Here is a 110,356-nt window from a genome sequence, read left to right as displayed (position 1 = left end):
ACGCGTGTCAAACTCAGAAACTTCGATCGGCTAAGTTTCCGATCGAGAGAGCTTATCGGCAAATCGGCCGATTTACTGTGATAATGAAATCGGCTATAAGACAGCACGACCCCTGTAGCCTTGTAGACAGAAAAATACTAAAGTAATCGGTACAAAGCTTTGTAATAACAGCACTAGGAAAAGATCTAATCGGCAACGAATGGATTTAACGACAGAAAATAATGAAAGCCGATACTACCGATTCCTAGTAGGATAAATGATGATAAAAACTAAGAAAACAGGTAAAAACCTATGAACCTAGTTGATATCGATAACTAGTGAATAAATCTAAACGAAACAACAGCGATGCGCCGGAAGTTAAAGCTTAGATATTACTCGATAAACGGAACTTACAGAATCGGCCGGAGATCAAGATGATGCAGCCCTGCCAACCCGCACGAACTCGTGAAAGGAAAAAGTAATAGCGAAGTCGCCTGCTCGAAAGTAAGTACGAAAAAGAAAGTAACTTGTTGTATTGATTGATCGTTGTGTTTACAGATTTACAAAGGTAGCTATTTATAGCCCCGTACAAATAATCTTCTTAACCGACTAGAACTCTATCTCTAATTCAAACAGAAAACAAATATCTACAAGCACAACCCGTGCTAAACTAGTTACCCCACGCTTCGTGGGCTGATTTCCACCTTATCCTTCCATCTTTCCAAGCCCATACAGGCCAACTAGTCCATCTTCCTGATCGGCCGATTTCTTATCGGCAAAGGATTGCCGATTGGGAGTCTGGTGCATTCTCCCTGAAGCGAAGTAAAAGCTGCCGGCCGATTCCGCATTATAGCACCATTTGACCGATTCCCAACTGTACTTCTTCGACTTCTTTTCTCCTTGGCGCCGATTCTACTGATGACAAAATCCGGCGTCAACACATGCCCCCCAGTTTCGGAGTAAAACACAGTCTTTTACTTCGAAATTCTTTATAACCTTCACTCCGAAACGGCCGCAGTGAAAATATCCTTCCGTTTCGCGGTCTCCCGGCTGATCATTGCAATTTTTTGAAACGGGCGCCCACGACGGCCACTACCCCGAAAAATCTCGACGCGCCGGCGCGGTGAAAATTCCATCTTTACCCTCTCTTCAGGCACCCTATAAATAGCATTTCACCGCAGCTCATCTTCAAGCTCACGTCTCTTTTTCCAACGCGCGCGCATCCTTCTTTCTCCAACTCTCCCTTGCCATCGAAGTCTTCTAATTCCAGCTCCTGTTACTTCTTCCCCTTTCCCTTCAATGGCGACTCCTTCCGGCAATTCCCCCGCACACGATGCTCCAGGGATAGTGCCTCTGGTGGTGGTAACGATTTTGGTCTATCGGCAATGTATTTATCTTAGATCCACTCCTTACATTCCTATGCCCCTTTTCCTTTTTAGGCGGTTAGACATAGAATTACTATTCATCTCACGGACAGTCCTGGCCTTGTTTGCCTCGGTCCTATGGGAGACCCAGATCCGGCGGATCTTATAGATTTGGAAACTGACCGGGTACCCTTCAAACGATCCGATATGAACCTAGATCAATGGGTGAGCACTTTCAGATCTTGGCCGAATGAGACCCCAGGTTGGAGGGAATGGTACCAACGGGTGGCCGCATCCAAGAGTGTCTTGTGGGAAGAACTCAAAATCGGCCAATGCATCAACCTCTCCCTATCTCAAATGGAGAAAAACGAGCCGTTAGTGATGGCGGCTTCCTATTTCTGGTCTGACGCACTTAATGCGTTCTTATTTGGACACGGTCCTATGACCCCCACTCTGGCCGATGTGGTCCTCTTGACCGGCCTGGACATATCTTCCCCAGACAAACCTTTCCAACTTCTGACCGTACCGTCGCATCGGCTGGACACAAGAGGAATCGGCGGCTGGAAGGGCTTTATCAGTAGTAACAAGAAGACCGGTACTGTTGAGAACAGGGAACACACCGCTTTCCTGATGATGTGGCTAGAAAAACACCTTTTTTGTGGAAGAGCCGCCGGCCCAACAACCAACACCCAATCTTTAGCTAAAGCACTGTCTAGAGGAAGCCATATCCCTCTCGGGAAACATCTTCTGGGTACCGTGTACCATATGCTCCATCAAATCGGCACAAAACTTTCCAAGGGAGAACCAATCGGCAACCCAGGTGGGCCTTGGTGGTTTGTCAATCTATGGTTGAACCTTTATATGAACAGAATCACTCGGCAACCAGTGGACCATATGATGTTTCCCAATATCGAATCGGCAGAGGACCCTACCGCGCGTCGCCGATGTATGTCTTATGGTGAGGCAGCGTCAGCTTTTCCAGGTTGTGCGTATTCTGCTACAAAGGTAGCCGAGTACTTTCGGTGCTTTTATAATGGATTTAATGAGGACGCAACTACTTGGTTTCCATACCAGCGAGACATTCCAGTTTTCGAGCTCCCCTCCTGCTTCGATTCAACTTCTGGCCGGTTTGATGAAGATCTTTATGAAGAACTGATCAAACCAGGACTCTTACCGGCCAACTTCTTTTCGGGGAAAGATGCCCCTACATACGAATTCTACAACCCATCTACTGCCGCACGACAATTCGGCATGGGTCAATTGCCGATACGGGTGTATTTTGCTGGCCGAATTAAGTTCAGAGAAGTGCTTACAACTGGCCTGGATTATTGTCGGCTGCGAGACCGAATTCCGGACTCCAGTACGATTAATTTGAATGACTGGCTATTATATCCATTTGCCATCCAGCCGTTCAAACTTTGGTGGGCCAAATGGAAGCAATTTTTATTCTGCAACTCAGCATCGGCATACTGCAACCTTCTAGATCCGGCCAACATTGATCCCAACGCCGAGGTATGTCTGATTACCGATTTTATTCTTTTCAACATAATTGAGCACTAATGATTTCATTGTTTCTTTAGGCCGAGAATCAAGCCCCTCCAACGCACAGCCGCAGCGGTCGGCTAATGGAGAGCTACCCGTACACCACTTATCCTCTTATCGGCTACGATGCTCCGTCAGTTGACATGATTGCCGGCCGATCGAAGAATGTTCATAAGAAGGTCGTCAAGAAAACCAGTCGCCGAGTTCGGGCTTGTACGGAATCGGTGGACCCTCCTGTGCTCGTATCGGCAGAAACCTTGACTGCACCACCCCAGGCTACACAAAGTGCTGATACTCAAGCCGTCATACAAGCCGGAGTGGCTGCCGCGTCATTACTGTTGGAAGCCATACAGGTAAGTCCGAATTTTGCCATCTCCGATCGTTATTTAAATATTAACATTTTCTTTAACTCTGTATTTCCCAGAGCACCGCTACGGAAATACCACAATCGGCGACAACTCGACCGGACGCCAACGCACCCTTGCCCTCATCCATTGAGATATAGTACTTATCTTACGGATTTCCTTCGGGTATCCGTGTAATGTACTTAACCGATTTTTGACGCAGGCCGTCGGCACACCAAGCGCTTCCCGACAACCGATTTCTTCCCAGGGAGTCGGCCCGAGCTCCGCGCCGATTATTGTGGAGTCCTCCTCATCGGATGAACCCATGGCACAGGCCACTGAGCCAGACACAACGGCTTTACCAGCGCAGTATGAAGAAATTCGTTTTAAAATGGTAAATTCGTAACCAGCTTTCACCCAGCCGATTTGCTCTGATTCCACGCCGATTCACCCATTTTCCTTATCTTCTTAGGAACAAGACTCCCCCAACAACAGCCTTTTCTCCTTTACGGTTGCTCTTTCTGATGATGAGGAAGTCGCGTCCCGTCAAGTCGCTCTAAGCTCCGTTCCTGACGATGTCCGAGCTAAACTTACCAACATCCGATCCCTCCTGCAAGGGGACATCGGCCGATTGGTAGAAGATGCTTCGCCGATTCGGCAGCTATTCAGTGACGTCAGCGGACGAGTACCAGAGGAAGCGGAAGAGGCCTTGGCACCGGCAGCCTTTATCGAGTCCATGAGGATTCCCGTCTTTAGGGCCCTTCGTCATATAGCCGATCGCGCGAAACTGGCCAAGATTCGTGAAGATGAAAATGCCTTTAAACGTCAGGCTCAAGAAGCGAATCGGCGTATCCATGTCCTAGAAGATTCACGCCCGTCGATCATTAGTGAAATAGATCGCCTCAAACGACGGAGGGCGGAACTTGCTAAAGAGATGGAGCAAGTGACCAAGGCAATCAGCGCCGAAGAGAACAGACTTCAAGATTTACCCTCTGCTATTGCCGATTTGACACGGGAGAGGCAGCGTTTTGCTCAAGAGGCTCTGAGACTCCACCGCAACGCATCGGAGGTCCCTGGATCGGCAGAAGAAGACCAACGGGTTCTTGACTCTGCCGATCAGATTCGGCGTCGGGCCATCACGGCTATCGATACCCTTTTGGGTAATCTGTAAAACACTGACCGCTTTGTACGAACATTTACTGCCTTCTTTGACTGACCCTTCGCGATGCCTTCTATTTACTGCCCTCCTTATTACCGATGGGACGTGGCCTTATCAGATTTCCACGTATTTTCCCCCATAAATATCGACCTCGGCGCCTCCTCCCGATAGCATCGATCTGGCTCCCATTTCGCCTTTCCTCTTCCTCTCATCGGCGTGACTACTTCGTCATGGCCTCATCGTCATCCTCTTCTGTCAATCAGGTGACGCTCCGCCTTCTCCTCTTAGATCTTAGGAAATGAATGCGTCACCTTATTCCTTCTTTGTTTCAGCCCCAACGCCTTGGTCCGGAGCTCATGCGTGCCATCGAGTGCATCCATTCTGAAGACCCTCTGACCCCGGAGGACAAGACTCTGATTCTGGCTCATCAAGAGGAGCTCCAGGACCACATTACCGCAGAGGCTCGTGCAGTTTTGGATGCCGTGGTGAATGAAAGCCTTCGCCGATCTCCAACCATAAGGGGTCGTCATCGTGACGTTCCTGAAGATGACGTCACCTCGGCGGCCCGCACCATCCTGGACTACATGGAGTGGAACGGCGGCCAACGGTCTTCCACCGATAGGGCTCGTCTGCTTCCTCGGCCCGTCATTCTTGCAGCGGCAGAGGCCGCGCGCCTTCAAACTGAGCTGGAGCGGAATGGGAAGGCATCCCAGAAGAAGAACAGTTAGTTCGTTTTTTGTATTTTTGTTCTAAGGGCGACTTAGTGTTTTGTCGGCCATGTAATCCGTCGTCCGTACCGAATGAATGTAATCGGCCGTTCCGGTCGACTTTATGTGTGTCTCAAAACCGAATCGTATCGGTCATGTATGATCGTGTTGATTCCTTAGGCACCGACCCATATACTTGGGTAATATCTTTTTAAGTACCTCCCATTCAGAGCTCTAGTGAATTCTTCTCCTTCTATTGTTTCCAAGATATAGGCATTCCCTGGAGCGCATCTGCCGATTTTATACGGCCCTTCCCAGGTAGGAGACCATTTGCCGAATTTAGGATCTTTCGACCCGATCGGTAGTACCAACTTCCATACCAAGTCTCCGGGGGAGAACTGCTTGACTTTGACCTTTTTATCGTACCACCTGGCCACTCTCTTTTTATTCTCTTCGATACTTATCAGAGCCCTTAGTCGTTGGCCGGCCAAATCATCAAGTTCTTCCTTCATCAGAGATGAGTAATCATTGGCTGACAACTGGTCCTGAAGTGAAATGCGCCTTGATCCTGCCCTCGATTCCCATGGCAGTACTGCATTGTGACCGTATACCAACTGATAGGGAGATAACTTGGTAGCCCCATGACAGGCCATTCTGTATGCCCACAGGGCTTCGGTCAAACATAGGTGCCACTTCTTCGGGTATTCTTCAATCTTCCTTTTGATCAACTTGATTATTCCTTTGTTGGAGGACTCTGCTTGACCATTGGCTTGAGCGTAATACGGAGAAGAATTTAACAACCTAATGCCCATATCGGTCGTGAATTCCTCAAATTCCCCTGACGTGAACATTGTTCCTTGATCGGTTGTTATAGTTTGAGGGATACCGAATCGGTAGACGATATGGTCCCTCACGAAATCGGCCATGATAGCCGAAGTCACAGTCCTTAATGGGATTGCCTCCACCCATTTGGTGAAGTAATCAGTAGCCACCAGAATAAACTTGTGCCCTTTGCTCGATGGTGGATAAATTTGGCCGATGAGGTCTATTCCCCACCCTCTGAACGGCCATGGTTTGATGATGGGATTCATGGCCGACGCGGGCGTACGTTGGACGTTTCCAAACTTTTGACATTCCTGACAACCTTTATAATATTTAAAACAGTCTTCGAGGATCGTAGGCCAATAGTACCCGTTGTTTCTGATCATCCACTTCATCTTATGTTCCGATTGGTGAGCTCCGCATACCCCTTCATGAATTTCTCCCATTAGAGTCTTGGCTTCTTCTGTCCCAAGGCATTTAAGAAGAACCCCGTCGATCGTTCGGTAGAACAGATCATCTTCGAGCAATACGTACTTGGTAGCGTGAAAGCGTACTCGTCGCTCCACCTTTTTAGACGGATCCTTCAGGTAATCGGCAATTTCTTTACGCCAATCGTCGGCTGCAAGTTCTAAGGCCATGACGCCCAGAATCGGCCGATACCCAGATGCGTGCTGGGCGAGTTTGTTTGCTTCCTCGTTGCGGTCTCTTGGAACATGCTCGATTACTGCCGATTTGAACTCTTTTAAAAGCCGTACGCAATCTTCGTGATAGATTCTTAATATATCATCTTTGCACTCAGCCCTTCCGGTTAGTTGATCCACAATTAGCATAGAATCTCCAAAGACCTCAACAGAATCGGCTTTGACTTCTTTCAATAATCGTAAGCCTTTTAATACAGCTCTGTACTCCGCTTGATTGTTCGTGGCGGCGGTTTCTATCGGCAGAGAGAAATCATATCTTGCCCCCCGAGGCGATATGAGAACGATGCCGATTCCTGATCCGACCCCGCATGATGACCCATCAAAAAATAACTGCCAAGGCGCTAGTTCCACGAAGGCGATCTCCGGTCCACAGTGTTGGGCGACGAAATCGGCCATGACTTGACCCTTGACGGCTTTTGCCGATTCGTACTGTAGGTCAAATTCCGATAAAGCTAAGATCCATTTACCGATTCGTCCTTTCAATATCGGCAGTGACAGCATGTATTTCACCACATCATCTTTGCATACGACTATACATTCTGCCGACAGTAGATAGTGCCTGAGTTTGGTGCACGAGAAGTAGAGACACAAACACAAACGCTCCACCGGAGGATATCTCGTTTCGGCATCCAGGAGTCTCCTACTGACGTAATAAATGACTCGCTCTTTGCCCTCAAATTCTTGGACTAGAGCCGACCCGATAGCTTTTTCATCGGCTGATAAATACAGTTTAAACGGCTTACCAGTTTGAGGGGGAACCAAGACTGGGGGCGAGACCAAGTATCGCTTGATATCTTCTAACGCCTTGTGCTGTTCTTCTCCCCATATAAATTCCTGGTCTGGCTTTAGCTTCAGAAGTGGTGTGAACGCCTGAATTCGTCCAGATAGATTAGATATAAACCTTCTGATGAAGTTTACCTTGCCGATTAGAGACTGTAGTTCAGTTTTGTTCTGTGGGGCGACGACTTTGTTGATGGCCGCTATGGTCTTCTGATTGACTTCTATACCTCGTTCGTGCACCATGAATCCTAAGAACTGTCCGGCGGAGACGCCGAAAGCGCATTTGTTGGGATTCATCTTAAGACCATGCTTTTTGGTACACTCTAGCACTCTTCGCAAATCGGCTAGGTGTTCTTCGTGGCTTTTGGACTTGACCACAACGTCGTCGATGTAGATCTCCACCAGGAGTCCAATAAGTTTGTGAAAAATGTAGTTCATGGCTCTCTGATATGTAGCACCAGCATTCTTCAAGCCGAAAGTCATCACCACCCACTCGAATAAACCAAGATGGCCTGGACATCTGAAAGCCGTTTTGGGTATGTCCTCTTCGGCCATAAGTATTTGATTATATCCGGCATTTCCATCCATGAAGCTAATAATTTTGTGTCCCGCGGCAACGTCGATCAATACATCGGCCGTAGGCATGGGGTAACCATCCATCGGTGTGGCCTGATTAAGATTCCTGAAATCGACGCAAATGCGTAGCTTCCCGTTTTTCTTGTACACTGGCACGATATTAGAAATCCACTCAGCGTAACGACACTGCCGAAAAAATTTTGCTTCAATTAGCCGAGTTATTTCAGCTTTTATGTCTGGTAAAATTTTAGGATTGCATCGCCGTGCGGGTTGTTGGTACGGCCGATACCCTGGTTTTATGGGTAGCCGATGTTCAACAATAGATCGATCTAATCCGGGCATCTCGTGATACTCCCAAGCAAAACAATCCTTGAATTCTCTTAATAAATTTGTCAATTTACACTTATGCTCTGGATCTAAATTCGCACTAATAAAAGTCGGCCTCGATTTGGTCCCGTCGCCTAAGTCTATCATCTCTAACGAATCGGCCGACGTGAATCCGTGCCCCAGCTTCCCGTCTCCTCGGGCGAACTGATCCATCTATTGCGCTTCTTCGGAGCCGACTGCTCGGATCGGCTGTAGGCCAAAATCGGTGACCTTCAGGAAATCAGTTTCCCACACTCTACCTGATATGCATCTGACGGTTTCGCAGCTCCATTGCTGTGCGTCGGCTGCTGCGATGCTGTACGCGGAGTCGGCTTTGACCACCTCGATGTTATCGCCGACCCATTGTACAAGGCATTGATGCATAGTCGATGGGATGCAGCAGTTTGCGTGTATCCAGTCTCGGCCAAGAAGCATATTATAGGACCCTTTGCCATTAATGACGAAAAACGTGGTAGGAAGGGTCTTACTGCCGATGGTGAGGTCGACGCAGAGAGCACCGCGAGCGTTTGACACCTTGCCTTCGAAATCCTTGAGCATCATGTCCGTCCTGGTTAGGTCGTCGTCGCTCTTTCCCAGCTTCCGGAGTACGGCATACGGCATGATATTGACGGCAGCTCCCCCGTCGACCATCAATCTAGTGAGGGGGCGACCGTCAACATGCCCTTTAAGGAACAACGCCTTCATGTGTTGTCGTTCGTCGTCTTCGGGCTTTTCGAACGTGGCCATCATTGGTTCTAAAGCCAACCGTGCTGTTTGTTCCTCTATCGCCGATACGTCCTGTTGATCGGCAGGGGTCATGAACTCCATCGGCAATATGAAAACCATACCGATCTCGGCTGCCGATTCATCACCCGCCGACTCATTGTTTCCCTTGTCGTTTCTTTTGGGGCGCCACACCCGAGGCCTCCCTTCCTTCTTGTCCATCGCGCTCTCTTCTTCTTGCTGTTCCCATTGGCGGAGGCGTTGGATTCTCCGTTTTTGTGATTTGGTTAAACCGTCGGGGCACCATCTGGGGTTTATTGGCCTCCCTTCTTTCCCGGCGCGTTCCCATTCCGGTTCGCGTCCTAACGGGTTCTCGTCCGTTACCCGAGCATCGGCCATGTCTTCGAGCCGGCTGTGAACGCTGGCTTTGCTATTTGATTGATCGTGTCGATCGGTCCTGCCCCCTGCCTATTATGGCTTCTATCTTCTGACCGATCATATCGGTCACTTCTGCCCCCCAGCCGATCACGCATGGAAGGGCGCTGATCATCTGGGTTGCGCCAATTTCTGCTGATTGGTTCTGGCCTTCCGTCTCTGGAGCGAGACCTGGTGAATGGCCGATTGCCTCGATAGGGACCGTTGCACTCGGGGCAAATATCGGCCGATGGTAGCCTGAGGTTATTTTCCCAACAATGGATGAAGAATGGGCATCTCCAGTGCTCCTCGTGCCGACGCATCGCTTCCTCTCGGGACCTCGACCGTTCATGTTGGCGTTGGTACTTTTGGAGCAGGAACTGGGAAGTAATACGTGGCCCTTCTGACTCACCATCATCGTCCTCCATTCGTCGCTTTCCCTTGATGTCTTCAGACGTAACTTGATTTCTGGGGTCGACAGCGCCACTCTTTTTGGCCGACTCGGACGTCAGCACTTTTGTTTGTAGAGAATTCTTTCCCGTGTCAACCATGTTGGTAGGGAAAGGGTGCTGATCGATCTTCATTGGTTTGGCCGGTTTTGTCGGTACTTCAAATTTGAGTCTGCCTTGCTCAATGGCCGACTGTATTTGTTGCCTGAAGATTTTGCACTCGTTGGTATTATGTGATGTGGCATTGTGCCACTTGCAATACTTCATCTTCTTCAATTGTTCGGCAGAGGGTATTGTATGGTAAGGTGAGAGTTTAATCTTCCCTTCCTGAAGTAGAAGATCGAAGATTTTGTCCGCTTTAGTTGTATCGAAACCGAATGCTTCCGGCTCCTTCTTGCCGAACGGGCATGATATCGGCTTTTTTCCCTTAATCCACTCTACAAGTCCGATTTCGGCATCTTCCTCGTCCTCTACTTCCCCCAGGAATGCTACTTTCTTCTGGAAATTCCTTCTAGGATCGAACGGACGCACTTCTTGTCCGGACAATCGGTGAACAATCTGGCTCAGGCTCTCGAATTCTTGCGAGGCATATTTCTCTTTAATGTGTGGCAGAAGGCCTTGGAAAGCTATATCGGCCAACTGCGGAGTAGCATTTGTTTCTGATTTCCCGAAACCTCTGTATATACGAGGGTATCGGCTCATCACTTCTTTGCCGGAGGCTAGTCAAATCGGACAGCTTCATTTCATGGACCCCGGCATAGAAGTACTTGTGGAATTGTCTTTCTAGATCGGCCCATGTAATAATTGAATTTGGCGGTAGAGTCGTGAACCATTGGAAGGCCGATCCTGACAAGGATGACGAGAACAACCGTACCCGCAGGGCATCTTGCGTAGCTGCCTCCCCGCATTGGATGATGAATCTATTCACATGTTCTACGGTAGAAGTGTCATCCATCCCCGAAAATTTGGTAAAATCAGGAACTTTGTACCGATGGGGGAACGGCAACAAGTCATATGTAGATGGGTATGGTGTTCTGTAGGTATAAGTTTGCACCTTCGGCTTCAAGCCGAATTGTTCTTGCATTACCTCCGCAATTTGCGCCGACCAATCTGGTTGTTGCTGGGGAATAGTTGGCGGCGATATCGGCACATGCTGATAAATCGGAGGCTGAATAAAAGGAGGTTGATGAAAAGGTGGTATCTGAGTATAAACCGGTGGTGTAGTAAAGGACGGCTGCTTGTATGAACCACTTGTTTCATCATATAGCATGAGCTCTGACGTCTTATTGACCTCCGGAGCGATAGGCTGGTATGGTGGTATGATCGGCCGAGTGGCCGTTTGGGAGGGTGTCTGGAACGGAGGATTTCCTTGACTGACCGATTGATTCAAACCGGTCGTGTTTAAGGGTGCCCCCCAGGGTAAAGGGATGACTGGAGGGAGTGGTGTAGAGGACGGTTGGATAGAGCCATATCCCAAAGGAGTTGATGACGCAGAAGCACCGGATCCTCCGACAGAGGATTGGATCGGCTGTGAAGCCTGATAAGCCTGATTTGGTGGAATCGGCTGGAAATACGTAGGTCCCCTGTACCCTTGAGGTATACCTCCGGCGAAGGAGTTGACAACAGCATTGTGCACCATGTTTGAAAGCACCGGGGATTGATTGATGAAGGCGTGGTGAAGAGATTGTTGAATCATATCGGACATTTTGTCCGAATCCTCGGAAATTGTAATCTGGCGGGGAGTAGGGAAAGGAGTCTTTTTAACAGTCTCCCCACTCCTGGAACGACTGAAAGATTTTAAGCAAGTTTTCCGGACTTGCTCCAAATACTTGTTCAGATCTTCTTTTTGGTCGTCCTTTAGATCTGCTTCCGTCACTTCGATGACGTTATCTTCGGAGACTTCAGCAGTTTTCGACATGATAACGGTTGTGTTGGTCCCACCGGGCGTGCCAAAAGTGTGTTGGCGTTAGAAATCAGTCAACCGAATCCCAGCGGCCGACACACGACCCGGGAGAATCTGCTTAGCTCCTGTTCGGGTGAATGCCCTGGTGCGGTTCGCGCGGCGTGCCAGCCAATCTGACCTGTTGATTGGCAAGGAAGAACGCGTGTCAAACTCAGAAACTTCGATCGGCTAAGTTTCCGATCGAGAGAGCTTATCGGCAAATCGGCCGATTTACTGTGATAATGAAATCGGCTATAAGACAGCACGACCCCTGTAGCCTTGTAGACAGAAAAATACTAAAGTAATCGGTACAAAGCTTTGTAATAACAGCACTAGGAAAAGATCTAATCGGCAACGAATGGATTTAACGACAGAAAATAATGAAAGCCGATACTACCGATTCCTAGTAGGATAAATGATGATAAAAACTAAGAAAACAGGTAAAAACCTATGAACCTAGTTGATATCGATAACTAGTGAATAAATCTAAACGAAACAACAGCGATGCGCCGGAAGTTAAAGCTTAGATATTACTCGATAAACGGAACTTACAGAATCGGCCGGAGATCAAGATGATGCAGCCCTGCCAACCCGCACGAACTCGTGAAAGGAAAAAGTAATAGCGAAGTCGCCTGCTCGAAAGTAAGTACGAAAAAGAAAGTAACTTGTTGTATTGATTGATCGTTGTGTTTACAGATTTACAAAGGTAGCTATTTATAGCCCCGTACAAATAATCTTCTTAACCGACTAGAAATCTATCTCTAATTCAAACAGAAAACAAATATCTACAAGCACAACCCGTGCTAAACTAGTTACCCCACGCTTCGTGGGCTGATTTCCACCTTATCCTTCCATCTTTCCAAGCCCATACAGGCCCAACTAGTCCATCTTCCTGATCGGCCGATTTCTTATCGGCAAAGGATTGCCGATTGGGAGTCTGGTGCATTCTCCCTGAAGCGAAGTAAAAGCTGCCGGCCGATTCCGCATTATAGCACCATTTGACCGATTCCCAACTGTACTTCTTCGACTTCTTTTCTTCTTGGCGCCGATTCTACTGATGACAAAATCCGGCGTCAACACTTTGCCTAGCAAAAATTTAGAAAAAGTATTATATTAAATAGAAAGGGTGATGAGTTACAATTTTTATACGACTCTATTAACATATGCTAATTTATATAAACTTTAAATATTGATTTTCAAAACTAAATAATTATAATATGATCGGAGTACTTGAAAAATCATGAACTAAGAACAGAAAAAATGAACTTGAAAGTTTAATTCTTAGTTGAAAATGAAAATCTGAATTATACCATCCAAGGAAACTCTATTTTCCTAAAATGAACCGTGTGGTCTCCTCATCCACATGCCCTCCCTTCCAAACTTGCCGGTGACAACTGACAATGGAAGCTCTAGCCCCATTCCTATCCTAACTAACCTATCTCTAACAGTAGAAGAAAATGTCGAATTTTAAAAAAAGAGAAACGTTAAAATGGTAATTTTGGACCCTACATAATGTCTCAAATGTTGCCAACACTACTCACGGGATAGCAAAAGAAATTGCAAGGTTGTGCCGTTACCAGCAAAAAAGTCTGCCGAACTGGCCGTGGAGTGGTGTGCGTATTCAGGTGTTACCTAAGGACCTCGACGTAATTTTCACCATAATATCTGGGGGCTCATCTGTAAAGAGAATTTTGCGTATCACTTTGTTATCTACTCTATCCCCCGGCGGAGTGGAGTCTCCATTCTCCAGCAACCATCTCCTTCCCCTCTCCAACCCCCTCAATGGCGGCGGCTGCTACTTCCTTCGCCTCCCTCGTAAGCTCCCAGCTTCTCCTCCTTATCTCTACGCCACCTCTTCCAAGCTCTCAATCCCTGGACCCTCTTTTGTTGTTTTCAGGCCATCGCGCGACCTGCGACGGCGGCTGCGGCATCCGGGCAGCGGGCCCTCCTCGCCTCCAAGGCCTCCTCGCCGCCCCTGTCCCTCCGCGCTGCCCGCCTCCCCTCACAGGCCGTCTCCTTCTCCGGGGGCCTCGCGCCTTCCCCTTCCCACAGCCGCGCGCGCTTCGTCACATCCGCCAGCGCTGAACCCAAGGTGCCATCTTTACCGCTGCTGATTTCCTCCTTTTCTTAAAAAAAAAACTATACCTGGTAACGTATGGCTACTGGGCCTGCGGTAAAGTTTGCATCTCTCAAGTGGTGTCCCCATTGTACCAGGGAGATTATCGTTTAAGGAAGCTAAACTGCAATCCTGGCCATTTGTTTTATTAGATTTTATTTGTCTTTATTAGTTTCATAATCATGGGATAGAAGTGCAAATTGAAGTTCATCATTGATGATTTAGGTGTCTTGTTCACTCTGATAAATTGATTGAATCTTATAGTTGTATGCATGATTACCACTCTAGCCATTACTTGCACGAAGAAGTAGATGTGCTCCTGTATTTAGTTGACACGGTGGGCTGGCCTTGTTTAGTTGCCTGATTTTGGGTTTCCAAAATCACTGTGCTAGCACTGTAGCACGCTGTAGCGTTTCGTTTGTATTTGTGAATTATTGTCCAAATATTGACTAATTAGGCTCAAAAGATTCGTCTCGCAAAGTACAACAAAACTGTGCAATTAGTTTTTGATTTCGTCTACATTTAGTACTCCATGCATGTACCGCAAATTTGATGTGATGGGGAATCTTATTTTTGCATAGTGTCAAAGTTGAGAGTTTGGGGGGAACTAAACAGGCCCTAGGTAGCTTTGCGGTCACATTTGGTTCATGTGTACCTATTCTGCTGTCTCAGTTTGTAAGGCGCAATAGGATGGATTGGATGTATTTCATGGTACTGATTTGGTTCTTCCGCCCTCTGCAGGAAGCAGATATTCAGTCCAAAGTCACAAACAAGGTCTACTTTGACATAAGCATTGGGAATCCTGTGGGGAAGAATGTTGGGAGGATTGTCATCGGCTTGTTTGGGGATGATGTTCCCCAAACTGCAGAGAACTTCCGTGCTCTTTGCACTGGTATGAGGGATAACTGGACTACCTTCTTGTCATGCAATCTTCTCCATTTCGAATATTGTCTTGCCCAGAAGAGAAACATAACAAGGTTTTCTGTTTGCAGGAGAGAAGGGGTTTGGATACAAGGGATCCAGTTTCCACCGTGTCATCAAGGACTTCATGATTCAGGGGGGAGATTTTGACAAGGGCAATGTATGTGTTCACCTACTATCTCACTAAACTCTGGTTTGCACTTGGATATTTATGCTATCATGCACATTCAGTTTAGAGAAATTAAAGAAGATTTTCATGCTGCTGTGCTGATATGTTCTATCAAAAGATTGAATGGTTCTTTTTACTTATTTTTAATTCTGCAAATGCACTTGTTTAATCTTGTTGATTGACACTGCTAAATATTTTCTTACTTTGTGGTTGTTCAGAGTACTTTATGCCAGACATTTAGTTGGTGAATAGAAAGAGGAGTTGTCCTACACAAGTTTCTAGATAATCTGCTAGCTTCATGTTATACAGCAACCTTTGTAATGCTGCTAAAATATTGTCATAGTACATTAAGTCCATTATCATACATGCATTTTCATTTTTTTAATGAGTGATCTCTTAATTCATGAAATTATAAGTGATTGTCACCAAATTCCCGTTGTCCATACTGATGCACACAATTTCCAAGTTTAACTTTATGTGGCCTTAACTGGCAGTTACACAGTATAAGGTTGGGCCACCCAATTCTTTGTGTGCAGCCTCACATATTGGTTTTTAGACACTGCACAAAAGCAATAATTTTGTGTTTGAACAGTTGAACCTAGAGAAACTAAATTGGAAGATGAAGCTTTCAACTATTCACATGTGATTGAATATAACCTACATTTGCAGGGTACTGGTGGGAAAAGCATATACGGGCGCACCTTCAAAGATGAGAACTTCAAATGTATGCTCTTCATCTGAAATGGTCTTGATATGGTATGTGTTTTTTAGTCGCCTGCTAAAACTTATGGCATGCTGTTCTCATGTTTTAGTGGTTCACACTGGACCTGGAGTGGTCAGTATGGCTAACGCTGGACCAAACACCAACGGCAGCCAGTTTTTCATCTGCACTGTCAAGGTAAATCTTGTGCATACCAGAGAAATGACTTTTGTTTTTGCCACTTCTGCTACTTTGTCGATTTACTTATGTACTAGTGCCAAAGATAACCCGGAACTGGTACGACTGGTGCCTTGGATGCAGACACCTTGGTTGGATGGGAGGCATGTCGTGTTTGGCCAGGTTCTTGAAGGCATGGACATCGTAAGGCTGATTGAGTCGTCGGAGACTGACAGAGGTGACCGTCCGAAGAAGAAAGTAGTCATCAGTGAGTGCGGGGAGCTTCCAGTGGTCTAAGCTTTACTTGTCTTACCTCGGATGGAAGTCGGCGTTTCCCCCACTTGGGTTGACTTGAGAATATCATGATACTGTGAACTTATCGTGCTATCTCCTACAAGTTATAGAGTTTATTTCGAGTTAAAGCTAAGGTCACAAATCTGAGGCATACTGTTGCTTTTTGGCTGGAATAAATGTGCTAGTTTTCCTTGCCCTGTTGTAGGGAAATGCTTTTGTTCACGAATGTTACCGTGTAGCCTTGTATGTTCTGATGCTTCAGTGTATGCTTGATGGTAAATCGATGTTCCGTTGTTGCACACGTTGCCGTTTCGTGCAAATGCTGCTGACCATCCAAAGCAATATTTTCTCCTGGGTCCTTGCAAAGTTGGCATTGTCAGGATAGGTCAATCTCCGATTCTGTTCATATACACCGAGAGGATGTCATTCTTGTGCCGTGTGTATGGTACTGGTTGTCTTCCCCAGACAATCTATTTTTACAAACTCATGAAACTACTCTACAATGTTATAGGTGCAAAGTGATGAAGTCATGTAAAGCTGCGCTCTTGGGAGTTATCTAATGAACTGGGACGATATTATAGACTAGTTTCGATCCAACAAGGCAGTAAGCACTACAGGAAGCTTACATGAATCGGTGAGTCATGTTGATCTGTCTTTATAGCCGGTTCTGCTTTGCCTCATATGTGTATGTGAGCAGGATATGTAGAGGACAATAATCTTGGGCGTGCAAAGTGAATCGACGCTACTTTGAAGCCAATAACAAGCTATGGATTTATCTCAACAACATCCACAACACTACAAAGTTAGCTTCACAAGCGTATGAAAACCCTGAACAAATCCTTGACATGTAAAGCGAATCCATGCAACATATGTGTGCTGTAAAGGAGCTTGGATGATGTGGATACCCAAATCCAAGTAACAAGACATGTCTGCATTTGCACGTAATGCAAATGCAATGCAACACTCCAAAATCATCAGTTGCAGATCAAATAAAGCAAATGCTGGAGAACGCAAGCCATGGATGGATCGGATCGATCACAGGCAGCCGGCTATAAATTGCCCTCACATATGCAAAGCACTCATGATCTATCATCAGATCCATCGTCGTCCCTGTTTCATCGATCCATATACTCCATTAATACACAAGGGCAGCAGGGACAGCAGCATGAAGATGTTCGTGGTGCTCGCTGTCCTTGCTCTCGCAGCCGCCGCCGCCTCTGCGCAGCAGGTCAGCTGGGACTGGCTGCAGCCGGGCATGTACGGCGCCGGCGGGGTGTACCACTGCGCCGAGCTCCTGCGTCAGCCGCAGTGCAGCCCGGCGGCGGCGCCGTACTACCTCCGGCGGGAGCAGACGATGTGGCAGCCGAGCGCCGTCTGCCAGCCGCTCCGGCAGCGGTGCTGCCAGCAGCTGAGCCTGATGGACCCGATGTCCCGGTGCCAGGCCATGTGCGGCGTGGCGCAGTCCGTCGCGCAGCAGCTGCAAGGCGGTGCCGGCGCCGGCGCCGGCGCCTTGTACGATCCGCCGCCGCCGGCGGCGCTGATGCGGCAGTGGCAGCAGCTCCTGCCGGCGGCCCAGGCGCCCATGGCGGTGGCGCAGGCCGCGCAGAGCCTGCCCGCCATGTGCGGCCTCTACCCGCTGCCCGGCTACTGCACCACCCCCTGCGCGCTTTCGGCTGCCGTTAATCCTCCCTACTACTATTGATGTGGAAATCGCGCTATTTAGTGTTTATGATTATGTAATAAGCCATTAATCCTCCCTTTCGTTGTTGACTGTCTTTTTCCCCCCTTTTGAATTCCAAAAACAAATCAAAATGCGCTGCTCCTGCTTTACCAACAACCACACTTAGCCTAGCGTGCAATGGCCCACGGCGGATGTCCACCACCAACAAGAAGGTTCATTCCCGTTCCAGTCGTCGGGCGATGCATCTACCTGTAACGTCACAGTCATATATCGCAAGAAAAAGCTATATTGCTGGTTACCTCTCCATGATCAGACAATTCTCTGTAAAGCGAGCCAGCCATAGACGCCGGGCCTGACGTCGTCTATCTGCCGCGAGAGAGAGAGGGAAGGGGTAAGCTGGTTGGAGAAGGCCAGAGCAGAATTATTGAAGAGGAGGAGGAAGAAGATGCAGGACTGGGCGCCGGTGTTCATCTCGTTGGTGCTCTTCATCCTGCTGTCGCCGGGGCTCATCTTCCAGATGCCCGCCAAGTCGCGCCTCTTCGCCCTGGGCAACTTCCAGACCAGCGTCGCCTCCATCATCGTCCACACCATCCTCTTCTTCGCCCTGGACGCCATCTTCCTCATCGCCATCGGCGTCCAGATCCAGCTCGGCAGCTAGCTACCCAGGCATGCAAGCTACGGTATCCATCTCTGATGATCATCCGTCATCGATCGATCCATCAGATGATCGATCGAGCTAGGTGCATCGTTGTCGTTCCTCCGATGATTCGTGCGGTGTATATGTATGTATGGGCATAGATATATGCTGGCCTTTAATCAAGGTCAATTCAAATTGCTGCTTTGTTTTCAAGGTCATCTGAGATTACTCATAAGGCCTTAATTTGTGTGCGTACAGTATGGGTATATACGTTGGTGTCGCTTTTTTTGAAAGGGCAATTGGTGATGCTGCTTTAATTTAGTCGTTCCTGGCCATTTTTTAGGTTCCGTTACTTGCTATATGTAGACTTGTATACATGTATGATCGATGTGAATGCTGTTTCAGTTAATTTTTCCTGTCCAATCTGTCAGAGTTTAGTTACATGTATGATATGCATCGCGAACCACACATATAGCTTCTTCGTCATCAGATCATCTAATGGAAATGAACCCTTGTTTATTCATCTGCGGCTATCGACGGAAGGCACGTCGCCGCCATATATGATACGGATATTTGGGGTGGAGTGGATGTGAAGACGCAAGAAGAGAGAACAAACGAGAGAACATTATGAACACAGTACAAACGTACGTGTGGCCGTCCACCCAATTCAAATTCCAATTACATTTCCAGCCATGAGTTGAGAACTACTGGAAATGGATCGCTCGTAGCGGCAGCTAGCTTTATCAATATAATCGACGCTGACAGGAGCAGCCCCTCTCCATCGCAACTTTATTTGATCCATCTCTTATGAACAGACTTCATTACATGCATTTACTGAACTGATGATCATTGACAACTCCACGCTGTCTGTGCTCAATTTAATGTACAGCATCATTATTAGCTGGTTGACGCGAGCTAGCTAGCTCTTGTTGACCATTGAGATTTTAGAATCGATCACTGCATGCACTCCGACGATTATTTGATTTGGTTGGTTTGTTTGATTGGAATTGGACCCGTCTTACACGCTGAGAAAATAAACAGTCGTTAGTCGTAAGAAACTACTTTTCTTTTTTCGATAACGAGTCGTAAGGATGAACTACTGACAGACAGCAGGGGAAGGATAGAACTGAACCAATGAATAGTGTTTGCTCAGTCTTATCTGTCTATATATCCGCTGCTGCTGCCTTTTGAGTGGCAGCAGCATAGCATGCATATTCAGGCACCAATCAATAAAATAAAACGAGTCCAAATTCAGAGAAGACCCACCCACATATTCCTGGAATCATATTATTGCATCGCCTTTTGTCTTCCATCAGCACACTATAGCTTTATCTAACTATTTTTGCCTTGACAGAAAGCGAAACGACATCAAACGCGCTCGATCGATAGATTTGGGGATTAATTATCGGTCGGGTGACCTAATATGGTGATCAGCAAAATCTTGGCCAGCTTAATTAATTAGCACGTTGGCGACCAATGGCGGTATCCAAGTGGGATTATATTATATATACTTATACATTGCAAAAGGGCTTCATGCATCTTCTGTTACTGTTGATGTATCCAAGCACCTCTTAAAGATAGAGTAGTACTGAAATTATAGTATATGGTGGTGAAATTGGAATGGAGAGAAGAGGCGCGAGGGACATGCCATTGTCATGTGGGAACGGCCACGGATAGCGAAACGCCACCGGCCACAGCCAGAGCTAGCGTCGTCGAGAGAGCGAGCACCAGGCGAAATCAAGCCACATGATCAGCTCAACCTCACCTTCCCCTGCACCCCACAACTCAAGAAGCATAGGCATAGTTCTAAGCCTCCTAACTAATAGTCTGCTGACAGCCAACCTGAAGGAAGAGCCCTCATTCCATCACCTGCTAGCTAGCTGCTTCGTTCTGCAACAACGCTAGCTGCTAATACTAGCTAGTAGTGATCGATATATCCTTCGTCCATCGGGTTGGATCGTCCAACAAGTTGAAGCAAGAAAGACAAGTGAAAGCAGAGAGGCATCGTCAGCAAAAAAGAAGAAGAAGAAGCAAGCAAGCAAAGGAAGAAGAAGGAGGCGTCAGGATGTCTGACTGGGGCCCGGTGGTGATCGCGGTGGTGCTGTTCGTGCTCCTCTCGCCGGGGCTGCTGTTCCAGCTCCCCGGCCGCTGCCACTTCGTCGACTTCGGCAACCTGCAGACCAGCGCCGTGTCCATCCTCGTCCACTCCATCATCTACTTCGCGCTCATCGCCATCTTCGTCATCGTCATCGGAGTGCACATCACCACCGCCGACTAGCTGCTGCCAACCTGCCATAGCTAGCTACTTGCTGATTGACACCTCCATTCCTGCAGATACTTACTGCAGGTCACTGCTATATGTAGCTACGCAATCTTATGATTCTGTTTCTGTTATCTTCTTTTTTCTTCTTCATTTCTTTCTTTGCATTTGCATGCATGACTCTCGCTGTCCTTAAGTATATACTCCACCCGCTGGTCTATATGTTGATTGATTTACATGTAAAATACCAGAATGTCATGTGTGCTCCACAAAGCTTGTGCAAGGCCCCAATAAGTTTGTGAGGTGGGCATGTAAAGGTCTTGTGTTTTTCTTTTTATTTTTGCTGCACCCCTTGCAAATAAAAGGAGCGACTGTTTCTTTCTTCAGCTACCTAACTACTTGCCTTCTGCAAGTCCAAGCTTCTATAATTTCTCTTGTAACAAGGAGGATTTATAGGAGCATATAGTGAGCAACACGTTGTGTATATGTGATCCATCCTTGGAGTGCCTTGCTCCTTCCGTGAGTTTGTGTATATTGAGATCGAACATTTCAGAATTTGTATCTATATTTTATCTCCAAAGTTACTTCCATTGTAGATATACTCTATATAGTACAAGTTAGCTAGTAGAAGTTGCGTTTTTGAGATAGAGTGAATGCCCAAAACGTCACTCTTTTACGAAGGCTATACCGTACCCAAATGTTATATGACACGAGAGTTATGAGGCCACTGGATCCATCCGTCTTATTAGTTAGGTTATGCATGCTCTCGCGCATTTGTCATAATCAACTTAATTCAATGTCCACCCAACCACAACCATCTTAGGCAGCTACTTAATTTCTCATGAATCATCTGTTTCTCCTAAAGCACTATCTCATTTAATTTACAAATATTTAATAACTTTGACTTCACTGTCAAAGTTTGACATTTAGTTGCTTTATAGATATACTCATATACACCGGTCCGTACCTGAGAAAACAGTCGTGAGTGTATGTTGTCCTTAGGTACTTTTGATGGCAAATTTATTGACACTTTTACTATTTGTGTTCTCTTTTAAATCTGGCTCATAGATACATGCTGTGTAGACGTGGCAGAGACGTAGATGATCGTCCACTACTTTTCTCCTATGACGAATCCTCAAGATGACGAGATTCTTCTTCACCACTAAACAAATATCTAGGTGATGATATGACCGAAAGCTAAATGGTAGCTTGTGTGAAGATAAGAGCAAGCCAAGACATATGGCTTTTGGAGCAGGAGCACCATCTCTTTATCTCTACCTTTCGTTTTGAGAGACGACATACGACGGGAAATGTTTGTCTCTTTCTTCATGTGCAGTACATTTCACTTTATCAATGATGATGACAAAAGGTATAAGCACGCATGATTTGTTTGCGAAATGCATTTCTTTCCTTGTCTTTCCTCTAAAGAATTCTGGAAAAAAAATCGCCATCAGCAAGCAACAAACACAGGAGCGAATTGCTATTGCGTTTTTAGATTAAATTACACACATTGAGAGAAGAGGGGACGCCGGCATATGGCACTAGCTGCTTACAATGCATTAGTGTTCCTACTAAAGATAGCATAACAGCTCTGCACCGTCTGTTTTTTATGTGCTCGTCACCTCTATATATGATATATATAATAAAACCTTGGCAACATTGCTATATGTATACATATATATCATCGTAAACACATCACTTCTCCCGGTGATCGAGGCAGCATCTGTTTTTTTTTTTCCATTCGTACCCTGTTGTCGTGCTCAAAATTACTAGTCCTGGACTACACGCTGACTTGCTCTGTAAACCAGTTGGGAAGACCAATAACTGGAAGAGAAATGCCACGAGAAAGCTACAAAGATGTATAAAAGAAACGTTGTCAATGGAGAGGGTTTACGCTTGCCAGTGCGCTAAACTTACAGTGAACTTTGACGTTCCATTAACAATATATGTTTAAAAATAATAAATCGCAAATATTTTGACCAGGAATAGGCAAACAATAAAACCGGAGCACCAAGAAGTAATTGACGTCATTGCAGTGGATGGAGAAAGGGAGGTTGAACAATAGGTGTTTGCAGTCCCAAAAATGCTGATATCATGTTCACAAGTAATCATTAGGGTGCAAGAAAGAGAAAACAAGTATAGGAACCGAATATAATAACTATTATATCGACTAATAATCATTTTCAGCGCAAAATCAGAGTTAGAAGGCACAGCACCAAAATCACCAGAGTATACAAGACAGTTTTACTTCAGAACTGAAGCAAATTTGGCAATTATAACTGAAGCTAGCAACCCCCTTTGCTAAGGTTGGAAGTTGGAACAATCACGATACCGTAAATTTAAAGGCTGACATCCCTTAGGCTGAATTAGGCATGGAACCAATATGACACATCTTAAAGAGCATTTTCAGGAATTTTAGTAATTGCACTGAGCTTGATTGACCACAAGTATAGAAAGACAATGGCATCAGCCCATAACAATCTAAAATACAGGACCAATGGAAACAGTAGCATGCTGCAGTGTGTGTTGCATATAGCATGGGTTGCTAGAGCTTGTTGAGCAGGAGGATCCAATGAAAGCATCTGTTGATAAAAGGCACATAAATTATTATGTTGCTGGACTGTCATGAAAGGCTTCTGATGCCCTACAAGAAAACCAAAGGTAAATATTAGGAATTGAGTAGCATGGCAAAACAACATTATTACTCATGGTCCTTATCAGATTATAAGTTTGCCAAACTCCCCTCAAATTTTAGGAGTTGAATTACATAACCAGACCGCAAAATAATTCATGCTCCCCTACATACATAATTAGTTCCAAACAGGTCCCCTCTAGGCAATCCCCATAGGAGTCTCAATAAAGATGAGTATTGCGTTCCCATTTACAATTGAATAGACATCTGTTTTATTTCCTGAAGATCTCCACAAGTGAGGCACTTCTATGAGACTATGAATGCCCACAATAGCTTATGAAAGACTCGGCTCTTCTTTGCATGTTTGCAACTGTCTTATTTAGTACTTTTTCTGATTTCCTGATTTTATTAGTGCGAAACAAATCGTTGTTACACAAGTATTCACCCTTGCTTGCCCTGTAAGCGGTGCTACAGGGGGAATAAGAATTGCTCAAGAATAAACTGTAGCTGTGGTATGGCTCGTTCGGTTCGGTGGGGAGGGGAGATTAAACAAGCCCCAAGTTTAACCATCATGTGGGGCGTGAAAAGACCATTTTATTCCTTATCGTATTTTTGGAAGAAAAATGAAAGGCTATTTGGTGAGACTCATGTGTCGCATGAGAAGAATAACATCACAGTGACACCACCTCAATTTAATTTCTTTATGAACTGAGGGTAAATCATACAATGTGAGTTAATGGAACAGGTTAAGATACAATAAAAAATTTCTCTTTTATATGTACTGAAAATTCAAAGGATGATTCATCCACTAACACCTTGGCTGTTATAAAAACAAGAAGTGATATATCTATTCACTCAAATCTCTCAGAGCAAACATGTAGAAAATCTTGCCAATCACATGCACAACCACGAGAAGAATATTTGGCACTAGATTATCTGGTCTAGCTAGCCTGGGCACATTGAGGTCATGTGGTATAACATCAAGGTTAATTGCCCTTCTCCTTTTTCTACCATTAGAAGTCACAGACTTGATATGCAATAATTTCATGCAACATAACTCGTCAACCAAGGAGTGCATGAAAAAAGTAGCACAGAAATATTTTATGCTTGCTTTTCATGCACTGCCCCTGATTCAGAAGGGCTAAACCCACAATTTGTCATAAACGGATATGCCATTATAGAATTGTGCCTTCCATAATCCATATGGTCACTTTACATGATGGTGTAACACAACAATTACAGCAACCTATCATGGGAAAAACAGTACAACAATTGGTTTAACGTCTGACATAGAGCACTCTTGATACAGAAATGGAGTGGCAAATTAATAGCCACTGCAAACTCTTCAATTGTTCTTCATGCTAAGACATTTAAATTTCATTGGAACAGAACGCAGATAAATTTGATGTACTGACAACTCTATCTTGAGACATTGGATCAAACACTTCAAGGGCATGCAACACAACAGAAAAACAGAGCACTCTGGGAACAATCTGGGCTCCAGAAGCTTACCAGAGGCTACTGCGCAGTGGCAGCGGCACCCTCAGCCGCGGCTGCTGCCGGCTTCGGAGTCGGAGCCGGCGGGTGGTGGGAGATGACAAGCGGCGGCCTGGGCGCGCGCCGCTCCTCCTCCGCCTGCCTCCGCGCGTTGTACATCTCCTCCGTCTCGACGACGACGAGGCGCTTGACCTGCGTGAGCATCCCGAGGAGCGACGGCGTGGTGCGGTGCTCGACGGTGCGGTGGCAGCGGCGGAGGCGCATGGCCTCAAGCGTGCGGCGGTGGAGGCGCCGCGTCCCGGGGAGCCCCCGCACCAGCGTGATGTACAGCCGCGGGCTCCACGCCACCGGCACCCGCGACTTGAACGCGTTGAACGCGCTCCCGCTCATCTCCGCGGCTCCCTTCGGGCGATCCCCCTTTCGCTCGCTGCGTGGAGGCTGCGGCGGCCGGAAGCCTAAACCCTAGGCGGCGACGATTGCCGGAGGCTTTGGGGGGGAATGAGATGGTTGGGCCGGTGTTGGCTCCCAGGTCCAGGTTGAAGTCAATTTTTAAGATGGGCTGAGATAGCGGTGTTGGGCTTGGGTAGTAGGACATTTGCTCCTCTAAAAAAGAAAAGAAATAAAGCTGGTAATATTTGCTTGTCGAGACACTCGGACAGGAACGCTCTGCACAGTGCCTAGTACTAGGCGCTAGCATAGCAGTTCTGCTCCATCTGTTTTTTAGGTGCTCATCACCTCTATTATATATAATATATATAATAAAACCTTGCCAGCATTGCTATAGTAATAGTGTAATACACATATGTCATCGCAACCACGTCACTTGTTCCCGTGATCGAGCAAGGAAGCAACAGACACTGGTCGATCGACGATGGCCAACGCTGCTGCTAGCGCTCCTGGCGGCCGCAATGGAGCGCTCGCTGGCTGCCGCGGCAGAGGAGGCGTCTGCGCCGGAAGCTGATGCGCCGCCGTACGGCAGCAGACGACGACGGGGCGCCGGCGCCGGCAAGCGAAGACGATGACGAGAGCCCGTCGATAGGCGCCAAGGCCAAGGGCGGGGCTGCACCACATGATGGAGGGGCTGTCGGCAGTCAAGGCCAAGCTGGAGTGCAAGGAACTGAGCAGCTGCCCCGCCGGCGAGCTGAGCTGATGGTCGATCGATGAGATGCATCAACAAACACCACCAACAACCAGCAATCTTATTATCCTTTCTATTTAGCTACTCCCAGGCTCTCATCTGTCCTGGAGTAGCAATCTAACACCCTTCTTCATCTGTCCTTAATTCGTTGGTGACAGAATGTATTTGTTTTGTTCCTGATGCTGTTGAGTTGCATCCCAGCATTACTTGGGGATACAGCAACCCAACAGTAGGGTGAATACTAGCAGCAAAGAACAACGCTGTGCTGTGCATATTCTCCTGTTTGAGGGCCAATTCATTTAGACCATGGAATGTATAACTGCAGCTACCAGTTAGATCATGCATGCCACAGAACAGTAAGGGCAAACAATCATATGCATGGTCGAGTTTGTAAATACAGCAGAAAAATGAAAGAGAGCAGTTGAAAAAAAAATGATATATACCATGCACTCTTATCCTACACATGATCTACATTGATTTCTGGAAACTAATTAAATTTAATTATAAACCTCCCCTCCTCACATAGTCGTGGGAGTGAAACTCAAGGACATAAGAGCAAGCAAAGTCATCAGCGTCAAGAAGGTGAGTTGCACCTAGCTAGTTGTATCATTCCATCAGTAAGCCACAGTTGTAAAAGCATATATCAGATTCTTTTGCCAGAAGTAAAATCAAACTAAATGTGCAACTCTTCAGAGATTATTATTAGTTTTTACATGAGTTGCTTTTAGTTACCACTTACCACCTTGGTGCAGACCCAACAACAAACTAAATGGGCAAAAGAAAAAAATAGGAAAATGGAAGGTAAGAAAGATAATTGGACAGACGGAATGCAATGGGGAGGTAGGGTAGCAGCACATAATAGAGTGCCGCCACAACTCATAAAGATAGTAAGCAGATGTTTTTTGGCTGTTTGGCGCCAATCGAACTCTAGCCATCCAGCAGATTTTTAGAGAAGACAGACCATCCCTATAACAAGAGAAGACAACATACCCCCATACTTTGCAATCACTGACAAAATTATCTGAAACAAGCAGCAACAAGAAGCTATCCAGATCAAAGTAACCATATAGATACACTTCACTTGCGATGGAATTTTGGAGGAGCATCTGTGCCTTACCGTTGGCGCTGGCACTACTATCAGCAGCGCTGGGTAGGATTTCTTTCATGGGTTCAGGGTGCAATTTTGACCAAAAAGGTTGTAAGTAACCAGCAAGGAGATCTACTTGGGGTATAATGCTACATCCCAACAGCTGAGTGAATATGATAAGGCAGTGATACTTGGGGTATGATGCTGCTAAAATGTGTCACTTAACATTGAAAAGAGCTAAACAGAGGCACAGGCCAAAGCGTATGTCTAGGACAATAAATCAATCATGTTACCATATACAATGCAACAATAAGTACTTCAGCCAATGCATACCGATCTTACTCATAAAATCTCATTCAGACAAAAAAAACTTCGCACCACCAATTGATATTCCGATTGTGACAAACATATGTAATACGGAAGCTCTAAACTTAGGCTATGCAGCCTCACCTAGCCCAGTGCAGTGCAATTAGAAATCTACAAAGATGTTTTTTGGTTCCCATGAAAAATCCAGGTTATTGGATCACCTCAAAATCGTAAAAAACAAGGCAGAACAGTGTATCAGGTCACCCCAACTCACGAAACTTCATGGGCTACTTACTAATCGGCTTTGGTGGGGGCATTCTTCACGGCCATGCGAGCGCATGCCTCAAATCTCCTGACAGCTTCAGCACACTTGAGCGGGTCCTTCGCATTGCTCTTGTAACACTCGAGGCAGCCTGCTCTCTCCTCAGTGCAGGGCATGGGGTTCTGGTACGGCAGCTTGAACTCCTTGTCGTGCAGCTCCTTTGCTCTCTTGCTGAGCTCTTGGCGTGCCCCAGCCTCCTGCTTGTCCAGCTTCTCCAGAACTGCCTCACTTTCTTTAAGAATGGAACGGATGGCTTCCACCTCTGGCATTGTGGCTGGGGGCGGTGGGGGAGCAGGGGTCACTGGCAGAAACATAGGGGGAGGCTGCAGAGGCCACCCAGGAGCAGGAGCAGGGCTGCTAGTCTTGGGTTCGCTTGGGAATTCCTTTGGTGCGCTGTCCTGGGGTTCTTCATGCCGTTCCACAGTGGCCTTCTTCTTGGGCTTGGGCTTCCTGGCTTTGCGTTTGACCTTCTCATCATCGCGAGCAAGCTGATCAATGAGCTTGGTGCTGATCTGGATTGTGTAGTCACCCATCGTGGAGAGATGTCCTGCACCAATAGCATATTGTTGGCATTGCCTTGCAAGTTTGTTGACAATCGCGAGCAAGATGCAAGTAAAAGGATCATTTAAAAGGAAGGATCATTTAAAAGGAATTCTTCACTAAATACTCCGTTAGCAAGAACATAGAAGCACAGTAAACGCACAATGGTATGGTTTGCAGTCACCATGAATCCGAGGTCTATCAGCTTTTTCCTTTTGTTTCAGAGCGAAAGATGTGGCAAGTAAAGCGACGAGGATAAGAGGAACAAATGCGCTTGCTAGCTTGAGGAAGCAAAATGCTAGCCAATGGTGAATTTTTTAAGGAGAAGTAAGAAATTGAGCACCGAACAACCCTCGTGCAGGCACACCAAAGCAAACCCCACCAAACTCATGACAAACAAAACTGGATAGATGGATGAAGAATCGGAGCAAGGAAGATCCGGGATAGGTTAGGTGTTCGTCCCCACTAATCACCATCAATCCATCCACCCAGTTGCGAATCCAGGCGCTAGCCAACAGCAGTCGAAGAGAATAGAGAGGATTTTCATGCCCTAATCCAATCCTCGGAGGGGGAGGGGGAAGATAATCGATTCGATTACTACAGGGCCAGCTTGGGTTGCTTACCGGCGAGACGGGCGGAGGAGAGACAGAGAGCGAGAGGCGGCGCGGCGAGCTCCCGACCGGCCGGGTATCGGAGGCGACGGAATATGGATGGATCCAGGCGTGCCGTGCTGCCGGCGCAAGCAAGGAAGAAGTGGCCACCACCAGATGGGCTTGGTTTTGGGCCTTTTCTTTCTGTTTTTTCACTAACCTGACCTGTGGTGGGTTTTGGGCCTTTCAATATCGCTCGGGCAAAAGAATAGGGTTCACAGCAATGCAAATGCTAAGCTTTATTGATATAGCTTCCTGAATCGTCCGTGACATGCTGCTATATTTTCAACGGTGACTTCGGTTGCTATATGTTCAACGGTGACTTCTGTTGGCAGAAAACCAAAGGTTCGTCTTCGCAAGGGGGGAAAATAACAAAGGTTCACATCAGCGAAATGCCGAGATGTCTATGTCTTTTTCCATCCATCATCTCAATCTAACGAGCAGAGCATCCCCAGATCCGTGCCAAGCTAAACATGGCAAAAACCACCACATATAACTCACAAAACTTGGCAAACTTTCAAATTTTCTGCCGGTTCGAACTTTAGTTCCTCATCATCTCATGAAATCCCAATCCAACTAAACATTCCTGCCCATCCAACTAGACTGGTTCCTCATCATATCTCTAATCGAAGGCAAACAGTACAGCTTCAACCAATTCACCAGATATTCGGTCTCATTGTGCTGGATTCGGCGTGTCCACCCCGTGGAACTTCCTCCCGGCTTCGATGGCCTCCCTGTTTGTTGTTTGTTTCATTGACATTAGAAACATCAATGACTGCAAGAACAAACCATAGCATAGCATGGCCATGACCAAGGCCATGTCCATACTGGCCATGCTAACGAAACAAAACCGGGTCTGCTTATATACCTGAACGCGCTGACCAGCTCTTTGTTCTCTGGCTCAAGTTGCACGCCCTCATAGAAGGCATTTGCGGCTTCCTCAAACCTCTGCCAGGGCACCACACACAACGAATAAATTAGTCAGTCTAAAGACAAACAGGCTGTGGGTGAATTCCCAATCATATCTCTCAATCTCACATACCTGTAACAGGCGATGGGCCGCACCTTCCCTGTAGCAAGCTTTCGCCCAATCTGGCCTCAACGCTCGGCATGCTTTTGCATCCTCCAGAGCACGCTCAGCTTGCCCTGCCCGCAACCAGCAGAGGCTTCTGTTTGAGAGCACTGTCGCATCATTTGGGTCCAGCTCTGTAGCCTGAAATGCAATTCCGTGCCAATGTTAAGAGGACGAAGAATAACAGTAGAATCTCAGGTACAGGTACAGTTAGAAGCCCAGTTCCAGAGTTTGATTTTGCTGTGCTCTTTCTATGTGGAAAAATCATTCGATTTTAGTCACCTGCGTGTAAGCATCCACAGCAACAAGGTAGTCCTTTCTTCTGAAGGCATCATCACCTCTCGATTTAGCTTCCAAGGATCTCTTTTTTGCTTCTGATGACACCTGCACAGCACATTAACTACTGTAAGATTTCAAATTTTAGCACTCAACTGCCAGATCAAGTCTACCTTCATTTAAGAATTAAGATGGTAAAAGCCCTGGTTATCTTTCCTAATACGTGACGGTCATTTAAGACAAATGAAAGCCTTGATTGACACCAAAAGTATGTATGAGCATGAGTGCATGACATACCTCGACAGGCTGCGGTCTGCCTGATCTCTTAGATGTTGCTTCCTTCAATTGAGACTGCAACATTTGTTCAAGAATTAGCATATGCACGGAACTTGCAAGGTTTGTAAGAGGTTTCTGGAACCTATGAGGATGCAAAATAGCTAAAATGGTGATTCAAGTGGCACCTTTTCCTCTGACTCTTTAGCCATGTATTCGATAATTCCATCTACATTCCAGTTTGAAACACCAGGAATTGGGGATGTTAATGGTAAAAGAAGTTCCACGACTTCACGATTGTTACTCCAAGCAGCGACCTGTATTGGCTTTAGTCCATCCTGAAGAAGGAAATCACATGGCAATCAAAAGTCAGCTTCACTTGTCTGTACGACAGAACAAATAATGAACCACGTACTATTTAACAACACGTAAGTATGATTTAAGCTGCATTGACACCCAACAAAGAATTATCTTTCAGCGCACCAGGTAATGGAAGTGCTTACAGAAGCCACAGAAAGGCAGTTGCTCAAACCAAAGCTACCACTAATACACTCTGTAGTTTGTAATAAGACAGTATATACAGTATATAAATAATATAACAGCTGCACCGTCAAGTTATCTGGTGTTTGATGGCATGGTCAGATACAATACAAAGACCAAAAGATTGGCTGCATCTTATGGCTCTTTAAAACAGGCCAACACATAGCATGAACCTGGATATTGAAATTTCAATATAATACTAGTTTTATTAAGATGGAGTACAACTTACATCATCGCAGGTATTTGGGTCACCTCCAGCTTTAAGTAAGCAGTTGATTACTTCTATATTTCTACTATCTGCAGCAATATGCAATGGGGTTGCTCCACCAGCCTTGATATTTGGGTTTGCACCTGCCTACATTGCATATTATCGGTTAGTTTCGGAGGTAGAAAGCATAGTTGATACAAGGGCATTGTTACTAACAGTAACTAAGTACATAGAGCAATATTAATATGTCTAGTGTGCATCAGTCAACGAATTGAAACAGCTTAGTCAACAAAGTGAAGACTAGAAACATTTCGCATCTTTTTGTTGAAACTCTCTTATGCTGGCAAACAAGCATTATAGTTTAAATTACATAATACAACGAAAGATTGAAAAATAGGAGCACAAGAAATGTGCTTAATTCTATTTATGTGTGTGCTCCTACGAATCCCAATAACATAGCCCAGAACACGAAGCAAGGATACACACTAGGGGAAGAAAGAACAAGTGTTTCAGTCAATCAGTCATCAAATTAGACTGTGCACCTCGATAAGAACCTCCAAGCATGGAAGGGAACCTGCAGCAACAGCAGATAATAGTGCTGTGACACCATCAGCGTTTTCGGTATTTGGCTGCATAGAAAGGCAAAGCATTAGCACAATAATTAACAACAGGAAGCCTAACTAACTTTAAAGTCATAGATAGCAAATCAGAAAATATTTCTTGGCCTTCCAGATTGGCACATCTGGATCCAGTAAAAACATATGCATCTTTCACATAGTGCCTGGAATCACGTTCAGATGAAAGATATCCCAACTGGCAGGTATGGGTATGGTGAAGTAAAAGTTTTGAAAGAATTTTTCGCCTCATTTACTGTCTTGGCAACAAATAAATTAATAGATCATCTTCAGCTTTTGTATTATAGTCCCATGAGATCTGTTGGCCTCACACACCAGCTTTTGTTGTTCTGTTCTTGTAGACCCTGAGCTCTATTTCATATTTATACATTTATTAGGATCTCCTCTATAGCTCTAAAGGGAAAAAAAGGTGAAACTATTGCTAAAGGTTTTTGTGTTAATCGGTTCAAGTGAAGGCAATAGGATTGCAGTAAAAAAATGATTGTGGAGATATATAGTAAGGCAAAATAGTAGCATCTGAACCTTATGCTTGTTGCTAAATTCGCTATGAAGTCAAGATGGTGACAAAGAAGAATGAAAAATCAGTACCTTAGCATTATGTTGAAGCAGAAGTTTGACTGCATCTAGTTGTCCATGACCAGCGGCCCATACAAGGGGAGTACCGGCATCGCTTTCTGATTCAATATCAACTCCCTTGGAGAGAAGAAGCTTTATGAGCTCCGTGTTTCCTGCTCAATGGAAATATACATGATTTGATGATTGATTGGTATTGCAAAACAGAAAAAAAAAATATGCTGCACCAGGAGGGCGCATACTACCTATTCCTGCAGCATGATGTAGCGCTGTGGCTCCTAGGCTCGAGGCCACCGAAGGATCGGCTCCATGGTCAAGGAGATACTTGGCAGTGTGCAGATGGCCCTGACGTGCAGCATGGATGAGTGGAGTTTCGCCTAGCCAGGAGGGAGCGGGTACAGATGAGATGGCATACATACAGAATTACAGATACAGTGTGGTGTTTGCATTGGGGTACTGGGTACATAAAGATGGAAAGCAAAGGATGCATTACCATCATCATCCTTGGGGTCGACGGGGAGGCCGAGCTGGTCGATGAGGAATTGGCAGACGTCGGTGCGGCCCTCGCGCGCGGCGAAATGGAGCGCGGTGCGCTTGTTGGCGTCCCGCACGGCGGCGGCGACCGCGGCGGCGCCTGTGCCCTCCTCGTCGAGCGCCGCGACGAGGTCTGCAAGTAGTTAGGCTCCCTCTGGTGAGAAGATGACAGTGGAAGCGAGACGGTAGTAACGGCTGATGATTGATGGAACCATAGGCACGTACTCTTGAGGGAATCGAGGTCGCCGGCGCGCGCAGCCTCTAGGAAAGCTTGCACCTTGCTCCGAGCTGGCGAGGCAGTGGAATCGATATAATTCAATCAAACGCAAGCAAACTGAGAGCAAGGGAAAAGAAGCAGAAATAGAGGGAGAAGAAAGGAGCGAGGTTGGATCCAGTGGAACCTTCGAGGGCGGCGGTGGCGTCGGCCATGACGAGAGCAACCTGGGGACGGCGGCGAGGGGCGGCGGCGGCGGCGGCGAGGGAGGGAGACAGGAGACAGACAGACAGTAGACCCACCACGGGGAAGGAGAGGACGAGAAGTTGAACCGAAAAGTCCAGGGGTCTCTGGAAATCCACAAGGCCCATTTGAGCCCATCCCTAGCAGTTAAATTAGGCCCATTAAATCATTATTACTAGCTGAATTCTTCACGCGGATTGCCGCGGGAATTTGAGAAATAATAATTTTAGATAAGTTTAGAATGGAAGTAAGTATTACAGCGGCAACAATGCAGAGACGCTAGAACATAGGCTTGTGATGTTGAAACGCCATAATTTCTAATATAAATATTGGGAACCATGCACATATATGATATTTTGAGTGTGTTTCATTTACAGTTGTGGCACGGAGGAGTAAAAATACATGTGCAGAAAGTGATACGAGAAGATACCACCATCATGATCGTAATCAGCCTATTCGGTAGTGCTGGCTACACCTTAGGTGTAGCTGCAGTTGCAACAACCTTTACAACAACTACAACCAGCCATGAGCAAGCAGCTGTAGTGTAGCCACCATTTGTTGCAGCTAGCCTGATGGTGGTAAAAGTTTTTTTCTAAGAGGGTACAACAAGGACGCACAGAACCAACGCACTCCACACTCACACCACACGTGCGCACACGCATGCGCATCCATACACATGCTTATGGAAGATATTGGGAGGCCTAGACGCATCCATACACATGCTTATGGAAGATATTGGGAGGCCTAGACCTCCAGTGCTCGAGGACGTGCAGCATCACTTATGCGCACGCGTGTGTCCTAGCAAACCCAAGACTAAAAACCTCGGTGAAGCACCTAAGTTCGATCCTAGGGATCGAACCCGGGTTGGCTGGGCGAACATCCTCGCTAGCAGCCACTTGAGCTACGCTCGGTCTTCTGATGGTGGTGGTAAAAGCTACTGCCGCTACTTGTTGTTGAGCTGCAGTCAAACGGCTGGGTTGTACAGCTATAGCCCACAGCATGAATAGTGGCAATAATTAGAAGCGAACACTTTTAATATTGGACATTAGATATGTTTCCCTCCCTCTTATTTCACCTACTTCTCGTGCACTGTTACTATAGCTAAGATAAAAATTGTAAGAAGTGCCGTATTTTCTCTAAGATATAGTGCGGTAGATTAGCCAACTAGTTCAATATTATCTCATCTATCCTATTTTGAGATTCGAATTAGTTTACTTAACAAGTTCTTAGTCGACTATGGTACAGGTTTTTTTCTCGTTTGCAGCACACACATGGCTTTGGATGATCCGTTCTTAAAATTTAGTGACATGACGTATTCTTTTTCAAAGATCGGTAACCAATTTGCAGGTATCGTAGGAGTCCCTGGATGGATGTGAAGTTACACCGGAATCATTGCGAATGCGAAGTTACATCGGTAACCAACTGTCCAACATGATGATGACTACCAAAGGCGTAACCCGTAAAGTACGTATTCCCCGCACAGAGGCAGAACTATAGCTCTACGCCGTCGACGAGGGGAGGAAGGAATCATCTGCGCTAGGAGCCGAGAGAGATCTCCGTCCAGAATCTTCCAGCCCCTCTCGTCTCCTCTGCTTTTGCCTTTCCATTTGGTTCTCTCTCATCTAGTCGTTTCCTCCCCGTCGCCGACCAGTCCAGAGTCCACCGCCTCCGCCGCCGCCTCCTCCTCAACCTCGCGCAACCAACCTCGAACCCTAGCCCTTACTGCTCGGAGTCCCGGTTCCCTGCGGGGGAGCACCCGCCGGAGCGAAAAGCAGCGGTTGCCTGAAGGAGGAACAACCCCCCTCGCCGCTGGAGTAGGGACCAGGAGAGGGAGGGCTGCCCTCCGCGCGGGGATGGACGACGGAGACAGTGTCGTCCGGAGCGTCGACAGGGCCGGCGCCGCCCCGGGCGACGACGGCGGCGCCACGCCGCTCCCCGAGACGGTCAGGATCTCTCTCATCTCTTTCGTTCGCTCCTGACTGTCGCGAATCGGGCGGCGCTTTGGAGTGTGGGACCAACGATTAGACGCTGGCGGTGGTCGGTTGCCGGCGGATTGGGCATTGAGCGCGTGAACTCGAGCTGTGTGGCATGCTGGCATGGATAGGCCGCGTTTGGGTTGTTGATGGAGTTGCCCAGTTTAGTTGCCATGTTAAGGGCACCAGTACAGATTAATTCGGGTTCTTCTTATGTTTCGGCCGGCATTGGCGCAGGCGTTACTGCTCTAGTGTGGATGTTAAATGAGCATGCCATTTTTGGAAATATGATGCCATGCCAGGGATGACATGCGTGGAGTAGGTGTTGTTTTTTTTTTTGTCTTTCCATATCTGGTGAAGCGGGCGAGCAAAAGGAAATTCCGCTTTTGTTTTCTCTAAGTAGTAGCCATGCAAAGTATAATGTTGGTGATCTATGGAGGTAGCCAATTGATGCAAGGAAGTATGTCATTGCTGATTGTAATATTGTAAGGGTGGTTTTTGGTATCCAGCGAGGCTCCATCAGAATATGATGCACCAACCATGCTGTTTGTAGGGCCGGGAAACTGCAGTTATGATGTTGTAATAAAAAAGATTATCTAGAGCCGTGGTTATGTTTAGGTTGGCATCCCTGCATGGTAGGTTTTTTCAAAGCTCCAGATAACCGTGTTTTCAATAAGAATAATAGCACATCTTATAGTGTTTTCAGAAAGAGGAAGGAACACATGAACTCCTGCATGCTGAAAAAAAAGTGTTTTCCATCTCATTCATTGTCTGTAGCATCCTGGAAAGGTTAAATTTCATCTAATGAAAATGTAAAACATGTGTTAGCTTGTAATATGATAGAGCCTAGAGAAATAGATGCATAACAACTTTGAAGTTGCTCTATCCACATCCATCTCTGTTCTCTTGATGGAAATTATGGAAGTTATTAAATAGGATGATCGCCATGTAAGGTTGTTAGCACAGTACTTCTGTTATAACTTCAGGAAATTATGACTGATACAACATTATAGCAAGTATTTTTTTTTATCAGTCTGAGTTCCTAGAACTTAAAATCTTTTATTTGTTTCTTCCAACTGGGGATGAGAGTTGATTAATCCAGCTGTTGAAGATTATTGCATGTTTATTATTACTACTGTTTTTTTTGCATTTGATTTCCCTTACTGGCTGCTCATGTGTGTGACATGCCCTGTTTGGTTGTTTGTCTCATTTGTTGTAACTGCATTTCTTGTGTGTTGATTAAGTCCTAATAAGAATAAAATACCTACGTGTGGAAAAAGGATAGATTTTATCATCACGAGAACCTTACACTCTTGACATGGCAGATCTTTGTTTTTTAATCTGCACGTAAAATGGCCTATACCTGTAGTAGATATTGACGGGTCTTTGTTCACTTCTCATGTGTAGTGGTGTATAAGTTTCATTTGAGCCCTTGCAATAATTATCAGCTTTCAAGATAGGATGTTGTATTGGACTACTGGTGGTATGAGTATGACTTATATAATTTTCTGGTGTGCTTGAACAGGTTCAAATTGGTAATTCACCTACCTACAGACTTGACAGAAAACTTGGAAAGGGAGGATTTGGGCAAGTATATGTCGGTCGCCGTATTTCCTCTCCTAGTGTCAGTGAAAGGACACCTGGTGCAAATGCTTTGGAGGTCTGTACTCCTTTTCTGAAATTTTCTTTGTATTTGAAGATTGATACTATCATAGTTGCATCGGTATTCATGCTTTCCTTCATACCAGGTTGCAATAAAATTTGAACATCGAACCAGCAAAGGTTGCAACTACGGTGCTCCTTACGAGTGGCAAGTGTACAAGTAAGTGACAATTTTGTTGCACCATAGCCTACATTTTTCTCTTTGGCATGAAATTTACATGTTACCTTTGTATTTATATTAAACATCCATCCTGCAGCACTCTTAGTGGAATTCATGGCGTGCCAAGAGTACACTACAAAGGGAAGCAGGGAGAGTATTATATCATGGTAATAAGCGTGTAGTCTTTGCCTTCATATTTCATAGCATACTACCATTGTATATAGTGCATGCCCAAGCACACTTGCTAAACTAGAAATTTTCCCCCCATTTTTTAGCACATTTATGATGTATAACCCATTTTGTTTCAAAATTTTCCATTTGTTTATGCTTAATCCAATTAATCCTTTTCTAGCTCCTGCCTCAGTTTACTAAAATACGCACTATAACTAAAACTGGTACCGGCATTAATGACATTATTGGGTGTAGGTAAGGTATAATTACTAGTATATCGAATTGGCTTCTTGATCAGTTAAAAACTTGAACATCCAATTTTTCCTCCACGGAAGGTACTTACCTCGTGATTGATGAGATCACTTTGCTATGTCCAGGAGATAGGTATACAAAGGGCAAAATTAGTGACTTCTTTTTTCCCTTTTTGGGCACTTGTGGGCCTATGGACAGAAAAGCTGCCCTTTAGCACAATGGCTCAAAAACAGAATAACAGGTTAATGAAAACCAATTCATAACTTAGTTTTCACTACAGTTTTTAGGTTAAGATTGCTTAGAGAACTCATAATTATTTTTCTAATTATATCCACATTCTAATTAGCTGGTGACTGTACTTGACACCACCTAGCATACTGCGCACTATCTGACTCCAATCACCAAAATATGTATTGACTACTAGGTCCCCCACTGCTTGTATGTAGAGTATTGAGTATTGAATAAAATTGTTTGGGCACTTCATTACCAAGAAAAGCCTGTTCACTGCTACCTCTATGCAGATTATGGACATGTTGGGACCAAGCCTCTGGGATGTTTGGAATAATAACTCCCACTCGTAAGTACCTAACGCTGTTCCATTTGTTCTATTTAGTGTTTTCCACTCTTCTTAGCTTATTAGTTGATTCAAATTTGTTTTGGTTGCAGTATGTCTGTTGAAATGGTTGCTTGCATTGCCATAGAAGCAATTTCCATATTGGAGAAGATGCATTCAAAAGGGTATCTAATATGCTCTTCTTACCAAAGGCAACTAATATATGTTGCATGCTGTGTATAAAATTATAGCTAAAATATCTTTTTTTTTATGGTAGGTATGTCCATGGAGATGTAAAACCTGAAAACTTTTTGCTCGGACCTCCAGGCACCCTAGAGGAGAAGAAACTTTTTCTTGTTGACCTTGGTTTAGGTGATTTCATTTGATATTCCAACTCAGAGAAAAAATTTAGTGTCATATTAGGCCATTGGGCCTTCAAATATATATGTTATTCCATTTGACTTAGCATTGATTTATTGATTTTCATCACAGCTACTAGATGGAAAGACACTAGCACAGGAGAGCATGTTGAATATGATCAGAGGCCCGACGTCTTTAGGTTTGCAAGAGCAATACTTTGTTAGGTTCTAACTCGTAATGGCTTTATTCTTTTTTTATTTCTAAGCTGACATTTTGTTTTCATACTTGAATTTTTTTAACTCAACAGGGGAACTGTGCGTTATGCTAGTGTGCATGCCCATTTGGGAAGAACTGGAAGCAGGCGGGATGACCTTGAATCCCTTGCATACACACTTGTTTTTCTTCTGCGTGGGCGCCTACCTTGGCAAGGATATCAGGTGAAGTTTGGAGTTTGAAATTTTCTTTTACTGATTTCCGTGCTGCATAACCCCCCCCCCCCCCCTCCTTCTTACTAGAGTTTTCTACAAATTGATTTTAGGGGGAGAATAAAGGTTTCCTTGTTTGCAAGAAAAAGATGGCAACTTCCTCAGAATCTTTATGTTGCTTCTGCCCGCAACCTTTCCGACAATTTATCGAGTATGTCGTGAACTTAAAGTTTGATGAAGAACCAAATTACGCGAAGTGCATTTCTCTTTTTGATGGCATTGTTGGTCCAAACCCAGACATAAGGCCAATCAATACAGATGGTGCTCAGAAGGTACTATCCTTTCCAACCTTGTGGCTTTTTGTTAGCTAAAGATTGTTCCCAGCCACTGCATTTGTACGGTGGGCTTGGGTGCCACTGCTTATTTGGGAGTTGTACTCTTCTACACATGATCACGTCTGTATGGATGCTAATAAACTAAGTTGTGTATTTCTACCAGCTTATATATCAGGTAGGTCAGAAGAGAGGCCGCCTTATGATGGAGGAAGATGATGATGAGCAACCTAAGAAGAAGATTAGGATGGGGATGCCTGCGACCCAATGGATTAGTGTTTACAATGCCAGGCGGCCTATGAAACAGAGGTATGGATCTTAGCAGCCGGGAGCATGAAACGATGCCATATTCCTCGTCACGGAAATGTCATCCGGGAACAATTACGTTCCGCATAAGCATAAGTGTATGCTTTAGTTGGAAAGAAAATGCTTCACTCTAACCATGGTTCATCTGCAGGTATCACTATAATGTTGCAGACAGTAGGTTAGCACAGCATATTTCAAAAGGGAACGAGGATGGCTTGTTCATAAGCTCAGTCGCCTCTTGTTCAAATCTGTGGGCTTTGATAATGGATGCTGGCACTGGATTTACTTCTCAAGTTTATGAACTTTCTCCATATTTTCTTCACAAGGTAAGCTAGATGCTGGTCCGTTCCTTTTGTATTCCAGCATTCTCATATGTTATGGGCTTTGGGCCTGCGCGACGGTGCACTGCCAAGGAGAAAGGGCTGAACAGCATGTCCCACGGAAGCTGATCGTGTCCAGGCATCTGGCTTCCTTCTTATTCTCTGTTCAGTTGCCATTTAATTTAGTTGTCGCGTGATCTCATCTGTTAGTTTGTTAGCTAGGATCCTTGGGGATTAAGAAGTATAGATTAGATTGGTTTGTTAACCATGTTTGTTAGGGACTATTTATAGAGACCATGAGCATTTGCTTGAGGGCAAGCAATGAATAGTCAAAGTAAAGCTCCCATGTCGTATTCCATCAGCCTAGCGCCTCCCCTTCCTGAGTTCCCTTCTTCCTCTAGCGCTCTCTTTCAATATCGCTTTCTACCACAAAGCCATCACTGTCTCATCTGAAGGATATTTACACCCAAAATCCAAGTTCATATCACCATAACTCTTTTATTTTGTGTTGTAGGATTTGTAGCCTATTGATATTATGTTAACATGTACTTTGCCCTATTGAAATTTACTCTGATTTTCTTGTCTGTGTTGTTTTCAGGAATGGATAATGGAGCAGTGGGAGAAAAACTTCTATATAACTGCACTAGCAGGTGCAAACAATGGGAGTTCACTAGTGGTCATGTCAAGAGGTAATACAATTGGTGCTTGGGCTAAAAAAAAAACAACACTCGCTTGCATGCATGCTTAGAACCAGGAATATGATAGCATGTCGTGGTACTGTTCTCTGGAACCTTGGACCTCCTGGATTACTCAGTATGGATTCCAACTTACTTTTACAGGAATAAATCCATATACATTATAACATTGTGTGGGTCATGTCAAGAGGTAATACAATTGGTGCTTGGGCTAAAAAAAACAACACTCTTGTATGCATGCTTAGAACCAGGAATATGATAGCATGTCGTGGTAACGTTCTCTGGAACCTTGGACCTTCTGGATTACTCCGTATGGATTCCAACTTACTTTTACAGGAATAAATCCATATACATTATAACATTGTGTAACATTGGTACGGTATGGCACTGACAGATTGTCCATGGAAAATCCTGCCTTTTCGTTTCCAGAAGTTATGTGTAGCGAGATAAACCGGTCTAGTTTGGTCCTTTTTTTTTTGTCTAGCTGCAGTTGCAAGCTTTTAGTTGGAGATTCTTACAGTTTACGATATTACACTTGTATACACTCTCTATATTGGTTTTGACTTTGACCTCTCCAGGAACACAATATGCCCAGCAATCCTACAAAGTAAGCGATTCATTTCCCTTCAAGTGGATAAACAAAAAATGGAGGGAGGGTTTCTATGTTACTTCTATGGCCACTGCAGGAAGCCGGTGGGCAGTGGTCATGTCACGTAATGCTGGCTTTACAGCTCAGGTATGTTACCATGGTCACATCCTGTATGTTTTAAGGTTGCATTCTGTTCAATTGGTCTACTATTCTCGAAAAGTTGAATCACGTTGACAATTGACATGCTTTGTCATTGCTGAATCTCAATAAGAACATTGAGAGTTCAATAGAGCATATGCTTTTTTTTTCACCAAGGGCAATGCCCGAATTTCATTACTGAATAGTAACGAAATTACAGAGTTTGGTTCGCATATCCAGATACCAAGCTATCTAAGTTCAGAAATGGTAATATGTCAGTAAACCAGGCACACAGGGCCTGTTACTGATCGTGAAAAACTTGAGACTTCCACAGAACCATATGTCTAAGACTACAGCAACAAGAAAATACCAAAAACAGTTACTGAAGGCAAAGTTTAACAGCTGCTAGTGTGATTTTCAGTCCACTCCTAAACCCTTCAATAGAGCATATGCTAAAAGCTACATGTTTTCCTGTTGCTTATTTTTTACATTTTCTGATGTAGGTTGTGGAGCTTGATTTCTTGTATCCAAGTGAGGGTATCCATCGGCGTTGGGATAATGGATTTCGCATCACCTCGACAGCTGCAACATGGGACCAGGCAGCATTTATCTTGAGCATCCCCAAGAGAAAGCCTGCTGATGAAACACAGGAAACCCTAAGAACATCTGCTTTCCCCAGTCAACATGTGAAGGTGACTTGATACTTTTGTCCCTTTCCTCTAACTTCAGATGGACCATCCATTTGCCATTTGCACGTACTAATTGATATGTTTGCAGGATAAATGGGCGAAAAATCTGTACTTAGCTTCCATTTGCTATGGAAGAACAGTGTCATAAGGTCCGCCATGCTTGACTGGCACTCTCTGTAGAGTTTATTATATGGACTATTGAATAGATTTGGAATTTTGAAGGGCGACAATAGTTCTAATTTAGCACCTATAATTAACCAGTCTGATAGATGCAGAAGCCTGCCTCTGTTCCTTCAATAGTTGCCCTAGCTGCCTAGCATGGTTGTAACAAATGTACGTTGCAGTGGTTGGGTGTTGCACGAGCTTGTCCATAGATTGCTAAAATTGTTTTGTTGTAAGTTGTAAATTTGATTAGTTATCATGCATATAGTTTCAAGTTAATATTTAACCCGGAAGGTAGGCACCTAAGTTGTATAAACTAAGTTGTCTCTTTGTCTTGTCCTGTTGCTTTTCCATGTTTGGGAATTTGGACCCTTGTAGCGGTACCTTGATTCTATAGACCTCAGTTATCTTACAATATGTCTTGGCCTGTGTTTGTTTGAGAGCTTTGGCTCCTCGTTAAATTGGATAATGTGGTAATCTATACTGTATGAATCTATCACGTGATTAATTTCGTATCAGATAACTCTAGTTTCAGCAATTGTTGCTTTTCTGCAGTTTAGCTTCATGTGTATGCATGAGTATTATTCTGTTAGTCTTTACTCGTTTTACAGTGTAATTGGTCTCTTTACTGGTTTTACAGTGTAATTGATCTCCCTTTCTGCATACTGTTGCATTTCTGCCCTTTAGCTTCATGTGTATGCAGTGAGTGCTATTCTGTCACTCGTCACTGCTTTTACAGTGTAATTAAGCTCCCGTTCTGCAATTGTTGCTTTTCTGCAGTTTAGCTTCATGTGTATGCAGCTGAGTACTATTCTGTTACTCTTTACTTGTTTTTTTCTTTGTAATTGAGCTCCCTTTCCCTGTGCAAGTCTGTTTGTGAATATCTGAGTGAGTGGATCAATTTTATGTCAGCCATCTGATCTGTACTTTATCTGCATGACCGTGCTTTCGTTCCTATTTTTCCTTCTACTTTGTACAATTGCTTGAAGAAGAGTGGTGATGTTCTAAAAAGGTGAACTATTCAGTTTGGTTCCATGCCCAATTTGGTGAATCAAAACAAGGATGCACAAGCTGCTAATGCTACGTGGAAGTTAACTTGCATAGGCGTTGAAAACTGGTCATGGGAGTTTTCCAGGGAGGTATAATATATTGGTGCCCAGGGTAGGCGAGCAAGAGGATAAGAAGCTGGTACCTGCTCCATGACCCATTTCCCTGTTCCACACTTCTGGAGGATGAAGACGACGCTTACGTCAGCATGGATATGGCTTGTATGCATGCATGGCGTCTGGCGAGGGAGGTTTGCTCAGGAGCGGACCGGATCCATCTATGATACTATGAAGGGTAGTGAACAGAGAGGGATGGTGCCTCTAGTAGCCATCTACAAAGAACTTGAAGATGCACATGTAGACGTAGTGCGGCATGCGACAGCATCGGGTCGATCTTAATATGAACAAAATTTCATTTCTCTGCGGCCGAGCTGAATGACAGATCTGGAGTCCAGCGTGGCAGGGCGGGGCTGAAGTGGCTCGGCACGACCCGCGAGTCGAGCAGCTCGATGACGTGTGGTGCATGGGTCGCACACCGGGGGACCTTGTACTGGCGGATGGACGCGCCGTGGGCGGTCGCCTGCTCCATGAGCTCCTCGAAGGTGCCCGTCCGGACGACGCGGATCTCGAGCGGCCCGACCGAGCCGTCCACGACGCGGACATGTTGAGCGCCTCCTCCATCTCGAGGCAGCACTCTCTTCGAGCGTCTCCTTGCCCACCATGGCGCCGGCCCTCCTGGTCGTCGTCAGCAGCAGCTCCCAGTAGACGACGTAGTGCCCCGGGAAGCTCTCGGTGCACGCCCGGCTGGTGTAATCGGCCACGGCGGCGCCGCGCGGGCGGAGCAGCGCTGACGACGCGCGCTCCACCGCGCCCTGCAGCTCGGCCTCGTCGGTCTTGTCGACGTGGACGGACAGCAGCGCGCCGCTGCGGCGCACGAACCGGAACCGCGGCGACGCGTTGAGGAACCCCGTCACCCGGAGCACGTCGCCGACGCGGCCGGTACCGGCTCAGCCCGGCGTGGGTGGTGACCACCACCTCGTACTCGCGGCCGGCCTCCACGCGGGCGAGCTCCACGAGCCGGTTCGCGGTGGCCTGCTTGTCGCCGTCGCCGTCTTCCACGGGGAGGAACTCCAGGTAGGCCAGGATGGGTATGGCGGTGTAGGATACCTCGGACGGGTCGCACATCGGACGGAGGTTGACGCCGTAGTTGCCCTCGGTGGACGCGTACTTGGTGCAGACCATCGGGAGGCCGCCGCTGTAGTGCTTGAGGGCCGGGATGTACTGCGTCATCGCGCCGGTGACTATGACATCCAGGTACTTGGTGTTGGGCCAGACGCGTGTGATGATGCCAGCGCAGCCGTCGTCGTCGTCGTCGCCGCCGCCCCTGGAGCTGGAGCACTCGACGCGGATGAGCCGGGCGAGCTCGGGGTCCGGCGCCGGAGGATGCCAGCGACCGCCTCCCGCACTGCCGGGTCGGTGACGACTGACGAGGGGGGTGAGCACGCCGGCGTCGATGTAGGCGGCCAGCCGCTCCCAGTCCCAGTTGAGCTGGAGGAAGCGGACGGCGCGGACGAGGGTGGAGGTGAACACGGCGCCGACGCGGACCACGTCGCGGCGCTGGCACAGCCCGCACACCGTGTGTGCGTACATGCTCTGGAACGCGTCCTCGCAGAGGACGGCTGTCGCCGGGCTCGTGTAGTCGTTGCAGGGGTCCGAGGGCAGGTTCTTGATGAAATGGTCGCTCTTGTAGTAGCTCGTCAGGATGGACTGCACGCGCAGGCCGGCCGGCGTCTTCGTCTCCTGCCTCACGAAGAGGATGTAGAGACCCTTGCTTCCCTTTGTCAAGCCCAGGCACATACCTACAGCAGGAATGATGATCAATTGGATGCAAAGGAGCGATTTACAGGGACAGAGAGGTGGTAGTGTCAAGTAGTGTCAACTACTCACAGGTTAAGTGGCGTGACGAGGCTGATCGAGCTAGCAGCGACTGGCATATTTGTTTCCCCACGGTGCTAGCTAGTCGTCTAGTAGGTGGAAGTGCTCCAAGAAGGCAGAAGCCGTCTTGTTGCCGTTGACCGTGAAAGCTCCCGTCGCCGGCCATCACCGCACCGACGACCTCCATGGCTCCATCGACGGCCCCGCTGTTGTGCCCCAATCACAGGGGCTTGCACTACAGACAGAGTCGGAGTCGGACTACTCCGATCGGACTCGGTCGAGTTGGTGGGTGCGAGTCGGTTCGTAAGGTTGCCAATTCCGAATTTCCGATGGGAACGGGGCACCCTAGCTATAACCTATAAATTTAGGAGGCCGCGTACGTAGCAATCCATCCGATCTAGTCGATCGCAACTAACCAGGCCGCGTGCGCCCTAACCGATCGAGCTAGCGAAGCCATGGAGGAAGAACTTCTCGTGGGCGGCTTCTCTACTCAAACCAAGGCCATGCGCATGCGCGCCGCCGCCTTGGCCTCCGACACCGCGGAGGAGTTCCTAGAGCTGATCCAGGACTTGATTGAGCCCGCAGAGTCGTCACCGATGGAGGATCAGCAGCAGCAACATCATCAAGAAGAAGAAGACGAAGCAGCAGAGATCGCGGAGCTGGACCTCTTCTGGTCGCGCCTCATGGAGCGGCCCGACGAGTTTGACTACTACCCGCGCTTTGACTCCACCAAGAGCGCAGTGCCCATGGAGGGCGTGCAGGCGTGGGCCGAGGAAGACCGGGAGCTGTTTGACGAGTTCATCAACATCTTTTCTGACGTTGAGGAAGGAGACACCGCGGCCATGGAGGATGACGGCGAAGACGCGTGGGCCGAGGATGAAGATGACTTCTTGGACGACGGCTTCATCCAAGATATCGCTGGGGGAGGAGGCCACGCCGGCGTTGTGGCGCCACCGCTCGATCTCGAGCTCAGATTGTAGATTAAGATTTCGAGTCTGCCGCGTGCGTGATTCTCTTCTTCACAGCTACTCAAAGACAAACTTTTAGATGGCATAAGAATCCTTCTCTTTGTTTGCACGTAGATTTGTATTTTCTTTCCGTTCTTTGTTTGCAAGACAGCTGCTGTGATATTGATGATATTACGTTAACTTTTTTGTTCAAACACTGTAACTCTGTACTAACTTGTAGATGCACAGTCGTTCTTGTACATATTTGCCTCGTTAAGTTGTTTGTTTGCCAAGGATCTGTTGTCGATGTGGATGGAATGAAAAACTCTGTTGTTGCATTGGCGATAGGTTCTAGTATTTTCTGTTCTTGATGGACAAGTGGAAGTGACTAGCTGTTTGCCTAGTGATGTCCTCTGTTCTTGATAGGTACTGACATCGTATCAAATGCCAAAGTGACCGTTCACCTAATTCTGTTCTTACCATCGTCCTGCTCTTGTCCATATGCAGTCTAAGGTTCATGCTATATGTTCTCTTTGCTAAGTTACTTCCATCACGATTTGTTTGCAGTGGCAAGCATGTAAAACGATCAGCAGAAGAAATTTATTTTATGCAACACGTTAGGAAGATCCTACTACCTCAACGGACAACGGCTCAACTATTCACTGGAGAAGAAACATTTTTCCCAGAAGAATGGGAAACTAGGCCGAATTGACGACGAACAGTAACATGCGCAAGCAAGATCCATCAAGAAATTTGTCTTAGTGTCGTCGATCACGTTCGCGCACGTCATCTCGCCGTGTGCTCGGTGAGGCGGTCCTGAGTAACGTGAGCTTGAGCAGTTGATCGTCGCCCGATGACACCGCCGGCGGCGGCGCCTCTCTCGCGGAGCCGTCGTCGAACCGGCGGGCCTCTACGCCGCCGTCCAACGACGCCGCGTAGCCGGCCGTGGGATCGGCCGGCGCGTGCGAGGAGTCGTCGAGGAAGAACTGCTCCCAGAAAGCGTCGTTGCTCACGCCGTCACCGTCGTCGGGCGCCGCACGGGCCTCCATCGACGACTGCCCCGTGGGCATGGCGGGCTCCGTCGTCCAGCCGCCCTGGGTGCCGGTGAACACGCGCGAGTCCTCCTGCGGCCGCTCCTGCGCCTCGACGCGCCGCTCCGACGCCCACTTGTTTTCCGTGGGATAATAAGATAACTACTCACTCTGTTCTAAATTATAGTTCACAGATATTATTATGCATCTAGATATAATATATGAAAATACCTATGAACCTAGCTATACACTTAGATATAGTATAGGTCTAGAAAAACTAAAACGATCTACAATTTGAAACGGAGGAGTACTACCCATCACCGTTTCTTCATAAAACATCATTAATTACCCAGATTGTCTAGCATACTTTCTAAGTACTCTACACTACAATTGAAATCAGTGAACAAGAGTCTAGAGATCTCAAAACAGGGCACATAAACACAACAATTGCAGTTTCAAGTGAACGAATTGAAAGGACCATTTTATTAAGACAGTAAATTGTTGGTTCAATGTACATTCCGCACTCAGCTGATAATACATTTCCCTGCCAAACACGGAAGAGTATAGCTAAACAATCATTTTCCTTAATTACTAATTAAACTTTGTATCTCAAGATACAAAGACACTTTACAAAAAAAAATGAAGTAAACACTTTACAAATACATCACACCAAATGGACCAGGGACATTTTACAGGTTCTTAAAAAAGCAACAAGAACACATAATGTTCCTCCTAGTGGATTAGAGAACACACACACGTAAAAAGTGAGGGCCCTTGTCCTGAATAAGAAAATGCAGTAGAGAAATAGAAAAAAAAAGGCATCAGGGCTGAACACTGTACACCTCACTCCTTTGTTGAATCACCAAAATAAAACACAAGCATTCAAGGCTTCCCTTGGGGTAACTCAGATTTTTTTGCTAAAAAACATCAATGCCAGCACAAAAGGACCATCTTTGCACACATAAAGCCCCTTGTACACATCCCATCCCTGGTTGTTTGACATGCGCGCCAAATGGGCAGAACCAGTGAAATAAGTTTCAGCCCGAAACTAAAAATGAATGCAAGTTATAACAGATACATCGTACTAGTCCTATGAAGCATGGATTCACACCAATTCTAAGCTGGGAAAAACAACAAGGAGGTATGAGCACGGCAGCCTAAGATCGGAACATCAAGACTGCGCAGGCCCACGTGTCAGGCTGGCATGTCAACATGGCAAGAGGGCTCAAAGAAGACACGTGGCTGAATCTGGAGGCGATAAAATGAAAACCAAAGCAACCTAAAGTTTGCTCCCGTCTGAAAGAAGCATGGATGAGGAAGAAAACATTAGCAGCAGATTTTGTAGAGAATAAAGGTTTGTCTCATGCTTATATTGAAACTTGAAGCAGCGAACCAGGTTCAGCAGTTACCAGCTACCATGTAGACATTAGCAAGAGCTTCTAGTTGCTGAAACCTTCCACATAATCTGCATGTCTACTGTTCTTTACTTCATGTCTATTTCACGAGTCATGCTTGGCTCCCTCTGCTCAAACAAACTCATCAATATATCTGAAATCTGAACCCCCTTGATGTGTGAAATTATCCTAAAACTCTGCTTATCTTGATGTGCTTGTATAAAACCTGCTTATCTTGATGTGCTTGTATAAAACCATCATCCCTCTGGGAGATCAAAAGTAAAATTCAATTAGGTTGAAATGAAATTACCAAAACAGAAAAGAAGAGAGATGCCTAAGGGGGGTAAGGGCTACATGGTGGAACACCTGAAAAGGAGAGAAACAGGTAGGTATTCTAGGGACAGGAGCTCAATGCAGAGCAAATTACTTTGGGCACAAAAGAGGACATAAACACATAAAAAGCGCGTACTATGGCCACAATGATGAACAGGCAGATAACATACAGGAGAATGGTTAGCATAGTGCCCTTTAAGCAGATACTTTCTCTTATATGGTGTGGCTTTTGCTACATGCAATACAAAGTAACAAACTATGAACACTAAAGGCTCCAACACTCTGTTTGCAGCAAACACTCTTGCCAATTTGCTCCAGATTAAATGAAATGAAAGTACCAAAGCAACACATGTCTTAAATTAGCTGCTGGAAAGATTTACAACACATTCTCTCAAGAAATTTGGTAAGAAATGAAGAACTGCAGTAATCTAGCAATCCTACAAAAATATACAGTTATACATAGCGGACCCGTCAATGCTCACAGAGTTTAGATGGTCCTATCAGATGTCATCCTCCCAATCCAGGGGTGGATTTGGGCCTAGGGCCACAGCCCTAGGCGTGGCCCAAATCTTCCTTTATAGCCTCTTTATTTTCCCATGGCCCATCTCCTGCCTCACGAAGAGGATGTAGAGACCCTTGCTTCCCTTTGTCAAGCCCAGGCACATACCTACAGCAGGAATGATGATCAATTGGATGCAGAGGAGCGACTTACAGGGACAGAGAGGTGGTAGTGTCAAGTAGTGTCAACTACTCACAGGTTCATCAGTGGCGTGACGAGGCTGATCGAGCAGCGACTGGCGGCGATCGAGGTCGCCGTCCACGCTGGGTATCAGCTTGAACTCGCCGCCCGACGTGCCGGAGCTGCAGAAGAACGAGGATACGTACGGGCTGCACCGACAGGATGGGCGAGCGGTCGCCGTCGTCGATGCGCCGGACGTACGGCTTCAGGTCCTCGTGCGTCACCATGGGCACCCTGGCCCGGAAGGTGGCGCGCGGTCGGTGGCGCCGGAGAGGCCGCACTTGCTCAGGTACTCGGTCTCGGCGTTGCGGCCGAGGATCTCCGCCAGCACGCGCTCCTGCACGGCGTCCACGTCGGAGGTCACCTCCTCGATGAATCGGAGCTTCTCGGCGTCCGTAGGATCCTTCGCCACTGCCGGCGGCGGTGACAGCAGGCTCCGGGTTGCCGTCGCGTCGTCGGTCGTTACCGCCATTGATTCAATCCAAGTACTAACTGCGAGCGTGGTTAATTGGCGCTAGAGAATGGCAAGTGTCTGCTCTTGCAGGGCGAGAGGGCGAGGATAATAGAACAGTGGCAGGTGGTTTAGGTATTTGTTTTGGGAAATTTTGGCTGGCGTCTGAAATTTGGCCTGCCGCGGGGCCATTGGTGTTCCGTGGTGGTTTGGGTTTCTGATTAGCAAGTGTTCACCGCAGGTCCACAGCCTTGATCACACTAGATAATACCAGCACACATTTCAGGTCTTACATATTTCTTGCTATCAGACTAACACACATGATTCGATAATAATCCAGTCATGTGGCTATTTAATCATGTATTCTGATAAAATACTGCCGTTCGACCTGAAGTGACCTCAGATGGACACTAATACGGCATTATCACATGGCACGCCGATTATGAGGAGCACTTGCAAATGTCAAACTCTCATCCTCCGCTTAATAAAGCTTCCTCAATATAAAACCCTCTATCTCCCAATAAAAGAAACTATGCTCATGCTAGGTGGACCTAAATAGTGACATGTGGGTCCACGCGTCAGTTTCCATCAATGTCCCAGTCAACCCACCACGCATGCAGTTTACCGTTAGTTATGGAGATTTGGACGTGTGGTGCACTGATTAGCAAGTTCAAGAATTTCAATGTGCATTTTGGGAGTTTGGGGACGTACCCCATTTTGGGAGTTTGGGGACGTACCCCTGCTAAGTTCATTACCCTGAAACCATCAGGCATATGCATGGAACCGCAGGAGGGACATGTACTCTGCAGACAGAACTTGGCATACAGATCCTGGTTTCTTTGCTATGCCTAATTCGTCCTCCATTTACACTATGTATTCCTCACCTTTTCAGTTGCGTAACGTACAACGATTCGGGCACAACTCGAGTGTACAACCGTGCATCTCAAGTTGTACACAAATGGTTGCAGGTGGAGCAGTACTTTTACATTACAGAGCATGAGTTTTCTTTTATGCTTTCAAACTATTCCAGTCAAACATTTGGACAGACGACGACTGGAGCATGAATTCCTGCTGGGGAAATAAAACTGTGTTCATCACGTTCTGGGCGTGACTGCGATTGGCATCCCTCGCCTGAGCCGCACGGTGGGGAAGTTGACGACGGCGTCCTCCTCCGCCACCCACCTGAAGTCGGTGACGAGGTGGTGCAGGAAGATGGAGGCCTCGAGCCTGGCCAGGTCCAGCCCCGGGCAGAGCCTCTGCCCGCCGCCGAAGGGGGTGAAGCCGCCTCCGCCGCCGCCGGTCGTCACGTCGGCCCTCTCCTTCCACCTCCACGGGTTGAAGGCGTGCGGGTCGCCGTGGACGGCGGCGTCGAGGTGGACGGCGCGGAAGTAGACGAGGACGCGCCAGCCCTTGGGGATGAGGTGACCCCTCACCTCCACGTCCCGCACCGCCTTCCGCATGATCCCGTTGATGATGTTGCCCATCCGCAGCGTCTCCGTGATCACCTGCGGCATTGTATTTTACTACACATCATTGTGATGCTCATGATGATCTCTCGATCGCCGGAAGCAACTTCGATTTTCAATCTTAATTACGTGCTGTGTGAAGGTGAGCGACATGTAGTCTGTCCATTCTAGGGTTTCAGATTTCCGCCTCTTCAGCTCCATGTTCTCCTCCTGCATGTAACAAAAAATTACATTATTACACCAGCTATATGCATATATGCAGGTCTCAATTGATTCGACAACATTAATTAAATCATACCTCCAGCTGCTGTAGAGCCAGTGGGCATTCGCTGAGGTACTTGACAGCCAGCGTGATGAGCACGGGCACCGAGTCCTCGGCTGGGATCATGAAGTCGATCATGTTGTCGGATATCAGCTCGTCGGTGAGCTCGTCGCTGCCATTGCCCAACAGCACGTCGATCATGTCTCGTGGATGAGTAGCCCCATGCGGATCCTCGCCTTCGGTGATGATCCTTTTTCTCCTCTTCTCTTGGATGATCTTTTGTATCAGCTTTGTCATCCTCTTCTTAGCCTTTTTTTTATAGTTTTCAATACCACACACACGCATACGAAGCTTGTCATATATATAGTTGATGCAGTTTTTCAGTTCATCAAGGAATTGAACAAAACGGGAAATAATATAGGGTTGATCGATATTTGGTGTTACCTTGAGGGATCTATAGAGCTGAGTCCCCGGAAGCTTGATGGGAAGTGATATCAAACCGGCAATGAACTCCTGGAATTGTTGCCTGAGGTACTGCATTTCGTGTCCTTCATCTAGCCCTATCAGCGCCTTCACTAGGATTTCAAACACAATCTGCAGAACATGGCATAGATAAAATTAGAAGAAAGTTTGGGCAGAGAATTAAAAGTTGTTACTCAACGCACCAACCACTTTAGAACAAATTAAATCCAATAATAATTATATATTCGCCTTTAATAAGATGTCAACTGAATATGTAAAGACAGGTGGCTTATTTTTGTGTTGAATTTTATATGGGTTTGCCCCTTAAATTGTAAATAGGACTGCCATCATCAGAGTATCTTAGGAAAAAACATTTTTAGGATTGATAGAATTTTGATAATAATATGGCATAACCCAAAAACACGATGCAGCGAGCTATATATACATAGAACCTAAGTTGTGACCTCCTAGCAAATTGTTCGAAACCATTTGAGAGTAAAGTGTGTGGCTGGTCCTTAAACTTGTCTCGCTGTGTCACTTAGGTCCCCGTACTCTCAAAAAGAATATATGGCTGCCTAAACTTAAGCTCGAGTGTCATTTAGGTATCTATACTCTCAAAATGCATATCTTACTCTCTAAACTTAGCTTCGGGTGTCATATAGGTCCCTGAACTCTTGAAATGCAGTGTCATCCCATTCATAGAACATGATAAGATCAAAATTTTATCTTTCAAGCAAGCCATTATTTTCATCGGCACATTTCCAGACTTGTTTTATTGCCTAGTCAGCTTCTCCCAATATTCGATCAGTAATTTATCTTATAAACCCCTGATTTTAGTTTAGCAAGTGCAACGGTTATTTAAACTTGAACAATCTTCCAAGAATAACAGAGTATGCATGTAATGCGCACTTAGAAAGTTAAGGTATTCCCTTCAAAGAAAAAGATCATCAATCTTTTTGGATTCACCACCGTTGGAGATAGATCCTCAGTACTCGCAAGAAAGGAAGAAGACGGATTCCTACTAGAATTCCCAGTAATCCTACTAGGACTCATATCCTGTAATTCTACTAGGACTCCTCCTTATAACTGATTAGTAATCCCACCCCCTGAAATATATAAAGGAGAGTAGGGGTACCTAGATCGGCAGAACCACAACAGAGGACCAAATCCTCGATACCAAACAACACCCAAAATAGGACGTAAGGTATTATGCTACTCTGGCAGCCTGAACCTGTATAAATCCGTGTCTTGTGTCCTCGCTTTTAGCTTTGAGTTCTAGGTCCGGCGATCCTCCACCGACTAATCTACTACCTCAGGATACCCCTCGATAGGTTACCGAGTATAAACCACCGACAACCACATCAATATTATCCACACACATTGAGCTGAATTTGACTATAATTAAATTATATCTATGTAAAATTAAGTTTTTATCAATTTAATTAAGATGTCAATGCTTTTAGAGAGTATATGGATCTAGATGACACTCGAAGCCAAGTTTAGGAGGCTAGATCTGCATTTTGAGAGTATATGGACCTAAATGACACTCGAGCCCAAGTTTAGGGAGCTAGATATGCATTTTGAGAGTACAGGGGTCTGAGAATATATATTCTTGCAGTGAACTAACCTTGAGTTCAGGACTCTTTATCAATCTTACTATTACTAATTGGAGGCTCCTTTTGAAGCCTCCAGGTGAATCCACCTAGGATTCTAGGTGGACACTCTAGAAAAAGAGAGAAATCCTAGAAATTCTTATAAAAAAGCAAAATATTTGGCCATCAATTGGTCGACTCAGATCATCATAGCCATTGGTTCTATCATGTTTTATAGAAAATTACCCACCTATACCATTATAAAAATAGCTTAAAGTAACCCCTAAATCTATATCTAAATTACCCACCTTTGCCATTATATAAAATAAACTAAAGTAACCCCCACCATTATAAACAATATTTAAAATAACCTCCTAAATTTGCAACTAAATTACCCACTACTAATGCTTAAAGAATAACTTAAAGTAATCCCTTAAATTTGGATCTATATTACCCACATATGCTATACTACATTTGAATTCAAATCACCTTAATGAAAAATATACAATCATATATGATTCTAAATCATCTATTTCTTACACTATTGGCATATGATATAGTAATTAAGTTATATATGCATGATGTGTGTCACTATTTATAAAGATATAGGGTAAGTGATGAGAATATAGATTGCTATGTTAAATTATAGCTCAAACTTAGGTCCCATTGAACAAATTCAAGCGTATACCTACGATTCAAAGTGAAAATAAAATTTAAAGATTATAAATATGGATGAAAATGTTATTGAGTAATTAATAACTAAAATCTATCACAATCGAATGAAGATAATAAGTATATATTTATATAAGTACTGTGTTCGAATATTTAACAAATGAGAGGTAGCTCAAGGTAATAATTTTGTAGCAATGTGACCTCATTTTTATCATTGGAGGCTCCACATTAGTTCTCACGAGAAATGTCCAAAAGTAAACTAATATACGATTCTAAATTACCTATTTATGTCATTGTTAAGATATACTAAGTTAAGGTATATACGCATGATGAGTGTCACCATGTGGACCATTTATACATGTATATGTGAGGAAATAATAAAAAATATTGATTTTTATGCTAAACGTAATGTATGGAGGTGCGATACAAAATGAAAAAAGTGTGAATGTGGATTAAAAATCAATCACAACTGGACAAAGATACGTACACATCTATACGAGTATTATGTTGATGTATTGAAAAAATGAGAGAGTAGTAGGTAAATAATTTTGATTATTAGTTAGGAGTTTAATTTCTAAATAATTTTCAAATATAATAGCTTTTAAGAATATTAGGTCATGTAGGAGCATGGGTTGATAGACTAGTGGAGTAAATGATACAAGTAAAAAGGATACGATTCTAACCATTCTTTAAACGAACTAGGCTACCTAGGCAGGGTATCTGTATATATAAACTACATATGGAATACACAACAATGTATATATACCTTCGTTTTTACATCAATTTAAAGATGTAAAGAAAGAGTGATTAGAGTATGTGATTAAATTGATTAAACAGAAGTAAGGAGTTAGGATGTAAACTTCTATATACTGATCTTTTTTTTTTGCCTCTACCTGCATCCGTATATCAAGTTACCCAAAAATTTCCTTTTCTTGTTCATACTAACTGCCCAAACTCTATCTCTATCCTCCGGCTATCCGTATCCCTATCGCGCGTCTCTATCCCTCAATCCAAACATGTCGTTAGTGTGAGGATGTGGCATGTGGTTCCAAGTTGTATAGTAGGTAATAATCTTTGCGACGATGGCAGCAAGCAATACTGTCCATGTCTCCATGACTCTCCATTTGCATGTGGACAAATGCTAACTCCCAAGCTGCGAAGCATCGCCTCGCTTGTCGCGTATCCACACGCAGCACGGCGCCCATGGTTTCCCCAGCCGGGACCTCCCTGTACTAGCGACGATATGTATGGGCGCAGCGCACGCGTGCACGAACCGGCCGGCACACGTGTGCCGGCGACCCTAGGAAAGTAAACGAAGCAGCTCCGATGCTTCTACACACGTGCATGCAGTATGGGACACGAGCAACTAGCTCTTGTTCGAGATAGATAGAGGAGAGGGACAGCGGCGGCGGCGGCGTCACGTACCGACTTGGCCTCGTCCTGGATGCGCACTACGGTCGGCGCGCCGCCGCCGCCGTTGCTGCGCCGCCGCCAGGCGTCCATGGCGCGGCCGACGCGGCGCTGCATGCCGGCGGTGACCCTCGCCTTGAGTTGCGGCGACTTGAGGAAGGCGCCGGCGAGGCCGTGCAGGCGGCGCTGGAGCGCGCCGCCGAGCACCAGGATGGAGGACTGCCCCATGAGCTCCATGAGCGACCGCGGGTACCACGGCACGAACGCCGACGCGTCCGCCTGCAGCACCGCGCGGCTCACCTCCGGGTCCGAGCTCACCACCGCCGGCGAGCCCCACAGGTGCGACGTGAACACCTTCCCGTACAGGAGCCGGCGCCTCTCCACGAAGGACTCCGGGCGCGGGGAGTACGCGGCGAGGATGAACGCCGGCGTCTCGCCGAGGAGTGGCCACCCGAGCGAGCCGGCGGGGACCCGCGCTGCTGATCCGGCCGCGCCACTCGCCGTCCCCCGTCGTGGCTTAATTATTCCTGATGACGACCACAGGCGAGGGATGAAGTGCCGCGCGATGACGGCGGCGGCGAGCAGCGCCGCCGTGACGGAGCCGACGACGGACGCCGGCGGCCAAGGACCGACACCGGGCCACATCGCGTGCCAGATGGTGGTGGTGGTTCCGATCGTCGATCGGCGCTGTGGGTTGCTAGAGGGTCCGAATGATGGTCGTTGCGTGTCTGTGACCAGACTAGGGGGTGTATATGAAGTGTTGTAGGAACGAGGAGCGTTTTGATATATGAATTGATGAAAGGAGCCTCGATAGAGTGGCGTCCCGGCTATCCGCAACTAGCTGGAGTCTTGTTTCTTACTTATATATATACAATATCTTCTCTTTTGCATTTTTTTTATTGCTTTGTTCATTTTCTTCATGTATTAAATCAGTAGAGACTTGCCCCCTGTTTCAAATAGGTAAAAATAAAAGATAGAGCGGCATGTGGGTGCAGTATATGTGAGATGGCGTGACTTAGCTGAAGTTCTGGTACCTCCGTTTTAAATTACAGGTCGTTTTGATTTTTCTAGGTTTATAGGAGGCATACAGTGTATTTAGATACATACAAACACATATGAATCTAGAAAAATCAAAATAATTTATAATTTGAGACGGAGGAGTAGTTAATTACACCTCTGTTTGAAAATGTTTGTCTAGGCAGCCGGCATGTCAATCGAGGGTTGCGACGACGATGATGATTACCGCCAGTAGGTCGTTAGAGGGGCGTCATGGGGACCTCCTCCTTCTGTCTGCAATCATGCGTTCCACGCGTTTGTGAAATTGCATGCATATGCATTGTTCGTGTGGGCCGTGTGTGATCCATGCATGATTAGCCCAGAGCCCGATGGTTGTGTAGCAGATCATCACTAGCATCAAGCATGTCACACCGGTGTGTACACCAATTTTAGAATTACACACATGCATCGGTGAGAAAGCGCATACCCACGTTACATGAGGCCTTACTAGGGAGAGTGTGTGTGTGCATGCGGCGAGACCAATGTGATATGTGTTGAGTATGTACATCTTCAATGTACTATCTCAAAAAAAAAATTCCCATCTGTGGATAGCGCATACATATGAGGGGGACGCGTAAAAATATTAACTATGGTTTGAAATAAAAAAAATTGGCAAATTGATGTTGCAGTAGGAAATAGGAATTTCATATCAAATTCAAACCCTTTAAGTTGCATGATCGTCACTCGGCTGGCAGCTATGTTGGTTAGCGCCGCGCGCGCCGGCGTGACAAAAATCAATTTTTGGGCCTCACTCGAGCGGAAAGCGAAATTTGCATGGCCTTTAGTTGCCAAAAGATTCCACGCACCAAACTTTAGGCGGCGCACGCGTGGTTGACCCTTCAGTAAGGTGTACTATGATCTATCCAAGTATCCAACTGCACGTGACAAAGCACTCCGAAATACAGATATGCACGTGCTCAAAAAATTTCGATGCCGACGCCCGACGGTTCGTTGAGACTTGTTTTCTTCTATTCCTACCGACAAATTACTGGACATTGGACGGGTGTTCATCAACAAGCATAAAAGAATGTGATTTCAGTAGCACAGTGTGGGGTGCGCGCGCGCTCACACGATGTAAGGATGGAGCTTCGATCTTTATTTAGATGCGGCCACATTCATGTAGGTGTGTGTGTGTAAAATGGTGAATAATGACCCAAACCCTATAGTATGTTAACACTGGTTTGATCCTATGAAGCAATCATGTAAAGCGGTGTTTGGCACCGAAAAAACAGTCCCACTTCACCAACTCCATAAAAATTTCTGCGTTGGTTTGCTTATTGCGTGAAGAAATTAGAGTGGGGAAAATTGAAGGGTCTGTGGTGGTGGATAAAGTGAAGAGCACACGGGTCCCAATCACAAGGATATAATAGACTTTTCACAATAAGATCACATGTTTCTAGAGTTGGATCCATACTTCTTGCCAAATATATAGACAACTCCATTTTTTTTCTGGAGTTGGTAGAGTGAAGTTGGCGGAGTGGAGCTAAATTTTTTTTGAAGTGAAGTGCTACCAAACACCCCTAACTGGAGACCCATATCAAGATCCCATATGCGCACTAAAGTGACTAATCACAATCCAATCACTTTTTTTTGAGTAATACAATCCAATCACTTGTTTAAGGAGCTATCGCCCGGTATGATTACGCCACACACAGGTTAAGGCTGAGGCTGACGCTCTTCTATTTGGCCCTTGCAGCTTGCATGCTTCTGTTCTTGCTTTATATCAAGGATATGATTAGACAGAGTGGTCAAAGAACTGGGTTAGGTCTGCATGCAGACCTAAAGGTGCTTTAGATATGATTCTATTGTGAGGCACCAAGTGATGAAATCATTAGCCACTGCAGCTTTTGGAAGAATAGTATTACTGGACGGTATTATTGGCCAGCACTTGATGCTAAGATAATTAACACACTCGTCTCGCTTAGTGGGATAGTGGGGTTACTTGTTGTTCAGTAACATAATCTATCTGCACCAAGTTAAGCATGTTGGTCTGGAACACTATGTTACGTGGAAGCTTTGCACCAGTTGTAATTTTATAATCAAGATTGAAGTTTACAATTCTAGTCCGTAGATTCGACAATTCTAAGTATTCTGATCCAACAATTTGGAATCTTACTGAATGACTCCAGTCTGATTCGGAATCAGAAATTTATCTGAATACTTTACTGTGCACTAAACTTTTTGTTTTCATGTATTGTAACAAAATTCGCTTATCACAGGGATTTAAGCAATGTTAACAAGAAAAAATACCTTCCTTAAGAGCTCCATTATTATTTGCTTGCAAGGGAAAACATTTGAGGTTTTCTCCCTCGTGCCCTATTCAATGGAGCTAATTATGAATTAATATAAGTTTCAGTTTGGAAATAATAGTGGAATCAAATTCGTAATGGAACAAAATTTATCTTAATCTGTTGAAGAGAAAATGAGCACACGAACGAACTTGTTCAGAATTGGTCAGCATGATATCAATGACGAGCAAGGTAACCTTCATGGCATAAGTTTGCGCCTTAAGCTTGGGATTTGTCCGGCGCACGTGCATCCACTGCAGTACATGCATGGTGTCTCAGACCTAAAAAAGATTCAAAAGGAAAAGATTAGAAACAGGAACAAAGAGATTCAGACATTGAACAATGTTCTCGTTGCAACTATATACAGGTACAGTTCACAGGAGCACTGGTGAGATACAGTAGGGCTGAATATAATATGGAACTTAAAGGTGATTCACAGTATAGCCAGAACATATATACTCCGTACATGATAGAACAGGTTACTAGCACGGCACACAAAACAGTCTCCACAAATGTGCATCACTGGCATTCCTACAAAAAATAGCTAGCGGTTTGTACTCAAATATGAACTTCCAAAAATGCAGATGAGAAGTTGCTGATGCTGGCTCACGCACCATTTGTATGGACATGAGCCCCACTACGCCGCGCGTCGCTCGCCGAGCCACTGCTTCTGTTTGACGATGCCATTGGAGCGAGGGAAGACAAGGAGGAGAAGGATGCCGTGGCGGTGGCCGGTGGACGGGGACTCGAGGCGGGGAGTACGCCGCCAAGGAAACGACGACGACATACTTAACTTGGCGACTGTCACGGCGCGCCCAAGCCCAAGCCTAACATAGATTATATTCAGAGGCTGCTCCAATTCCTCCACCTCACTACTTAAATTCCCAGCCCAAGCCTAACATTGATTTTGTGGGCCGGCCCAAATATTTGGGCTTGATGTCACGATATTTCTTTGGAGATGTTTTTTTTTTGGGATGTTGATGTCAGATGTCACTATAGTTGATCAGGGCCCTGATCAACTTTTCGTTCGTAAGGCCAGAACCACTAACTAATACGGAGAACCGAAGGAGTCCTGAGCTGCCACGACCACTCCAATGCCAAGTTGATCAGGGCGGCGAATAGTCAGTCTCGGATGATGTCGACGGTCAATGCCAGCATGCCACCTGCCCGTATTTCACAATTCACCCGCTACCACACATTCACACTGCAAATCTGTAAAGTTCCGTCAAAGATCACCCCGCTCGCGTGGCCGCCCTCCTCGCCGGCGCCGGCCACCGCGCGCATCCATCCAGGCAGCCAGCCATGTCCAAGTACGGAACTATCCCCGCCGCCTCCTCCACCCCGCCGGCGCCGCCCGAGGGCTCATGCACGGTGCCCGACTCCACCTCCCGCGCCGAGCGCCCCGGCCGCCGCGCCTCTGCGGCGTTTGCGGCGCTCCGTCCGTGGCGCGAGCTCACGGACCCGCGCGCGCTCTCCGTCCCAGCGGGTCGCTCCGACGCCCGCCGCCGCGCGCGCGCCAACCTCGCGCGCTTCGCCGCGAACTACAAGCTCACCTTCCTCGCCGTCGTCTCGGTCTCCCTGCTCTGGCAGTGGCGGCGGTGGCGGTCCATCTGCCTGCCCGCCCTCTACCTCAGCGTCTGCTTGAACGACCTGTCGAGCAAGGCCTTCCCCCTTTTTTTGATTCTCGCGCTCTTCCAGCTGGTGGTCACCGGCTCCGCGGCGAGCGTGCTCGTCGCGCTGCCCGTGGGGCTCCTGCTCGTCGGCGCCCACGCCGTGCTGCACTACTGCCCCGCGGAGGATGGCACCGTCGACGAGGAGGTTGGGTCAATTGTTTGGCACCGCGGGATAGCACCGTGCGACGCGCCCACCGCCGTCAGTCAACAAACTAGCGTGGGGTGCTCCTAAACCATCCATAGTCGATCTTCATCTGTTTGTGCACTTACTCGGAAGTAAATAAAATGTGCTTACATTTAATTTGTGCTCTTTGTAATATTTATACCATGCAAACACTTATTCCTTTATTACTCCCTCTTTTTCTGTTTATAAGGTACACATGCATATCAAGATTCAAACTTTACGATCTTTGACCAATAATTTAATCAACGTTTTTTTACTTTGAAATGTAAACTTTATGATTGGATTTGTAATAAAATGTACTTTCCAATGATTATAAGCTTATAACCATAAATAATATAAATAAAATAAATAAATTGTCAAAGTCTAATTTGGGAGGCTGTGCCATGTCATATCACACCTTATAAATAGAAACTCATGAATTATAGATCGTTTTGACTTTTTTAAATTCATAAATTTTGCTATGCACTTAGATATAGCTTATGTTTGGATGTATAATAATATCTATGAATCTAGAAAAGTTAAATAACTTATAATTTGGGAGGAGGGAGCAGTGAAAATACGTTTTGGGAGTGACCAACCTGAAATCAATTTGGGCTCAATTGTTTGGCACTTGCAATTCAGAATGCGTCCTGAAGAAACTCATGATCAAATCGGAAGTAATTTGCCTTGTCATCTGTGCAGAGAACGACGTGAGACGGGGCAGATATTTTATGAGCATAGTATTACCTAACAAGAAACTTGCTAGTGGTAGTTTCTAAGCAATTACAAATGGACACCTACATTATCTGCAGAGCCGCCTATGAGTTTCAGCTTGATGGTTCTTACATTGTCGAACACTCCCCCGTGCCGATCGTGTCGTTGGGCTCAGACTGTGGTCGATGTCAGTCAACAAAGGAGGCAGAGCGGTCAAGGCGGACCCAACCAGCACAGAAAATTGAGATGGGGGCAATTCGACCTCCTGAAATGCCCAGCCCAAGCCCAAACGTAGAATTTTATGCGCCGCCGGGGATGTTACCATTGGAACGAACCCGATATCCACCAGATAATTCATGTATCAACAGTCGGGATGCTGTCAGTCAACGCCTTCCCCGTACACTCCACACGCTATCAGCCATCGCACATTAACCTTCCGTAACACCGGAACCGCGTCAAAGTTCACCCACCGGCCACCGCGTAGCGCTGGAGCCCGCCTCCTCGCCGGCGCCGGCCACCGCACCGCACGTGTCCAGCCAGCCATCCAAGTACGGAACTATAGGTATGTTTAGTTGCATACACCACATGGTGCACGCATGGATGATTCTGGATGGGGTGGTTCAACCAATTTGCTTGTACCGTATAGTTCACTCTAATTAGTAGAATAATGTATTAAGTGGGATGACTTCATTCTGGATGAGTTGGTCCAATTCACCCAACCAAATAAAAGAATCATTATTATTTTATATCACTTCATACATGAATCAAATGATACAACCAACCAAACACATACTATCCCATCTACCTCCACCACCCCGCCGCCCGAGGGCTCGCCATCCACCACGCTCGACTCCACCTCCAGCGCCGAGGCCCCCGGCGGCGCGCCCGCGCTGGCTGTGCTCCGCCCCTGGCGCGAGCTCGCGGACCCGCGCGCGCTCTCCGTCCCGGGGGGCCTCGCCGACGCCTGCCACCACGCGCGCGCCAACCTCGAGCGCTACGCCGCCAACTACGAGCTCGTCCTCGTCGTCGTCGTCTTGGTCTCCCTGCTCGGGCAGCCCCTCCACCAGCTCATCGTCCTCTCCTGCCTCCTAGTCTGGCGCCGCAAGTCCTTCCCCGCGCTTTTCATGTTCTCGATCGTCATGCTACTGCATCTCGACGGCACCGCGGCGATCGTAGAAATCTCGCTGCCCGTGGGGCTCCTGATCGTCGTGGCTCACGCCGCGCTGCACCTACCCACGGCGGACAGCGTCGACGAGAAGGATGGGCTGGGCGACAATCCCGAACCGCCGTCCACAGACTAGCGTGAGCCGCTGCTCGATCGTCGACCTTCTTATTGGCTCTTGGTTAGTTGATGTTCAGGGTGTTCTTCATCTGTTTGTGCTTAAATATGCGTTATCTGTATAATTATTCCCTTTAGATGATTTCGTAGTGAAATCATGTTTTCGGAGTGATCAACCTCAACCTGAAGTTGATTTAGGCTCAATTATTTGGCACTTTGCACAATGATATGGTTATTCAGAACGCGTCCTGAAAAAGGGAACCGCCTGGTCAAATCAGAAGAGATTTTGGCTTTGTGAAATTGTGATCTACTGGTGTCCAGAAAACGAAAGTTTTTCACGAGATGCGTCAGACATTGTATGAGCACATTGGCTAACTACCTTACTACTAATACTAGTTTGTACGTTGTAGACCCAATCCCACGCTTCTGCGCATCAACTAGTTTCAATGCCTTCTGCGCATTACGCTTCTCACGCTAACAGTAACCCGCACGCGCTCTCCGTCCCAGGGGGTCTCGCCGCCGCGCGCGCCAACCACGCGTACTTCGCCGCCAACTACGGCCTCGTCTATCTCGTCGTCTTCTCGGCCTGCCTGCTCTGCTGGCGGCCCATCTACCTGCCCACGGTCGTGCCCCTCTCCCTCGCCTCGCCTGGTAAGGTCTTCCCCTCGCTCTTGACGTTCACGCCCTTCCTGCTGGTGGTCACCGGCGCCACGGCGGGCGTTCTTATCGTCCTGGCCGCTGGGCTCGTGCTCATCGTGGGCCACGCCGTGCTGCACCTCCCAACGGACAGCAGCGTCGACGAGGAGGGCTGGACTGTGCGGCAACAAGCCCGATCAGCCGGTCCTCGTCGACCTTCCTGGCTCTTGGCTAGCTGATATTGCGGGAGTACTTGATATGTTTTGTCACTTGTTCAGAAATGTATATGTGCTCATATTTTGCGTTCTTTGTATTAATTTTGTATATTTACATGTACCATACAGACATCATCTATTATCTTTAGATCGATGCATGGTATGTTAGTGAAACCAGGTTTTGGGAGTGATCGAGCTGAAGTTAATTTGGGCTGAATTATTTGGCACTTGCACAATGATATTTTGTATCCAGGACGCGTTCTGAAAAAGAATGGAACTACATGGTCAAAACGGAAGAAATTTGGCTTTGTCATCTACTGGGTGTCAAAAAAAACAAGCAATTTCCCGTGAGACAAGACAGAGAGATTGTATGAGCATTCTAGCAAGCTACTTACTGATACTAGTTTGTAACGAATGACAAATGGACACTTACGATCATCTGCAGGGAGCTCTCGAGTTTCAGCTTGACGTTAGAAGCTCGTGAGCTCGTAGAAATGTAGAATGGAGGCGCGATGCTCTCAGTCCGAGAGTTGATTGCATATCTGTGATCCGTCCATTCCCAATAATGACGACTGGCTACTGGTTCCCAATGTCCACGCACGGCAGAAGTGGCCATAATCGAAAGGACGAAGGCATTCATCACTGATGTGCCCAACCTCGCGCGCGTAGCGTGAACCTAGACCGCTAAAATAGGGCAATGACGAGATTTACCGGCCCAATTAAGCATTTCACGGGCCAAGGCCAAAACTGGGCTTTGATGGCATGATTTGTTCCCTACTTAGCCCACGACAGAATCCTCCTTACAAATAAGAATCAACGGTTTGGATTGTGCCACACGTACATATCCAGTCTCCACGTGTAGGTCCCCACTCACAGTCGCACTTCCCACCTCTGCCTCTCCATAATTGGATTACCTTCCCTTCCAACAGAGTCCATCCACTGCACGTCAAGCTCACCCGATTCCCATTCCCCCACCTCCTCGCCGGCGCCGACGACCATCCGCCCCCACCTAGCCAGCCAGCCATGTCCAAGTACGGCACCATCCCCACATCCTCCTCCCCGCCGCCGCCGGGGGGCTCCTCCTCCACCACCACCTACCCGCTCGACTTCATCTCCCGCGCCAAGGCCCGCGGCGCGTCCGCGCTCGCCACGCGCCGGCCCTGGCGCGAGCTCGCGGACCCGCACGCGCTCTCCGTCCCGCGGGGCTTCTCCGACGCCTACCGCCGCGCGCGCGCCAACCTCGCGCACTTCGCCGCCAACTACGCGCTCGTCGTCCTGGCCGTCGTCTTCGCCTCCCTGCTCTGGTACCCCGTCTCCCTGCTCGTCTTCCTCGCCTGCTTCGCCGGCTGGCTCTTCCTCTACTTCCTCCGCGACCGCGACGTCGACCAGGCGCTGCTCATCTGCGGCCGCCCCGTCGGGGACGGCGTCGTCATCGCCTTCCTCTCCGCGGTCACGCTCGTCCTGCTGCTGCTCACCGGCGCCACGTCAAACATCCTCATCTCGCTGCTCGTCGGCCTCCTCGTCGTCCTCTTCCACGCCCTGCTCCACCGCCCCGCCGACAGCATCGACGAGGAGGCCGGGAGGTGGTACACGCCCGTGCCGCCGTCCAGCTACTAGCCATAGCCAGTGTGAGCTGCTCTTCTTTCGTTCACCGGCGTCTATTCTTGCTTCTTCTTCGGTTGTTATCGGTGGAATTATTATTGCAGATGTTCTTGATCCGTTTGCGCACTTGTTCATAAATAAAATGTGCTTCAATCGGCGCTCTTTGTGTATTTGAATTGTTGTTCCATTGCAAATATTTGTTGTCTCTAGATGATTTGTCACTGAAATTATGATTTTAGTAGTGATCAATCTGAAGTCAATTTGGGCTCAATTATGTGGCGCTTGCAGAATGGTTATTCAGAACGCGTCCTGAACAAGGGATTGCATGGTCAAACCGGAGGAGATTTGCCTTGCGATCCACGGGGTTCTAAAAGAAAACGGGTGTTTCCATGTGAGACGGAGACAGACATCGTGTCGTGTGAGCAATATCAGCCACAACCTAAGCCAAACCACTTTGTCAATAGTTTCTGACCAGTAACAAAGGACACTTATCCGTAGTGCCTTCCGAGTTCGAGCTTGATGATGGCAACTCAATGACCCATGGGCTCGTAGAGTATAGACAAATTGTTAACTTGTATATCATTTTCTTTCCCTAAAAAAAAAGATCTAGTGTGTTTTGGGTCGGCGGGGTACTGTTTCTGCATCTATCAAATCAACTCTTCGTATAGTACACGATTTGTTGGTAATTGGCTGGCGGTTTCCCAATTTCTTTTGCGAGAGCGCAATAATTGAAGTGACAGCTGTTGGGCTTGAATAGTGTTAGTGTATATCATAATGGAATTTTGTAGGTATATCCTGTGATGTGGATTTTATATGGTTCAAATAGGATAAGTTGCTGGCTACAGGCTCTCTGTTTTTTTTTTTTTTTTTTGAAAAGAATAGCTCCCTGGTTGTGCCTATCCGGTTGAATACCGGTATTCAATTCAATATTCAGCTCAACAACAAATCTTCCATGAAAACATGGCAACCATATTTAGGGGTCCTTCGGCACGGCTTCTGCAGTGGGTTATGCACAAGCCGTGCCGAAGGGAGGAAAAAGGAAACAGCTTCAGTGGAGGTGCTACTGAAAAGCCGTCGCACGAAATGAACTGGGGTGACAAGTCAGAAAAAGTGGCTTCCCCCGGCTTCTCCCCGTCCCCGTAGCCTCCACATATATGGTTACCCCTCGAGTTGCTAGAATTACAACAGTTTTGCCACCGCCTATACTCTCATCAATAACTCGCACCGGCTCGCTATTGCTCCGTCTTCTCTCCCTCATCCGCCTCCTCTCTCTCATGCTCCTCTCTCCTCGCGCGACTCTGGTGCCGGTGCGGCGTCGGTTCGATGAACCAGCTGGGGCAGTCAGCAGCCGGTGGGTGAAACGGGGGTGGAACGGATAGATCCGGCGAAGGGCATCCTGATCCAGCTACCCGTTTTCCCAGAGGTGCCGCTTGCCGTCATCCTACCGGCGCCGCTTCCCCTCATCCATCTAGCGCTGCCTCCCCTCATCCTATTCGTGCCGTGCCGACAGCTTCTCACTTGCAGCCATCGGAGTATTGACTGGTTTGCAAGTTGTCATCCCAACTCTCTTTAATAAAATCCAACGTATACTTCTCCTATGTTAAAAGAATACCATCTTGCAGTCTCTTAACTTCAATGCCTAGGAAATAGTGGAGATCCCCAAGATCCTTTAATGCAAACTCACTCTTAAGAGCTTTTAGCAATGCTGTGGTAGCACCCTGCGACGAACTTGCCACAATGATATCATCCACATAAATGAGTAAAATATTGTCACTTCTCCTTTGTTAAAGTAGAAAAGAGAAATATCAGCTCGAGATGGTTTAAAACCAAGACTCTGCAATTTTTCACTTAAGCGAGAATACCAAGCTCGTGGCGCCTATTTCAGCCCATAAAGTGCCTTGTCTAGCTTACAGACATATTGTGGATGACCTTTGTCCTCATTCCCAGGTGGTTGCCTCATGAACACTCCTTCTTCAAGGATACCATGAAGAAATGCGTTCTGAACATCTAGCTGTCGAAGACTCCAACCTCTTGATACTGCAATAGATAACACAAGTCTAATAGTGGTGGCCTTCACTACAGGACTAAAGGTATCCTCATAGTTAATACCATACCGTTGCTTAAAATCCTTTGCAACCAGACGAGCTTTATATCTATCAATCGAACCATCTGGCTTTTGCTTGATTTTATATACCCTTTTACAATCAATAATATTCTGATCAGCTTTAGGTGGAACTAGATGCCATGTTTTATTCCTCGTGAGCACCATATATTCACTATCCATAGATTGCTTCCAATTTGAATTTCCAAAGGCTTCACCTAAATTATTTGGCTCAGACGAAACAATAACACCGTACCTTACAGTTCCATTTGTATATTGCTTGGGTCTTCGAATACCATGAGACCCACACGTCCTTGGGCGTTCAGGTTGCTCAGTAGCTTGAGAAATGCCTTGATCATCAGGTGGAGCTACCGGGTGCACAACCGCAGGTGCCACAACGGATCCAGATGGCGCCGCAGCGGATCCAATTAGGAGCGGATCCCGGAGCAAAGCAGGCGAGTGCGCCCGGGCGGCGTCATCTGCCGGGAGTTGGTGCATCAGAGGCTAGCGCATGGCGCACACGGGTTCGCTCGTTGAATCTGCTGGGGGCTGGCGCGTGGCACACGATGGTTCGTCGGGTGATTCCTCCTCGCGCACAGCTGCCGCTGTCGGACACGTGTCACGCACGGATTCACGCTGCCCGTGCGCGGGAGAGGCCAAGGCGAATGCGCCTGCACGAGCCGTTGGAGCCGCAGGTGGATCAATGCCGGGATTCGTGCATCCTCCTTACTGCATAAAATCATCTTCCAAAACAGGATTTAAATTCGGATTTTCACCAAAATCTATCCCTGCTGTATCACCAACATTGTCAGAAGAATTAGATAGATCATTAGTCATATTGTCATGCGATGTTGTATCCCAGGAAGATCATGAAGATTAGATGAAAGTAATTCCACTTCTGCTCGTAATCTAGCCCTTGCATTATCATGCAACTCCGAGAAAGGAAAGACGTTTTCATCGAAGACGACGTCTCTAGAGATATAGATACGACCCATGGGAATGTCCAAGCATTTAAAACCTTGTATTCGAGAAAGGCACAACGTTTGGGATGGAATGCGAGCTTGTGAGAGTTATAGGGTTGAAGATTCGGCCAACACGTGCACCCAAAGACATGAAGCATGTAATAATTGGATTTTTCATGGAATAGTCGTTCCAAGGGTGTGGTGTTGTCAATGACTTTGCTTGGAGTGCGATTGATGAGATAGGCAGCGGCAAGGAAAAATTCATTCCAAAATTTGAGGGGCATAGAAGCATGTGAGAGTAGAAAGAGACTTACCTGTGCAATGTGCCTATGTTTACATTCAGCAGCCCCATTTTGTTGATGTTCATGAGGGCAGGATACAAGGTGTGTAATGCTGACATTATTGAAAAACGAATTGAGTGTGACATACTCTCCACCCCAATCCGTCTGCATAGCAATGATCTTTCGATCGATCAGATGCTCAACAAGGCACTGAAATTCATGGAATTTGAGAAAACTTCAGATTGCAAAGCAAATAAATCCACATGAACTTGCTGAAATCATCTATAAAACTCACATAGTATTTGTTTTGCCCAATAGAATCAAGAGCAGGCCCCCGTACATCCGAAAACACCAACTCTAAAGGAAATTTGGACACACTTGTAGACTTAGGATAGGGAAGTTGATGACTTTTGGCTTGTTGGCAAGCGTGGCACATAGATTTTTTATTGACTTCTCTAAGACAAGGAAGATTATTCTCACTAATGACTCGATGAACAATTGGAAAAGAAGGATGTTCTAATCTACTGTGCCATCTAGTAGAGGATGGTGTAGCGATGCTCAAAACTTCTTGTTGCATATCAGGAAGGGGGTATAGACCTCCTCTACACGTTCCTTCCAAAAGAGTCCTCTTGGTTGCTTGATCCTTGATAGAGAAAAAATTCGGATGAAATTCTAGAAAGGCATTGTTATTAGAAGCGAGACAATGAACAGGAACTAAATTTTTCTTTGCTTTTGGGATGTGAAGAACATTATTAAGGTGTAGATTGCGATTAGGGGTATGAACAATTGCATGACCAATATGAGTAGTGCTCATACCTGCACCGCTGGCTATGCGAATTTGATCGTTGCCGTTGTATTTGTCGTGGATGACTAGCTTGTCAAGGTCACCGGTCACGTGGTCAGTTGCGCATGTGTCGATCTACCAATTTGTGTCCACTCCATAGGATTGTACAACTTTGTTGATGTTTCTTTCATCCAGGACAAAATCTTCCTCAAAGCGGTGCCAGCACCGATCTGCACTATGGCCTTCTTTGAGGCATACTTGGCACCAAGGCTTCTGTCCTCCTCCATTGCGCCCATTGGGCACACCGTTGCGTCCTCCGCGACCACGTCCTCCTGAGCTTCCATGGCCACGGCCTCCTCGATTGAACCCACGCCCTCCACGAGTCGCAGAATTCACCGAGGAATATGACAAGCTTGAGCCACCACCGTGCATCAGATCAAGGCTGTTCTCAAAGCTTAGAACTTGGGCCAGGAGCTCGCTGTAGTAGATTGGAGTCAACCTGGCGATGATGGCCATCTGTAGTGGGATATAGTCGGCGTCGAGCCCTATCAGCACATAGCCAATGAGCTCCTCCTCACTAAGGGGCTTTCATGCATCCGCCATCTTGTTGGCAAGTGCTTTCTTCTTGCTCATGTATTCAGCGGTAGGCATGTTGCCCTTCTTCAATGTTGCCAGTAAGATGCGCGTGTTCACTGGTCGCGCTCTTGACTGGGATGAATAGATCTCCTCCACAGCGGACCACAATTTCGCCGCGGTTGTTGCCGTAGCGACTTGCGCCATTACTTCACGCGTCATGGTGGTGAGCAGATAGCTCAGCACCTGTGATCTAGTGCCACCCATCGGGCATAGCCGGGGTTGGCACTCTTGACAATCTTGTCGTCGATCTTGGTGTCGATCTCCTTCGGCGGAGCAGGATCCTTGCCATCGAGGCACCCTTCAAGCTATGCACCGCGAATGGTTGGTAGGACCTGCGCCTTCCATAGAACAAGATTGTTCTTGGAAAGCTTCTCCGTGATTGGAAGGCTGAGCAACGATGGAAGCGCTGCTCCAACGAAAGATGAGCCAGAGTCTCCCATGTAGATGTATTTCTAGAGGTTGGCTCTTGGTACCATGTGGAAATTGTGTAAGCGTTGTCACCCTTGGTCAGGGCGGCGTCATGTATTTATATGGAGCCATTAACCAGCCAGGTTACAGATATATTGAGTTTGTTACAATGTGTTTATCTACACGCAAGTTAGAGATCAAAACAAGAACTACAAGATATACACCTTCAACAACTCAAACTCTAGACATTCTTAGATATTTTACATGCGTGAGGTCAACAACTCAAACTCTAGACATTCTTAGATATTTTACATGCGTGAGGAGGTCTGCCAGTACCGTGAGGAGGTCCATCACCTCCTCATGATAGACGTCCACCACCGGCTGCTGCTCGTGCTTGTGGCCGGCGAGGACGACCACCGCGATGGCTGCATCGTGGACACCGCCGCAGGCGTCACCTCTCCTCATGGAGCAGATGTGCTAATCGATCAGTTGTCAGTGTGTGCGGGATAAAGGTATGGGAGCTTTGAGCACCGAAACAAGTCGAACATGCGGCGGCTGCAGCTTCCACCTTCAAAAGAGCACCAGACTCTTGTGTAGCCATTCCACAGTTGGATCGACACTGTATGCTCCTGGGTAGTTGCACAAGGATGGTCCGCGCCCAATGAGATGCCCATTCACCCAAGCCTGGCCCTTTCCCGTGATCCCAAGATCAATGGCGATAGGGTCATTACCTCCTCGCTTGGTCCTCCTTGAATCTGTTGTGGGCTGTAGCCTCTGGGCTGCGCGATCCTCCTTCAAAATTCCGAAATTTTGAAACGGGTAGGAGCAGCAAGGTTAATCGCAGCCGAAGATGATTGTGGCCAACATTGCCGATAGATAATGCGCTCGGACTCTCACCGTGAACCGCCGCCACGCCGGGGTACTCTGATCTCCTCTGCCGTTGTGGTCCGATGCCCGCGCGGCTCAAAGCAATCTTGCGATTTCGGCTAGAACAGAACCTAGGGCGGGCGGTGGTGGGCTTGCGGCGACGGCGGCCGTCAGTGCCGGAGGCAGAGCCGACCGGACCAAGGTGTTTTACGCAAATATATGTTCAAGTATTTTTAAAAAGGGGCAGAATCGCATGGGCAAAGTTGTCCTTTTCTAACTTATTTGATACGGAGTACCATTAAGTGTTGCTCGTGGAGCTTACTCTTGATTTTCAATAAGTAGGAGTAAAATCACAAAGATAGGAAAAATAAGGTTAAAATCACAATTGCAATTCAAAATAGGGGTAAGAATGCAATAGCCTCAATTCAATTATCACCAGGAAATCAAGTGCTATAAGAATCTCGCCCCAAATCAAGAACCCCTACACATCTGCAGTTCTGCACATATGGCAAATATTCATTTTTATGAGTAGATATATCTAGAGAAGATCTATGGGCGCCATCGTTGCATATCAAGGTTGGCTAAGGAATTTAGGTTCTATATTGCTTCTGTTCATGCAAGCCAAGCGAGCTCTCTGCTCACTCGATCTTCCTGCCTTTGGACATATCCTGGATATTTGCAATCTGTCGATATAAATATCCAGCTACCTTTCCCCTTGTTGAGTTGATGAGGCGAACATGCACATTGACTATTGCGTAACTGACAAGAAACTTTCAAAACCTATCAGAATCTGGAAAGATTCAAACATAGCAAAGAATTGATGGCACACAATCAATTTAACCAACAAAGCTACTTCAAAAGGTTAACTACTCATTCACTAGGCAGGTACCATAACCACCGTAACCATTGAGATTTAAATAAGCTATAACCATCCAGTTCATGCTAGAAACTTGACGGCAACAAAATAACTTACAGTTCAGGCCAGAAACTTCATGGCAACTAGCACTGCTGGAACTACAAATCATAGTAGTATGCGAATATAGACAGATAGATACAGACAGATAAACTGCTGCTACTTGATACTGGATATTTTGTTTTCACATACTAGCGAACCCGATTTATCACTGGATAGACTCCATTGTACCTTGTTATCCCACCAACACCATCTTTGTTGGGAATGTATCTTGTGGAAACCATCTATCCCATGTAACTTTGGAAAACATGAATCAAGGCCACAAGATGCTAATCCGATGGATAGAGTTAGAGGTGCGATTATTTTACAGTTAAGCCCCCCACCTGCCGGCCACGCTTCTTAATCCTCCCTGAAGTCAGGCGTCTGTTTCCCCTACCCTTCTACCCTTCCATCGTGAGTCCGTGTCCCGCCGCCGCCACCACACCCTTGCGCCCCTAGCGATTCACCAGTCGCTAGTGTCCTGCCGCCGCCCGTGGCCTGCCGCCATGTGCCCAGCGACGGGGTGGCCCATGGGCACGTGCTCGTACATGCTCATCGGCGGGCTTGGGTGGTGGTGCTTCATGCTCGCGGGTCCCATCAACATCGTTCTCGCGACGGCGGGCCCACCGGTGATCGGGGCGCCGGCCGCCGCGACCTCCCCCGTGGTGATGTTGGTGATGTCGTGGATGCTGGAGCGGCGCCGGTTATGATTCATGGAGTTGAGGCGGATGAAGTACTTCTGCGCGTGGCTCGCCACCTGCGTTGGTGTCTGCGAGATGACGAAGATGCGCTAGATGCTTCGCCAGTCGCCCTTACCAAACTTATCTAGACCCAGCAAGAACAACCTACGGCACCATCACCAGATTAACGGCCATGAACGCAAGAACGTCACCACCATCAGCGTGTGCTTATTATGATTGGAATCAATGGATGACATGAACGATACAAGCTTTGAAATCAAGAACTCCAGGAGGAGATTCGGGATGAACCTGTGCTGTTCCTCCGTCCACGGGATGCCCTTGCACCGCTCCTGCTCTACCTTGGAGCAGCTCTTCCCCACGCCAATGTCGCTCTTCCGCTCCTCGCGCCGGTGCCTGCCTCCTCCTGCTCCGCCGCCATCCTTGGGCACGGATGAAGCACCGCCGGCACTGTCGGGCGTCACAGTAGATGGCTCCTCGCCGGTGTAGCACGGGTGCGGGACGCGGTCGACCTCAATGGCGGCCACATCCTCCACAAGCGCCTCGTAGTGTTGCCACACCTCCTCCACCATTCGCGCCGGCACGCTCGCTGCGAGCGCCGTGAACCAGCCCTCGTTGGGCGGCCTGTTGGCGGGAGGCGCCACGGTAGCCGCGACTGCGTTCTCGAAAGCCTTGTCCTCCTCCCTGGTCCACGCCGCCATGGTGGTCATCGCCACTGTGGCCATCGTTGGATGTCTGGTCCGTGCGTGGCATGCGTGCTACTGCTACAACTACAATACGGTTGCGGAGTGCAGACTGCGGTGGTAGTGGCGGAGCACGGGCGGCGGAGGGCCACGGGTGACAGTGGGACATTGGCGCCGAGCGAATCGCTAGGGGCGCATGGGTGTGGTGGCGACGGGACACAGACTCGTAATGGAAGGGCAGAAGGACAGGGGGAAACGGACGCCTGGCTTCAGGGGGATTCAGAAAAGTGGCCGACAGGTGGGGGGCTTAACTGCAAAATAATTTACCTCTGACCCTATCCATTGGATTAGCATCTTGTGGCCTTGATTTATAGTTTCCAAGGTTGCACAGGGTAGATGGTTTCCACCAGATACGTTTCCTAGATAGACTCCATTGTACCTAGTTATCCCACCAACACCATCTTTGTTAGCACCACCTCGCTAGAGATACGCGAAACCTCTGTCCCCCCACTTTTTTCCACGACTGTTTTTTATCTTTCAAAACTTCCTACCCTTGCTGTCGGTGGCATAAGCAACAACAAGAACCGCATGGCAGTGAGCTTTTTCAGGTTTTTAGCAGGAGGCCACTCTTCAATTTCAATTAGCCAACCTTTATATTGACTCTCCCCTGGGAAGTGGTCAACAGGAACTACCACAGGCTGCCTAGCCACAGCTCTCATCAAAGATTCCTCGCTATGGCTTCGAGTATATCCATAGCCATGGATTAGTGTGGCGCAATCCTTTCCTACATGAACACACTCACCATGGCCCCAAAGCCATCATCTAGGATACTCCTTCTCAGTTTCGATCCCACACCGCTGCACATACTCAAATGTGTCTTCAATCTGGCCCCCCTACAACCACCGCCCGTACACACTGATCCCCAACTGTCATCTGATCACCATACCACCCTCTTGACCTATCGCATGCTCGGGGCTAGACATGATTGGCCCACTACCTACAGTGCCTGGAGGGTTCAACCGAGTACTCGTGGCGATCGACAAGTTCACCAAGTGGATCGAGGTGAAGCTGGTAACCTGCCCCAAGGCAGACAGAGTACTCGATTTTCTCAATGAAATTGTCCATCGCTACAGCTTACCAAATCACATCATCACAAACCTGGGCTTAATTTTCAACAATCACGAGTTCTAGGAGTACTGTGAGAACAACGGGATCGATGTCCGGTACGTCTCTATCACTCATCCGTGGGGCAATGGCCAGGTTGAGCGCCAACGAGATGTTACTAGAGGCTCTCAAGAAAAGACTACACGACATTGGAAACACCAAAGGAGGCAAGTGGCTCAAAGAGCTACCCAATGTACTTTGGGGGCTTCGCACCTAGCCATGCAAGCCTACATGGTACTCACCTTACTTCATGGTCTACGGATCAGAAGTCATCCTCCCTACCAATGTCATGTGGAGATCCCCAGTAGTCGAGCAGTACGAGGATGGAACAGCAGAATAAACAAGGTGTCTAGACTTAGACAACCTCGAAGAAGCTCGTTGTGTAGCACTCGTTTAGTCTGCAAAGTATCTTGAAGGAATCTGCCGCTATCATGATCGCAACGTCAAAGAACGCTCGTTCAACATAGGTGACATGGTCCTCAAGCGTATTCAAGACACCAAGGGGTTGCACAAGCTGAATTCGCCATGGGTGGGTCCTTTTATCGTCTCCAAGGCCACTAGACCTGGGTCATATAGGCTACAAACTCTCTCTAGTGAAGAAACTGACAACTCGTGGAACATCGAGCACCTGTATCGATTCTACCCATAGTTTACATATTCATGTAAATTGGCCATCGACCTCAGTTATATAATTACAATTTAATAAAGTAGATTTATTTTTGTTGTAAAATGACTATCTATTTCTGTCTGATTGCGACTTGCAAAACTAAGTTCGCCGAGCTATTCAGCTCCCTCGGGCACTATTGACCAACTCGCAACTTGTAGTCACAAGCCTGCAAAGGATATTTTGAGTTATTCAACTCATTGGACAAAATTATCCACATGGAGCTTGTAATAACAAGTTTGCACACATATTTTTGAGTTATTTAACTCGTTGGATGAAATTGTCCAGCAGTGACTTGCAAAGACAAGCCTGCACACAAAAAATGTAAGCTAGTCAGCTCCTTGGGCAAATCTGTCCATCGATAGCTTTCAAAAAAAGAAGCTGTCAGTAATCTGGGAGTTATTTATAACTACCCAAGCTCTTAAACTAGACAAGTTTGTCTAGTCGCAGCTTGTAATAACAACTCTGTAGTTTCAGATCTTCGGGAGCACAAATATCCGAACAACCCAGAGAGGTTGCAAAGATAGGCTCCAGGTGATGAAGTCCTGAAGAGTTTACTCGCCTAAAGAGCACAACTACCCAGATACCCGAGTACCTGCACTCCACAAAAAGGTGTCGCATCCTAGAAGTAGTACTCTACACTGTGTATCTGAAGAGGCTCACAAGAGTAGCCTTGTGCGCAGACACTCACGACTACCGTACAAGCAAATATCAGGGTAGTTCAAGAGAGGCACTAAAATAAAGAATACACACAAGTCGATAGCAATAAAATTTGCGACAAGCCTTCAAAATAATTTACATTTCATTCATATCATGTTTATATTACATTGATCCTGATATCTACTTCTTTACATACAACTACTCAAGGTCTATCTGACCGGCTACCTCCTTGGCAATAGGAGCCACCTCTTGCAGGTACTGTTGAAACTGCTCATCAGAGTAGCCTTGTGCAATCCCCTCCGCAATTAGAGCCAAGTTAGCTTGCACGTAGAATGACTTCACCATTGCCAACAGCTGCTTCAAGACGAACTCTGTCATCTTCTGAACGTAGCCGGTTATCTTTGCAGGCACTTCCTTGAGTACTTTGCTAGAGGGTGGGGCTCCACACCTTCCGTCAGGGGCTCCACCATATCAGCGATGGGCTGAGCGGCTTCTATCAGCTCCTTCAAAGCAAGCTTGGTCACCTCTAGCTCATCCTCGCGCTCTCGGAGGGTCATCATGGCATTCACCAGATCGACTTCTCCATCGATGTGCATCTTCCGCTCCTTCTCCAGGCGGTGCTCCAGATTCTCATACAGAGCGGAGAACTTGTCGTGTTGCTTCGTCACTCTATAGTACAACTTTTACCAGTCTGTGACTCGACCTTGGAGATCTTCTTTGACCTTCTAAACGTCTGCAATAACAAACAAGGAGCAATTTAGAATCATCAAGTGCCAATTAGTACTCGAAGATCAGAGGGAGATGACAAGTTACCTTTCAGCTGATGCTTCAACATCTTGTTGCGCTTCCGAAGGCAGTCCTTTTCCTCCGTGATTTGCTGGACGAGCTTGCAGTACTCGGCGGCTTGGCCGTCGTACTTCATGAGTAGCTGGGAGGAGTACGACCTCTCCTTGGTCAGCACGCGTTCAAGCGCCTTAGCCCGCATTATAGTGTCTCCATAGCCTTGGAGCATTTCCGACTTCCAGCGGGAGCGATTGATCAAATCATGCAAGACAGAGCAAGTACTCATACAAGGAACGAGTACTGATTTCAAGTTGAAGACAAAACGCAGAGGAGAAACTTACCACTCTGTATTCACCTACACGATGGTGCATCTCCTTAATTATGGCCTCTATCTCTAAGGTGGTCAGAGGGTCAGTGAAGAGCTGGATATCCTCCAGGTTCACCCCCCAGCTACCCAAGGTTCCCCGTGCTCTTCGGCGATTAGCGCACCAAGAGTAACCAATGCGTGGCTAGTTGACGGACTTGCCTCAGAAGGCATGATGGACGTCAAAACTTGGAGGGCTCCAGCGACTTTAGTTTCTACTTCTAGCTCAGGGGCTACATGGGTAGCCACGACTCTAGAGGTAGTCGCCTCCACCGTCTTGGTCTCCACCTCTGGCTCAGGGGCTATGAATGTAGCCACAACGCCGGAAGTAGTCATTGCGATTGGCTCGGCTATCGGTAGCTCGGGGGCTGGCACTATAGCGACATTCAGTGACGCAATAACATCATGCATAAGTGTAGCAACAAGGGATACAACACATGGAGCTACTTTTGGCGCATACTGCTCTTCCGGTGGTGGAATTGTAGGCACCAGGACGAGGTTTTGGGCTGAGCAGCTGCTACCATTGGTTGCAGGCTTCGGGCTCGGGCCTCCAATGTCCACGCTGGGGGATTTCCTAGAAAAGGTAAGTGTCAAGACACACTGCAAGGCAATATCAAGACACAATCAGAACTCGGATAACTTTTTAGTACTTACTTGGTGGACCTCTTTATTTTCAAAGAGGGCTCTCCCACTAGGTGCATGGGCTTGACTGCGGGCGACGGCTTCTTCAGCGCGACTTGTTGGATCGCAGTTGGATCCATGCCAGCCTTAGCTATTGTCTCCACCTCCTAGGATGTTTGTGCTCTGATGGGGTTGGCCCTAGCGACAGGAGGCTCTTCATCATCATGAAGCTCAATGACCTCCTTAATCACTAGCAGCTCCTGCTGCACAACTTCCGTAGTCATCTTCTCCACCTCTGTATCCTCCTCGACTACCTGCAATCCTCCAATGTCATACTGAGTATACATGGCGGTAAGGAAACTACTTACGAGTACTTGATCCTCAGCATCTTTTCCTTCTTCAAGTGTGATTACTGGACGAGGGATGTCATTGGCGGTAAGTGGCTTCTTCACCACACGCTTGACGGCGACAATGCACCTCTTCTTTGATGGTCAGGCCTTGATCACAAACTCCTCGGCAGCCTCTAAGTCAGGGCTGCTAAAGGAAGAGAAACCTTCCAACTCCTCCTCCTTGACTACCCTCTATAGATCCGCAGTTGTATGTACACGTGGAGCGGCGTCAGAGCCATCCGATCCGGGTGGAGGAGGAGCAGAGCAAAACAAGTGAACTTCTTTCAGCAAAAGAAAATAAGTCTGAGAAGAAACAAGTATAAAAATTAGTACTCGGGGGCTGCAGCCACGGTACTTACACTACTAGGTGGGTTCGCGGCGTAGAACTCCCGCACAATAGTCGGGATCACGCTCACGTGCTTAAACAGGCGCCTCAATCACGCCATAACTTCATCCACAGATAAGTTGTCTGATGTCATCCAGGATGGATCATTAGGGCCCGAGTAGTCATATCCCCAAGTGCAGCGCAGTTGTAGGGGTTGGACTCACCTCTTCATAAAACTGAAGGCTACCCCGACTCCGGTCAGCCCTGCTGCTTGAGTACGACGATTTTCTCCAGAAGCTCGGGTAACTGAAGGCTATCTCCATGGGTAGGCTCGTCCAACCACCGGTTGTTCCAAACTGGACGGTGGCCTGTCACCTTGGGTAGTCTGGGCTCATGATTCCAATATAACACCATTTCTCTTTCCATGTAGAATGGGAGTCAATTAGCTCGTAATCCAAGTACAAGCCTTTGACTTTCTCCCGCAATTGAATGCCTGCCCCCTCCCCCCCCCCGACTACTTTGGTATGATCCATCCTGGGCTGGGGCTTGACTTTGAAGAACTTTCGGAAGAGCTATAAGTGTGGCTGGATTCCAAGGAACGTTTCGCAAAGATGCACAAAAATAGCTATGTGCATAATGGAGTTAGGATTGAGATGAACTAATTCCAACTTATAGTACTCCAACAACCCGCGGAAGAAATCAGACGTAGGCAAAGCCAAACCACGCTCAATGAAGTGCGTGAAGATTACTATCTTATGGGTTTAGTTCTCCATTGGTCATGGGTTGCCGCAGGCTGCCCTCCAATTGATGAATTCTTGATCTTGGAGAAGATTGGCATCAGCCAATGCCTGGATGTCCGCCTCCTTCAGCACGGATTTCTTCCAGGTGCAAGCTTGACTTGGCGGGGCTGTCTGGTCCATCTTGCCGTACTTTGGAGCCGGCAACTGGATCTCCTTTTTATTTGCCTTCCTCTTCTTGCTCTCCGTCACCTTGCTGGATGTCGCCTTTTTCCCATTCGTGTTGCCACAAGGGTCTTCTTGCGCATGCGCTCGGAGGCTAAGCGGTGGGGGACGGTGGCGCTCGAGCTCAAGGATCGGGCAAGCAGCGACGCTATGGCTACAGTGTGGAAGTTGAAAGAGCAGATGGCTCGCATGAAATGAAAGGTATGATTTCCTCCATTATTTATAACAGCGGCACAGTTAAAACGGAGGCAAGATTAACGAGAATATTCTATTTTTAAACGCCCACACTTATTGCTTGACAGTTTCTAATTTTTTTATAAAGAGATAAGGTTACTGTTGGAGAACGGTCACGTTGACCAGTGGTTAATCCTTATACCCAAACTAGTTGTATAATGGCTTGAGGGCTGTGTGCCATATGCCCATCGGCTAAAAAGTTTTTTCTTTGGGTTTTAAAGAAAAGAGATGTGAAATTGCAAGATTGACCCTCAGCTTGATTCTTTGATTCAACCTAAGGCTCGGGGGCTACTCCATATGGAGTGCGATTTTCATCGCACTTCCATATAAAATTCAAGATTGAAGATTCAAGACCAAGTTAAATGAGGCTTGAGCACATTCTAGCCACATGGCAGTACTCGAGTACGTTCGAAGGCTCAATCTGACGGGGTCCTCGAAGAGCACCACAAACTAGTCGGAGATGCCTAAAAAGTACTCGGGACTGCTACATTTGACTAAAAAGTAATCGGGGGCTTGTCATCCATACATCTATGGCCCATCGGAAAGTTTAGACAATCCTAGATATGGGGCTGTACATCGAGATGTGTCAGATATGGAGACTACGGTGCAGGATGGCGTGGTCTACATGGAGGACAAGAACTACTCATAGCAATCAGAGTAGGACTCACGAGTCAAATCCGACTAGTATTCTTGTAAACAATCGACCTGTAACCCTGCCTTGGCAATATAAGGCGAGGTAGGGACCCCCTGCAAACAAGTTCAATCAATACAACACAATCAACACACAGGACATAGGATATTACGCGATCTACCCAAACCTATCTGAATCGTGTGTTCGAGTTCACTTTCGAGTTCGTAATCTCGGCAAGCCTCACGCATAAAACACTACCTCAGGCACCTCCTCGGTAGGTTGCCGGGTCTAAACATCAACACATATGGCTAGCATCGGGGGGAGGGGGGCAGGGTTGCACAGGCTAAGCTTTACAGGACTCCTACACGGAATTTTTTCCCTCTCATTATGTCTTGGATGGTGTAGAAACTAGGTCTCATGCAAGACCTGGATTCCTTCTCTTTCTTTCATTTACTCCCTTGCCACATCATCTTTTATCTTAGATGGCAGCTCATTTAATTCTATGGACACAATCCTAGTCATTGGATTGGGATGGCTCTAACTTGCAATTTTTATGGGTCTGCACCCTATCCTCCTTCAAATATATGACAGGTGGGTCCGATGTGAAGGGTACTATGGCCCCGATTTTGGTAAGAAAGGTTTTCAATTGTTTTCGATTTTTATAATATAGACTATCCTCTCCTTAGGAATATATGACAGGTGGGTCCGATTTGAGGGATACACTGACCCCGATTTTGGTGAGATAGATTATGGGATTTTTATTGGGTTGCGCCTGTCATGAGGACCCACCACACCCATATTATATCACACAACAGGGAAAACGAAAAAAAGGTTCGCGACGTGGGCTATTGCCTCTTTGTTGATGGGCCGTTTCTGATGCACATGCTATTTGTTGGGCTGTTTTTGAGCTTGCGATCGGTAATCCTACGTGACTTCCGGAAGTTTTTTTTAATAGATGACTTCCACTGACTGAGATCATGCGAATAGAAATTAACGAACACGATTGAAGTCGGCACGGGAGTAGGCAGTAGCGGCTAGGTGCTGCTGGACAACTGTCCTCATGTGGCTAGTTAGATAAATAAGTTGGCCGGTCACAGGGATGAGTTGGTCGGAGGAATTCTATCTTGGACTTTGATCTTTGAATTCACTTATCATTTAAACTATAAATTATTTTTGAAATCAGTTTGAACCATGATGTTAGTTAGAATTTATGCAACAAAATAAAATCCAATATGAATATATTTTATTCTTCCATCTTTTTAAAAAAATCAACATTTCCAACAAACTAGTTCAACACTTTTTATATACGGTTTCAACATTTAACATAAAATGTTGAACTAGTTCATTGGATTTGTTGAACTAAATTTCAACAAATGTTGAATATAGTATTTCAAAATATTGACTATATTAATGTGATATTTCAAATATACCGTGTCATAAACTTTTTAGCAATAACATTCGCATATGTGGAAAGAAAAACATACCCACCAGCTCCTCTGTTGTTGCTACACGCAATTCGTCTATGGGGGCGTTTGGTTCCTTTGCTTATTTTTAAGCAAGTGTCACATCAATATTTAGATACTAATTAGGAGTATTAAACGTAGGCTATTTATAAAACCCATTACATAAGTGGAGGCTAAACAGCGAGACGAACCTATTAAGCCTAATTAATCCATCATTAGCAAATGTTTACTGTAGCAACACATTGTCAAATCATGGACTAATTAGGCTTAATAGATTCGTCTCGCCGTTTAGCCTCCACTTATGTAATGGATTTTGTAAATAGTCTACGTTTAATACTCCTAATTAGTATCTAAACATTGATGTGACACTTGCTTAAAAATAAGCAAATGGAACCAAACCAGGCCTATATGCAGTTCACATTCGCGTGTTGGCTGCTGACTTTGCTAGCCTGCTGCTTTGCTGCTGTTTGTGGGCAAAGCAGTCGTGGGCTGAAGTCAGAAAACACTCAAAAAGTCAAGCGAACAGCGACTGGACCGGATAGATGGTGCGGGCTCTTAGTATTTGGGTCTGATGGGCTTTATATCTATCTAGCTTCCTGAGCGACAACATAGGTCCAGCGCCGTACATCACGCGGAGCAAACGGCGCGACAGCGCCGGGCCGCCAGAATTCGAGGGCCGCCCAAAGCTGTCATCATTACTTCATTAGCCCACTAAGCAAGCAAATTGTCTTTCGTTTTCCACGTCAGGTCCATCAAGAGAATCTGAGACGCCTCACATTCCATCAATTGGCATCTATGCACTGAGGCGAGGCCAACGCCGGCAATGCGGACGCAGTAGCGCCGCCGCTGCTAGTTGCCCGTTGCCGTCCGGCGTTCGCCCAGGGGCTGCACCGCTGCATCATTCTACAAACCGGTGAGTCCATGTCCATCAAGCATCTGTATGATCTGCTGTGCCTCCTGTCATATAGGGTCTGCATAGGTCCCGTCCGTTCCTTCATCAAATTTTTTTTAAAAGAAGTCCCGTCCTCAAACCCTACAATCGCGGCGAAGCGGCAGGCGGCTCGGCGAAGGTGGAGGCGCGGGCGGCGAAGGAAGTGGGAGATCATGTCCCTCCGGTCCCTCGGTTACCTCCTCATCAGGAGGTTATCGCCGCGCGGGATCTGCCGCGAGCAGGCGCAGGGGGAGACCCTAAGGTCGGTGTCGGGGAGCTTAGCACGCTCTCTCCACACCTTGGTGAGTCACCGTATCTCCCTGATCTCAGATCGAAAATTTCTTCTTCAATCGCAGTGGCTCATGTTTCTCCTCCCGATACAGAGAGATCTCGAGGCTAGCAGTGGGGCTATTGGTGGATTAGTTGCCGGTGGTTTGGCTACGTTGGTCGGAATTCTGTACTTCAAGAAAGATGAATCAGGTATGAATTGAACTTGCATTTAGATTCCTCGTTGTTTGATCTATTTCATATGACCTAGTCATGAAACACCACGTACCTGTTCCTGGCTCCAGAGGTGCCCGACAGGAAAGGGGACATTATCCTTGATGAAACCATCAGGGCAAAGTTCATGGATGAAGACGGCAAGTTCGCCTGGCTTGAGTACATTGATTACATGAACTGGAGAAGAAGTAATCCTGAGGTGACTGATCCAGAGGTGCTGGATAAGATGCTTCGGAGAAGATATACGGTTGATGATGATGAGGCCATAAATCAGGATAACGTGAAGATCAGGGAGCAGGAGAGCATGAGGGTGGACGACGAAGCGATGAAGGAAAGATTTGAGGACTGGATGAAGGAGTATGACAAAACTTATCAGAGTGAGGAAGAGAAGGTTAGGAGGTATGAAATATTTAAGAAGAATGCCATCGCTTCTGACAAGGTTAATGCAGCATTCCCAAATGGTCCCCACCATGCACCTAACAATCTTGGAGACTGGACAGAGGAAGAGCTCTATAGTCTGCGCAGCCGTCAGGGTGACTTTCCCTCGGAGTCCTACTTTCGTAGACTGAGCAAGGCGTATGCTGAGGGTAGGGTGGATGGCGTTCCAGGAATCGTGGATGCACATGATGAGGAGGTGCAGTGCACCGAGGCTGTGAAGCAGGTATATATCCCTAATTATCCGTACAAGTATCGTTGTTCCTTAAACAGAAATGTGCACTGCTAGCCACAATCAGTTTTATTTTCTATGGCATGTTTAGGGTGCTGGTAATTAGATCTTGTAATTCCCATGATTCTGGTTTAGTATTGGTGAAGTAGTCTTTTAATTTCCAATGATTGATAGTCACTGAATTGGACATCCCTGAAGTGGCTATTGAAGTGGTAGCTAAGTAGCAACTGTACCATAGGAGCACTGATCAATAATGCCCTTTTCTTGATCTTAGTCCTGCTGGTCACTGCTAACGTGAACACGAATGCCCTTTTCTTCATTCAAACATTCAAGCATGTGTATGCGAAAGATTTGTTCAATTTCGAATTAGTGATTACTTTCTGTATTTGCTATTTGAGAAGCTGCTAAAAGCTCAATCCTCACTGTCTTCACAATTTGTCACTGGCTGTCTCCCTAATTTCCCACTCAGCTACAAATTTTCTTCCTTTTCTATTTGGAAAATGTTTTGTAACTTCTAGCATTTTGGGTGAAATCAGAGGTTTAAGGAACTAACAGCAAGGAAGGCTAAACAAGACGCAAGGGAGGCTGAACAAGCAGCAGCGAAGTCCCAACAAGATGCAAGGGAGGCCAAACAAGCAGCAACGAAGTCCCAATAAGACGCAAGGGAGGTTGAACCAGCAGCAACGAAGTCCCAGTGAGTTCAGACAATCTCTAGCTATGGTGAAGATGTAAGTTAAAACCCCCTGGTCCCCAACCCAACCCACTCACCCAAAAATACTTCCAATCTCCAAGGTTACATGTTTGAGCATGCTTATAAAACATCCAGACCAGTCGATTAGCATTGCAGTTGCAGGATGAGGTTCAGTTACATGAAGTTGCTTCTATTATCATCTATATTCAACTGCAAAATGTGTCTGCTCCAATTATCTTTTATTTTCCTTTTGAGATTGTACTGATATTCTTGCTGATATAGTATAAATATGTGCAACTGGATTTTTTTAGTTCATTTTAATTCTAGACTGAGATAAACTGGATTCTAAAATTGTATGTTTCTATCTCCAATTGTTGGTGATGGACGCAGTCCTATCGTCAGGCAAAGTGCCACAATATTAAATGCCATATCAGCTGAAGATGTTTCTTTTGTTGATTGCATGTAGCTTCTGTTCTTTTTGGGAAATTAAGGTATCTCATGGACCGTGTGTCCCAGGAACATGAATGGATGTGAGCAAGTTCACCACATGTCTTATGGTTACAATCGATGAAGAAAACAGGGCCTGTTTGTTTTAATTAAGTTATTCGACACTATGGGCGTGCCACTGTGCCTTTGTTTTGTTTGACGCATGTAACCATATGGCTATAGAGCTGAAGATGGGACGTGATATGGTGAGTTGCTTTCGCTGAAAGTCTGATCAACTTTTGCTTGTATTATATCTCATGGCTGTGACGGTGCAGATCGGTTTGCCCATGCTATTGAAATGGTCATGATCCTCGTTACCTCAACACATTACTTAACTAAACATGGGCGGCATCAGGAATTGATCTCATTTCATACACAAGCGTAAAAGGTACTTTGAGTTCAGGCTTAAAATAGCACGCGGCCAGGATGGCCCAAATAGCCCTTAGAAGTTAGAATGGCACTTTTAGATTAGCATAGTTCCAAATCAAACGCCTAGAAATATGCTTAACTTGTAGTACTAGGTAGGATTCAGGTCAAAATCATTCGCAGCTGTTCCCTCAAACTATTTATCAACCAATTGGCTGTGTCGGAAGCTGCTCACCGCGGCGCCCTCGGCGGCCTTCCACGTTATTAGCAAAATTCACGTGGTCTGTTGGATTCTCATCGTGTGGCTCTTTCTTACTCTTTGCCTCCTGTCGGTTGTGAGCACATACGCGGCTCGGTGCTAGCTAGAAGCTTCTCGAACTCCTCGAACTACCCCGCAAGACATCGGCAGCGTGCGGCGCTCCTCGCGTAAAAAAAAAAAAAAAAAAAAAAAACTTTCTCCGCACAGTCGTCGTCCACGTGCTCCTCTCCTTCCCACCGTCTCACGCAGCTCGGGCGTCTGCCCAAGTTCCCCTCCCCCTACTTGTGATTCCACGCCTTTGTGCTCCCCTCGTCCAATTCGTAGCTATTCTTTTCCATGATGGTAGGGTTTATGTAAGAACACTGCCGGCCGCGGGGCTCCTCTCTTTCAGCTTCCCCGTGTTCCCTTAGAGAAATTTGTATTTTTGACACTCAAACACGTAGCTTCACATATTTAACACTCCAACGATTAGTTTCGTAAATTTGACACCCACAATATTGACACATTGATTTACTTGATATTATACCTCTTTAATAATTTTATTTCATTCTGTTCCATTTACTGGATTGTGAAAGGACTCTACTACCCCTTTGATCAAATCAATTGCTGTCCGATTGCCTCGCTCGGATCGTCGCGAGACCGCCGAGGCCGCCACCAAGGCCTACGACGAGGCCACCTGCCTCCTCCGCGGCAACGAAGTCCGCACCAACTTCGCGCTCCGCATCTCCCCGGACTGCCCGCTCGCTGTCCGCATCCGCTACGCGCCACCGATCGATCAACTGCCCGCTCGCCATCCGCATCCGCTGCGCGCCACCGATCGTCAAGGCCACTGCGCGCCCATTCTTGATCAAGTAGAACCTTGGTTCTGGGAAAGCATGTGAGCAAACTGGGCAGCATCTGGACTTCTGCAAAGAACCTTTATTGCTAAGGTTTCGATTCTGAAGACCCTGCACATTGGGCTTGCATTCGTGCCAGCCTGCAGGTGCAGTGCAATGCAAACCATAAATCATATATCATCAGATACAAAGAACATGAAGTCTCGGAACTCTATCTAAAAAAAGAACACACGCAGTCTCGTGATCATCATACACAGGAACATCATATCATTAAACGCCACCTTGTTGACTTTGGCCCTAAGCGAAGATTTTCTCACTTCTCATTTTTCGCTTCTTATAGTTCAAATCTCTGAAGCAGCTTACCACATAAACGAGAATCGGTGGAAATAAGTAAAGCGTTTGGCGGATTCTTGTTTATATCCACCTCTTAACAAACAAGACCTTTGTCGTTGTCCCCAAATCAGAGCTGGTGGACTCTTGTATCCATGTACCCAAGCAAGGTTGGTGGTGTTCGGAAACTCCCAGAAACCAAGGTGGAGGCGACAGAGCTTGCCGCAGCGGAGAATCACGGCGAGGGTGGAGGTGCCGGTGATGGTGGGGCGGGGCCTGCGCAATAATCATACCTTGCTTAGTTCTGCTAGCAATTTTACTGCACGGTCGAAGGTACAGCAAGGACTAATTTAGTCCTTTCACAATCCAGCAAATGGAAAAGGAGGAAATAAAATCTTTCTTTTATAAGTCAAGTAAATCAATGTATTAATGTTGTGGGTGTTAAATTTGCGAAACCAATCTTTAAAGTGTCAAATATGTGAAGCTACGTGTTTGGAGTGTCAAAAATACAAATTTCTCACTTATTGGCTCTTCTTCCCTGAAGGATGCTGGCTGTTTCCCCTTCCCTATTTTGTTTCTTTGGGTTCTCACTTTCGAGATCTGCTACAGTACAGCTTTTTAGAAAATTGCACGAATCTCAAAGCAGCCCATCAATTAATTATATATTTGCCTAATTATTTCCAAGCCCAGCCCCTGCCAGCCCAAGTCGATCTCATATCCATCTCCCCTCTGGAAGTCCGGATCCCTTTCTTCGGCGCTGTTCAATTCTGGTGACGGGATCTGTGTGAAGAGTGGGAGGGCAGCAACGCTTGAAGGCGGCGGCAAGCTTTTCCTGCCATCCGCTTTTGCCGGTGGCGACCCTCGCGTTGTACAAATTGTGCAAGCGTTGTCACCCTTGATCGTGTCATGTATTTATATGTAGCTATCAATCAACCAGGTTATGTCATGTATTTATATGTAGCTATCAACCAGCCAGGTTACAGATATTGAGTTTGTTACTACGCGTTTATCTACACGCAAGTTAGACATCAAAATAAGAACTACAAGATATACACCTTCAACAACTCCAACTTAGATATTCTAAATATTTTACATTCCCCCTTGTTTGATGAGATTTTGTACAAAGTCCAGGCGATAAGATAAGAAACAAAGAGAGCAAGCTTTGTATCCGTTAGTTTCATGTATGCACATGGAACTAGTACAATTGCTACAGTATTATCCTAAGCGTTTACGTACACAATTGAGACTCGAGCCGGGCCTACGAGACGATTGGTACAGCCCAGATAGACGAGTCTGGAAAGCCCGTGCCACAAACGGTCGGGAGAAATACAAGCAGCTACACGTATACGCGTACGATCAACTTGGATGGTAAGCAAATGAAACTGACTTGCAGATGTTTCGCTGCGTCAAACAAACTCCTGGCGGCACCCTGGTGGAGTCCGGAGGCAGTTACCTGCCCTAGTCCTACCTATATAAAGCCCTGCCCCTTCACGCCAGGGGATCTTTCTTTTTTATCCATCGACCAGGCCTGCTCCTTCAGGTAAGAAAAAGGAAATCTTTTTCCATCCACCGGAGGTGCCGCCAGGAGAGGAACAAGGAGCTGCAGCCCCTTCATCCATCGAACGCCCACAAGACTGGGGCTTGCATCAACCAGCCGACGCCTCCGTGACCGTCATCGACAAACTCCTTCATCCACCATCGCAGGAAGGCCGACAACAACGCCGAAGTCGACACGAAGCCGATGAGCACGTCAAGCAAGGCGGGAGAAGGCCATTGTAACATCCCATATTTTTATGCGACATTGTATTGAGTGAAAAATTGAATTCTAAAATTTTTATTGTAATGGTGTGAATTTTTCCACAATAATAAGAGTGTCTTCTTTGATCTCACCTAAATCTTAAGAATAATTTGAATTAACTTGAAAATTAGGGGTTGGATAAATGCTAGTGTGCCATTTGGGGTTTAATTGGATTTTATTTGGATTTTAAATTGGGTGGGTTCAAATTTGAATTTGGAATTCAAATTTGAACTTAAACTAACTTAACCTACCATGAGCCGGAACCAAACCCCTGGCCCAACTTGCCTCGCACCCCACTGGCCTGCACTGCCCCGCTCCGCACAGGCCCTGCCACGGCCCAAGGCACCAGCCTACCCCACATGACCCCACCAGGCCACCTGGGCCGCCTCGCGCCAAACCAGCCTGCTTCGCTGGCCTGCCCCATCCGCTCGCTGCTGCCGCTGACCTGCAGGCCCCACTTGACAGCCCCGAACCTGTTCTTCTTCGCTTGCTCCGCACACACGCGACGCGTAACGCCCGACAGCGTCCGCCCCTGTTCTCCACCTCCGCTACCGGCCACGGGAGCTTTTGTGCTGCCACGCTCGGATCTCCTCCACGCTGCCACGCTCCATCCTCGCCGTCCAAGCCGCGCCAAACCCTAGCCCCAGGGCTATAAATCCCCCATTCCCGACTGTCCCTAACCTAGCCGTTGCTTTGGGGTTTCCCCCTATCCTTAGCTGGAACCGGGGAGGGAGAGAGAGGGAGAAAGCTCCAGGGAAGGAGAAGGAGGGGGGGAGCCATGAGGAGAAGGCCGCCGCGAACTGGAGGGGGAGCGCCGCGCCCAGGACCCCGCCACGACGTCGCCGCCATGCCACGTCGTCTTCCTTCCACGCCACTGGTAAGCTGCACCACCGCCCCTTGCGCCATTGCTTCATCTCGTCTGAGTTGTGTCCTCACCGAGGTCGTAGGAGGCCGTAGGACGCCGCTGCCACCGGGGAATGCCGCGTGCCGCGGGCGTGGTCACCGCGCACGTGCGCGCGACGTCGCCCGCGGACGCGTACGCCACGCCGCGGCCGAGACACGATCCTGCGCCCGCGCGCCTTCCCGCTTTTGCTCGTTCGTGCTGAGAACCCAGCCTTTGAGCCGCGGGATGCAGGTGGCCGTCGCCGTCCACCGCCGGTTACCGCCGCCGCCGCCGCGGCCAAGTCTAAATCTTGGGCCCGCGAGCTCGCGTGCAACCTTGTTAGGGCCAAAAGGTCAGGCCTTTAGGCCGTAGGGAGGACGTAGCCGAGCCCCACCACCATTTCCTCGCCGGAGGGGCCATCGCCGGCCGAGCGTCGCCGCGAACAGCCGTACAGGCTTAGTGCCAAACACCTTGCGAGCGTAAGAAGCCAGCCAATAGGTTTCAGCCGCAGGCGGTCCACACAGAGAAGATGCCACACAATTCGTAGAAGATCCTGAGGAACGACCGGAGAGGAGGTAGCCATGTAGACCGCCACCTGTCGCGCCACATCAGCCTATAGCCGGCTTGTAGCCACCTAAAGCCAGCCTATAGCTGCCACGAAAGCGCTGACGCAGCCGGCGCTATAGCTAACTATAGCTGCCACATAGGACTAGCAGCTGACCTATAGGCGGCCTAACGTTACCCTTAGATACCCTGTAGTTAGCCGGTGCCACGTCAGCACGTGGGGGGCCTACCGACCGTTAACCCCTTGATCGGGTCAACGCTGATGTCATCAGGGCCCACTGATGATGTCAGTAAGATGCGTGGCATGCCCTGGTGATGCCATGTGTCACACCCCTGATTTTCTTATTTTCGAGAACTATTTAAAATCCTAAAAATTGTTTTAAAACTTCAAAAATGCATAACTATTAACTCCAAAAATTATGAAACCAATTTCACAATTTTTCTAAAATCATGAAGAACACGATAGGATAGCTCTTGTTCTTGTTTGGGTATTATTTGGATCTATTTTGGTTCTTCTTTGCAAATAGGACCTCAGTATTTATATTAATTGCGTAATTAGGAAATGTTGAAGACACGGAGATGAGCCAGGATCCGGAGCTGTACGAGGACCACTACAAGGAGGAAGACCATTCAGGTTCACGCCCATTCGATCTGAACACCTATTAGGCATTGCTACTAGTATGCTAACGCTTTATTACTTCGCATTATGATGATGAACCCTGCATAGCCTATTTTCTTGCCTTGATTCATTGTGTATCCTATTACCATGCTGCTTATATACTCTATGTGCGATGCTTGCATGCGTGCGGGATATTGTGACTAGGATTCTTGGCGTGAGTGGGGATAAAACTGGTAGGAGAAGGAGTTTTTGGAATATTTGATGGGGGTGAGCTTTACACAACCCAATCGTTGGATTGGGGGCTTGGGGTTCGTTCTCGGATGTTCCCTGTTTGGTACTTGTTGCGAGTACATGGTCAAGGAGCATAGGAGTTGGAGGTGGTACCTGTTATGGGTGATCTTGCGTCCGCTGCGGTGAGACGCTTTTGTGGGAGAATAGGAGCTCGCCCCGGTCTGAAACCGAGTAGGTCGCCATGATTCATGGGAATATGTTAAACGTGCACACCACTCGCCGAATTGTGGGTTTAGGCTCGGGTCGAGACTAGCAAGTGCGTACCATACTTGTTGTAGATTAAGAGTTACAGTGTTAGGGGGGAGAGGTGTGGACCTATGGCCTCCCCCAATTAGCTATGGCCCCCGACTGGCCCCGGTGGGAGAGCTTCATAATACCGGGGTGTTCCACTGCGAGGGACCTATCATAACTCCTAGGTTCTTCGCTCGGTAGGGTATGGTTCAGTCGACTAACTATCGGCTGCACTCACCCCAAGATGGGTCCAGGGATTACATACTCTGCAGAGTTAAAAACTATATGTATAGCCACGTCCTCGGTCATGGACAACCCTGTGTCGTGATGACTCTCCATTTTTTTTGGGATTCTCTACCTTTCCTTTTAGCTACATGAGTGTGATGTGAGCCGCAACTGAAGTCAGGGAGAGGAGAAGTAGCTCCTTCTGCCTCGTGGATCCGGCTGTTGTTGTTGAGAGGCGAAGAGAGGGAGTATTCGCCTCGAACCTAGTTGGAGATAGGATGTTGGTGATAGGGACCCTATCGAGGTAGGTGGGCCCGATGAGTTGAGAGAATGGGGATGAGGGATATGGAGTTTATCTTTAAGCTTGTTGCTGCATAGGAAACCCGAGCCTACTCCTTGACTACTTTTTGACCCTTAGCAACAGGCTACTTAAAGCTTGCATATGGATGGTGACGTGGACCTGTCCCGTTCCTTAGGGACAGCTCGTGAGTTTGCAGGTTATGAGTCCGACTTTGACAACAACTTTGATGGATGGTATGATTGAGGGCTGAGTACTACGCTCAAGGAAGCCTGTGGAGGAGATCGTGAAGATGGAGGCGTTGCCAGAAGCTAGATTCTGCTGCGTAGTTTTTCTTCATGTTGTTTAGCCCTCGGGGCTTGTATCAGATCGTACCCTCATACTATGGGATGTAATAATTAAATATGTACTATTTCGTGGTATGGATGTGATATTATGCTAAGATGAGTTCTGTATATGATAGCTACTAATCCAGGGACTATCACTAGGATACACAGAGTCGGGTTTTCCGGATACGAAAACCCGGTTCATTTCAGCCATGGCTCCTTTCTTCATCTTCGGCGGTGAAGGTTGATCCCGGGTTCCATCTCTGTCTTTGTTACAGATTAGATGCATACACACGGTGAGGTTGTCCGCTTGTCCCGCCGCTCGCTCATCCTGACGCCAGCCGCACCGGGGGAGCAGTGGAGGAATGTGAGAAGCCAGATCCTGGAGATGAAGATGTGACATCCACAGCTGATAGCGACGCAGCACATGGTCGAAAGCTGACAGAGCCGGGCCATGGCGATACAAGGTTGCCGGACGCAAGAGGCGGCGCCAGAAGACAACACCATACCATGTGCCCCGGAGATGACGAAGATGCCGCGGAAGACGAAGACGACGCCGTACCGACATCCGAAGGTGCTCATATGCGCAGCCACGAGGACTGACGTTCACCGAGATGCAAGCAAGAAGACATGTCTCATTGGGGCATGCAACCATGTATGTGTGTGTGTGCATGCATCTGCACCAATGAGCCAATCAGAAGGCAAGGAAGGAAGATGACCATCTTCATAGTTTCTTGCGGCTCCGCCTGGACATCGCCTGAAGATCATTGTGACCTCGATGACCAACTCTGCCAGGATGTCTACTCGGCTTCAACGACACGACCGTGAATACCCAACCCACCACTACTACGACTACAACGCGACGTACGATGCCGACGTGGACGGATGACACGGGCGGGGGGAGCTGATGTCCCAGCTACTGTACACTAGCTCATGGACCGACGAGGCCATGGATGACGCCGATGCCACACTCACATCAACACCACACATGCATGGAGAACGTGAAGCGAAGACCGAAGACAACGACAACGGCAGCGGAATCAGAGGTGCTCCAGCAAGCGAGACTTGCGCAGGTGATTAACTAGGAGCTTTCTGAGGCTCTAGGAACCAGAAGACCACATCACCCAAGACAAGATCGCTGTCAGCAGGCTATGGAGCGCATAGGGACTTGTGTTTATAAAGTATCTGTTCCTATCTTTCTTTGTGTACTTAGTACACTGGCACGCCCGCACTATTCCAAAGGGCAGAAAAATCTTCCTGTGATTTTTCTCCTCAAATAAATTGGCACGCCCGGTGAGACATGGTTCTCCTTCCATCTCCGCTGCACTGTGGTCGTCAGATTCATCTTCGCCATTCTCCAATCAATACAACATGCTGCATGGTGTTCTTTGACATGGAGCAGCCCTGACAAGAGGCCATATTCTTACAAGAAGACCATCTAAAGCTGTCAAGACCCAGGAGGTGCGCATGATCCAGTTCGGGATGAACGTGCCAGTGCCAATCCCCGAGCAAACTGGAGGACTGGTCACGAAGACCCAAGCGCTGCCCGCGATTCAGTTCGGGCAGCTTCCTGCTACGATGACAGCCAACCAAGTTGGAGGACCCTCTATCGCCATCAACACTCAAGCTCCGCTCCTGCTCAACTTCGGCTAGTTCCCGGTGGCCATCTTCAAGCACGGCAACAAGACCTACGTCCACTCAACGTAGGACCTGACGCAGTTCCAAAAGCTGCAGTCCAAGAAAGCTCAGAAGTGAGCTACCACCAAGGCCAAGCGAGAGCGTCGAAGCTTGATGCTTGAAGCACGGGCTCTCCTAAAGAAGTTTGGGGTGGCTGATCTCAAGGGAGATGCCCAGGCTGCGCAACGACTGCGCGCCAAGGTGACAAACAAGAGTGTGGGAGCCGCGATCATCCGCACCCCTACGGCATCATGCGCTAAATAAGTGGCTGCCCCAACCGTGGAACACACATAGGTTGAGCTACTAGAAGCTTTGGAGGCTGTGTCTAGCAACTTGCAAAGACACATGTCTTTCGCTCGTCATGCCTCTAGTCCTCACCCTCTTCACAACTACCGGAGGAGGTACCGCAAGGTGCAATGACTTCACCAACAAGTCGCCTCACGTATGGCCCATAGCACAGTCCCAAAAGAGGACTGGTCACTCGACACTGACGTTCTCCTCGACAAGGTGTTCACCTACCCCAGCATACTAGAGGTGCCATATGAAATCTTCCCCAACAAGTGGGCACACGAGCCAGCCAAGATCAAGTACCTGGTGCGACGTGCAATCATGTGCGAGTATTGGAAAAGGAGGCGCTCAAGCAAGCAGTCCCAGCTTTCGGGACCCACTGTCTCTTTCAGCAACGACGTGCTGATTCTCCCAATCGGATGGGTGTCCTGCCTCCACGTGACGGCGAGTAAAGATCCCTCTATAATGACCACCAAGAGGTTTGCTATTTTGCAACCTAATGAAGAGAGCGCAACCCAAGATGGAGCTGTACGACAAGAGCTACATCGACTCCAAGACCAAATGGCCCAACTCGGGATGAGGCTTCGAGATCAAGAGATGCCGGAATCTTCGGCGGCTCGATCAAGAAGCCGCATGGAATGACCTTGGCACCGCGACCTAAGTCATCATCCTCAACACGAGCGTAAGACCTTGGCACCGCATTGTCGATCTCCACCGCTGCACATCGCCCAAAGGAGGCAAACAACCTTGCCTCCACGTTGGAACCAGTAGTCAAGACGTGAAGATCACGCCGCGCGTCCTCACCCGACGCAACAACGGCGAGTTCATGACTCTTCGCAAGGATGGAGGCCTCCCTAAGCATCGTCTCCCTAAGACGTGAAGTCCAAGACCAAAGGCAGCGTGAAGATAATGTACCTACTTCGGCAGCACAACAGGTTGCGCCAGAACGTCAAGCTCCATCACTGGTCCGACATGCGCCCACTGAGAACTAGCGTAAGTGCGAGAGATGCCAGAGGAACTGCTACACGCTATACCATGAGCTCGAGGACTTGGTGCTTAGGCACACTCAAGTTCATATCTAGCCCGACGGGGAGCTCCACCAAGAGAACAACCGCATCCGGTTCCGCATCTCCCCCGACCTTGAAGCTGATGAGAGGTACAACTACCTCCTCAACTGACTCACCCCGAAGCTGCAACGGACCAAGACTGGAGATGCCAAGGCAAGGAAGGCGACCCCCGTTTGTGGAACACCCATCGATCATCCTTAGGCGTGGAGAGGGAGAAGGATGAGCTACACCAAGCGTGACTTCCTCAGGAAGTTCATGGGAACAGTCTCTCTCACGTATGCCCATGGAGGAAGTCAAGCAGTCATCGTCCCTGCCAGGAAAAGAGGCGCTTCCCCGAGAAATGGCCGACACCATCCTTGTACAAGATGTGGCGCCGCCGCAAGCACCTACTACTGTTGGGCCCCTCAGAGTGGAGCAAATTGTCAGAGCTTCTCATCGTGGGGAGAAGAAGAAGAAGTCGGGAGAAGACTCGAGGAGCGTAGTCATGTGCACCAACTTGGTAGCACGCTCAGGGGACAAGTCTAAGACAGAGTGGGTCCCTCCTAAGGTGACTCACGATTTCAGCTACCCCTCCGATGAGGAAATCAAGCCAAACCCAAAGGCAAACTTCAAGAAAGCATTCATGCCCCGACTAGGCCACATGCGCTCGTCATTCAAAGGTGCCGAGGAGATAGAAGACTCGGGTGTAGCCAAGACACAAGATGAGGCAAGAACTTCAGCACCTTGCCTTCCCATCACTGTCGGGAAGGGGTCCCTATCGGACGGTGACAAGGTGTTGGCTTTGGATACATCCCCACGGTGCTACATCGACATCACGTCCCGATTTCCCCAAGATCCTGAGGACCTCTAGTACATGGCAGATCGCGAAGGAGCTAGCATGCAGCTCAAGTCCATCGCCACCCAGAAGCTGCAAGGGCTAGTAGTTGAAAAAGATGGGAAGGTTGGAGACCCGCAGGATGGTGAGACAGCAAGCGACTCTGACTCCTCCTTGTCACTGGAGATACACGACCACTCACCACACTACGATGAGCTCGCCGCATCTATCCCTTCCAATGGAGACAAGCATCTCGACGTCGCCAATGTCGCACCAGCACACATGACAGTCGACGGGCGCCCTGAAGTTAGCCACGGACGCGGCGCCGAGTCACCTAGAAGACCTCAACCTACAACTCTGGAGGAGCAAGTACAAGAGCAAAGATGAATGATGGAGCCACTATCCTTCAAGTTTGATTGCCTGGTTGAGATAGTCACGGTGTCAGTCCAGACTGCACCGCCAGCTGGTGTGTACCGAGCTACCGAAGACCCGCAATTTGAAGACTTCGATGGTGCAACAGGCGCTCGTCCTCGCCCGTTGAACTTCACTTCCCCATCGACCAACACACCACCGCTGCCGGCGACGCTGAAGGACTACCACAACCTAGTTGAAGACATGGTGAACAGGAAGTTGACAAGGATGATGAACGACCAAACTCCCTGATCAACGAAGATCGAGCTTGAGAAGCCATACGAGGCGTGGCATGACCTTGTGCCCTTTCCCTCAGGGTGGCATCCGCCCAAGTTCCGTCAGTTTGACGGGACTGGTGATGCAAGGGAGCACTTAGCCTACTTCGAGGCAGCATGTGGCGACACGGCTAATAGCTCATCGCTACTATTGCGCCAGTTCTTAGGATCCCTAACTATCGCGGCTTTTCATTGGTATAGCTGCTTGCCAATCCGATCAATTAGCAGTTGGGGAGCCATGAAGGACATCTTCAGAAAGCACTTCATCGCCATAAAGAAGGACTTCTCCATCGTCGAGCTATCACAGGTAAAGCAACGACGTGATGAAGCTATTGACGACTACGTCATTCGCTTCCGCAATAGCTACATGCGTCTCGCTAGTCAAGCGCTTCAGTTCGATGATGAATCCGAACCACAACGGAGATGAAGCAATGGTTGCATAAGGAGCAGCATGCACCTTCCTAGTCGTCTACACCGCTGACGGCATCTCGGCATCTTCCTCTACATCAACAACATGGGGAGCATCACCTGCACCTCCTTGGTTGTCTGCACCGCCAACGACATCTCGGCGTCTTCCTCAACACTAGAAGCTACACCGCACCTCCTTGGTCGTCTACACCATCGATGGCATCACAGCGTCTTCCTCTACATCGACAACACTAGGAATGGCACCTAACCTCCTCGGTCGTCTACACCACCCATGATATCCCAACGTCATCTCCTACATCAACAACATTGGGGGCAACAATGTGCCTCCTCAAACTACTTCACCGCCGATGGCGTTCCAGCGTGACATTCTACATCAACAACACTGGGGGCAATAGTGTGCCTCCTCAAACTACTTCACCACCAATGGCGTTTCGGCATGATGTTCTACATCAACAACACTGGGGGCAATGGCATGCTTCCTCAACCTACTTCACCACCGATGGAGTTCTGGCGTGACGTTCTACATCAACAACACTAGGGGCAATAGTGTGCCTACTCAACCTACTTCATCGCCAATGGCATTCCGGTGTGACATTCTACATCGACATCACTAGGGGCAACAGTGCATTTCCCCCACCATATCCGACGACGTCGATGACGTTCCAACATAACCTTCAACACTAGGGGCAACAATGTACTTCCTCAGTCATCTGCACCATTGATGGCATTCTGGGTGCACTCCTTACATCCCTCCATCAGGTGGAGGTTTGTCTTTTTTTTTTCTTTCTTAGGCCGTTCTTTTGCCTCTTATGTGGCCATTGTGCATTCTCCATTGCACTACTTGGTTGCCCTATTTCTTTTTTTTTTGAACCACATGAGTCCTACAAAAAATGGCTTTCCCTATGGAGTGTTCAGCTGCGGTACAGGGGAAGGGTTGCCTCAAAACTGCGCTTGGAAGGCCTTGAGCATTAACTTGCCTGGTGGAGCTTTCAGCCGACTCCCGTTCATGCACTGCGCACGACGCGTGCCAAGTGTGCTCCATTGGGGGCAGTGGGAAGACTGCTTGATGACTCCTAAGCAGTGAGGTGACCATGCCCCTCGTGCTCTTTGTTGTTGGACAACCCACCCTAGGGAAGACTATAGGAGAAGGGCAAGAAAACGGCTACCTGGTCCAACACAAGTTCCATTCGGTGTGCAGCCACTTGCCATCCCTGGGAGGTGACAACAAGGGTCCAAGAAAACAATGCCAGTGAGGATTCACCTAGATACACAAAGGTGAATGGCTACCCACCAAGTTCTGGGAAGAATCAAGATCCAAGTTTCAAGAGGTCTCCAAAGAAGATGACCAAACCCCAAGAAGAAAAGTTCAAACTCAAGTTCAAAAGGTCTCAAAGAAGACGACCAAATTCAAGTATCATGCAAGTCCAATCCCAAGAAGAAGGCGGAGGGTAGGCGTTCACCATCCTCGGCAAAAGTAATGGCACAATTTCTTTAGCCGTTATCCTAAAACCACACATACCAACTCAGCCGTTATCCTACTACTCAATTCGAAGGAGCCTCGGGAGATAATGCCCATTGCCGCCCAATGGAGTCGCGGAAGCATGTTGTGTACACACTCACATACACTTAAGGAGGCAAGGTTAATCCGCCATCGCTATGGTTATTCAACAGTACCTGACAGCTCAGTCTTTTGGCAGTCCCATCCTAAGCTGCTCATATAGCTAACAAACAATGGGAAAGCCAACATTGTTCCAAAACCCAACACAAAAACGTGTTTTTATTGTTTCTTTCCCTTGGTTGCTCTTTTATACTAACATGTGCAAACAAGGCACCTATTGTTATTAAGCATTGCAGGACTTTCGCTTCTCTTCATGGGAGCAGTGCGACGCACCAACACGGGATGGAGCCAAGATGTAAACCCCTTCAGTTCGGTCGGCTGGCACCACGGCAGAAAGGTGGTCGAGGCTGAATTGATAAAGATTTCTCCGCCAAGTGGTACGGTCCCTACACCACGATCGGAGGATGTGTTGTTGATCATGCTACGATGGCTACATGGCTTCAACGCACACACTCAGGAGTTAGCAAGGATGTCCGCTAAGTACCCTTTTGTCACTAAATTATGTCTCGTGTTGATTTATCCTCTGTGTTTATTTTTCCCTCTTTTCTTCCCTCTCGGTCTCTGTTGGCATGCAAATGTTTGCAGAGCCTTCGCAACATGACATGCTCAATACAACGACCGCATCCGCGCCAGCTACCTCGACAGCAGCCCGGCTCGACATAGCTATGCAGCCATACTCCAGTGTATGCGTAGGCAATAGTTAGGATGTACACGGCACTAGCGAATCCGCGGCAACTGCAGCAATGGCTCGACAACTTCAGTGGAGCTACCGGAGGTGCCATCACCACTGAGGCTACCAAGACGACGAGAACTGCGCCAAGATGAAGACAACTCATGGGTGACCCACGACGTGGTGCTCTGCAGCTATTCGCTCAGCAAAGGATTACACGCACGTTATACTAAGAAGGAATCGATGGGGGCAGCAACTACACCGCCAGTGACCTCGTTGAGCACTTCGTCATCAAGCACCTCGCCGCCGTCAACCACAGCGCCACTGACGACATGCCCGCGGACGCCTACGGTGATATTCTTTATTTTTCTTAGGTGATCCTATGTTGCATGGAGTTGCATGGCTAGGGTGCACGTAGATGCATCTTGCTTGGTGTCTTTGCTTTCATGTCCAGCAACAAAGAGCAACAAAATGCATGGCAGCCAACAACAGCATGCATGGAGGGTGCACACCGGCAGCCATAGCAACGACGACCTACGGGCAGCATGCACGGCAGCCCGGCAAGCTAGCGACCTTCTTCATGATGAGGACCTGGTGGCCACGACAACCTTGACATTGAATTTATCCACAATGGTTATTCATGATGGTTCGAGAAATCTTAATCGCACCCGGCTGCACTTCGTAGATGCGCCGGAGAACATTGAGATCGTTTCTTCACCAAGTCAAGTTCAAATTTGCTCCGCATTCGAGCTCTATTTGGTGGGGGGCATTTGTTTCATGAGATTTTGTACAAAGTCTAGGCGATAAGATAAGAAACAAAGAGAAAACAAGCTTTGTATGTGTTAGTTTCATGTACACACATGGAACCAGTACAATTGCTACAGTATTATCCTAGGCGTTTACGTACACAATTGAGACTAGAGCCGGGCCTACAAGACGACTGGTACGGCCCAGATAGACGAGTCTAGAAAGCTCGTGCCACGAACGGCCGGGAGAAATACAAGCAGCTACACATATACGCGTACGATCAACTTGGATGGCAAGCAAATGAAACTGACTAGCAGATATTTTGCTACATCAAACAAACTCCTGGAGGCGCCCTGATGGAGTCCGGAGGAAGTTACCTGCCCTAGCTCCTGCCTATATAAAGCCCTACCCCTTCATGCCATGGGATCTTTCCTTTTTATCCATCGACCAGGCCTGCTCCTTCACGTAAGGAAAAGGAAATCTTTTCCCATCCACTGGAGGTGCCGCCAAGAGAGGGAACAAGGAGCCGCAGCCCCTTCATCCATCGAACGCCCACAAGACTGGGGCTTGCATCAACCAGCCGACGCCTCCATGACCGTCATCAACAAACTCCTTCGTCCACCATCGCAACAAGGCCGACAACCACGCCGGAGTCGACACGAAGCCGGCAAGCATATCAAGCAAGGCGGGAGAAGGCTATGGCTCCTCTTTTCATCTTCGCAACATTGGTGATGATCATTGGTGTGCTTCTAGTGGTGTACGGCCATCTAAAGCAAACCTAGCTCATGAGGATTCACCGGTCCCTGTTGTTGATGATGATGATGCACCCGATGATGATGATGATAGTGAGGTAGAAGAAGTGACACATACAAGTGTGAGAGGAAAGAGAGGCAGAGTGACTGAGAACACAAGGGGAAGGAAACCAAAGACCGCTGCTAGTCAATGGTTTCAGGAACAGATGGAAAAAATTGTGGAGATGAATAAGAGAACGACCGCATCTTGTGAGTCTATTTCAAGGAGGGAGTATGAGTGGATGACTGGAAATGATGTGCCTAAGTAGAACAGTTCGAATTTGCATGAACCCTTGTATCCTTTTAATTTGCATGAACCTTTGTAGTACATTTGTTCGTGTATAACTTCTAATAATTTGTGCTAGTTTGTATGAGTTCCAATAATTTGTGCTAGTTTGTTGTCTTGTTATTTCTATTATTCATGGTATTGGCTGTTGCTTATTCATGTGTCCTGTTTAAATGACAGTGGTTCTTCTGATGTTGATGAGTGGGCTTCAAAGACTATTGAGTTGATTCGGTCTATGCAGAACAACCTTTTTGCAATTGCTGTTGTTGCAGGGAAATACTTTATGACATATCATGACAACCATGAAACTGCTATACTAGGTCAAAGTGGATATGGTTGGACTTTGGAAAAACTGAACACTCCAACACTCCAGGTCAAAGTCATAAGATGTTTAGGATAACTGCATCTCTCTTTTACAGCCTGCATGATCTATTAGTGAGTACTTATGGCCTCAAGTCATCCCTCATATGAACTCTATGGAATCACTTGCCATCTTTCTAGTTGTGTGTGGTTATGGTTGGTCTAATAGTGGTCTACATGGTGTATTCAAGCGTTCAGGGGAGACAATAAGCATAAAATTTGATGAGGTCCTGATTTGTGTGGTGGCTATGTGTAAGGATTACATACGGCCAATTGATCCTAATTTATCTACAATACACACTAGAATTACTGGAGATCGCAGGATGATGCCACATTTTAAGGATTGCATTGGAGCATAAGATGGTACTCACATTTCAGCCGCACCATCTTAGCATGATCTTATTAGATACATTGGTCGAACTGGCAAAGGAACCCAGAATGTTCTTGCTACTGTTGACTTTGATATGCGATTTACATATGCTTCTATAGGGCCTGGCTCTATGCATGACACTAGTGTGCTCTTTCGTGCATTGGAACATGATCATGACACATTCCCCACCCTTCTGTAGGTATGTTAACCTATTTCTATGTAGAACGCTAACATTAGTACAAACATTAGTACATCTTGTAATTACTTCCTTATTTGTCTTTGTACATGTGTCCAGGGAAATATTATGTTGTCAATACCCAAATTGGTTTGGATACTTGGCGCCATACAAGGGTGAAAGATACCATGTACCTGATTGGCAAAGGGGTCCCGCTCCAAGTGGTGAGCAAGAGCTTTTTAACCATTTGCACTCGAGTATTCGTAATGTGGTAGAGCGTAGTTTTGGTGTGTGGAAAATGAAATGGGGAATCCTTCTCAAAATGCCGAGTTACCCTTTGGAAAAGCAAATGATGATTGTTGCAGCTACTATGTATCTTCGTAACTATATTTGTGAGAATCATGCACTAGATAAACATTTTCGGAAGTGCGATGGGAATCCTGATTATGTGCCTGTTATACCTAAGAGATATGCAGCACATCCTCCTCCTCGGAGTGCTTCAGATAATTCAACTCGACATTCTAATGATCCAAGCATGGATAGATTCCGTGATGACATTGAAGGGCAATATTTCTTTCTAGATTATCGTGATATTGTATTGTTGTCTGTATGGTTAGATGCTATGTGTATCCCTGAATGTATTATTTTATTAACAACACTTTGTAACGAGCACCTAATTATTAGCTTACCTATATTTTATATTTATTATGTTTTTATTTCACACAACATTTATTAATAGAGGCAACACATAAAGCTCATATCTCCAAGCAATACACATATGCAAGGGTACAATGGACAATTGACTTCTTCTATACATTCTAAAAAATTAGAAGAAACTGTTTTGCCAAATATTTTTCTACAAGATAAGCCATAGCCATAAAAACTGCTTTTCCGGATCGACTAGAATTTTTTTCGCGAGCTAGAAACCACGCCAAACGGGACCTTTAGCTTGCCGGCTGCCTTTCATTCTGATTTTTTTGGCGACCGTGTTGAGCGGTGCTTGTCGCCACGCCCGGTCAACCACACTACCATTTCAACCCCTTTGCCCCGGTCAACAACAACCAACTAGTGCTTGCCCCGTTCAACAACAACGCTAGTGCTGCCGCACACCTCCTCCATTTGCTGGCGGTACAGAGAACCTTGAGAACCTTCCGGGTGAAGACAAGCACCTCGAGGCACGAAAGCTCAGGAGAGAGGTACAGAGATAGAGGGGAAGGCAGGGCAGGGTGAGCTGAGGGAGGCCATGAAGTCCAACCGGAACCTGTCGAGGGGGGAGGGGAGGAGGCTGGGGAACGTGGCACTCATAGCCTTCATGCTGGGATCCCTCCTGCTGCTGTCCCTCATCAGGGTCAGGTTCTCCCCGATTGGTAATCACCTTTGTGTTTCCTTAATTTGTGAGATTTTGGCATGGCGTTTATCAGATTCTCGTTTCTTGGGTGGTGATTCGTGGGCGACGCAGGCAAAACAGGGGAGGCCATCAAAGCAGAGGAGCAGCAGGAAATGAGGAAAGAGAGCATCAAGATGGAGACCCTTGATGAGACTGCAGCTTCAGCTGGTAATTCCTAGTTGTTTCTTCCGCATTTTTATCTGAATTTAGCATGTACGGAGGTTGGAGTAGGCAACACCCTGTCCGAATATCGAGCAAATTTGCTCATTAACTCGTGAGATTGCTGCAAAATCCTTTCCCGTTACTGCTATATATACAGTTTGATCTCAAGATTTATCGGCACTTGCTTGAAATTTGTGATTGAAATTTGGCGACAAGAATGCGTAGGTGTCCAGCTAAGCTATTAAAACTAAGCAGATCTGATCAATTCGAGCTGACTTTTGATCTGCAGCAGAGGAGGAGACTCAGCCCAAGCCCACCGATAACTCAGGCAGCAGCGGGGGCGGCGTTGGCAGCGTAAGCAGCACAGCCCTTGCCGCTGGGGACGAGCATCTCAGTCTGAGCAAGCCGGTGTGCTACGAGTCGAGCCGCCGCTCGGACACTTGCGAGGCCGCCGGCGACGTCCGCGTGCAGGGGCGCATCCAGACCATCCACGTCGGCCCGCTGGAGCAGGAGTGGAAGGTGAAGCCGTACTGCCGGAAGCACGACGCGTTCGCGCTTTCCCACGTCAAGGAATGGGCGCTCCGGCCCCTCCCCGGCGACGCGCCGCAATGCACGATCAACAGCTCGGCCACCGCGTTCGTGCTCTCCACCGGCGGCTTCACGGGCAACCTGTTCCACGACTACACGGACGTGCTCATCCCGGCGTTCATCACCGCGCACCGCTACGCCGGGGAGGTGCAGTTCCTGGTGAGCAGCTTCAAGTCGTGGTGGACCAACAAGTACCTGCAGATCTTCCAGCAGCTGAGCAAGCACGAGGTCGTCGACATCGACAACGATGATGAGGTCCGGTGCTACCCGAGCGTGGTGGTCGGGCCGACGTTCCACAAGGAGCTCGGCATTGACGCGTCCAGGACGCCGGGATCCTCCTCCATGGTGGAGTTCCGCGCGATGCTGCGCGGCGCGTTCGGGCTGGAGCGCGCGACGGCCACGCCCAGCAGCGACCGGTGGGACATCCGGCGCCGGCCCCGGCTGCTGATCATCTCGCGCCGGAGCTCGCGCCGGTTCCTGAACGAGCGCGCCATGGAGGACATGGCCATGAGCCTGGGGTTCGACGTGCGCGTGGGCGACCCGGACGTGAGCACGGACGTGTCCAAGTTCGCGCGGCTGGTGAACTCGGCGGACGTGATGGTGGGCGCGCACGGCGCCGGCCTCACCAACATGGTGTTCCTCCCCGCGGGCGCCGTGCTCATCCAGGTGGTGCCCTACGGCGGGCTGGAGTGGCTCGCGCGCGGCACGTTCAAGGAGCCGTCGGCGGACATGCAGATCCATTACCTGGAGTACATGATCCAGCTGGACGAGACGAGCCTGAGCGAGCAGTACCCCAAGGATGACCCGGTGCTCAAGGACCCCAACTCCATCCACAAGCAGGGATGGAACGCGCTCAAGACGGTGTATCTGGACAAGCAGAACGTGAAGCCTCACTTGGGCAGGCTCAAGAATACGTTCATGGAGGCGCTGAAGCTGCTGCCCCATGGACAGAGCGACTAGGTTTTGCGCAGCGCAGCTGATTGATCGTGGTTGAAAAAGCTGCCAAGACCACCAAGTTGTGTTAACATGCGAGTAGATAGGTAGGGGTTGATGGTGCTGGTACGTGGTGGTAATCTTTTCATTTGTTCTGTTCCTTTGCCTTTAACACAAGGCTGAGTTCTTTGTCTGTACAAATGCATTGTAGGATGCATTCTGCTGGTGTTCATTGCAGCATAACTCTACAGAATGTAGTGAATAGGATGGGTTCTCAGAATCAGAATGGAGGGGATTGCACGGGTATCGTAGTTGAGTGTACGAACAGCAGAATACGAGATGCAGACAGCAGAATACGGTATTCAATATTCAGCTCAGCAACAAATCTTCCTTGAAAACATGGCAACGATATTTAATTCGCCGCCTACCTTCATTTTGATTTTGACGACTGTCCTGCCGCCACACTTGCAGTCGGTAGCACATAGAATAACAAAAGAGTGAAATGCATCACGGACCCTTAAACTTGTCGCGCTATGCCAAATAAGTACATCAACTCTGAAAACATATTTTTGGGTCCCCAAACTTGCTAATCGTGCTAAATAGGTCCAAATCTACTCTAAGATGCATCTCTCTCCTCTAATCCCTCTCCTCATCCCTAATAACGCTGACGTGGACCTTCCTCCCTCCCATTCTCTCTCTCTTTCTCTTTCTCTCTCTCCTCCCCACCGCCCTCTGCCCTCTGCTCCCTCCCTGCCCCTCCCTCTGCCTCCCCTAGCCACTGCCACCTGCGCGAGGCCGAAGAGGAGCTCCCTTCGCCGTCGCCCTCTAGCGCCCCTAGGCCTCCACACGTGGCGTCGGCCTCCCTAGTGCCACCCCTCCGTGATGCCCCTCCCCGCCGCGGTTCCACCCCGCCGGTCCTTGTCGCGCCGCCACCTTCCTCCCCATCTGGCGGCGCCGGTCGGCGATGTGCCCCTGCTTCGTTCGCCCCGCCGGCGAGGGACGCGGTGGCCTCCTTGTCCGATGCGACGCCGAAGGAGGGGACGCGATGGCCGGTGAAGAGGAGGCAGTCTCACCTGCGCTGGCTGCCGTTGTCCCCTGCGCCGGCCGGACCGCAGCTCGGGCTTCATATGCTGGTGGACGGATGGCGGCAGGGGCGCTCATGGCCTGAACGCAAGGGACACCCCGCGCAGCGTCTAAGCCGTCACCAAGGACACCCCTGGCTCTGACGTTGCCGCCTCCTCCACGCCGCGATGCAGGCCTTCAAGCTCGCCAACCGGCACCGCGGGTCCTACTCCAATGGCTCCCTGGTCGGTGCCGACGAGCTCCTGATGCTACATCTGCTCGCTCTCCTTCCTGATACTCATGCTCCTGCTGCGGGTCAGTAAGCCAGCCAGCTGCGGGTAGCAATGCCGGCTGGGATCTAAATGATCTCATCCTGATCTAGGGGCACTTGGGCCCTCCTTCCTTGGTCTTCCAGTTGTTGTAGCAGGGGCAGGCGCCCTTGTTGCTTGGATGAGCACTCCCATGGCTTTAGGTTCCCCCTGCCATTGTCGTTGCCACTGCCATTGCCATAGCCGTTCCCGTTGCCTCTGCCATTGCCTCTCCGACAACTACATCTGCTCGCTGGTGCCCGGTGCTTCTCATGTGCTGAGCCCCACGCCGGAGCCGGAGTTGGGGAGGTCGCAGGGGCGGACGAAGCAGGGCTTGTCGCGGAGCTCCGCCGGCGCCGCCAGATGGGGAGGAAGGTGGCGGCGCAGTGAGGATCGGCAGGGTGGAGCCGCGGTGGGGAGGGGCAGCGCGGAGGGGCCGCGCTAGGGTGGCCGGCGGCGCGGGAGAGGGAGCATCGGTAGCCGCGCGCGGGGAGCGAGCAGAGGCCGGTGGGGAGGAGAGAGAGAAAGAGAGAGAGAATGGGAGGAAGGGAGGTCCACGTCAGCGTTATTAGGGATGAGGAGAGGGATTAGAGGAGAGAGATGCGTCTTAGAGTAGATTTGAACCTATTTGGCACGATTAGCAAGTTTGGGATCCAAAAAATGTGTTTTTAGAGTTGATGTACCTATTTGGCACAGGGCGACAAGTTTAAGGGCCCGTGGTGCATTTCACTCGTAACAAAATCTATAATCTATGGTAACTATATAAAAAAACGTTTACTCTTTATTTTCATGGGAACGGTTTTGTTTGTTCATGAGTAACGTGGAGCAACCTCAAAGCTAGTTCGTGACACCCTCTTCATTTTCTCCCACGTCAATATCTGTTCATAACCAAAAAAAAAAAATCAATCCATGGATATCTTAACCAGGCAGTTCCAAACAGCAGGGATATCGAAGGTGAACTTAACCTCGGAGTATGGTTTTCACTCAGATGAAAAATAAGAAAATTTCTAGTAGCAAAGCATGCAATTGATTATTGAAATTCTGATTTGAGGAAGCCTTCAAGGCTTTATCTCGTTTACCAAATCTGGTGCAATTGTGTTTTATTGCAGTTTCCATGAAATCCTTGTTCTGATCTTCTTCCTAGCCTGGGGACTGGACGACGCCACGACGGGAAGCATTTTGTGGTCCAATGGTGATGAAATAGCTTGCTCGGATGAGAATCTTCGCAGATTCTTCTCCAGCTTGTACATTCTACATTCTCCAAATAAGTTGCTCACAACCAATAAGAAAGATTACATCAAGCTTCACTGTTAGTGAAAAATCCAGCATTTCCTCAAAGCTGAAGAAGCTGAATTTGTATGAGACCCGGTCCACAGAGTACTATGGGTTTGTGGCGCAAGACGCGCTCGTGTTCGCTTAACCCGTTTGCGTTGAAGATGAATTTGTGTAAGAGTAGTACAATGTTTGCAACTTTTGTGTTTCAACAGCTCCAAAGCTGCTACTAGTTGTCATTGTCAAACGGTGGTGCTCCGTATTGTTAGATAACAGAGGTGGTCACCGCATATTTTAAGCAAAGAAGTTTCGTGGCATGATGAAGGATGGAATAGCCCAAACTAACACTAGTTAATAATTATTTCCATATCTCTCCATCTACGTCCACATGAACCGGACGTACAGATTTTCTACAGTGCAATCTGCTCATCAAAATTTAAAAGTTGAAGTTTTCAACTTAGCACTAGGGTTTAAATTCTCAACTTATCGTTGGTACTTGTATTTTTTTTAAATTTATTTCAAAATTTAACCGGTAGGCGGTGCGGTAGTAGGCGTAGGATTGTTTGTGTTCGTAGAAGTGAGTGCGTGCGTGTCATTGTGAGTAAGCGTTGCGTCTGTACCTACCGTTTGATTCGGGGAAAAAAAAATCCCCATCCACGGCGACGCCATCCGTCAGCCAAGCCCCATCTCCACCACACCCTCCCCGCCCGCCCTCGACAAAGCAGCGGGGAGCGCAGCAGCGGCCAGGCCAGCGCTGACGCCTCACCGCTAGCTTCTCCGGTGATCGCTCACGCGGCACCGCCTCCCCGCGCCCTCCCCGCACCCGGATTTCCCCCGGCGCCGGCGCATAGAGCGGCGGCGGTCTAGCGGGGGCCCGGAGCGGGGCACCACCCCCCGATGGCCGACGCTCTCCTCCTCCCGCGCCGCTTCCTCACCCCGCCGTCCTCCGCCGCCCCCGCCTCCTCGTCGTCCGCCTCCTCGTCCGCGCCGTCTCGCTGGGCGCTCTCGTCGCCCGGCTCGCCGCGGCGGGCGCGCCTGGCGGCCGCTCACCCGCACCCGCGGCCCCGCCGGCTCGCTCGGCACAAGGTGCGCGCCCCTCTCGTTTCAGCAGGAACTGGCCTGGTTGCTCGTCGGCCCTGTGGAGCTGTGGCGCTCCTTAGGGTTTCTCGGCGGGTTTTTCCTCGCGCTGTGGTTGGGGGCGACTTCCTGTGCTAACGATGCGGAGGGCGGTTGCTTCGTTTTAGATTTATTGGTTGGTTGCGAGGCTCGTGGTTGCTGAAGTGCTTTGAATTTCGGCTCTGGATTAGAGGGTATACATGCATCGACTTTGGTGCATCATGCGACTCTGTGCCATTTAGAATGAACGAGCAAAATCCTAGGTGAATTTCACGGCTTGTTCTGTTCCATCAAGGTTTCGGTGCTCATTGAGAACTTGTTCATGAGGCAAATTCACTAAATTGTCAAATTACACCTGCTCGTTGTCTTTGTTTTGGATTTGGAGTGCCTGGTGTTTAGGTCTGAATTTACTATGTTTCTAATGCTATGGTATGTGAAATGGAAATGTGTAGCAGTGCCTAATTACAAGCCTTGTACTATGCGAATTCCATGGTGAATTGGTGCTTGCTTGATTTTGGTTTTAACCAGTGCATTATGTGATGCCTTTTTTGTTTTTTCCCTCGCCACAGTTTGTCTAAGTAGTCCAGCAAGATGTGTGTGATTATTCAGATTTTCAAGTTGTCAATTGTGCTATATTTTATTTGCATTGTGCAATTATTGCTTGGTTGAACCTGTATATTTCTTAAAAAAGGCTTGCCTGCTGTGTTTAGCCATGAGGGATGTTGTCTTGGTTTATGTTGCAGGGTGTTTGATGGTTTTGTCATGTTGGCTATTCCAGGTTTATGCAGCAGACCCAGAGAGTGGCGCCGGTGAGCAACCACAATGGTGGGAGAAAAATGTTGGGCCAAACATGATTGACATCCACTCCACAGTGGAGTTCTTAGATGCACTGAGAGATGC

General features: G+C 47.7%; 13 protein-coding genes, 1 long non-coding RNA gene and 2 pseudogenes across 22 annotated transcripts in view; 10 read left to right on the top strand and 6 right to left on the bottom strand.

Annotated features, from left to right (window-relative positions):
* The first annotated feature begins 13,534 nt into the window (after positions 1–13,534).
* Positions 13,535–16,546, top strand: LOC117848252 (peptidyl-prolyl cis-trans isomerase A1). The gene is made up of 7 exons (XM_034729589.2): positions 13,535–13,683; positions 13,766–13,960; positions 14,726–14,876; positions 14,977–15,065; positions 15,744–15,798; positions 15,887–15,972; positions 16,096–16,546. The coding sequence occupies exons 1-7, from the start codon at positions 13,651–13,653 to the stop codon at positions 16,246–16,248; spliced, it is 762 nt and encodes a 253-aa protein (XP_034585480.1). The 5' UTR covers positions 13,535–13,650; the 3' UTR covers positions 16,249–16,546.
* Positions 16,547–16,697: 151 nt separating this feature from the next.
* LOC117848251 (zein-beta) lies at positions 16,698–18,224 on the top strand. Its single transcript, XM_034729588.2, has 2 exons — positions 16,698–16,879; positions 16,943–18,224. Exon 2 carries the CDS (start codon positions 17,171–17,173, stop codon positions 17,945–17,947), a length of 777 nt encoding a protein of 258 aa, XP_034585479.1. The 5' UTR covers positions 16,698–16,879; positions 16,943–17,170; the 3' UTR covers positions 17,948–18,224.
* A 3-nt stretch (positions 18,225–18,227) lies between these two features.
* LOC140222341 (uncharacterized) lies at positions 18,228–18,972 on the top strand. Its single transcript, XM_072292629.1, has one exon. It carries the CDS (start codon positions 18,372–18,374, stop codon positions 18,582–18,584), a length of 213 nt encoding a protein of 70 aa, XP_072148730.1. The 5' UTR covers positions 18,228–18,371; the 3' UTR covers positions 18,585–18,972.
* A 1,238-nt stretch (positions 18,973–20,210) lies between these two features.
* Positions 20,211–21,213, top strand: LOC140222342 (uncharacterized). The gene has a single exon (XM_072292630.1). The coding sequence runs from the start codon at positions 20,629–20,631 to the stop codon at positions 20,839–20,841; it is 213 nt and encodes a 70-aa protein (XP_072148731.1). The 5' UTR covers positions 20,211–20,628; the 3' UTR covers positions 20,842–21,213.
* A 1,747-nt stretch (positions 21,214–22,960) lies between these two features.
* On the bottom strand, positions 22,961–25,475 carry LOC117848614 (uncharacterized). The gene is made up of 2 exons (XM_034730083.2): positions 24,968–25,475; positions 22,961–23,467 (listed from the first exon to the last, which is right to left on the bottom strand). Exon 1 carries the CDS (start codon positions 25,340–25,342, stop codon positions 24,974–24,976), a length of 369 nt encoding a protein of 122 aa, XP_034585974.1. The 5' UTR covers positions 25,343–25,475; the 3' UTR covers positions 22,961–23,467; positions 24,968–24,973.
* Positions 25,476–27,494: 2,019 nt separating this feature from the next.
* Positions 27,495–29,128, bottom strand: LOC117848613 (uncharacterized). The gene is made up of 2 exons (XM_034730082.2): positions 28,969–29,128; positions 27,495–28,352 (listed from the first exon to the last, which is right to left on the bottom strand). Exon 2 carries the CDS (start codon positions 28,336–28,338, stop codon positions 27,778–27,780), a length of 561 nt encoding a protein of 186 aa, XP_034585973.1. The 5' UTR covers positions 28,339–28,352; positions 28,969–29,128; the 3' UTR covers positions 27,495–27,777.
* Positions 29,129–29,488: 360 nt separating this feature from the next.
* Positions 29,489–33,706, bottom strand: LOC117848612 (uncharacterized). The gene is made up of 13 exons (XM_034730081.2): positions 33,508–33,706; positions 33,332–33,394; positions 33,066–33,239; positions 32,818–32,949; positions 32,588–32,727; positions 31,907–31,993; positions 31,386–31,511; positions 30,805–30,954; positions 30,641–30,694; positions 30,350–30,451; positions 30,038–30,208; positions 29,864–29,943; positions 29,489–29,729 (listed from the first exon to the last, which is right to left on the bottom strand). Exons 1-13 carry the CDS (start codon positions 33,689–33,691, stop codon positions 29,669–29,671), a joined length of 1,524 nt encoding a protein of 507 aa, XP_034585972.2. The 5' UTR covers positions 33,692–33,706; the 3' UTR covers positions 29,489–29,668.
* Positions 33,707–35,122: 1,416 nt separating this feature from the next.
* Positions 35,123–42,858, top strand: LOC117849953 (casein kinase 1-like protein HD16). 2 transcript variants are annotated; one of them, XM_034731704.2, is made up of 16 exons: positions 35,123–35,506; positions 37,062–37,196; positions 37,285–37,358; positions 37,456–37,525; positions 38,303–38,358; positions 38,448–38,519; positions 38,612–38,706; positions 38,827–38,893; positions 39,002–39,131; positions 39,233–39,451; positions 39,618–39,760; positions 39,909–40,083; positions 40,676–40,766; positions 41,351–41,508; positions 42,003–42,191; positions 42,277–42,858. In XM_034731704.2, the coding sequence occupies exons 1-16, from the start codon at positions 35,417–35,419 to the stop codon at positions 42,334–42,336; spliced, it is 1,824 nt and encodes a 607-aa protein (XP_034587595.1). In that variant the 5' UTR covers positions 35,123–35,416; the 3' UTR covers positions 42,337–42,858. The 2 variants fall into 2 exon arrangements, with proteins under 2 accessions (XP_034587595.1, XP_072148729.1); XM_072292628.1 differs by lacking the exons at positions 35,123–35,506; positions 37,062–37,196; positions 37,285–37,358; positions 37,456–37,525; positions 38,303–38,358 and having other exon boundaries at positions 38,473–38,519; positions 38,827–38,918.
* Positions 42,859–43,808: 950 nt separating this feature from the next.
* Positions 43,809–50,481, bottom strand: LOC117849952 (indole-3-acetic acid-amido synthetase GH3.8-like; annotated as a pseudogene).
* Positions 50,482–51,042: 561 nt separating this feature from the next.
* Positions 51,043–56,933, bottom strand: LOC117847346 (cytochrome P450 90D2). The gene is made up of 5 exons (XM_034728538.2): positions 56,106–56,933; positions 52,399–52,548; positions 51,991–52,263; positions 51,822–51,902; positions 51,043–51,731 (listed from the first exon to the last, which is right to left on the bottom strand). The coding sequence occupies exons 1-5, from the start codon at positions 56,733–56,735 to the stop codon at positions 51,321–51,323; spliced, it is 1,545 nt and encodes a 514-aa protein (XP_034584429.1). The 5' UTR covers positions 56,736–56,933; the 3' UTR covers positions 51,043–51,320.
* An 8,055-nt stretch (positions 56,934–64,988) lies between these two features.
* Positions 64,989–65,886, top strand: LOC117847540 (PRA1 family protein F2). The gene has a single exon (XM_034728756.2). The coding sequence runs from the start codon at positions 65,138–65,140 to the stop codon at positions 65,729–65,731; it is 594 nt and encodes a 197-aa protein (XP_034584647.1). The 5' UTR covers positions 64,989–65,137; the 3' UTR covers positions 65,732–65,886.
* Positions 65,887–72,814: 6,928 nt separating this feature from the next.
* LOC117848992 (transcription factor MYBS1-like) lies at positions 72,815–74,130 on the bottom strand (annotated as a pseudogene).
* Positions 74,131–83,108: 8,978 nt separating this feature from the next.
* LOC117847701 (uncharacterized) lies at positions 83,109–85,599 on the top strand. 4 transcript variants are annotated; one of them, XM_034728957.2, is made up of 5 exons: positions 83,109–83,261; positions 83,364–83,581; positions 83,663–83,759; positions 83,852–84,441; positions 84,984–85,599. In XM_034728957.2, the coding sequence occupies exons 2-5, from the start codon at positions 83,453–83,455 to the stop codon at positions 85,101–85,103; spliced, it is 936 nt and encodes a 311-aa protein (XP_034584848.1). In that variant the 5' UTR covers positions 83,109–83,261; positions 83,364–83,452; the 3' UTR covers positions 85,104–85,599. The 4 variants fall into 4 exon arrangements, with proteins under 4 accessions (XP_034584848.1, XP_034584852.1, XP_034584850.1 ...); XM_034728961.2 differs by having other exon boundaries at positions 83,113–83,261; positions 83,405–83,581; XM_034728959.2 differs by having other exon boundaries at positions 83,119–83,261; positions 83,399–83,581.
* A 4,118-nt stretch (positions 85,600–89,717) lies between these two features.
* LOC117847272 (uncharacterized) lies at positions 89,718–92,766 on the top strand. The gene is made up of 3 exons (XR_004638578.2): positions 89,718–90,090; positions 91,220–91,294; positions 92,503–92,766. It is a non-coding gene; the product is annotated as an uncharacterized lncRNA (long non-coding RNA).
* Positions 92,767–103,602: 10,836 nt separating this feature from the next.
* On the top strand, positions 103,603–106,004 carry LOC117847206 (alpha-1,3-arabinosyltransferase XAT3). 4 transcript variants are annotated; one of them, XM_034728373.2, is made up of 3 exons: positions 103,603–103,976; positions 104,088–104,183; positions 104,470–106,004. In XM_034728373.2, exons 2-3 carry the CDS (start codon positions 104,129–104,131, stop codon positions 105,723–105,725), a joined length of 1,311 nt encoding a protein of 436 aa, XP_034584264.1. In that variant the 5' UTR covers positions 103,603–103,976; positions 104,088–104,128; the 3' UTR covers positions 105,726–106,004. The 4 variants fall into 4 exon arrangements, with proteins under 4 accessions (XP_034584264.1, XP_034584263.1, XP_034584262.1 ...); XM_034728372.2 differs by having other exon boundaries at positions 103,605–103,976; positions 104,467–106,004; XM_034728371.2 differs by having other exon boundaries at positions 103,606–103,995.
* A 3,038-nt stretch (positions 106,005–109,042) lies between these two features.
* Positions 109,043–110,356, top strand: part of LOC117850206 (thioredoxin-like 2, chloroplastic) — a 3,875-nt gene continuing 2,561 nt past the window's right edge. Inside the window, exons 1-2 of one of the 2 annotated variants that reach the window (XM_072292625.1) lie at positions 109,043–109,426; positions 110,235–110,356. The exon at positions 110,235–110,356 is cut by the window's right edge and continues 70 nt beyond it. In XM_072292625.1, coding sequence (XP_072148726.1) covers positions 109,238–109,426; positions 110,235–110,356 — 311 coding nt within the window. In that variant the 5' untranslated portion in view covers positions 109,043–109,237. The remainder of the gene's footprint in view (positions 109,427–110,234) is intronic. The other variant, XM_034732011.2, reaches the window with a different exon arrangement.

This window comes from Setaria viridis, chromosome 3 (genome assembly GCF_005286985.2).
Source record: "Setaria viridis chromosome 3, Setaria_viridis_v4.0, whole genome shotgun sequence".
Taxonomy (NCBI): domain Eukaryota; kingdom Viridiplantae; phylum Streptophyta; class Magnoliopsida; order Poales; family Poaceae; genus Setaria; species Setaria viridis.
The sequence above is the reverse complement of the archived record's forward strand: the minus strand, read 5'-3'. Positions and strand labels throughout refer to the sequence as shown.

Excerpts from the sequence above, each read along its gene's own strand:
- LOC140222341 (XM_072292629.1), top strand. The coding sequence starts at position 18,372 with ATGCAGGACTGGGCGCCGGTGTTCATCTCGTTGGTGCTCTTCATCCTG.
- LOC117847206 (XM_034728370.2), top strand. The coding sequence starts at position 103,872 with ATGAAGTCCAACCGGAACCTGTCGAGGGGGGAGGGGAGGAGGCTGGGG. Across the intron at positions 103,996-104,087 it reads GGTCAGGTTCTCCCCGATTG|GCAAAACAGGGGAGGCCATC; the intron begins GTAATCACCTTT and ends TGGGCGACGCAG. Across the intron at positions 104,184-104,466 it reads TGAGACTGCAGCTTCAGCTG|CAGAGGAGGAGACTCAGCCC; the intron begins GTAATTCCTAGT and ends TTTGATCTGCAG.
- LOC117848251 (XM_034729588.2), top strand. The coding sequence starts at position 17,171 with ATGTCTGCATTTGCACGTAATGCAAATGCAATGCAACACTCCAAAATC.
- LOC117847701 (XM_034728957.2), top strand. The coding sequence starts at position 83,453 with ATGTCCCTCCGGTCCCTCGGTTACCTCCTCATCAGGAGGTTATCGCCG. Across the intron at positions 83,582-83,662 it reads CACGCTCTCTCCACACCTTG|AGAGATCTCGAGGCTAGCAG; the intron begins GTGAGTCACCGT and ends CTCCCGATACAG. Across the intron at positions 84,442-84,983 it reads GCACCGAGGCTGTGAAGCAG|AGGTTTAAGGAACTAACAGC; the intron begins GTATATATCCCT and ends GGGTGAAATCAG.
- LOC117848613 (XM_034730082.2), bottom strand. The coding sequence starts at position 28,338 with ATGGGTGACTACACAATCCAGATCAGCACCAAGCTCATTGATCAGCTT.
- LOC117849953 (XM_034731704.2), top strand. The coding sequence starts at position 35,417 with ATGGACGACGGAGACAGTGTCGTCCGGAGCGTCGACAGGGCCGGCGCC. Across the intron at positions 37,359-37,455 it reads TACGAGTGGCAAGTGTACAA|CACTCTTAGTGGAATTCATG; the intron begins GTAAGTGACAAT and ends TCCATCCTGCAG. Across the intron at positions 38,520-38,611 it reads GAGAAGATGCATTCAAAAGG|GTATGTCCATGGAGATGTAA; the intron begins GTATCTAATATG and ends TTTTTATGGTAG.
- LOC140222342 (XM_072292630.1), top strand. The coding sequence starts at position 20,629 with ATGTCTGACTGGGGCCCGGTGGTGATCGCGGTGGTGCTGTTCGTGCTC.
- LOC117848252 (XM_034729589.2), top strand. The coding sequence starts at position 13,651 with ATGGCGGCGGCTGCTACTTCCTTCGCCTCCCTC. Across the intron at positions 14,877-14,976 it reads CTTCCGTGCTCTTTGCACTG|GAGAGAAGGGGTTTGGATAC; the intron begins GTATGAGGGATA and ends TTCTGTTTGCAG. Across the intron at positions 15,066-15,743 it reads GAGATTTTGACAAGGGCAAT|GGTACTGGTGGGAAAAGCAT; the intron begins GTATGTGTTCAC and ends CTACATTTGCAG.
- LOC117848612 (XM_034730081.2), bottom strand. The coding sequence starts at position 33,691 with ATGGGCCTTGTGGATTTCCAGAGACCCCTGGACTTTTCGGTTCAACTT. Across the intron at positions 31,512-31,906 it reads GCTTGGAGGTTCTTATCGAG|GCAGGTGCAAACCCAAATAT; the intron begins GTGCACAGTCTA and ends TATGCAATGTAG. Across the intron at positions 30,955-31,385 it reads ACCCAAATACCTGCGATGAT|GATGGACTAAAGCCAATACA; the intron begins GTAAGTTGTACT and ends TTCCTTCTTCAG.
- LOC117847540 (XM_034728756.2), top strand. The coding sequence starts at position 65,138 with ATGTCCAAGTACGGCACCATCCCCACATCCTCCTCCCCGCCGCCGCCG.
- LOC117848614 (XM_034730083.2), bottom strand. The coding sequence starts at position 25,342 with ATGAGCGGGAGCGCGTTCAACGCGTTCAAGTCGCGGGTGCCGGTGGCG.
- LOC117847346 (XM_034728538.2), bottom strand. The coding sequence starts at position 56,735 with ATGTGGCCCGGTGTCGGTCCTTGGCCGCCGGCGTCCGTCGTCGGCTCC. Across the intron at positions 51,903-51,990 it reads TGGCTCTACAGCAGCTGGAG|GAGGAGAACATGGAGCTGAA; the intron begins GTATGATTTAAT and ends TGTTACATGCAG. Across the intron at positions 51,732-51,821 it reads CGCTCACCTTCACACAGCAC|GTGATCACGGAGACGCTGCG; the intron begins GTAATTAAGATT and ends ACAATGCCGCAG.